The sequence below is a fragment of the Anomaloglossus baeobatrachus genome, chromosome 5 (assembly GCF_048569485.1).
Source record: "Anomaloglossus baeobatrachus isolate aAnoBae1 chromosome 5, aAnoBae1.hap1, whole genome shotgun sequence".
Lineage (NCBI taxonomy): Eukaryota > Metazoa > Chordata > Amphibia > Anura > Aromobatidae > Anomaloglossus > Anomaloglossus baeobatrachus.
The window spans coordinates 555,866,600-556,010,778 of record NC_134357.1 but is presented as its reverse complement, the minus strand read 5'-3'; the positions used below and the strand labels follow the sequence as shown (position 1 = coordinate 556,010,778).

General features: G+C 45.9%; 1 long non-coding RNA gene and 1 pseudogene across 2 annotated transcripts; one reads left to right on the top strand and one right to left on the bottom strand.

Moving 5' to 3' along the window:
- Nucleotides 1-35,447: 35,447 nt before the first annotated feature.
- LOC142312295 (uncharacterized) lies at nt 35,448-66,750 on the bottom strand (annotated as a pseudogene).
- Nucleotides 66,751-72,484: 5,734 nt separating this feature from the next.
- Nucleotides 72,485-143,302, top strand: LOC142312314 (uncharacterized). Of its 2 annotated transcripts, none has more exons than XR_012754357.1 (3): nt 72,485-72,562; nt 81,763-82,127; nt 141,610-143,302. It is a non-coding gene; the product is annotated as an uncharacterized LOC142312314 (long non-coding RNA). The 2 variants fall into 2 exon arrangements; XR_012754358.1 differs by having other exon boundaries at nt 141,590-143,302.
- The last annotated feature ends 877 nt before the right edge of the window (nt 143,303-144,179 follow it).

Here is a 144,179-nt window from a genome sequence, read left to right as displayed (position 1 = left end):
TACGGAGCGGAGCCGTGTGTGTACGAGGTGTACGGAGCGGAGACGTGTGTGTACGAGGTGTACGGAGCAGAGCCGTGTGTGTACGGAGCAGAGCCGTGTGTGTACGAGGTGTACGGAGCGGAGACGTGTGTGTACGAGGTGTACGGAGCGGAGACGTGTGTGTACGAGGTGTACGGAGCGGAGACGTGTGTGTACGAGGTGTACGGAGCGGAGACGTGTGTGTACGAGGTGTACGGAGCGGAGACGTGTGTGTACGAGGTGTACGGAGCGGAGACGTGTGTGTACGAGGTGTACGGAGCGGAGACGTGTGTGTACGAGGTGTACGGAGTAGAGCCGTGTAGGTATGACGTGTATGTTACAAGAGAAAAGGTTTTGGTACCGTGTTTGATAGTTGAAATAATAAAATTATAATAAAACATAATTTTATTTTGTAGTGGTGATACATATTAATGGCTAACTAAAATTAAATAAAATGATGTTACAAAGCAAGCTTTCCAGACTTCTCAGTTACCATGCCTGATGAAGAGACCTAAGTAGACTGGAAAGCTTGCCTTGTAACATCCTCTTATTTTATTTTAGTTAGCCATTAAAAGGTATCACAACTACAAAATTATGATTTAGTTTCTCTCACTGAGAGTAATAATGACTATATATTAGTAAATCCTTTAGGTTTTTGTTTTTCTTGCAGTGCACATAGGTTTATAAGATAAATATTTCTTGGGGGGCGCGGCCTAGGCACCTAACAGGGAAGAAGCACTTCACTTGGGCTCCTGCTTTTAGAACACAAAACTTCCTCTTTAAACTTTACAATCTGCTGCAAAACACCCTAACTTGGGTCCCCTGCTACCCTGGAAGATACCTGTAGGATTCAGCACCCCTAAGGAGCCAGCAAGGTGCAAGCCAGGATCTCCAGCTAGCTCTGGACACAGACCTAGGCTGGGAGCACAACTCCAGGAGGGCTCCAAGCAGAACACTGAGATCGGAACTATACCCGTGGGAAAGCTCCTAGCACCTCCTAGGCACGACCAGCTCCGACCTGAGATGGCAATTTTTATTTATTTTTTTTCTCTTCTGAGAAAACAGGAGTCCCTTGTTTGAATGTCTGGTTTTAAGCTGCAGCCCCCTTTGGGGGTAATGGGGGGGGGTGGCTTCATGCCCTCCCTTGTTTATTACAGGGACTTTCGTTGGTCCTTTCTTTCATAAGAAGCTGTTCACTTTTTTTTTTCTCTTTTTTGATATTAATATATCTGGTTATGACTCTTCATAATATTTGCATTGGTTGGCTACTAGGGCGGTGAGAATTGAATACTCCCCTCTTGTAGATGTTTTGAACCTAGCTTCCGATACTGACTGCGATAGCAGAGTGTCCATAGCTACAAACCCCCTTCAAGGGTTAGAGTTACCCTGGGTCCTCCTACGGAAGAGTTGGTAAAGGAGGTTAGGGTTTAGATAATGGTAAAGTTTTTTACGTTATGCCAATTTTTTCTTCTTTGACCTTGGCCGGAGAGGACAGTGGCGGAGGTAAAGGCTTTTGCCCATGGCTTCACTCCTCTCCGGTAACATTTGTGACATGTAAATGTTATGCGCTATATGTTATGTGTTTTGCATTGTCTTTTCCCATTCCTCATGTGTCTACCCTAATTGTGGTGAGGGAATCCTCTGTACCCCATTGAGAGCCATCCAGCATGGGCCTTTAGACAGTTGTGAGATGGGCAATACCCGGTTAGCCTTCGTATGTAATGCTAATTTTGCTTTATACTACTACAACTTAAAATATGGTTAAAATTTTAACATTAAATGTTAAGGGTTTAAACTCAAACATTAAGAGGCGTATGGCGATTGGTGAGATGCGGACCCAGTGAGCTGGTGTAGTTTTCTTGCAAGAAACGCACTTGAACCTCAATGGGAACTGCAGTTTTGCTAAACATCTGTACCCCACGATTTTTTTAACTTCCCAGGAAAGGAAAAAAAAGCTGGTGTGGCAATTTTGATATCAAGAACCTGTCCCATTCAAGTTACAACCTCCTTGGCAGACCCACAGGGTAGGTACCTTATCCTACAAGGGACATATAAGGATGTTCCGATCATTTTGTGTAATATATACGCCCCTAATACCTCCCAGATCCTCTTTTTGAACCGGGTATTCCTCAAACTCACACGCCTTCCCCCCTCAGCGTGGATTGTGGCTGGAGATTTTAACACTATTTTCTCTGACTCTTTAGACAAGTTGACCATTAACAAATCAATTGTCGAGCCCGTCTCAGCGTAAATTGACAGCTGCCTTTCGAAGACTGATCCGCAGGTTTGCCTTATTTGATTTGTGGAGAGTTAAACATCCCTCAGAAAAACCTTTACCTGGGGGGCGGAGCTAGCCGATGGCACACTGAGATGCTGGAAGAAGGAGCTCCCACACACCCGCGGTGAATTCTCACACTTCAAAGGCACTCATCGGGTCCAGGATCAGTAATGGCACACGGGAGAGGATGGGCGACGAGTGTACAGACTCCAGAGGGGGAAGGTACAGATATCACCCGCTTTTTCGGGACCTCAGCCTCCCAGCCTGACACCTCTGCTCTCTCCAACATGGCGAAGGCAGACACTGAGGCAGGAGATAGAGCTCAGCAAACATGCAGAGGAGCGACCTTACTGCCTCCTCACATAAGGGGTGCTTCACACACAGCGAGCTCGCTGCCGAGATCGCTTCTGAGTCACGCTTTTTGTGACGCAGCAGTGACCTCATTAGCGATCTCGCTGTGTGTGACACTGAGCAGCGATCTGGCCCCTGCTGCGAGATCGCTGCTCGTTACACACAGCCCTGGTTCGTTTTCTTCAAAGGCGCTCTCCCGCTGTGACACACAGATCGCTGTGTGTGACAGCGAGAGAGCGACAAATGAAGCGAGCAGGGAGCAGGAGCCGGCGTCTGGCAGCTGCGGAGGCTGGTAACTAAGATAAACATCGGGTAACCAAGGTGGTTACCCGATATTTACCTTAGTTACCAGCCTCCGCAGCTCTCACGCTGCCTGTGCTGCCGGCTCCGGCTCTCTGCACATGTAGCTGCTGTACACATCGGGTTAATTAACCCGATGTGTACTGTAGCTAGGAGAGCAAGGAGCCAGCGCTCAGTGTGCGCGGCTCCCTGCTCCCTGCACACACAGCTAAGCGGTGTGCGCTGGTAACTAATGTAAACATCGGGTAACCATACCCGATGTTTACCTTAGTTACCAGTGTCCGCAGCTTCCAGACGCCGGCTCCGTGCTTGCACGTCGCTGCTGGCTGGGGGCTGTTCACTGGTCGCTGGTGAGATCTGCCTGTTTGACAGCTCACCAGCGACCATGTAGCGATGCAGCAGCGATCCTGACCAGGTCAGATCGCTGGTCGGATCGCTGCTGCATCGCTAAAGTGTGAAGGTACCCTAACAGCAGTCAGCTCAGCCATAAACATAGATAACGCACAGCAGGACACCACAGAAGGGAGTGTTGAAAACCCCCTGTCCCAGCCACAAAAGCGACTCCCAGATGAACTGCAGGCAGAGCAGGGCCCCAGCTCTATGACATAGCAGACCCCAGCAGTCATGGGAAGCAGATCTGTGACAGCCGGAGAGGAGCCTGTAATTCCACAACAGCAGCACACATCACCTAAAGAACAAAGACTCCCCACCTCCAACCGCAGAAACAAGGGAGAGAAGAATAAATCAGACCAGACACAGGAACAAGAAGAAGATTGGGATTGGAAAGCACATATCAGATCAATTCCAACCAGGCAGGAAATGGACTCTTTGCTGGGGAAATTGAGGGAATCCCATAAGCAAGACATGGCCTCTATACAATCAGAGATCAAACAAATTGGCCAGCGTGTAGCAGCTACAGAAGAGGTGCAGGAACAGATATTTTCCCATATAGAATCACATCAACAAGTCCTATCAGAGCACATGGCCCACATACAGGACATTCTGAACCACTTAGACGATATTGAAAACTGACATTGCCGTAATAACTTAAGGATTAGAGGCCTCACAGAAGCAGTGGCACCACCACAGCTGGATGAATGGGCACAAAAATTCTTTACCAGTCTCCTCCAACGCGACCCAGAACAACGCATAGAACTGGACCGCATCCACAGATCCCTAGGCCCCAAATCTCCTGATCCGGCCAGATCAAGAGATGTGATATGTCGGGTCCACTTCTATAAAGAAAAAGAGGCCATACTACAAAGATGCAGAGTGAAAGGAGCGGGCACATATAAAGGGACACCTCTGATTGTCCTACCAGACCTAGCACGGAGGACACTGCATTGCTTTTCACAAGACATTCCAGCCAACAGTTCTCGACACGCTCACTAGCCCGGAGGGACGCTGGCTATTTCTTAAAATATCTTTCCTGAATAATACTTATACAATCGCCAACATCTATTTCCCAAATCAGGACCAGGTATCCTTTGGAGTGGAGACTCTGGAGAAGCTGGCAGAGTTTGCGGGTGGCACCTGTATCATCTTGGGAGGAGACTTCAACCTTGTGCTGGATCCAGCCATGGATTCGTCCTCTGGTAGGTCTGCAATCCCCACTTCAGCACTACGCAGATTAAAACGAGAACTAACATCCCTTAAACTAGTCGATCTTTGGAGGGTCTTACATCCTGGAGTCAGAGACTACAGTTTTCATTCCACAGTTCATAATAGCTACACCAGACTAGACCACATTTTCATATCCCACGACCTGCTAGACAAATCCCCGGGTTGTTCAATGGATGTTTTTCTCTGGTCGGACCACGCACCAGTATATGGGGAAATTGGGGTGAGAGATATGGGGGAGTGGGACACACATGGAGACTGAACGACAACCTGCTCAAGAATGAGCAATGCCTGGAGGATATTCAGAAAACCATTGCAAACTTCAAAATAGATCATATGGCAGATCCCACACCTGCCCCGGTCAAATGGGAAGCGTTGAAATGTATGATCAGGGGGGTCTGCATATCCCATGGATCCAGAATTAAAAAAGAAAGTGCAAGGGAACTAAAAGAACGGTTAGCACAACTAGGCCATAAAGAAACGATAAACAAAACCAAATCCAGTGACACCATTAAAACGGAAATTTCTACTATCCGCCACCAAATATTATCTATCCTTGACCGAAAATCACTGTGTATCAGAGATAAATTTCGTAGGAATATCTTTGAGTTTGGAGATAAAAGTGGACGATTGTTAGCCAAGAACCTTCATCCCAGACAGGCACAAACCCAAATACTCACGTTAAACTCACAGACAGGTACCCAGATACATTCCACCCCTGACATATTAGAAGAATTGAGAAACTACTATACAAAAATTTATAACATCCCATCCCCACATACCCAATCACCTGATGCGAGACATCGCGACTTTTGGGAATACTTAAACAAATATGCCCCAGAACCCTTGAAGATGCGGTAGCTGAAGACATAAACGAGGATTTCTCAGACACAGAGCTAAGCGATGCCATTAAAACCCTTAAAGTGGGTAAAAGCCCTGGTCCTGATGGGTTCACCCCCCGGTTTTACAAAATATGTGGAGAGGCCTGCAGCCCTATAATGCTGAAAGCCTTCAATTCCATAACCAACACATGCCAGTTCCCTAAACAGACACTCCAAGCCCGAATAACTGTAATCCCCAAGCCTGGCAGGGACCCACTGACCTGCTCTAATTACAGACCTATCTCACTAATAAATGTGGATATTAAATTGTACTCTAAAATGATAGCCCTGAGACTAGGCCCCCTCATACCCAAACTAATCCACAAAGACCAGGTGGGATCTGTCCCAGGGAGGGAGGCACGGGACAACACTATTATAACCCTGTCCCTAGTGGCCCAGGCACGTCAGCGTCAAATTCCGATGTGCCTCTTGACAGTAGATGCCGAAAAGGCATTTGACAGAGTCCATTGGTTTTTTTTAGAAGCCACGATGCAGGCAATCGGCGTCCGTTCGCACTTACTACAACTGATAAAAGCATTATATCACGAACCAACGGCACAAGTGGGCGTGAACGGACGCCTGTCAGCTCCATTTAATATTAGAAACGGTACCAGACAGGGATGCCCCCTATCTCCATACCTATACATCCTGGTAATGGAATCCCTAGCAAATGCACTCAGGGAAAACCCTTCGATAAAAGGGATACAGATAGGACAAACATCTCATAAATTAGCACTATTTGCGGACGATCTCTTGATATATGTGACACAGCCGAAGACTAGTTTGCCCAACATATTGCAGGAGTTTGAGATCTTTGGCAGACTCTCCAATTTTAAAGTAAACCTACAAAAAACAGAGATCTTAAATGTATCGCTACCATCCGTAGAAGAGAATACTCTCAAACCCGCCTTCCCCTTTAAGTGGGCCAGCAATTAGAATAAATATCTGGGGATTAGGGTTTCTCCCAACCACCAAGATCTATATAATTACAATTTCCCAGACCTTTTAAAAAATATCCACAAAGACCTCATAGCATGGCATAACCTCCCCATTTCCTGGTTCGGTAGGGTCAATACAATTAAAATGGATGTCCTACCTAAAATACTATACCTGTTTCAAACTATCCCACTGAACCTAGGAGAAAATGTCTTCCTCAAGTTAAAGAAGATGATCAGCAATTTTATATGGCGTGGCACCAAACTCCGACTGAAATACTCAATGCTGACTAAATCTCGCTGGGACGGAGGGGCGGGGCTCCCGGATCTTAAAGCTTATCACGCAGCAGCGGTGGGTGGTTGCATATTGGATCTCCTGCACAGTAAAGACAGAAAATTGTGGGTGGAGATTGAATGTGACCTATGCCTGAATATGGCCCACGGAATCTTCTGGTTGTCATCTAGAACTAACCTTGGGACCCTGGGAGTTTCCCCGATCCTCTTGTCCCTGGCTACAGGGTGAAGGACAGCCAATAGACGATATAGATTGACAGGAGAACCGGATCCTATGACACCTCTGGTGGGCAACCCCGCGTTTCAATGCTGGTTTCACAAACCTCATCCCAGACTGATTTCAACGCCAATGGAAAGGATTCCACGAGTTAAAGACGTAATTACCCAACAGGGATGCAAACCACTGATATCCCTGCTTGGAGACCGTCCACGGGAACCAGGTTACTGGTTCCAATATCTACAACTACGTAGTTTCATAGAGTCTCTGGCTCCGGGATCTGAGATACATAAGGATCTGACTCCATTTGAAAAACTATGCTTCCTTAGAGAAACACCCCCTCACATAGTCTCAATAATCTACAACATAGCAGTGCCCGAGGGGGGTGGAGGAGACGACTTGCCTGACTACGTTAGACATTGGCAAACAGTATTGTGCCAGACTTTTCCCAAGGCACAATGGTGTAAGTCATTTAACCTAACACATAAATCCACCATTTCTTGTAGAATGCAGGAACTCAATTATAAAATCCTCTCACGGTGGTATAGGACACCCGCCAGACTACATAAAATGTTCCCAGAGGTATCGGACGCCTGTTGGAGGTGCCAGACCTCAGTGGGCACAATGCTACATATCTGGTGGACCTGCCCAGGGATACAGGGTCTTTGGAAAGATGTCTTTGCTCTCTATAACCATTTACATCACACGGAAGTGACACCCTCACCGGAAGTGGCCCTCTTATCAATGTATACAGGGGCAGTCTCCAAGGCGAAGAAAGGCTTGCTCTCGTACTTTATGATTTCACTGAGGCAAATCATACCGAGGCATTGGAGATCCCCCTGTACATTGAGGAGAGCAGACTGGGTAGAGGCTATGGATGGCCTGCGGCGTCTGGAGGAGTTGAGAGCGTTTGACGAAGGGAAAGACTCCTTGTGTTTCTCGGTTTGGTATCCGTGGCTTCAGTATAGAGAAACACAGCAATTCCAAACCTGGTTACTCACAGGCGCTCTATCACAATAAATATTCAAGAAGCCGGGATGGGCTCCCGGACACAGGAGTGGCGCAGCATCACAATACAGACCTTCTCCTCCTCCCCCCCCATTTCCCCATGTCTTCCCCTCCTTCCCTTTTTCTCTACCTATCTTTCTCTCCCTCTCTCTGTATCTCTTTCTCACCTAATTGATATACATAGTGTCATGTTTTCATACCTATTGAACCAGACTATACAGAAGGAAGTTGCCTTTAACACTTTACACGGAATAAATATAAAGATAGAAGATTATTACATGTTAAAATTAAGATGTTCTATAGGATGTTATACAGATTTTACCTTCCACATGATTTGCGATACATTTCATAGTACCATACGTTTTACGAGACTTAAAGACATAGGTTATTTTATAATCTTCATATGCTGTAATATTGGGTAACATGAAAGACCCTTATACATTTCTTATCTTTTGTTATATGAAAACTTTTGAAATATGAAAACTTTTGAAATAATAAAGAAATATTAAACGAAAAACTTTTACCTTCTACTCTCCCCCTCATAATACACACACCAGGATCGACTTCTTCTTTAGCAACATTCAAGCCCTTAGATTGACGAGCAATGTGGATATTGGTGCAATAACGTGGTCAGACCACGCGCCAATGACTCTCACCCTAGATCAGACAACTCCACGCACAAGAGTCTGCCACTTGAGGCTCAATGAGTCCCTCCTCAAGAGAAGTCCCTACAGAGACAACCTGGAAGCAGGACTGCTAGAATACTTCAAGAACAACGAGGGGTCAGTACCTAATTTTTCTACGGTAAGGCCGTCTTTAGAGGGCAATGCATAGCATTAAGCTCCCGTATCAAAAAAGATAGACTTTATCAGAGAGATCAGCTCCTCAGAAGTCTCAGAGACTTAGAAAATAGGATGACCCTTAACCCATCAATACGTACCCTTAGAGGTATAGTAAAGACTCGTGCCCAACTGAAGGACCTAGAGGTCAATATAACAGAAAAATTACTACTTTATAGCAGGCATAAATACTATGACAAAGGAAATAAATCTCACTCCCTTTTGGCCCGCCAACTTAGAAAGGATAGGGGGAACTCATCCGTTTATGCCTTGAGAGATTCGGGGGGGAATATTTTCTATGACCCCACTAAAGTTGCAAAGATCTTTCAGGATTATCTGTCAAGACTGTATTCTTTGCCTAGCTCTCTTCCTGCAGACCCAGGAAAGCAGAGGGAGCTAATCCACTCCTTTCTTGAGCAGTGTAAGTTGCCTACTCTTACTCAGAGTGCTGTAAATACACTGAATAAAGAAATCACGTGTGAAGAGGTAGGAGAGGTGCTTAAATTACTTCCTAATGGAAAATCACCGGGTCCAGATTGTCTGACATATTTTTACTACAAGGCATTTGCAGATCGACTCACCCCCTATTTAGTTAACTTATTTATTAGCTTCCTCACGGGCTCCCCTATACCCACAAGTATGTTACATTCTTATGTGCCAATTATAGGCCCATAGCACTCCATAATGCTGATTTGAAAATCTTTACTAAACTACTGGCTCTACGTCTTTCGGTCCTGCTCCCACACCTAATACACACAGACCAGGTGGGTTTTGTCCCATGTAGGCAAGGGGGGGGACAACACCAGGAAGATTATTGACTTAGTAGAAGTTGTTAATAAGACAGAGAGTGAAGCACTCCTTCTTAGTTTGGATGCGGAAAAGGCGTTTGACCGTCTGGGGTGGCCATTCATGTTTGAAACATTGCATCATTTTGGAATCTCAGGTGCATTTATCACTGCCCTGAAAATTTTATATTCATGCCCCTCAGCATCGGTCAAACTTCCTTATGCCGCATCCCAACCCTTTCAGATACACAATGGCACTCGGCAGGGATGCCCTTTGTCCCCCCTTCTCTTTGTTATGTGCATTGAGCCATTGGCTGCTGCTATTCGCATTGACCGTAATATACGTGGAGTAATGGTGAGAGACAAGGAGTTTAAGCTATCCTTATATGCGGATGATGTCCTATTGATTTTGTCCCAACCACATACCACCCTCCCGAATTTGCATTCCCTATTACTACAATTTGGAAGGCTGTCAGGGTATAGGGTCAACCAGAGCAAAACAGAAGCCCTGCCTATTAATATTCCACAGGGGCGAGTTTCCTCCTTACAGGAAAACTACAATTATAAATGGAAAAATATATCCTTGACATACCTGGGGATACAAGGATACAACTAACATCTAAGTATAAGCTATTATACCAGCAGAACTATCCTAGTTTATTTACGGATATAAAAAGGCTCCTGCTCAATTGGAACAAGCTCTCATTGTCTCTGTTTGGAAGAATCTCTGCAGTCAAAATGTCTGTCCTGCCGAAGCTACTTTACCTATTTGAGACCCTTCCGGTGTGTGTTCCATACAAAGAGTTGCGTAGCATTCAGTCTTTTATACTTCAATTTGTTTGGGCCCACAAGAGACATAGAATTAAGAAAACGACTTTGACAGTAAACTGAGAGGAGGCCTAGGGGTCCCTGATATTACTAGGTACTATTGGGTAGTACATCTACGCCACATCCCTGCGTGGTCTAATTGCAGTGCCTTCTCTAGATGGATGGAAATAGAGAAGTTATGGCTCGCCCCAATACACCCCAATTCCTACCTCTGGGACACCTCATCAAACAAGCCTGACCCACATACTCTGGGCCCTATAGCCTTCACTAAGAAGATATGGGACTGTTGTGTCAAAAAGTTTCCACTTAAATCTGAACACTCTCCAATGACTTTTCTTTTTAGTCCCAAAATGCCAGACGGTATGCAAGGTATAACGACTAAAACATTGTTTGACAGGAAACTCTTTTGCTTTGCTGACATAGTAGACGCACACTCTAGAGTCCTTCTCCCCTACGCCACCATAGCTGCTAAATTTAATCTCCCTGGCAATTCCCAATATCGGTATTTACAAATTAGACACCTGATGCACTCCCTTTTTACCTCCTTAGAAGTCTCTATCCCTACACTTTTTGAGAGATTATGCAGAGCTGGGGTCTCTACTAAAGCTGGGTTCACACTAAGCGACAGCGACAACGACGTCGCTGTTACGTCACCATTTTCGGTGACGTAACAGCGACCTTGTAAGTCGCTGTTATGATCGCTGCTTAGCTGTCAAACACAGCAGAAGCAGCGATCATAACGTCGCTGTGCTACATGTGCAGAGAGCAGGGAGCCGTGCTTAGCGCTGGCTCCTTGCTCTCCCAGGTACAGTACACATCGGGTTAATTAACCCGATGTGTGCTGCAGCTACATGTCACAGTGTAGAGAGCAGGGAGCCGCGCGCACTGCTTAGCGCTGGCTCCTTGCTCTCCTTGCTACAGTATACATCGGGTTAATTACACGATGCGTACTGCAGCCACATGTGCACAGAACAGGAGCCGGCACTGGCAGCAAGAGCGGAGGCTGGTAACGAAGGTAAATATCGGGTAACCAGGGAAAGGTCTTCCCTTGGTTACCCGATGTTTACGCTGGTTACAGCTTACCGCAGATGCCAGTGCCGGCTCCTGCTCGCTTCATTTCGTCGCTCTCTCGCTGTCACACACAGCGATGTGTGTGTCACAGCGGGAGAGTGACGACCAAAAAATGAAGCTGGACATTCAGCAACGACCGGCGACCTCACAGCAGGGGCCAGGTCGTTGCTGGATGTCGCACACAGCGACAGCGACGGGACGTCGCTGCAACGTCACAGAAAATGGTGACGTAGCAGCGACGTCGTTGTCGTTGTCGCTGTGTGTGACACCAGCTTTAAGGCCTCATCTCAGATATATACCGTATTTTAATTACCCCCTGCCCAGAAGATAAGCCAGATTATACATATATGAGGAAATGGGAAGATTTCCTTGGCGAGACCATTCCCTTGGGTATGTGGAAACGAATCTGGGATACTGCCTCCAAGACATCCTCATGCTATGTCTATAAGGAAAATCAGTATAAATTACTCATGTATTGGTATCACACCCCATCACTACTACATAAACTAAACCCAGCTATACCTGACAATTGTTGGAGGTGTGCAGCTACAGGAGGAGACATACCACACATATTCTGGGTATGCCCCATTATCCAGTGCTTCTGGAGGTTGGTGCAATCTCTTATATATAAAGTAACTGACCTTCGGGTACCCCTGGATCCTAAATTCTATATATTAAATATACCACTTGTTCAACTGGGGAAAAGAGTGAAGCGGTTATTGTTACATATACCTACAGCAGCTAGATGTCTGATTGCCCGTAACTGGAGATCGGCCCATCCACCCTCACTTACAGATCTCCAAGCCAAGTTACATGCACATCTAGCCCGGTGCAGCTCATCAGAACCTGTAGTGCTAGGATTTAACCCCGTCCTACCCGGCTTTCCTCAGCATACAGCAAGATTTTGGGAGAAACATAGACTTTATTAACTTCACCAAGTTACACTCATCTTTTTAAACTCACTTGTAACAGGGTTGGTGCCTCAGGATTGGAGGATTGCTGATGTGGTACCGATATTTAAGAAAGGTAAGAGGGTAGATCCAGGCAACTACCGTCCAGTAAGCCTGACATCAGTAGTATGCAAAGTTTTTGAGGGCATTTTAAGGGATGACATGCAAAAATATATTGCAGAAAATAATATGATAACTGACAAACAGCATGGATTCATGAAAGATAAGTCGTGTCTAACCAACCTGTTGGGGTTCTACGAGGGGGTAAGTTCAAACCTGGATATTGGTAATGCAGCTGATGTGATTTATTTGGACTTTGCAAAGGCATTTGATACTGTACCACATAATAGCCTTATACTAAAGCTCCAGAAGCAAGGACTAGGGGACACAATATGCAACTGGGTAAGGAATTGGCTAAAAGATAGGAAACAAAGAGTAGTCATAAATGGTACATTCTCTAAATGGGCCATAGTCAGCAGTGGGGTGCCGCAGGGATCTGTGCTTGGACCGATTCTTTTTACTCTCTTTATTAATGACCTTGTGGATGGGATTGATAGTACAGTGTCAGTCTTCGCCGATGACACCAAACTATGTAGGATATTAAAAACTGACCTGGATAGTACAATGTTACAAAAAGATCTGGATAAGATGTCAGAATGGGCAGATACTTGGCAAATGAGATTTAATGTTGATAAATGTAAAGTAATGCACATAGGACGGAGTAATCCTATAGCTGCGTATACATTAAATGGAAGTAAACTCGGGACTACAGAACAGGAGAAGGACTTGGGTATTCTCATTACAAATAAGCTGAGCAGCAGCACTCAATGTCAAGCAGCAGCTGCTAAAGCAAACAAGATTTTAGGATGTATAAAAAGAGAGATTAGATCCAGTGATCCCAACGTATTGTTCCCCCTCTATAAATCACTTGTAAGGCCACATCTGGAATACGGGATCCAGTTTTCGGCTCCACATTTTAAAAAGGACATTCAGAAGTTAGAGTCAGTTCAAAGGCAGCAACTAGACTATTACAAGGAATGGAAGGCCTCCCATATGATGACAGGTTGAAAAAGTTAGATATGTTTAGCTTAGAAAAAAGACGTCTCAGAGGAGATCTCATTTATATGTATAAATACATGTGTGGTCAATATAAAGGAATGGCACATGACTTATTTCTTCCAAAGACAGTACTAAGAACCAGGGGGCACTCACTGCGAGTGGAAGAAAAGCGATTCCGACAGCTAAATAGGAAAGGGTTCTTTACAGTTAGAGCAGTCAGACTGTGGAATACACTACCACAAGAGGTAGTAATGGCAGATACTATAACAGCTTTTAAAAAAGGGCTGGATGATTTCCTCAGTACACAAAACATTGTTGGTTATAAATGACTTAGTGACTAAATGTAGAACTGGTGGAGGAAGGTTGAACTAGATGGACCTAGGTCTTTTTTCAACCTAAGTAACTATGTAACTATGTAACACTATTTCTTGTGAAAGCCTATGGGGCTGAGCACTATAGTTTATCAGATACTGAGTATGTGATAACCCATCACCATTTCCCTGAAGGCTACCAACCCTGTCCGGAACAGAAAGTCTAAAAGGTGGGAGGGCTAGAAACCACCATGTCACTCTACGTTTCTTTTCCCGGTTACTTTGCATCCATTTCTATGGTTCGTGACCAGGTGAATCTCTCTCCCAAGCAGATAGTACATTAGAGTCCAGATCCCACTTAATGGCCAAGGCCTCTTTTTCCTTGGCTGCATACCTTCATGGTCATTTAGTTCCCAGCTGATGTACAGCACAGGGTGCTCTTCCTCATCAATGACCTGCGACAAAACTGCCCCTACCCTATCATCTGAATCATCGCTTTGCACGGTAAATTGTTTCTGAAAATCTGAAGACTAATACCGGTTGGGAACAGAGGTCTTGTTTCAGGGCCTGGAGCGCTCTTTTTGCCTCTGATGTCCATTTAAACATTACAGAGCTCTTTCATTATGTGAGGTCTGTAAGAATAAACCGCCTCTAAAACCTTGAAATCCCCCAAAATACCTGCTTTTTATTCAGGGGTTTAGGCCAGCTCTGTATGGCTTCAGGTTTGTTTAACTGAGGCTTAATTAGACCTCTTCCATTGATGCACCCCAAATACGTGGCCTCTTCTATGGCGATTGCACATTTTTTGGGGATTCCCTCTTAGCCCTGCCTGTTTGTGAGTTCACCCCAGCTTGTACCTTGTTAACCCCTCCACGACCTTGGACGGATCTATCCGTCCAGGATCGTGTCCCGTTAAGCCCCGCCCCCTGTTGCGGGCAGGCGGCGTGGATCGGCACACATATCAGCTGTTTTCAACAGCTGACATGTGTGCCTGCTAGCCGCGGGTGGAATCGCTTCCACCGGCGGCCATTAACCCCTTAAATCTTGCTGCCAAAGTCTGGCAGCAAGATTTAAATGCGTGTGGCCATGTTTGTTACTTACCGCCGCCCCCACCGGAAGTCACGTGTGTTATCACGTGACTATCGGTGGTTGCCATCGTAGCACAGGGTCATGTGATGACGCCTGCTGCTACAATGTTTCACTTTCGTTTTCCCTCGGCCGAGAGCAGAGGGAAAACCAAAGTGACTGAATCTGCTGTTTACAGCTGTATTGCTGTGATCAGCAGATAGCGATCAGCGATCGGATTGCTGTTTGCTATAGCCCCCTAGGGGGACTAGTAAAATAAAAAAAAAGTAAAAAAAAAAGTTTAAAAAAAAAAAACCTAAAAAGTTCAAATCACCCACCTTTCCCCCCATTGAAAATTAAAGGGTTAAAAAATAAATAAATATACACATATTTGGTATCGCCGCGTTCAGAAATGCCCGATCTATCAAAATATAAAATCAATTAATCTGATTGGTAAACGGCGTAGTGGCAAAAAAATTCCAAACGCCAAAATTACGTTTTTTGGTCGCCGCAAGTTTTACGCAAAATGCAATAACAGGCGATGAAAACGTAGCATCTGCGCAAAAATGGTACCATTATAAATGTCAGCTCGAGACGCAAAAAATAAGCCATCACTGAGCCATAGATCCCAAAAAATAAGAAAGCTACGTGTTTCGGAAAATGGCGCAAAACGTGCGCCACTTTTATTGGACAAACTTGTGAATTTTTTTTAACCCCTTAGATACAAGTAAACCTATACATGTTTGGTGTCTACAAACTCACACCGACCTGAGGCATCACATAGATACATCAGTTTGATCATATAGTGAACACGGTGAATAAAACATCCCAAAAACTATTGTGCGATCACACTTTTTTGCAGTTTTTCCACACTTGGAATTTTTTTGCTGTTTTCCAGTACAATATATGGTAAAACCTATGGTTTCATTTAAAAGTACAACTCGTCCCGCAAAAAAACAAGCCCTCATATGGCAAGATTGACGGAATAATAAAAAAGTTACGGCTCTCGGAAGAAAAGGAGCAAAAAACAAAAACGGAAAGTGCCCGGGGGCTGAAGGGGTTAAAGTGGAACTCCCAACCCCCACTGTATATTATCACATCATCAAGATAGGCTGAAGCATGCTGACTATGGGTTCTGAGTATCCTGACCATTATTCGCTGAAACATTGCTGGGTGTATTGATACAGACCGGTGGTTTCAGAAAAAGACATTTCTTCCTTGCCACATTCGGTCAACAAAATTGTCCAGTATGCTTTAGTTAAATCAAGTATTGTTATGTATCCAGTATTACCCAGCTTCTCGATTAGCTCAACCACTTGAGGCATTGGGTAGGAAGAATGGATTCAGTGAGATTTAAAAAAAGTATTGATGCAAACATAACACCATCTGTAAAAAGCTGAAGTTGAAAAGAGGATGGCGTCTACAAATGGATAATTATCTTAAAACACATCAAAATCCACAATAGACAACCTCAAAAGTCGCAATGTCAGGGTTTTACAATGACCCTCACAGTCCCTTAATCTGAACATCATTGAAAATCGGTGGCTAGACCTCAAAAGAGCAGTGCATGTAAAGCTGGGTTTACACACTGCAACATCGCAAACGACATCGCTGTAACGTCACCGGTTTTGTGACGTTACAGCGACCTCCCCAGCGACATTGCAGTGTGTGAAACACATCAGCGACCTGGCCCCTGCTGTGAAGTTGTGATCGTTACAAATCGTTCAGGACCATTCCTAGGTCCTTTGTTTCCCGCTGTGCAGCATGCATCGCTAGCAAGTTTCAGTGTGTAAAGGGGACTTTACAGCGACTCCGCGGCTCTGTCTGTGTAGCGTCCTGATTAGCGGTCACCGGTGACCGCTAATCCCCCGAGTGACTGAAGTCCCCCCCCCCTCTCTCATACTCACCGATCCCCGATCACCGGCGCTGCACGGCGTTCACTCTGCTCCAGCGGCTTTTCCTTTTTTGAAAAAGCCGGCCGCTCATTAAACAATCTCATATTCCCTGCTTTTCCCCGCCCACCGGCAAATATGATTGGTTGCAGTGAGACACGCCCACACGCTGAGTGACAGCTGTGTCACTGCACCCAATCACAGCAGCTGGTGGGCGTGTCTATACTGTGCATTAAAATAAATAAATAAATAATTAAAAAATCCGGCGTGAGGTCCCCCCCAATTTTAATACCAGCCAGATAAAGCCATACGGCTAAAGGCTGGTATTCTCAGGATGGGGAGCTCCACGTTATGGGGAGCCCCCCAGCCTAACAATATCAGCCAGCAGCCGCCCAGAATTGCCGCATACATTAGATGCGACAGTTCTGGGACTGTACCCGGCTCTTCCCGATTTGCCCTGGTGCGTTGGCAAATCGGGGTAATAAGGAGTTATTGGCAGCCCTTAATAAGTCCTAGATTAATCATGTCAGGCGTCTCCCCGCGATACCTTCCATGATTAATCTGTAAATTACAGTTAAAAAACACACACCCGAAAAATCCTTTATTAGAAATAAAAAACACTAACAAATTCCCTCATTACCAATTTATTACCCACAACAAAGCCCTCCTTGTCCGGCGTAATCCACGGTCCTCCAACGTCGCATCCAGCTCTGCTGCATGCAGGTGACAGGAGCAGCAGAAGACACAGCCGCTCCTGTCACCTGCACGCAGCTAATGAAGAGAGCCGTGTGATCGGCTGAGCTGTCACTGAGGTTACCTGGATCCAGCGGTGGCCGCGGGTAACCTCAGTGACAGCTCAGCTGATCGCGCTACTCACCGCCGCTCCGGTCAGCTCCACGCAGCAAATGAGGTGAGTAGCGCGATCAGCTGAGCTGTCACTGAGGTTACCCGCGGCCACCGCTGCATCCACCGCTGGATCCAGGTAACCTCAGTGACAGCTCAGCCGATCACACGGCTCTCTTCATTAGCTGCATGCAGGTGACAGGAGCGGCTGTGTCTTCTGCTGCTCCTGTCACCTGCATGCAGCAGAGCTGGATGCGACGTTGGAGGACCGTGGATTACGCCGGACAAGGAGGGCTTTGTTGTGGGTAATAAATTGGTAATGAGGGAATGTGTTTGTGTTTTTAATTTCTAATAAAGATTTTTTCGGGTGTGTGTGTGTTTATTTACTGTCACTTACAGATTAATCATGGAAGGAATCTCGGGGAGACGCCTGACATGATTAATCTAGGACTTATTGGCAGCTATTGGCTGCCAATAACTCCTTATTACCCCGATTTGCCAACGCACCAGGGCAAATCGGGAAGAGCTGGGTACAGTCCCAGAACTGTCGCATCTAATGTATGCGGCAATTCTGGGCGGCTGCTGACTGATATTGTTAGGCTGGGGGGCTCCCCATAACGTGGGGCTCCCCATCCTGAGAATACCAGCCTGCAGCCGTATGGCTTTATCTGGCTGGTATTAAAATAGGGGGAACCGCACGCCGGATTTTTTAATTATTTATTTATTTATTTATTTTACTGCACAGTATAGACACGCCCACCGGCTGCTGTGATTGGGTGCAGTGACACAGCTGTCACTCAGCGTGTGGGCGTGTCTCACTGCAACCAATCACATTTGCCGGTGGGCGGGGAAAGCAGGGAATACGAGATTGTTTAATGAGCGGCCGGCTTTTTCAAAAAAGGAAAAGCCGCCGAAGCACTGTGAACGCCGTGCAGCGCCGGTGATCGGGGATCGGTGAGTATGAGAGAGGGGGGGAAATCACCAGCAAATGAGGTGAGTAACGCGATCAGCTGAACTGTCACTGAGGTTACCCGCGGCCACCGCTGCATCTACCGCTGGATCCAGGTAACCTCAGTGACAGCTCAGCCGATCACACGGCTCTCTTCATTAGCTGCGTGCAGGTGACAGGAGCGGCTGTGTCTTCTGCTGCTCCTGTCACCTGCATGCAGCAGAGCTGGATGCGACGTTGGAGGACCGTGGATTACGCCGGACAAGGAGGGCTTTGTTGTGGGTAATAAATTGGTAATGAGGGAATGTGTTTGTGTTTTTTATTTCTAATAAAGGATTTTTCGGGTGTGTGTTTTTTAACTGTAATTTACAGATTAATCATGGAAGGTATCTCGGGGGTGACGCCTGACATGATTAATCTTGGACTTATTGGCAGCTATGGGCTGCCAATAACTCCTTATTACCCCGATTTGCCAATGCACCAGGGCAAATCGGGAAGAGCCGGGTACAGTCCCAGATCTGTCGCATCTAATGAATGCGGCAATTCTGGGTGTCTGCTGGCTGATATTGTTAGGCTGGGGGGCTCCCCATAACGTGGGGCTCCCTATCCTGAGAATACCAGCCTTTAGCCGTATGGCTTTATCTGGCTGGTATTAAAATAGGGGGGGACCGCACGCCGGATTTTTTAATTATTTATTTATTTACATGGCACACAGAGCCGCGCGGCATTAAATGAAGTCGGGTGAAGTTCACCTGCTGTCCCCAACGACCAGCTAGTCGCTCTGCAGGTCCGGATCGCTGTTAGGTCGTTGGCCAGGTCTGCCTGTTTGACAGCTCACCAGAGACTTTGTAGCGATCCCGGCTAGGTTGAGATCGCAGGTTGGATCGCTAGAAAGTCTCAGTGTGTAAACCCAGCATAAGACTAGCCAGGAATCTCACAGAACTGGAAGACGTCTGCAAGGAACAATGGATGAAAAAGCATTTACAAGTCTTGATACTTGCAAAAGGAGGTGCCACTAGGTACTAACAAGATTGTATGTTGGGAGTGTCGTCAGTTCTTTTGTCTAGATTCTGAAGTCATGTCCTCTGACTGTGCCCCCCTCTTCCATTAGCCACAGGTGATTTAACTGTCTAGTAGCAGGTTCCTAATTGCCCATACACATGGTGGTTTTTGAAATATCAATTTTTCCTAGATTTCCTTAAGCAGTAATCTTGTCTATATTCTTACATTCATGGTTTACATACTTTAGCATTCTAGAGTGCAACTGTCTTTTTTGTTAATACAGTGTGTCCACTCATATCCTGTCCACTGCCATTAACCCTCCGTCACATACAATATCGGTTCTAACGAGTTCACATACAATGTGACTGTCAGGCGCAGGCTAGAAAAATACCTATAATATCTAATATTTGCAATTTCAGTGCTCTAAAAGTGATCAGTGACCTTCATAGGGATGTAATAAAAGAGACTACACATAATCAGGTGCAAAAAAAACCCCATTTACTTAACATAAAACTAATAACTCTGAAATACAAACATTTCAAAACTACCCCCAAATAGTCCCCAGTTCGACTCTGTCAAAAAACTCTACAAAGAAAATTTACAGAAACAAACTTAATTTTAAGGTACCTTAAGTACTATTAAACACATATTCAATCAGAATTAGATCCTGAAGTTTCCCCAGAAAAATTACACTTGCAGAGCATGTGATGAATAAACACATAAAATACCAACCTTATTGAGTGTGACGTGTTTACATACAATGAGCCGGAGAGATTAGCGTAGTTACAGTTAGGTCCAGAAATATTTGGACAGTGACACAAGTTTTGTTATTTTAGCTGTTTACAAAAACATGTTCAGAAATACAATTATATATATATAATGTGGGCTGAAAGTGCACACTCCCAGCTGCAATATGAGACTTTTCACATCCAAATCGGAGAAAGGGTTTAGGAATCATAGCTCTGTAATGCATAGCCTCCTCTTTTTCAAGGGACCAAAAGTAATTGGACAAGGAACTCTAAGGGCTGCAATTAACTCTGAAGGCGTCTCCCTCGTTAACCTGTAATCAATGAAGTAGTTAAAAGGTCTGGGGTTGATTACAGGTGTGTGGTTTTGCATTTGGAAGTTGTTGCGGTGACCAGACAACATGCGGTCTAAGGAACTCTCAATTGAGGTGAAGCAAAACATCCTGAGGCTGAAAAAAAAGAAAAAATCCATCAGAGAGATAGCAGACATGCTTGGAGTAGCAAAATCAACAGTCGGGTACATTCTGAGAAAAAAGGAATTGACTGGTGAGCATGGGAACTCAAAAAGGCCTGGGCGTCCACAGATGACAACAGTGGTGGATGATCGCCGCATACTTTCTTTGGTGAAGAAGAACCCATTCACAACATCAACTGAAGTCCAGAACACTCTCAGTGAAGTAGGTGTATCTGTCTCTAAGTCAACAGTAAAGAGAAGACTCCATGAAAGTAAATACAAAGGGTTCACATCTAGATGCAAACCATTCATCAATTCCAAAAATAGACAGGCCAGAGTTAAATTTGCTGAAAAACACCTCATGAAGCCAGCTCAGTTCTGGAAAAGTATTCTATGGACAGATGAGACAAAGATCAACCTGTACCAGAATGATGGGAAGAAAAAAAGTTTGGAGAAGAAAGGGAACGGCACATGATCCAAGGCACACCACATCCTCTGTAAAACATGGTGGAGGCAACGTGATGGCATGGGCATGCATGGCTTTCAATGGCACTGGGTCACTTGTGTTTATTGATGACATAACAGCAGACAAGAGTAGCCGGATGAATTCTGAAGTGTACCGGGATATACTTTCAGCCCAGATTCAGCCAAATGCCGCAAAGTTGATCGGATGGCGCTTCATAGTACAGATGGACAATGACCCCAAGCATACAGCCAAAGCTACCCAGGAGTTCATGAGTGCAAAAAAGTGGAACATTCTGCAATGGCCAAGTCAATCACCAGATCTTAACCCAATTGAGCATGCATTTCACTTGCTCAAATCCAGACTTAAGACGGAAAGACCCACAAACAAGCAAGACCTGAAGGCTGCGGCTGTAAAGGCCTGGCAAAGCATTAAGAAGGAGGAAACCCAGCGTTTGGTGATGTCCATGGGTTCCAGACTTAAGGCAGTGATTGCCTCCAAAGGATTCGCAACAAAATATTGAAAATAAAAATATTTTGTTTGGGTTTGATTTATTTGTCCAATTACTTTTGACCTCCCAAAATGTGGAGTGTTCGTAAAGAAATGTGTACAATTCCTACAATTTCTATCAGATATTTTTGTTCAAACCTTCAAATTAAACGTTACAATCTGCACTTGAATTCTGTTGTAGAGGTTTCATTTCAAATCCAATGTGGTGGCATGCAGAGCCCAACTCGCGAAAATTGTGTCACTGTCCAAATATTTCTGGACCTAACTGTATATCTGTCCTCCTGAAGCTCTGCAATCCAACTGTGGTATGAGGTTTCACAGAGATGCTAGAGACAGGAGACTACCTGGAGGGAGGGGATTTCCTCACAATCTGGTGAGGAAGGAGAAATTAAAGTAAAAGAGATGTGCCTGTCAGGCCTATTGTATGTGACGGAGGGTTAACTTGAGAACGGCAGCAGCTATAGGCATAGAAGTGGTGTCTAGGTATAGTAAAGTAGCCATGCGCTACGCAATGAAACCTATAGCGCCACCTGGTGGAAAACAACGGAGTTAGCATTTTTATCTAAAAAACGGAAGAGATAGACAAAAAAAGTGAATTACAAAGTTGTAGGGCATCATCAATTCAATACGAATTGACACCTTGCATACAGAAATGCTATGATTAGAATGTGTAACACTCACAAGGCTGTGGACGTGAAGTGATACCTCATGGAGACCTTCCTACAAGTCATTGGGTATGGTGGTTGTGTGGAGTGGCTTCCACGCTCACCTGACCTGACCCCATTGGACTTCTTTCTGAGGTCACATCAAACAGCAGGTGTATGCGACCCCTAAACGAACATTGCGGTAACTACGGCGATGTATTACAGATGCTTGTGCAAACGTGTCACCTACCATATTGCACAACGTGCAGCAAGATACAGTATGCTGTCCAGAGTCCAGATGTGCATTGCAGCTGACGGTGGCCCCTTTGAGCATCAAAGTTAAATGAGCATCATATGTGTGACCAGCATTCAATGTTTTGGGGGGGGGGTAATGGGTTTCATATCATAGCATTTCTGTATGCAAGGTGTCGATTCGTATTGAATTGATGATGTTCTACAATTTTTTAATTCACTTTACTTCTCTATCTCATTCCGTTTTTGAGATAAAAATGCTAACTCCATTGTTTTCCACCAGGTGGCACTATAGGTAATTTCATTGCGTAGCGCATGGCTACTTTACTATACCTAAACACCACTTCTATGCCTATAGCTGCCGCCGTTCTCAAGTTAATGGCGGTGGACAGGATATGGGTGGACACACTGTATGACCCCTCTGTTTCTCCACAAGGTCGGCATACGTACAGACGCCAAATGTCGGAAGTGCTTAGCGGAAGCTGCTGATCTTATATACACAGGTTGCAGATTATTAACACTTTTTTGGAGTAAAGTTATTAGAATTGTAAAATCATAATCAGCAGATTTGGTCAGAGACACCAAGGTTTTATATAAGGGAATATAGAAGACACGTGGTAAAACTGCGGTAGGACGATTATTGTTTCCTGCACATAAATTGATAACATTTAGATGGATTCACATGACCATCCAACTATATGTGATTAACAAAGTCATTACTACAGGACGGTATGAGAAGGGGATTTATTCTAAAAGAAATGCTAGAGCCAAAAATAAGAGGATCTGGGCCCCGGGGCTGGAGACTTCGGGCTTCCAGTGTGTCAGGACGAGACGGGGTCTTTGTCCCTGGAACTGCTCTACGCGGTATAATGACACTCACTGATCTTCTTCATATAAAAAGCATCTGAGTAAAATAGAAACTGCCTAAATACAAGGAACTTGTCTGATTTATAAGTCACTGTATAAAGAACCATGGAGATAGTTTTTTAGCATATATAATAGCAGTAACATTTCTGTACGAGGCCTATTTATACATAATCTTACCTCAGTATGCCAGATTGGATAAGGTGGAAATGGAAGGGGGAGGGCAGGAGAATTTGTCATTTCTCTTAACAAATAAAAAAATAAAAATAGCATTATCTAACTGGGGAAAAAAATGATTCTTCTTCCCACCATTTTGTTTGCGCCCTCAAAGCTAAATTTTGATTTAAGAAAATGTAATCAAGGACCTTGTGTGGAGAAGTAAACAGCCGAGGAAAGGAAGGAAAAGGATGAAGGGTTCATATTGAGAAAAAAAACGAAAAAAAAAAAACCAAGAGTATAGGCTTAAATTGTTATGTCAAACCTTGCAGGGAAAAATGGATATACTTTTGGAAAAATTAGCAAGCTTGGAAAGTTTGTTAGTGAGAAATTGCAGTAATAAGAGTATTGTGTCCAAGATATTTAATGCCATAATGAGGGAACAGGTTGGGCGACCTCTGCTCCAGCAAAAAGGAAATGGAGGAAGAAGAAATGAAGAACATTAATTTAGATACTCAGACTTTATTAGCTATGGTAAAAATCCAGGATATAGAATTTTATAATTGTTCAGTATATTATATAACACTAGAGATATTACCAAAGATGGGTAACAAAACGGACCCTGAGTGTCTTAAGTGTCTGATTATGTTGGAGGACACCTATCATAATATTGATCTTTATATAGCACCAACAGATTCCACAGCAGTTTACATCGCTTTATATCAGCAACACTGTCCCAATTGGGGCTCACAATTTAATAAATGAATTCCCTATCTATATATCTTTGGAGTGTGGGAGGAAACACATGCAAACACGAGAAGAACATACAAACTCCTTGCAGATGTTGTCCTTGATGTCAACATCTGCAAGGAGTTTGTCACCACTGAGCCACCATGACGCCCTGTATCATATGTCAGTATTATGCTTTATAAAAGAACCTATCATTAGGATTTTAAACTTCGCATGGAATAAAATTTTAAAAACTTGTTCACACCAGATGTTCCCACAAAGGAATGGATTGTAGATGGATATAGTAATTTGTAATATGAACATGTTTATTATTGTAGTATAGAGAACTTACAGACATTGTTCAGATATGGACATTGAAAGTAACTGTAATGAGGGTGTGGCCTCGCGCGACATGTGAAAAGACACAGACCTTGCAGCTACTGCCGAGAATCTAGGCAATGCATAGGAAAAAGCCCAAAAACTAGCACCAAAAGTTACCGACTGCAGCTGGGAGATCCTTTGCCTTGTTAGACGTGCTTACCGTCATTGGAATGACAAAGAGGGGGGCCGAAAAAGCCAGCGGGAGATGTGGAATGGCAGAATCAAGAAGGTGCCGCTGGTGACTTGGAGCTGATCAGATATGGCGGTGCGGACACTGAAGAGATCCGGCAGCAGGCTGCAACCCGGCTGGAGAGCTTCGCCAGACCAGGGAGCTGTGGATACCGCGGGGAGGCAGGAAGAGGTGAGCTGGAGGTGAATCCGGGGCATGGAGGCAGTGTGGCAGGGAGTGAAGAGAGGGGGAGGTCAGAGCAGCAATGGAGATGTGGGAGCCCAGGCCTGCACAGAGGGGACAGATCCTAGATCCCAGGCAGCACAGCTAGGGGAGCTCACATGTGGACAAAGTATTCCTGAAGAGCCCACACTGACAGATATCCTCACAGCAGTGATGCACTGCAGAGCATCTATTCCTGAGGTGACCCAACAGCTAGGAGCCTCAGAGAAGATATGGCTTCCATGTACCACAAGTTACATGAGGTGAAGGATAGGAGAAGTGGAGCAGAGAGTCAGTGTTATGGAGGACCGCATGGCAGGGGCTGACAGAGATGGGCAGCGTGCAGCACAGCAAATAGCAGCACTCTTGGCAAAAAAGGACGACCCGGAAAATAGTTCAAGTGTAATCTGGGAATAATTGCCGTCCCAGAGAAAGTGGAAGGTTCATCTCCAACTGAATTTTTCGAGCAGTGGCTGAAAGCTAAAATTGGAGATGAACATCTCACTCCTTTCTATGCGGTGGAAAGAGCTCACAGGGTCCCTACCTACCCCCTGCCTCCTGGACACCTGCCGCGACCTATCCTGGCCAAAATATTGCACTACAGGGACAGGGATAATATTCTGAAGCATGCCAGAGAACACCCGGACCTGACCATCAATGGCTCAAAGATATCCATTTTTTCTGACTAGTCAATAGAAGTGCAAAAGCAAAGAGCTAAGTTAATTGATATCAAGAGGAGGCTGCGGCAATTAAATTTGGTGTATTTCATGATGTACCCGGCAAAGCTCAGAGTGGTGGCGGGAGCAACAGTGCATTTTTTCCTGGATCCTAAAGAGGGGTTAAGATGGCTGGATGGCAACGAGCAAGGCCTGCGGCGGGAAGGCCATAAAAGGGAAGCTGGAGACTGACTTCTGGATACATTCTACCTTCCATCTTATACAGTGGTATAGATGAAGTCTTATTTTGTGATTGTCGGGGAGTTCCCGTTTGAAATTTTCTTTTGTTTAACCGTGATGGTTTAAAAATGTTATTGACTCCAGTGGAAAGTGGTTTGTAAACACCAAAGGGAGGAACTGGAATCTTAGTTATGGAACAGGACTTTATAATCTATAGTGGACTCGCAATGTGCAGTTACTGATCTGTCCAAGAGGGGATCCCCTTTTTTTTTCTTCTCTCTCTCGCTCTTTTTTCTCCTTCTCCTCTCTCCTTCCCTTCCTCTCCTGCTTCCTCTTTTCCTTATCTCGCTCTCTTTCCTCCCCCCTTACTAAGAGGGGCATTGCATGGACATGGCAGGACTGCTGAACAGACTACATGGACAGCCGGGTACGGTATACGATAAACAGGCGGGGATTGCTCCTCCTTCTCGAGGCCCTTGTTCTTGTTTTGTTAAATGGCCAGATGGGCCCTGTTTTTCGTGGAGAAGGAAATGTGGCAACCGATGGACACAGTATCTGGCGGACTAGCCAAGGCAAAAATATGCCCTCAGTCCCGGCTGCAAAGGGGACTAGTGGCAATTATGTGTTTATATGTTTATTTTTTTGGGTGGTTTCATACTGGGGGGTTAGGGAGTGGGTGGGCCAGTCAACAGTCTCATATAGTCTACTAAGGGGCTTTAGAGTTGCATGTATTATTTGGCTTGTTATATGGCGGAACGCATTAAGCTAATTAACTGGAATGTTAGGTGTTCAGCCTCTAGCATCAAAAGGCAGGCTGTATTTCAATTTTTACAGGCAGAGAAACCGGATTTGATTTGTATGCAGGAAACGCATAGGATACCGGAGAGACTACATCTACTGAATAGAAGGTGGCTTAGGGTGGGGTACCATTTAACGTACTCTGCGTATTCCAGAGGGGTGCCAGTATACTAGTTCATTCAGACACGCAGTTTGAATATCTGAAGGTCATCAAGGATAAAGTTGGGCGGTATGTATGTCTGTCCTGTAAGCTGGGGACAAGGGCCGTAGTAATTATATCCCTATACAGTGGAACCTTGCTTAACGAGAACAATCCGTTCTGGGACTGTGCTTGTTAATCAAGTTACTCGTTCAGCAGAGCAAGATTTCCCATAGGAAATCATTGCAATGCTGACAATTCGTTCCACAATGTGTTAAATGTCCCATCCTGGTCCCCTATTCTATCATTCCACACATGCACAAACGCACACAAACATGTACAAACACACACAAGCACACACACATATTATGCTCACCTTACCTTCCGTGCCATCGCCGGTCTCCTGGGACTTGCTGTTCTCCGGTGCGGGCCATGTATCAGGAAACCATAACGACGAGGGCGGAACTTCCTGCCAGAGCGCTGACATCAAAGGCAGAGCCGCTTGCCTCTGATTGGCCAACGCGCTGCCTTTGACAAGCGGTGACAGGAACCAGGAAGTTCCTGCTTCGTTGCTATGGATGCCGATGCCTGGAGTGGAGTGGAGCGGAGCAGAGCGGCGTGGCGCACTACAGGACCCAGGAGGCCGGTGATGAAACGGAAGGTACACATATTATATGCTCACCTTACCTTCCGTTCCACCGCCGGCCTCATGGTACTTGTAGTTCGCCGCGATGTACCCGGGAACTACAAGAACCATGAGCCCGGCGGTGGAACGGAAGGTAAGGTGAGCATAATACTGTATGTATGTGCATGCGTGCGTGTGTTTGTGCGTACATGTGTGTGTTTGTGCGTACATGTTTGTGTGGATTGCAAGTGCGGGTCAGTGCACGGTGGATGGACGGAACCGGAAGTGTGTGAGGTGAGGATTTCGCTCGTACAGCAAAGCTATCTCATATAGCGGGTTACAAATTTACAGAAAGCTTTGCTTGTTAAGCGAAATTCTCGTTAAGTGAGTTACTCGTTAAGCGAGGTACCACTGTATATACCTCCGCCATATTGTAGTAAACTCATTCATAGGTTGCTGAACGATACTTGCAGATTTTCCGGGGGTTCCCTTTGTGATAATGGGTGATTTTAATAATATTCCGAACTCACTGGGACAAGGGGAGACATGAGGTATGAAAAGTGGGGGGAATTATACACCGTTCGGTAATTTGCTTAAAGAAACGGCGCTAATTGACCTGTGGAGGACTCGGCAGCTGGAAGTGAATCAATATTCCTCTTACTCGGCTACGCATTCATCCCTCTCAAGCATAGATTTGGCTTCAGGTAATAAGGCAATGCAAGGATTGGTAGTGGGCACTAAATACTTTCCTAGGACAGTGTCAGACCATTCGCCCCCTGTGTGTAGAACTAGATCTGGGGGAAAAACAGAAAAAAAATATAGGCCCTTCTGGAAACTAATTCCCTTTTGGTTGCAATTAGTGGAAGAAGGTGGTGGTATTTGTGAAGGTCTGAGGGAATACCTTAGGTTTAATAAAGGCTCGACGTCTATTGGAATGGTATGGGAAGCTTTGAAGGCGTACTTGAGGGGACTGTATATAAGGGGTATATCCAGGGTAAAATCGGAAGCACAGAAGTAGGATCAGTTTGCATTTCGGGAATTGGGGGAAGTGGAGGATGCTCTGATAGCGGACCCCGTGCCGTTGGCACAGGCTAGGATGAAGGCGGCTCAAAAGTTGGTCACTCGATTGACTATACAGGCGGCGAAGAGAAAGAAAATGTTTCAAACCATGTAGTCTAAGGGGAAAATTGTTCTTGCAGAGACTGACAAATCAATCTGGTTGTCAGTGGTGAGGAGTCTTATAGCTCCACTGCTCCTCTTGGAAATATTCAAATTGTCACTTCAGGGAGGAAGGAGACGAATTCCAGTGCCACCTATTGGAAGCAGCTATCCTAAAAGTCAAAAGTGGCTCTTTAACGAACCATTTCATATGACCTGGGATTTATGCCAGATCAGAACCTCAATTTGCAGACACTGTGTTTTGGGATGATTGTCCCTCGTCAGCGCAAAGTATGAGATCTGCTCTGGCTATATGAGAAGCTATAGTGTGGTCTGAGGGGAAAACTGTTCTCCTTGCAAAGACTGACAAACCTAAAGTTCATCTCCTTCCTCCCTCAAGAGACAATTTGAATATTTCCCAGAGGAGCATTGCAGCTGTAAGAATCCTCACCACTGACAGCCAGATTGGTTTGTCAGTCTCTGCAAGAACAATTTTCCCCTCAGACCACACTATAGCTTCTCATATAGCCAGCTCAGATCTCATACTTTGCACTGACGAGGGACAAATCATCCCGAAACACTGTGTGTCTGCAAATTGAGGTTCCGATCCGGCATAAATCCTAGGTCATATGAAAAGGCTCGTTAAAGAGACACTTTTGACTTTTAAGATAGCTACTTCCAATAGGTGGCACTAGAGTTTGTCTCCTTCCTCCCTAAAGAGACAATCAAACCATGCAGTCATTTGAAAATGGGGAGCAGGTGGGTCATCTATTATCAGTGATAGTCGAGGCAGAGAGAATCGACGTATATTGCGTCTACAGTCAGTGGATGGGGTAGTAGTTCACGGATACCTCAGAGATCCTGAAAGTATTGGAAACATTTTATTTTCTTATACTCCGCTAAGATGCACCTGGAGGTGGGGAGGTAGATAAATTCCAGATCAGGGCTCAGGTACCGGTCCTCTCAATGGAATCTAGAGAGCTGCTGGATGAGCCATTTGACTTAGAGGAGTTGGAATCAGCCCTAAGTGACATTGCGAATGATAAGGCGCCGGGGATAGATGGGTTTTCAGCTGAAGTATATAAGCAGCATAGGGAGGTTCTGTTGCTTGTGCTGCTTAGGGTATATAATTCATGCCTAGAGGGGGGAAAGCTGCTACCGGCCATGCAGAGCCAGCTTCGTAATGACCAATATCCATACTAACGGTAGATGTAAAGCTTCTTGCCAAAATGCTTGCAAATAGGCTTACCAGAGTAATTACATCTCCAATACAGCCAGATCAAGAGGGGTTTATGCCCAACAAGTCCACAGCAACCAACCTCAGGAGACTGTATCTAAATATGCAGATACTGTCGGAAAACAAGGGGCGATGGGTGATTCTTTCCTTAGATGCTGCCACAGCCTTTGACAGCTTGGAGTGGGGTATTTATGGGCCACAATGCGGTGGATAGGCTTTAGGGAGATGTATATTAGGTGGCTACAGCTATTGTACTGTGCTCCTAAAGCAAGAATCAGGGCAAATGGCAGCATGTCAGATAAATTTTCTCTTTATCAAGGCAAGAGTCAGGGGTGCCCATTGTCCCCCCTCGTTTGCTATCGCCGTCAAACCACTGGCGGTGTTGATAAGGTGGGCTTCCGATATAGTGGGATACCGGTATGGAAGAATGGAGGAGAAAGTGGCCCTGTATGCGGACGACCTTTCATTGTTTTTGGGAGATGCAGGGGGGTCCCTGGAAAAGGTGTTGTGGGTCATGTCCAGTTGTGGGAAAATGAAAGGACGACTGGCTTTACCTAACGCTTGGTGCTATTATTTAGATGCCCAGAGTCAGTACATGGTGGGGGGACAGTGGGCTTGGAGACCTCGGTGGGAAAGATTTTACAATACATGGTTGGAAAAGGCCCCCTGTTGGCCAGTCTGGAGGCGGGAAAGTTTTGGTTACACTCTACACCATATCCTTCTGTATGGTTGAGTGATAAAGTATGGGTTAAGGTCAAACAGTTGAGACAGGTAACGGGGTTCACTAGATATGCCCCCATATGGGACAATCCCAGTATCCTGAAATTATTATCCCTTAAGGAATTCGAGCAATGGAGGAAAATTGGTATCAGGTATCTCCCAAGTGGTTGAGGGAAACGTATTTAAAACTTTTGAATCACTGCTAAAGAACTACCCATTGGGACACGATATGTTTTAGAAGTACCTGCAGTTATGTCATGTATTTGAGTCGCAGAACAGAATAGCACCAATTGTTGTGCAACCAGACAGTGTAATTAACAAAATAGGAATGCAGAGAGGTACAGCAGGTTGTATCTCGATGGTCTATAGGGGACTCTTGTCCATGTCTGTTGGGAGGCATCCAATTGAGGCATATGCAAAATTGGAGGATTTGGGAGGGATTGGAGAGGACAAATGGGAGTCTATTCTGCAATATGTCACCAAAATATCTCTGAGTGAAGGGAAAAGGCTCTTGCAGTTATATGTCATATATAGTCTATAAAACCCCTGTGTGGATGCATAAAGCGGGAGAACAGACTCCAAGTGCCAGAAATGTGCCGTGGAAGAAGCAGGGATCATACACATGTTGTGGGAGTGCCCATATTTAAAAGTTTTCTGGATCATAGTCTTAAATTTCATTTAATCGTTGATGCAAGTGGAGCTACCAAGGATTCCTTTGGTGTGTACTGGACTATGTGGATGAAGTGGGGGCAGAAGAAAATGAGAAACTGGCAGTTGCACGATGCGGCAAGGAAACTTATTGCCTCTTATTGGCTATCAGAAAAAGAACCGCCGCGTAAGGAATTTATCCAAAAAGTGAACTTTATTATTCTTATGGAAACAAATATTTATATTAAAAGGGGAAGGAGAGATACAATATGAAAAGATATGGCGTAAGTGGCTGGACTCTCCAGGATCAGCATCATTTGAATTACTGAAGGACAGGATATTCGGAGTATAAGAATAAAGGGAAGGATAAAAGAGGCTGACATAAGAAAAGCAGTTCACTATGTAGCAGGGAAAGATGAGAAGAGAGTGGGTGGATAAGACTGACGACCTGAGAGGATGGGGGATACGGGTGGGGGGAGGGGTGGTGTGTTTGTATGAGGGATCTCCACGCACTATGTTATGTTTATACTTTATAAGTTTTTAAAATGCAATTAAAATTTATCTGATAAAAAAAAGAAAGTAACTGTAATGACTGGCAGATAGCTGAGATTGAGAGTTGGAAGAAGAGAGAGGAGGAATGTTGGGAATTTTTGGGGGGAGGGTTGCAATACTCTTGTCCATATAGTTAATATATAAACATACACTGATGAGCAAAAGGGTAACAATGTTTTGAACATGTAACTTTCAGGCTCCATATCTCATCATCCACTACATATTTGAGAAGGAGACTACCATCATTTTATGGATAATCATCTCAGCTATCTCATACATAAATTTGACTTACAACTATGATTAGTTATGCAGATTTTTGTCAGGTCACTGCATTGTTACCATTTTACTCCTGGTGTTTGAAAAATCTTTCTATTTCCTGTATACTACAAATTACAACCTGTTCTCATATTCCCTAATAGCTCATTTTTTATTAGGTTGATTCCCAAGAGAAAGATCAATGGTTTGAATCGAGGAGCAGCCATGAATATATCCCAAGAAAAGAGAAACAGCCTTATCCAGTTCATCGAGAGTACTCTATTGGCCAAGAAAACTGCCAAACTGCAAAAGCCAAGAGGTGGATGTCCAGAAAAAAATTTTAGTCAACAAGTCAGCTCATCACAAGGTCTAATAGTTCTGGTACAACAAACACGTTAGTGGAGGTGGTTCATATGTTTCGTAATAGTGAGATCACAGACGTCCATGTAAGTACCGTACATTAAAAAAAGGTGAAGAAGACTGTACTTCAATATCATCATAAGAAGTGTCCCCTTGAGTTTGCAAACAAGTACGAAAAGTGGACAGTAGAAGATTGGAAACTGGTGATTTGGAGTGATGAAACAAAAGTCAATAGACTAAGCTCTGATGGGAGCAAATGAGTCTGGAAGAAACAAGGAAAAAATGGGGTAATGGATGGAGAAATTGAGGGAACTATCAAGTTCGATGGAGGAAACCTGATGACATGGGGTTGTTTCACAAAGGCATTGCATACTTGATCGGGTTCAATGGTGATCTCAATGTTGAGCTATATGTGGGTATCCTACAAGTTACTTTGTACACTCGAGTACTATTGGTATGAGAAGGATGGCAGTATTGCAGCAGCACAACGACTCGAAACATACTTCAAGATTGGTGAAGAAATGGTTTAATGACAATAAAGTAGAGGTGCTGGATTAACCCCCACAGTCCTCAGTCCTCAACCCAATTGAACATTTGTGGGTAGAGTTGAAGAAAAAGCTATATACATACCCAAAAGAGTAAACTAGTTTGCACAAACATTGGGACCGTGTAGAAGAGACCTGGGATCAGATTCTGGTCAAGACATGTTTGAATCTGATCCAGAACATACAGAGAAGGATTCAGGCAGTGTTGGAAGCCAAAAGGTGGATTTACAAAACCCTAACAAATTAAAAATTAGATTTTTAGGAGCAAAACAGAAAAATGCAGTAACATGACAAGAATCTGCTTCACTAATCAAGTGCTAAATATTTGCAAGTCAAATTTATGTATGAAATATCCAAAATGATTGTTTATAAAATGATGATAGTCTCAACTTCAAAACAGTAGTGGATGGGGAGATATGGAGCCTGAAAGTGAACGGTTAAAAACATTTTTACCCTCTTGCTCATCAGTGTCTAAAAATGTGAAATGTTCAAATGAACATGGAATATTGTTTTTATTTAATTTTTAGAAAACAGATGTCTATTAGTAACTGTATATATTATAATTCTAATGTAACTTCTAGCGTGCTTTTTGCCTTTCTTGTTTTCTTACTTGCCTTTACTTTGTCTCATTTGTGTGTTCTTCTACACTTTGTCAACTACAGGTGCATCTCAATAAATTAGATCATCAAAAAGTTAATTTATTTCAGTAATTCAATAAAAAAAGTGAAACATATTATATAGAGTCAGTACACACAGAGGGATCTATTTCATGTGTTTATTTCTGTTAATGTTCAGAATTATGGCTTACAGCCAATGAAAACCCAAAAGTCATTATCTCAGAAAATTAGAATATTATCTAAGACCAACTTAAAAAATGTTTTTACAGTAAATTACGCAATACTTGATCAGGGCTTCTTTTGCATGAATTTCTGCATCAATGTGGCGTGGCATGGAGGCAATCAGCCTGTGGCACTGATGAGGTGTTACAGAAACCCAGGTTGCTTTGATAGCAGTCTTCAGCTCATCTGCATTGTTGGGTCTGGTGTCTCACATCTTCCTCTTGACAATATCCCATAGATTCTCTAAGGGGTTTAGGTCAGGAGAGTTTGCTGGCCAATCAAGCACAGTGATACTGTGGTTATTAAACCAGGTATTGGTATTTCTGGCAGTGTGGACACATGCCAAGTCCTGCAGGAAAATGAAATCTCCATCTCCAAAAAGCTTGTCAGCAGAGGGAAGCATGAAGTGCTATACAACTTCCTGGTAGACGGCTGCACTGAGTTTGGTCTTGATAAAACACAGTGGACCTACACCAGCAGTTGACATGGCTCCCCAAACCATCACTGATTGTGGAAACTTCACACTAGACCTCAAGCAGCTTGGATTGTGGCCTCCCCACTCTTCCTCTAGAGTCTGTGACCGCGATTTCCAAATGAAATGCAAAATTTACTTTCATTTGAAAACAACACCTTGGACCACTGAGCAATAGTCCAGTTCCTTTTCTTCTTGGCCTACGTAAGACACTTCTGGCGTTGTCTATTGGTCATGAGTGGCTTGACACAAGGAATGCGACACTTGTAGCCCATGTCCTGGATACATCTGTGTGTGGTGGCTCTTGAAGCACTGGCTCAAGCAGCAGTCCACTCCTTGTGAATTTCCTCCAAATTTTTGAATGCCTTTTCTTAACAATTCGGTTATCTCGGTTACTTGTGCACCTTTTTCTACTACAATTTTTCCTCCCACTCAACTTTCCATTAATACACTTGGATATAGCACTCTGTTAACAGCCAGCTTCAGTAGCAATGATTTTTTTTGTGGCTTACCCTCCTTGTGGAGTTTGTCAATGACTGCCTTCTGTGGACATCTGTCAAGACAGCAGTCTTCGCCATGATTGTGTAGCCTACTGAACCAGATTTAAGGGACCATTTTGAATGCTTAGGAAGCCTTTGCATGTGTTTTGTGGTAATTATTAGAGCTGAGTGGACTCGTAAAAAAGGGGGATTTCTTTAAAAATCCAGATCCGGTCCGGAATCTGGTACACATATAAGTCTATGGGAACCAGAATCCGGGGATTAAAAATGTTGGTGGAAGAAATAGGGGGATAGGAGCGCGCATGGTGTACTTACCCATACTTCGTGTCATAGCGGCAAGCTGCTTCCGGGTCGCGCATTCACATCCGGAGCTGCGTGGGTCCAGATCGTGCAAGATGCTAGACTGTATGGGCTCCTTCCAGGTATGACATAATTTGTCATGTGATAGGGGTGACGTGTTCACAATGCAGCCCGCAATGTGTACAGCCAAGATGAGCTGCGCTTGTGATGTGTACTGCTCTGTTCAGCCTGAGCCTGCCTGCTTCATGAAGCAAAACAAGAATGCCTCGGAGACACCATCACATGTTTCTCAACGCTGGCAGGAAACTAGCCAGGTCTTTCACCGGGAAGGAACAACTCACTGCGTTGAGAAACACGTGATGGTGTCTCCGCGGTGTTGGATGTTGATCTCCCCAAGCTCAACCATCCTTACCTATGTAGTCTTCTACTAGGCATTGCTCCCACTAGCCAGTTTCCTACTCCACACTGATGAGGGGAAAACACCCGAAACAGCTGTCTGTGGATGGATAGCATGTTTGGCATAAGCGGTCTCCTTGACTGGAGGCTCCCCTTCCCGTGGTTGTTCCTTCCCAGTAAAAGACCTGCCTAGTTTCCTACCAGCGTTGAGAAACATGTGATGGTGTCTCCGCGGCATTCTTGTTTTGCATATTTTCCCAGGGGGCCTTGTTCTAGTGTCACTGCGTTGAGAAACACGTGATGGTGTCTCCGCGGTGTTGGATGTTGATCTCTCCGAGGTCAACCATCCTTACCTATGTAATCTTCTACTAGGCACTGCTCCCACTAGCCAGCTGCGCCTTTGATGTGTACTCCTCTGTTCAGCGTCAGCGGCCTGCTTCATGAAGCAGGCAGCCTAGGATAAGCCACGCCGGCGATGTTTCCTCCTCTGCACAGCGTAGGCCTCCTAGTGCATTAATCGTGCATGGGAGGCCCAGGATGAGCCTCGCCGGCGTTGTTTCCCCCTCTACTCAGCCTGGGCCTCCCGAAGCATGAATCGTGCACCGGGAGTCCCAGGATGAGCCGCGCCGGCGATGACCCACAGACAGCGTCTGTGAGCGGAAGCAGTCAGACGCTGTCACAAAGACTGGCTGTCGTCTGACTGCACCAATCACAGACGTTAGGCCGGCCGGTGGGCAGGGAAAGCCGTGCATATGAAATGAGCGGCACAGGGAGGCAGCAGGAGCAGCATACAGCTGGCCGGAGCCTGGGTAAGTATGAAGCTCTTGCTTCATTCTTATTTTCCTTATTCTTCCTTTATTTTTTTTTTATTTTCTCAAGTGCAGGATCCGGATCAAACACCCGGAATCCTGGGCCTGGGTCCGGCACCCAGGAAACTTTGAACTGTGTGGATCCGGACTTTCACAGTTCGGGTCCGCTCAGCCCTAGTAATTATTCTAATTTTCAGAGATAATGACTTTTACATTGCCTGTAAGCCATAATCAACAACATTCACAGAAATAAACAATTGAAATATATCACCGTGTCTGTAATGACTATGAATATGGGTGTGTGTTTATGTTATATGTGTCAAATTTTGTATTAAGCTACTGACATAAATTAACTTTCTAATGATATTCTAAGTTACTGAGATGCACCTGTATATGGCTTCTCTCTGTGTGAACTTTTCTTAATGATCAACAAAATTATAATTTTCATGTAGAACATTTCTAAAACCTCTAGGTATGATAATGGATTCCACCCGTGTGATTTTTGTGAGGTTCAAAAAGATTGCATTTGTATGTAAAATATTTCCCACATTCTATCATGAAAGACTTCTCCCTTGTGTAAGTTCTCTGATGTGCAACAAAATTTGATTTATGTACAAAACATTTCCCTCATTCTGAACATGAAAAACGCTTCTCTCCTGTGTGAGTTCTTTGATGTGCAACAAAATTTGATGTACAAAACATTTCCCTCATTCTGAACATGAAAAAGGCTTCTCTCCTGTGTGAGTTCTTTGATGTGCAACAAAATTTGATTTCTGTGCATAACATTTCCCACATTCTGAACATGAAAAAGGTTTCTGCCCTGTGTGAGTTCTCTGATGTGTAATAAGATATGATTTACATGAAAAACATTTACCACATTCTGAGCAAAAAAAGGGCTTCTCTCCAGTGTGAATTCTTTGATGTCTAACAAAATGTGACTTATGTGCAAAACATTTCCCACATTCTGAACATGAAAAAGGCTTCTCTCCTGTGTGAGTTCTCTGATGTGTAACGAGAAGGGATTTCTGTGTAAAACATTTCCCACATTCTGAACATGAAAATGGCTTCTCTCCTGTGTGAGTTCTTTGATGTGTAACAAATTGTTGTTTATGTGCAAAACAATTCCCACATTCTGAACATGAAAAAGGCTTCTCACCTGTGTGAGTTCTCTGATGTGCAACACAATGTGATTTATGTGCAAAACATTTCCCACATTCTGAACACGAAAAAGGCTTCTCTCCTGTGTGAGTTCTCTGATGTATAACAAGATCTGATTTCTGTGCAAAACATTTACCACATGCTGAACATGAAAATGGCTTCTCCCCCGTGTGAGTTCTTTGATGTGTAACAAAATGTGATTTATGTGCAAAACATTTACCACATTCTGAACATGAAAATGGCTTCTCTCCTGTGTGAGTTCTTTGATGTATAACAAGATCTGATTTCTGTGCAAAACATTTCCCACATTCTGAACATGAAAAAGGCTTCTCTCCTGTGTGAGTTCTCTGATGTATAACGAGAAGGGGTTTCTGTGTAAAACATTTCCCACATTCTGAACATGAAAATGGCTTCTCCCCTGTGTGAGTTCTTTGATGTGTAACAAATTGTTGTTTATGTGCAAAAGAATTCCCACATTCTGAACATAAAAAAGGCTTCTCCCCTGTGTGAGTTCTCTGATGTGCAACACAATGTGATTTATGTGCAAAACATTTCCCACATTCTGAACATGAAAAAGGCTTCTCTCCTGTGTGAGTTCTCTGATGTATAACAAGATCTGATTTCTGTGCAAAACATTTCCCACATTCTGAACATGAAAATGGCTTCTCCCCCGTGTGAGTTCTTTGATGTGTAACAAAATGTGATTTATGTGCAAAACATTTCCCACATTCTGAACATGAAAATGGCTTCTCCCCTTTGTGGGTTCTCTGGTAACTAACAGACTCTGAAGAGAATCTTTTCTCCTCTATGTGAATTTTATGTATTTTTTCAGATTCTAAAGTTGAAAATGACTTTTTTACTGTAAGAGCATTTCTATTTTGAATGCTTGTTTTGTGACTATTATTTGTCTTAAAAGTCTGTGATAAATCAGAAGATAGGACCTGTTCAAAAGAATGAGATGATACATCTTTGCTTTGAAGAGATAATGCTATATCTGGAGCAATGGTATTCGCTTCAGTTATCTTGTGTGTGATATCAAGGTCATCTGATTTAAAAAATGAAGATGTCAGTTGTGCCTCTGATCTCCTGGTACAGTCATCTGTCAAGAATAAAAAATATTTTTAATCATATATAAAAATGAAAGGATACGATTTATAAAATAGCTAAAGTAATTGCAACTTATGTAGCAATCTATAATTAGAATAATTATTTACTCATACAAAAAATGTTTATAATTTAACAGTAGACCTCAGAGCAGCAATCAGTAGACCATGATGTTCAACCCTCTTTTGTTCCTTTTGCATCCCAAATATTTGAATAATAAGCCATGAAATGTTTTTTGGCCAAAATTATACCCAAAACCTTCTGCTCGGTCAGTGGAAAAATGGAGGATTTCCACATTGGTTATAACTGAAAGACTCTTGAAAAGCTATATGGCTGCATAATACAATCCAGAAAAATCCCAAAGCCAAATGTCCTCAATGCTTCTCAGCGGTTGCAGTGGCCCAAACACTGTTGCTATCCATGTTTAGCATTGCCACAGAGAAGAACCCACATAAAAATTTACAGTTTGCGTGTTTCCTTGAGCCCAAGATGGTTGCTATGTATTGAGCAGTATAATTACATATTTGTAATTTTCCCTCAACAACATCCACTCTTTGCTAATTTCCAGAGACTGCCTGTGGAGTGAAATTAGTAATTTAGGCTAAAGCAGAATACGGTAAATGCTATTTACTGACTTTATGTTGCAGTATCAATATTTGTTTAAGAACATCCAAATGCAATGGTTTCAAGTGATTTTCAGACTTTTTTTTTTAAGCGAACAGAAAAGAAATCAATCTTAAATTACAACTAAGATAAAGTAGAATATGCCACAGAAAAAAAAATCTCAGAAACATTGGGATCAGATGAAACATTACAAAGGTGTTATCATGTAAAGTGACATGTCAGTTTGGAGAAATGGGGCCTGGATAGAAGCAGAAAACTGGCTGTAGTGGAAAGAGATGAAATAAGAGCAGCTTTGGTACTAACTGCTATAGAGAAAACTGTGAAATATAGACAATAACACCTCTACTAAAATGACCGCCCTCCACCCCGACAGTCTTTACCGTCAGTGATTTAGTAACTACACTGTGTGCAGAATTATTAGGCAAATGAGTATTTTGATCACGATACTTTTTATACATGTTGTCCTACTCCAAGCTGTATAGGCTTGAGAGCCAACTACCAATTAAGTAAATCAGGTGATGTGCATCTCTGTAATGAGGAGGGGTGTGGTGTAATGACATCAACACCCTATATAAGGTGTGCTTAATTATTAGGCAACTTCCTTTACTTTGGCAAAATAGGTCAGAAGAGAGATTTGACGGGCTCTGAAAAGTCCAAAATTGTGAGATGTCTTGCAAAGGGATGCAGCTGTCTTGAAATTGGCAAACTTTTGAAGCGTGATCACCGAACAATTAAGCGTTTCATGGCAAATAGCCAACAGGTTCGCAAGAAGCGTGTTGGTCAAAAAAGGCACAAAATAACTGCCATGAGTTGAGGAAAATCAAGCGTGAAGCTGCCAAGATGCCATTTGCCACCATTTTGGCCATATTTCAGAGCTGCAACGTTACTGGAGTATCAAAAAGCACAAGGTGTGCCATACTCCGGGACATGGCCAAGGTAAAGAAGGCTGAAAAACGAGCACCTTAGAACAAGAAACATAAGATAAAATGTCAAGACTGGGCCAAGAAATATCTTAAGACTGATTTTTCAAAGGTTTTATGGACTGATGAAATGAGAGTGACTCTTGATGGGCCAGATGGATGGGCCAGAGGCTGGATCAGTAAAGGGCACAGAGCTCCACTCCGACTCAAACAAGGATTTTGTTTTTGCATGTCAGAAATGTTTATTTCTAAATTTTGTACAGTTACATTGGTTTACCTGGTGAAAATAAACAAGTGAGATGGGAATATTTTTGGTATATTAAGTTGCCTAATAATTCTGCACAGTAATAGTTACCTGCAAAAACAGATATCCTCCTAAGATAGCCAAATCTAAAAAAAAACCAAACACTCCAACTTCCAAAAATATTAAGCTTTGATATTTGAGTCTTTTGGGTTGATTGAGAACATAGTTGATCAATAATAAAAAAAAAAAATCCTCTAAAACAAACTTGCCTATTAATTCTGCACACAGTGTAGAGGTGAAACATCTGGAGTAATTAGAGTATGTGGCTCGACGACTCTCGGCAGTCCAAACTATTGTAGGGTACATTTTTATCAGATTAGTTTCTTGAAGAAATATTAGACATTTAGAGAGAACTTTTTAACATAGTCCAGTAAAGCAGTTTTACTCATTGAAGATGGACCATTGAAGCTACTATGAGTTTTGGCCAGAAAAGCAAAGGAAATATTATTGAATGCATTAGGATCGGAAACATAATAGAATTCATGACGATCCTGTACATGTGATTAAATGTATTTTAGAGCCATCAAGCACGCACAGCTTAGCGATTTCTCATGACGTAGGGGTCATGTTCTTGTGTAGTTAATCACAATCCTCTTTGAATGAGACGAGTGGGATTGGGATCTGTGTGGGATCTGTGCTCTATCCGCACAAAGTAGGACCTGGAGACCATGTTTAACCCCTTCACCCCCGGCCACTAAAACACCCTAATGACCGGGCCATTTTTTGCAATTCTGACCAGTGTCACTTTGACAGGTTATAACTCTGGAACGCTTCAACGGATCCTGGCGATTCTGACATTGTTTTTTCGTGACATATTGTACTTCATGTCAGTGGTAAATTTAGGCCGATACTTTTTGCGTTTATTTGTGAAAATTTAGGAAATTGTGCGAAAATTTGGAAAATTTCGCAATTTTCAAACTTTGAAAATGTATGCCCATAAATCTGAGAGATATGTCACACAAAATAGTTACTAAATAACATTTCCCACTTGTCAACTTTACATCAGCGCAATTTTCGAAAGAATTTTTTTTTTCGTTAGGAAGTTAGAAGGGGTCAAAGTTCATCAGCAATTTCTAATTTTTCCAACAAAATTTACAAAATATTTTTTTTAGGGACCACATCACATTTGAAGTGACTTTGAGAGGCCGAGGAGACAGAAAATACCCAAAAGTGACCCCATTCTAAAAACTGCACCCCTCACACTGCTCAAAACCACATCCAAGAAGTTTATTAACCCTTTAGGTGCGTCACAGGAACCAAAGCAATGTGGAAGGAAAAAATGAAAAAATTTTACTTTTTAACAATGTTACTTTAGCCACAAAATTTTCATTTTTACAAGGGAGAAAAGAGAAAGTGCACCCTACAATTTATTGTGCATTTTCTCCTGAGTACGCTGATACCCCATATGGGGTAAAAATCAATTGTTTGGGTGCACGGCAGAGGTCGAAAGGCAAGGAGCGCCATTTGAATTTTTGAACACAAAATTAGCTGCACTCATTAGCGGACGCCATGTCGGGTTTGAAGACCCCCTGAGGTGCCTAAACAATGGAGCTCCCCCACAAGTGACCCCATTTTGGAAACTAGAGCCCTCAAATATTTTTTCTAGATGTTTGATGAGCACTTTGAACACCTGGGGGCTTCACAGAAGTTTATAACGTTGAGCCGTGAAAAGAAAAAAAAATTTTTTTACTTTTTTACCACAAAACTGTTGCTTCAACTAGGTAGCTTTTTTTTTCACAAGGGTATCGGGAAAAAATGCAACATAAAATGTATTGTCCATTTTCTCCCGAGTACGCACATACCTCATATGTGGTGGAAATCAAATGTTTGGACACACGGCAGTGCTCGGAAGGCAAGGAGCGCCATTTGAATGCAAAATTAGCTGCACTCATTAGCGGACGCCATGTCAGGTTTGAAGACCCCCTGAGGTGCCTAAACAATGGAGCTCCCCCACAAGTGACCCCATTTTGGAAACTAGAGCCCTCAAATAATTTTTCTAGATGTTTGGTGAGCACTTTGAACACCTGGGGGCTTCACAGAAGTTTATAACGTTGAGCCGTGAAAAGAAAAAAAATTCTTTTTACCACAAAACTGTTGCTTCAACTAGGTAGCTTTTTTTTCCACAAGGGTATCAGGAAAAAATGCACCATAAAACGTATTGTCCATTTTCTCCTGAGTACGCAGATACCTCACATGTGGTGGAAAGTAATTGTTGGGCGCATGGCGGGGCTCAGAAGAGAAGGGCACCATTTGACAGCAAAATTGATTGGAATCATTAGCGGACGCCATGTCACGTTTTTAGACCCCCCCCCCCCCCCATGGTGCATAAACAGTGGAGCTCCCCCACAAATTACCCCATTTTGGAACTAGACCCCTCAAGGAATTTATCTAGATGTTTAGTGAGCCCCTTGTACCCCCAGGGGCTCCACTGAAAGTTGATAACATTGATCCTCACCTATTGTACCATCACCCATTCCCTGTAGACTGTGAGCCCTCGCGGGCAGGGTCCTCTCTCCTCCTATACCAGTCTGTCTTGTACTGTTAATGATTGTTGTACGTATACCCTCTTTCACTTGTAAAGCGCCATGGAATAAATGGCGCTATAATAATAAATAATAATAATAATAATAATAATAATAATAATAATAACCGTGAAAATTATTTTTTTTTTTTAAAAAAAATTTTTTAAATTTTTGCAGCAACAAGGTAGTTTTTTTTTTTTCTCTTTTTCTCGGTATCAGGAAAAAATGCACCATAAAACGTATTGTGCAATTTTTCCCGAGTACGCAGATACCTCACATGTGGTGGAAATCAATTGTTTGGGCGCATGGCGGGGCTCAGAAGACAAGAAACGCCATTTGACTTTTCAAACGCACAGACGCAGTGCACTGATCGGCCGCTGCAGGAGGCACGGTCGGATGAGATACAAAAAGCGCTGGGGATACGGAAAAAAAAAAAAAAAAGTCATGCCAAAAATTGAGCAGGGATGTTGATCCGCGCTCAGCGGGACGCACGGACAGATGCGATACTTTTTTTTCCGTATCCCCGACGCTTTTTGTATTGCATCAGTCCGTGCGTCCCGCCGAGCGCTGATCAGGGATGCACATAACGGATTGGCATCCCTGCTCAATTTTTGGCGTGACTTTTTTTTCCGTATCCCCGATGCTTTTTGTCACGCCAAAAATTGAGCAGGGATGCCGATCCGTTATGTGCATCCCTGATCAGCGCTCGGCGGGATGCACGGACAGATGTGATACAAAAAGCGTCGGGAATACGGGAAAAAAAGTCCCGCCGAAAACTGACCACAGATGCAGATACGTTATCTGCATCCCTGATCACCGCTCGGCGGGACGCACGGACGCATGAGGTGTAAAAATAGAAAGGGGATAGAGGAAAAAAAGAAAAAAAAAAAGTTATACTCACAGTACCCAGAGGATTAGCAGGAGGAACAGAAGGCAAGGAACAGCTTTACAGCAGCAGCCAGCAGGCAGGAAGTTGGACAGCTCAGCAGAAGACCCAGGAAGAAGGACCCAGCGATGGAGGCAGATGTGATCGGCCGGTGAAGACAGGTAAGAGGACGTCGGGGGGACAGCAGAGGGGGACGGGGACAGCAGAGGGGGACAGCAGAGGGGGAGGGGGAGAGCAGAGGGGGAGAGCAGATGAGGGAGATACCGGGGGAGCTGCAGAATAGAGATCACGGGGGAGCTGCAGAATAGAGATCACGGGGGAGCTGCAGAATAGAGATCACGGGGGAGGCCGGCAGATTGGGATGTCGGGGGGCAGACCGGGATGTCTGGGGGCAGATCGGGATGGCGGGGGGGCAGATCGGGATGGCGGGGGGGGTCAGATCGGGATGGTGGGGGGGTCAGATCGGGATGGCGGGGGGCAGATCGCAGGGGGGCACGGGCAGGGGCCATTACGGGGGCGCGCAGGAGCAAATCACAAGAGCACGCAGGGGCTGCAAGAGAGCAGGGGAGGAGGGATACCGGAGGAGCTGCAGAATAGAGATGGCGGGGGGGCAGATCGGGATGTCGGGGGGGGGGGGGGCAGATCGGGATGTCGAGGGGGGGGCAGATCGCAGAGGGGCACGAGCAGGGGCCATTATGGAAGCGCGCAGGGGCTGCAAGGTGAGCACAATACTCACCGCTCCTGCTCCGTGACAGCAGCGGCAGCAGCAGCGGTGGTGTGGTACCACTAGTACCAGCCAGTGCTGCACGCTGCAGACATGTTGGGGGAGGGTCCCCAGTCCAGCACAGGCCTGGGGAGGGCGGCCACCGGCAGATCAGACCGCCCCACTGCACACTGATTGGAGCGATTGCGCGTCATAGCACGATCGCTCCAATCAGTGCTGCAGGGGGGGGGGGGCCACGGTGTCTGCTTGCTTCCAGCCAATGATCGGAGCTGCTGCAGCCCCGGTCCTAGCTGGATTTTACAAGATCACACTATTTTTGGCATTTTTTTTGCCGAAAACAGCGTGATCAATGTGATTGGCGGTTCCGATTTGATCAGCCAATCACATCGATCGCCTATGGGGGGTGGCGATGCCACCCCCCCTGGGGTCAACCAAAGGTCCCCTGCTGTAAGAAACATTTGTTGCTATGGCCACGGCAATCAAATGAAGTTTAGGCAGTAAAATTACGTCCCTGGTCGTTAAGTCCCGTTAAAATAGGACGTAATTTTACTGCCCGCGGTCGTGAAGGGGTTAATAGACTAGAGGAGACTCCGAATCGGGCCCTGTATTCTGTTAAACAGGACATCACGCAAGTGGGCATCAGAGTGGATAACCTAGAGTCTGACACAGTGTCTTTGTACCTAACAATAAAGGACCAATATCTTATTATATCCAGGGACATAACTACTGTAGCGCCCCACTGGGCAAGGGGTTAACTTTGCTTGTCGCCGGTCCGGTGTCTCAGGTCGTGAGAGGTCATGCAGAACCCGAATGGCCTGGATCTTGAATTCTGCAAAGCTGAGGTCTGCGTTTTTCATGGCCACAATGTGCAGCTGGCCCGGTAAGCATCAGACAGGAGCCCTTCGATGAACTGGTCAGTCAGCAGGTGATTTTCATCTGTCACCCCCTCTGGTTCTACCTGCCAAACAGCCCTCATCGCCTCCTGCAAGTTTAGGGCATAGTCCCGTATACTCTCTAGTACCTTTTGCTTGCACCCAAAGAACCACATCTTTATCTCAGCGGCTGTACGGGTATCAAAGGTTGCTTTTAGTTTAGCCAAAATGTCCTTTATTACTTTCTTGTCAGTCTCCGGCCAGGTCTTCACTTCACGCCAAGCTGCCTCAGTCAATTGGCCAATAAGGATGCTGGCTTTCTGGTCTTCTGTTATAGGGTACACGTGGAATAAACCATACAGCCTCTTCTTAAACTCAGCCAGAGTGTAGATTTTTCCAGAATACTGGGGCAGCGCGGGGGGACGGCAATCAGAGTCTCAGTCAACAGCTGCCGTTGCAGGTTTCTTTACTTACAGATTGGATGCTGCACCCTAGGTACTGGTCTCTGCCGTCCTGGGCTCCAGTCAATCCCAGGCAAATTAGAAGCCACCACCGGTGTTTGAAAGAGAGAGAGAAAGTCCTTTCTGCGGGGTGTCGCCGTTAGAAGTGAGAAACCCGGGCTGAGCTCCTGCTCCAAACCTCGGTTCCCATGAAGAAGAGTCCCAAGTGGTGTGTGTTGCCAGAACTGTGGTCCTGACTAGACTGAAGAAGTTTATGAGGTGGTTACCTCTACCCCAAGTGGTGCCCACCCCCAGGTGGTTGTCCTAGCGACTGGAAAGTCCCATGTCTTGTGATGGCCATCCCCGTCTGCCAAATCCCCGTGAGAAGGCACCTAACTGTATGCAAGATGAAATGTGACAACACCGATGAGTTAACCTCCTCCTCACCTGAGAAGAGTACAGTACCTTAACTGAGGCGCAGTACCCTGTGGCGACCTGAGCCTCAGGGGCGCCACACTACCACGGTCGCAGAGGTTGCCATTGCGACCGGACCCGCAGGGTTTGAGGCCCAGTGCCTGCCTTGCAGATCAGCAGCCTCCTCTCTGTGTGACAGAAGCTGAGCTTTTCAGTATAAGACCACGCAGCCGCTATGTTCCCGTGAGTTAGGGGGGCCCGGTGTCAGCAGCGGAAAAGGGCACCGGGACCCCCTCACCCATCATCGCACACTGTAATGATGAAAAATTGAGAGGAGCACTCCGCTCTATTCTTCTTCATTCTCCTCGTGCCTGCACTGGCAGAGCGTGGTGACGTCATCACTGCGTGCTGCTGAGCTGAAACAACAGAGCAGAGGACGGGAGTACGCTGACCGGAGAAGCGAGTGAACGAGGACAGGATTTCAATGGCCGACATCTAGCCTCTGCAATTGTTGTACCGGGGAACAGAGAATAGGGGGGGCTTTCGCAACTAAAGGAGGGCCATGCACTTTAATAAGTATTATATATCTCCGGGGTCCGACTCACTCACCAGGAAACTGCTGAGTGCTGATGAGCCCCGGAACCAGTAAAAGATTCTTCCTATATTCCCATGCTGCTCTGCTTAGTGCTCTACAGGACACTCTGCAGGACACTCTGCCCCTCCCCCTGCTAAGAGCTAGGGGAGAAGATGATGGCCGCAGCCAAAGAGGAGCAGCTGATTCCTAACGTTCTGTGTGTGGAGCTGATTTCTGCAGGAGTGGAGGTCAGAGCTGAGGGGAACCAGGAAGGTGGAGGCTGCACAGCTCCACATCCACAGCAAGGGAGGAAGAGCAGGAAAAACTCCACAGCTCATCAGCAACTATGAAGAAACAGATAGGTGAGTATATACTTATTAGATCTCTCTGTTTGCTTTTACATACATACCTATGTTGCTTGTACTGTATATAATTGTGCATATGTCTGTCTATATGAGTGTATATGTGAATGTGTGCATACAGTATATGTATTTCTGTGCATAAATTGTATGTATGTACCTTTGTGTTTTTATGTATAGTATATGTGCCAGTGTGTGTGTATATATAGTATGTGCGCATACAATAATAATGTCGGGGTGTGTGCGGTAATGTCGGGGTGTGTGCGGTAATGTCGGGATGTGTGCGGTAATGTCGGCAGGTGTGCGGTAATGTCGGGAGGTGTGCGGTAATGTCGGGAGGTGTGCGGTAATGTCTGGATGTGTGCGGTGATATCGGGATGTGTGCGGTAATGTCTGGATGTGTGCGGTAATGTCTGGATGTGTGCGGTAATGTCTGGATGTGTGCGGTAATGTCTGGATGTGTGCGGTAATGTCTGGATGTGTGCGGTGATATCGGGATGTGTGCGGTGATGATGAGGGCTCTCTCTCTCGGCTAAAGAAAACTTATTTTCACTGGAATCTGTGGTCTTTATTATCACACTTTTTGCAACACAAGTGTGAAATTAGCTAAGGGACGGCAGCCACAGTTTCCTGCCGAGGACTGCGGTCCCCGGACTCGGCCCGGGGGCAGCAGAACTGAAGGAGAGTGGGCCCGGCCCGGGGGCAGCTGAAGTGACGAGGCCTAGTGGGCCCCCCCCAGCTCTCCAGGGCCCCCAGCATTTGCCCGGGTATGCCGGGTGCTGACGCCGGCCCTGTGCGCATACAGTATATGCACCTCTGTGCATAAATAGTATGTGTATATATGCCTGTGTGTGTGTGTGTGTATATATTGTGAGGTAGCGACCACCAATGTTGTGGATGGTCGCTGTGTGTCGCAGTGAAGGATCCTCTGCGATGTTGAACTTAAGGTGTGACTGTGGGACCTGTAGTTCCACAGAACTTGGGTTGTAATTAAGGGTTAGGTTCCCTTTAAACTATAACCGGTGTGATGGACAGGGCTGGAGAATCACATACCTCCACCTGTGGGTGTATCCGGTTGGGTTTAAGAGACTGTTTAGTTTTAGAGACAGACAGAAGCCTGAGAGTGAGCTGCACATGGAGGATGTGTGCTGGAGGTCTCAGTCTGTGTGAAGACTGGAGAGACTTCTGAAATCAGTCCAGGTGAGGACTGGGGGAAAGACTGCAGCCTGGCTGGAGAGTGCTGGAGGCTGCAGGAAGCAACCACAGTGAGTGTTTGCTAGCTGGAGCCAGAGTGTGGAGACTCCACTATGGACATTTAATTGGACTGGAAGCCCACGGTGTGTGGATGTGTTATATTTTCCTTTAAGCCGGGAGAGGCTTTGTTACATTTTGTTTAGCAGTTTATGTTGAGTCTAATAAATAAACTGCTGGGTTTTATAAGAGACGGTGATACCTTTGTTGTCTAAGCTACCTAGCACCGCTGCAAGCGAGTGAAACCCCTATGTTGCGGTAAGCAACATTTAGATATGGTGCTAGACTGGCAAGCAGCACGTCTAGCAGCTGCAGAAGTGTTGTTCCTGTGGATGAGCCGGGTCCACGAAGGTTTTTTTTTTTCTCTCTGCTGTCTACACACTGCAAGGAAGTGTTGCTGGTGGATCGGCAGGTCCACGAAAACAATTTTCGAAGCGGTTTGCAGTGGATCGGCGGGTCCACGAACGTTGACGGCGCACTCAAGCGGCTTGTGGTGGATCGGCGGGTCCACGAAGGTCCATGGGAGCTGAGCGGCCATGACTGGAGCAGCTTGTGTGGATGAGCTACTGTTAAAGTACCTAGTGCAGGTCGGTGAGCAGCGACTGCAGGAGACAGGCCACCAGGAGGTAAAGCAGCATGAGCTGCAGCGATGACAGGAGTCACTGGCAGAGCGTCTGGACTTGGTGGTGCTGGACAAGTGGATACAGTCCCTTGTGGGGCCAGTGCACACACAGGGTGCCCAGAAGAACAGATGTGGCACTGAGGTACTGTGTGGTTTGGGCAGGGCCACCACTAGGAATTTCAGGGCCCCATACTGGCAAAATTATGGGGCACCCTTGAGACTCCAACCAGGCCCCACCCCAGCACCCTGACGAAGGCTACGGCTGAAACACATGTTGGTGTGGCTCAGCAGTGGTAATGGCGACAGGTATTTATTCCTATCATGGTTTTTATTTGTGATAACTGTTGTTTTCCTGTTGTGGCCATTTTTTACTATATTTATAGGCAGTTTATAGATTTTCACACCCTTATGTGGGTATTTATTTATATAAAAAAATCTTTATGTATTTGTCCTGCTTATATTGACCCTGATGAGCCTTGTGGTGCATTTTCTATTTCTTCATTGATTTCCTTGCACTATTCATATTTTTATTGTTTCAAATTATTTAATAAAGTAATATTTTATTGGATATCTGTCTTTGGCTACTTTCCTTTATAGGTTTACCTGCACTGACTGTGCGGAGCTGCAGGATCGCTCCCTGCCTGGCATGCAGCGTGTGATGAGGGCGATCTGACCAGGGCCCACCGAAGCCTGGAGCTCCAGACAACAGGTCAGATTGCCGTCATTACTGACCGCCGAGCAAGGGCTCCAGCATGACAGCCGCGCTCAGGGAATAACCGGCTGCCACTACGGGCCCATACTTTAACACTGCCGCATCAGGCAGCCCGACAGCGCCCCCCCTCACAGTTGCGCCCGGGGCAGATGTACCGCCAGCCCCCCCTAGATACCGGGTATACAGTTGCATTCCCAATATATCCAGCACGCGTGGCTAATTTGCATGCGATGCAAATTAGCCACGTGTATAGTGTCAAAAGCAACACTGCCGGGGTCCTCTGCTGTGGCTGTGACTGGGGGGGCCCGGTGAAGAGGGGGGAGGGGCTTAATAAAGCTAAGTTATTGTCCCAGGCTCAGCCGGGCCCCCCCTCTTCACCGGGCCTCCTACACCAGTCTCAGTAGTAATGCCCTGATGGCGGCCCTGGGTTTGGGACATGAGTTTTCCCTGGAAAGGCCATGGAATGTACCCTCTGTGGACTGGGTTGCCCAAAAGAGGATGGAATCCCATGAAGGGGTGGTTGCCCAAAAGGGGGTGGAGCATCCCATAGACAAGGGCGCAGTGGCGCAGATGGACAGTAGTCAAGCACAAAGGTGTTCACGCTGCAAGTGATCTGTCTGCAGTATAGACCACCCATCTGACGAGAAGCCACGTCTGTGTACTGTGGAAGTGGAGGAAGAATCTGTAACTAGACTCGTAGACTCAAGGAGTTTGGTGACCCTGGTGAGGGCCACATCTGATATCTACCTGATTCCTGGAAAGAAGTTCCACGCCAACTGCACCCACAATAATGATAAAGAATACCCAATGTCCAGCGTTGTCATTAAGACAGACAGGGACATTGGTTCTCATTATGTTGATGTAGTTTCAGATTTACAGCACCCAATTATTATAGGTTGGGACTCTAAATTATTTGTGGACTTGTGGAAGCAGGGGGAAGTGTCCGGTTGCTTGTGTAAGAGCCGGAACGGCCCAAAGGAAGCTACACCACAGCGGGAGGTTAAAAAGAGTCCTTGTGGGGTGGTTATGTGTGGTAAGGTGAAGATAGCACCCCCTAAAGTTGACGGTCCTAAGTTAGTGGGGAGCAAAGAAAATGGTGGACATGCCCAACTTAGTGACATGATGGGTAAGAAAATAAAGGACAATATGACAGTTAGTAACGGGGGAGCTCCAGAAAAGGGAGCCAACACCTGGTTAGGTGGGAACGTTAGTCCAGGACACCAGGGCGAGTGACGATGACTCCAGTAAATACACTGACTCTACTAAAGTGACGAACGAGTACAATGACGTACTGATGAGCAAAGAGGGAAAAACCTCCTCCCGTCGCCGAAGGCACAACAGGCGTAGAGAGGCGGAGCAAGCTACAACCTCTGAAAATATGGTCCAGGTAGAGACAGTGTCATGTATTTCTGCCCAAAGTGTGGATTCCCTTCCAGAATCTGAGTGTGCAGAGAAGGTTTAGAAAGGCACGTTGCCGATAGCAACCGCTAATGTAGAGGCGGACAGCAAAATCATGCAAAAGAAAGAGGAGTCTGAGCTGGAACTGACACATTGTAACGACAGAAATCAGCAGGGTGAAAATGCAGAAAAGGAGCCGACCAAAACAGTAGTGGTGATGTCCCCTATGATTTCCCGGTGTGAAGCTGATGGTCTGTTGAGTGAGAATACTATAGGAGAAGAAATCCTAAAGGCTGTTGGTGAAGGAAAAATCCACAAAAGGTCATGGTGAGCAGACCAGTGATCCACCCAGTGCTGGGGTGAATAATAGTGCAAACGGCACAAAAGCTGTTGTAGACTCCAGAGAATCTGAGGTTGAAAGGATGGAGTGCAAGAAAAGTTCTTAAGTTGCAGAGGATCAAGAGGAAATTGAGGGAGATGCTGCAGAGTCCCAAGAGATGGCTGAAGCTGCAGCAGGCGAGAGAACCCTTAAAGTAGGGAAATCTAGCCCAGAAGTCTAATCAGCAGCTGAGAGCTTAACTGAACTTACTGGTAAGACCAAGATGGAGGCCATAAAGATGGACTTAGTTCAGAAGATTGAGAATCTTGAGGTCAAAGATGAGGACAAATTCAAAGGCTCTGAGGCTATGGAAAAACCCGAGGAGAATGCAATTGCAAAGGTGGAGCCTGTGATAAGAAAAGAGGATGGATCTGGAAGACCCAAGGAATGGTCCGATGGCCTTACAGGTAAAGAAATTTGGCCAGTCCCTGCAGACTTGAGAAAAGCCTGTTGCCAGTGAGGCGGTACATGAAAAATACAAGATTGCCGTAGGAGCCTATAAAGTGTACTTTGCCCCAGAGTCTTGTCGGTTGGTGGTGTGCTCTGTAAGTGATGTCACAAAGAAGCGGGTGGCTATCCTGAGTGGCATGCACCTACAGTGTCTTCGCACGAAGTGGCTCATCTCTACAAAGATAGAAGAAGACACCAGACAATTGGAGCATATGAAGCAGCTTACCGCAGCGTTTCAGGAAGTGGTGGTTGTGAAGAAACCATTAACTAGGCTTGCAATAAGAGCTCTGAGAAGTAACATTCAGCAAGCCAGGAAGGTTCCAGGTATTACAGCTATTGAAGTAGAAGAAAACAGTGGAACATTCCGAATCTATGTGAAAACTGCAGAAGCAGTCAAGACAGCTTGAAGGTTGTTGGGGTTTGTGGAGGAGGTCACACAAGTGCCCAGAGAACTGGTCAAGAAGCTGATTGGAAGAAATGGAAATGTCATGCATGAGATGATTGATAAGTCCGGTGTGACGAGAGTAAGAATTGATATTCATAATGAAGACAAGATACTCTGTTAAGTCGGTATGGTTCCATGTGTCATTGTGGGAACATAGGAGTGTGTTGAAAATGTACGAGTCCTCCTAGAGTACCGCCTGGGTAACCTGGAAGAACTAAGGCAGTTGAACCTAAAAAGGCAGAATATTGCAGAACAACCCCGTCAAGTTGGTATGAGGTGGAGACCACTTTCAGGCTGGGGCCAGGAGAAGGGTTGCCCACCTGATAAAGGTGTTGCTTCAGTTGGCACAGGAAGTAGGTTCTATAATGAAAGGAACCAAGGTCATGGAGGAGGAGGTGTGGTGGTGCTTTGCTGGTGACACTGTTGGGGATTTATTCAAAATTGAAGGCATACTGAACCAGCATGGCTACCACAGCATCTTGCAGCGGCATGCTATTCCATCCGGTTTGCGTTTAGTTGGACCATAATTTATTTTTCAACAGGACAATGACCCCAAACACACCTCCAGGCTGTGTAAGGGCTATTTGACTAAGAAGGAGTGATGGGGTGCAACGCCAGATGACCTGGCCTCCACAGTCACCAGACCTGAACCCAATCGAGATGGTTTGGGGTGAGATGGACCTCAGAGTGAAGGCAAAAGGGCACACAAGTGCTAAGCATCTCTGGGAACTCCTTCAAGACTGTCGGAAGACCATTTCCGGTGACTACCTCTTGAAGCTCATCAAGAGAATGCCAAGAGTGTGCAAAGCAGTAATCAAAGCAAAAGGTGGCTACTTTTGAAGTACCTAGAATATAAGGGATATTTTCAGTTGTTTCACACTTTTTTGTTAAATATTTCATTCCACATATGTTAATTCACAGTTTTGATGCCTTGAATGTGAATCTACAATTTTCAGGGTCATGAAAATAAAGAAAACTCTGTGAATGAGAAGGTGTGTCCAAACTTTGGTCTGTACTGTAATATTATATATATACATACATACATACATACATACATACATACATACATACATATGTGTGTCTATATAGTATATGCACCTCTGTGCATAAAGTGTGTGTGTGTGTGTGTGTATTTATCCTCCTCAGAACCAGCAATTCCTCTTTGCTACTGCTCTGGTCTATGTTTGCAGCAGTGGTGTCATGACTAAAACATGTGACTGCTGGAGCCAATCACTGAGCTCAGCCGTCACACCAAGGTTGATGGCGTCAGTTGCGGAGCCCTGTGATTAGCTAAAGTGGTCACGTGTGACATTACAGGCTGCAGCCTGTAAACAGACGTAGACGGACCAGCAGAGAGATACCAGTGGACCAGGTGAGAATGAGTAACTCTGATTTTATTATTTTTTCCAAGTACAAGATGAGGAGCACAACAAAAGGTAAAATAAAAGACCCCAAGAGGCAGGGGGGAGGTGTGGGAGGGGTTCAGGAAGGGGGGCATGGCCAATTCTTGCACAGGGGCCCTTTGCTCTCAGTGTCCGCATCCGCCCCTGGAGGATTTGTTGTGTTTTGTTTTTTTTAATTCAGTGAGTACACGGTGGCCAGAGGCCTATGGGGGTGCATTACACGGTTTGGGGGCTGTATAATACAACATGAAAAACACGTTAAACATACTTTGGGGATGCATTATAATACATTGAGGTGTATGGGGTACATTAAATGGTATAGGGGCTGTATAATACAATATGAAGGACTATGGGGCTGCATTAGAAAACATGGAGGACAATAGGACTGCATTATCATATATGGAGGCCTATGGGTGTGCACTCTAATACGTGGAGGCTTATGGAGTGCAATAAACAGTATGGGGGCTGCATTCTACAATATGAAGGACTATGGGGTGCATTATAAAATATGAAGGACTGTGGGGGCTACATTATAATATATAGAGAACACTGTGGTGAATTATAATACATGGAGGACTATGGGTGCAGTATAATATATGGAGGACTATGGGTGCAGTATAATATGTGGAGGACTATGGGGTGAATTATAATACATGGAGAACTATGGGATGCATTATAATACATGGAGCACTATGGGGATGCATTATAAAACATGCAGGACTATGGGGGCTGCATTATAATATACGGAGGACTATGGGGTACAGTATAATATATGGAGGACTATGGGGTGAATTATAATACATGGAGGACTATGGGGGTGCATTCTAATATATGAAGGGTTATGTGGGACCCATTATACTATATGGAATGGTATGAGGGAACCATTATAGTATTTAGAATGCTATATATGAGGGGGACAAAGCTACAAGCATGAGATGGGAAACTTTTGAAGCTCTTTCCCTCAGCACCCAGCTTTCTCATGCTCTGCTATACATATTTCCCTCAGCACTCAGCTTTCCCATGCTCTGATACCATGGGAAAGCTGGGTGCTGAAGGAAAGATGTATAGCAGAGCATGGGGAAGGTGGGTGCTGAGGGATAGATGTATAGCAGAGCATGGGGAAGGTGGGTGCTGAGGACAAGATATCAGAACATAGGAAAGCTGGGTGCTGATAGAAAAAGGGATTTAAGATCATGGGAAACCTTGGTGCTGAGGGAAAGAGCCAAGTGTCAACATCATTATCCCGTACCCTAAATGTCAGCCACACTATCCTGTACCCTGAGTGTCAGCGTCATTATCTCATACCCAGAGTGTCGGTGTATGGTTGGGGGAAACCCAGGTTCAAACTTTGCACCGGGGCCCATCAAACTCTAGTTACACCACTGATTATATCTGAACATACCACTCAGATCTCAGACATTCTAACATTCATAAATGACAGAGAACCGTCACAGATGAAACCATCTCCATATTTGTGGCCTGTCTGAAAAAAGAAGGATTTTTGTGTACTCACCGTAAAATCTCTGAGTCTTCATTGGGGGACACCGGACCATGGGTAATGCTGCTGTCACTAGGAGGCTGTCACTAAGTAGACAGAAAAAGTTAGCTCCTCCCCAGCAGTATACACCCAGAGCCGGAGGCGGACTCAAATCAGTTTAATGGACAAGCAGTAGGAGGAGAACCAAAACAACCATAGATAAGTCAAAGTAAAAATTTTACAACCAAGTAGCCGTGCGACAAGTGGCCTGGGAATATGGACCACTGAAATAGGCAGGCAATATGTAACAAAACACAAGCAGGGTGGGTGCTGTGTCCCCCAATGAAGACTCAGAGAAAGAGATTTTACGGTAAGTACACAAAAATCCTTCTCTTTCGTTTCATTGGGGGACACAGGACCATGGGACGTCCAAAAGCAGTCCCTGGGTGGGAAGAGAACAAGCACCGGGATAGGTAGGAAACAGCTTCCCCTGTCGGGCTTGACCCAGACCTGAAAGAGCTTACCTTGTTACAGGTGTGCTACTGCCGCCCGCAAAACCTTTCTCCCAAGACTGGCCTCTGCCGATGCTTGGGTGTGAACATGGTAGAACCTAGCAAGGTATGCAGACTAGACCATGTGGTGGCCCCGCGGACCTGGCCGGTCGAAGTCTGAAGTCCAATCGCCCAAGGGGCTCCCGTTACACGGGTAGAGTGCGCCTTTACTGCCCGCGGCGGAGATCCGTCCTTCATGCGATAGGCTTCAAATATGGCGGAATGGATCCATGTGGCAATCTTGGCCTTGGACGCCGGCATGCCCCTCTTGGGACCGGGTGGAAGGATGAACGGACTGTCGGTGTAACCGAAAGGTGCGGTCCTGAAGACATAAAAAACTGAGGGCTCGTACCAGGTCCAGAGTGTGCCAGGCCCCTTTCAGGCTGAGAGAAGGACTAGGACAGAATGACCGAAACCCAATCTCCACATCTGGATGGCACGGCGAGACCAACTTGGACAGAAAAGAGGGGTCTGGCCGGAGCACCCTTTTGTCCTGGTGGAGGACGAAAAAAGGAGGGGGCAACGACAAGAGAGGGCTGCCAGCCCTGACGACCTTCGTAAAGAAGTGATGGCAACGAGGAACCCACTTTCCAAAACAGGTGAGAACAGGAAGAAACTCGGAAAGGTTCAAACAGGGGACCCCTGAAGCGAACCCACCACTAGATTAAGGTCCCAAGTTTCTATTGGACGACGATACAGTAGAGCTAGATGGGCGACTCCCTGGATGAAGGTCTTGATCGGCGGACGAGAAGCGAGAGGCCTCTGAAACCGAATTGACAGAGCCGACACCTAGCCCTTAAAGGGAGGCACGCGAGAAACCCGCATCCTGCCCTGACTGCAAGAATGCCAGCAATGAAGGAAGGGAGAAGAGAGAGGAGAAGAGAAGATGTGCTCCTCACACCACCGGAGGAACTCTCCACGTGTGGTAATAGATCCTCGAAGAAACTGGCTTCCCGGCCTTAATCATTGGCTGTATCAGCCTTGTCGAAAAGCCTGTCTGAGCTAGTACCCGGGATCCACTAGTAAGGCCCTCAAATTTAGGACTTTGAGTCCTAGTGGAAGAGAGGGCCCCGACACGGAAGATCTGGACGGTCTGGAAGGCGCCACGGGGCATCTGCGAGGAGCTGAGTGAGTTCCGCGAACTATGCTCGTCTTGGCCACTCTGGAGCCACCTTCTGCCTTGATCTTCTTGAGAACCTTCGAGATCATGGGAAACAGTGGGAAGATGCACGGGAGCCTGAACTGGCTCGACGACAGGGTGAGGGCGTCGACCCTAGCGCCAGGTGGAGGGGGCACCACTCGATGAACCGTGGACTTGATAGTTGAATCGGGAGGCCATTAGGTCCACGACCAGAGTCTTCCTCCGCCGGAGATCTGGCTGGGGACTTCCCTGTTGAGGAACCATTTGCCTGAAATGGAGTCCTTCCCTGCCGAGAAAATCGGCCGTCCAATTGTCCACGCTAGGGATGTGCACTGCCGAGATTAGGGAGTGAAGAGACCCGGTCCAGTGCAAGATCTTCTTGACCTCTCCCATCACCATGATATTCCTTGCGGCTCCCTGGTGGTTGATGCACGCCACCAACGTGGCATGGTCCGACTGGAACCTGACTCGGCAACCCAGTACACGGTTCTGAAAATGTAGCAGGGCTAACCGGATGGCTCCGATTTCCGGAATGTTGATAGGGAGACAACACTCTTGAGGTGTCCATCGGCCTTGTGCTGAGGGATGGTGGAATAGCACACCCCAGCCTTGGAGACTGGCGACGGTGGACACTATCCTCCAGAGGAGAAGAAGGGATCTTCTTAAGGGAGGTTGCGAAGACTGGTCCACTAACGAAGTGAATGGCAGGTCACCAGCGATAGACGGAACCTGCGGTCCATAGCAAGGAGAGATTTGTCCCCCTTCTTCAGCAGGGCCCGCTGGAAAGGCCGAAGATGAAACTGGGTAAAGGGTACCGGCTCTATCACCGCCACCATCTGACCGAGGACTCACATACCAAACCTGATGGAAACTGGGCGCGGATGGCAGAGAGTACGGAGGCCTCGGTGCAGGGAAGAATACCGTGCCTAAAGGGGTGATCCGCCAGGCCGGGGTCTGAGAGGACTTTTTCCGATTGATCCGCTACCCTAGTAGCGAAAGGGTGTCGATGGCGATCTAAACACCAAGACGACAGTCCTTGAAGGAAGAACCCTTGACCACCAGGTCGTCCCAGTGCGGAATGACCATAACACCCCTGGAGTGTAGGATGGGCATGGCAGCCGCCATGATCTCTGCAAGCACTCTGGAGATAGATGCGAGGTCGAAGGGTAGAGCCGTGAAACTGGAAGTGGTCCACTGCATCGCACGGCGGAGGAACTGTTGGTGGGATAGAGGCGCCTTGAAAGGTTGAGGTGCGAAATGACTGGAACCGAGCGGAGAGGCGACGATCCTGGATGCGTCTGGGCCGATGCTGGGGAAGAGATGTACTCTTCCCTCACGTAGCCTAGGGGATCAACTGGACTAGCCAATCTCCGAAAGGACGTTGGCCTAAGAACGGAAGGGAAGTCAGCGACTCCTCAGAGGTCGCATCCGCATTCCAGATCCTGAGTCAGAGGGCTCGACGGATGGTCACACTGCTGCTAGAGGCTTAGGCCGTGCAGCTGGCAGACACCAGGGCTGTGTTGAGAAGGTACTCACCCAAGATGTTAACCAGTTCCGGATCGGCAGAGATGGAAAGTAGTCCGCTGCGTAGGGTGTCCGTGGAGTCCCTGAGAGACGTCACGTTAGGGGTGAGAAGCCAGGCGGAACACTGGCGGGTCGACCACAGGGGAGCGTGCCCATTCTTTTCGGAGCCCTTCGGAGAAGGGATAATGAAAAAGGGACTTACCGCTGGTAAACGCCGTGTCCGGTTGTTGTCTGTGATTACGCAGTAACTCGGCGAACTCTGGATGTCCACTGAATGCATCATGGGCCCGCCACATCCGTTTAAAGGAGACCTGTGTGCTCGGAGAGGAGAGGAGGACTGTCCGTACCGTAATAGTCTGACTCACCGCTTCTACCAGGCTATTCGTCAATCGCCGAACATCAGCCGCCTGCTCGGAATCCAGCAAAGGCGCTACATCTGGGTCATCACCAGAGAGGTCAGAGGGCTTCCGGAGGAGCGGTAGTCTGGACCTGGGTATGAAGGTGAAACCTGGGAAGGGGCGGGGGGGGGGGGGGGGGGAACGCCGAAGACGACACCTGGCGGGTCCGCTTCTGAGCAGTGGATAAGGTCCCTGGCACAGGGCTCACCTCCCCCTGAGGAGATTGCGCTAGTCCGGTGGATGGTATGACAGAGCGTCGGCAAGAGGCGCAGCGCATGCGCAATGACCCGAGACACATCAGCGAGGGGATCTACGGACTGGGACAGGGCGCTAACCAGCTGGCAGGGGCGGGATGCAGGGCCCTGCAGTGTCTGGAGCTGCGGTGGCAGTTATCACTAATTTGACATCATTTGGGGGAATTTACAATTGAGGGAACGATTTACAGCAATCGTGACCCTTACTAGTCCGGAAATAATTAATTATTCAAGCTTTGATACCCAGTATTATATGTATTAACCCTATTTAGATATCATTTTGGGGGAATATACATTGAGAGTAAAAACCACAGTTCCGTTTTATATGTATATATCTATGTGCAAACTAGTTGCCCGAACAAGTACCTGTATAAATTTAATATATATACGATAATAAACTCAACCCCTGATACAACCACTATCTTTTTATGATTGTGGCTCTTTTGATAGTTTGTTTTTCCTGTTATGCTGTTTGTTCATGCAAAATAAAAAGTATATGGATCACTAATTATAAAGGTTGCTGCAGCCTCAGCAATCCACAGACCGGGAGTCTTTTTTTTCTTCTTACAGGATAAGATGGACGCTGAAGGAGGCTGCAGGCGGGGCTGAGGAGAGCGGGAAAACGAATCATCCACCGCCCCCACTGTGATGCCTGGGGCTGAGCGGAGGGCGGAGTCGGAACGGTCGGCGGCCAATAGCTGGGACGCTGGAAGACAAGGCCGCAACCGGGACCTAAATTTTGGAGCTGCCGGAGCGAGGGAAGGTATAGACAAGCGGTCCTACCTGAGATCAGTGGCGGCGCAGCCGCGATGTCCGATGTGCCGGCAGGGAGCTCTGCGCGTGTGCCGGTGCGCTCCGCCGACTGATGGGACGTGGCTGGGGCGCAGGGCGTCTAGGCCGAGACCAGGGCCTAAATTTTGCAGCTGCCCGAGGAGGAGAAGGTAGGAGAAGGGCGTCCTACCTGATATCAGCGGCGCCGCACCAGCGTTGTCCGGTGTGCAGGCAGAGAGCTCTGCACATGTGCCTGTGTGCTCCGCACACCGATGGAATGGCTGCGGGCTCCAGGGAAGTAGAGTGGGGAAGGCAGGGAGGTGGACGCCGGTGGGGGGTGGGAGCCCCTCTGCGAATGTAGACAGCGCTGTGGGCCCCATCATAAAATCCAGACGCGCTGCGGAGATCCAGTCCCTATTGCCGAGCCCTGTGCACCCTTTGGGGTGATACCGCAGGGTGGATCAGGGGTGCCCATAAAGGTTCTGCCCCACGTGCAAACCCGGGAGTGGTACCACGGGAATGGACGGGGGAGAGGGCCCGAAGTCTCAAGCCTCTGCGACCCTGGGGAGTGGTACCCACAGGGCTGCAAAGGATGAGGGAAGAAAAATAAACGACACCTGCAGACACAGAGAAGACAACAGGAATGAGAGCGATGAGCGTCGCCGAGAAAAAATGAAAAAAATACGCAAGAAATCAAGTGGCTGAAGGGGGCCGAGTCGGCCCACATCAGCCTCCTACGAAACTAAGCAAAAACTGATTTGAGTCCGCCTCCGGCTCGGGGTGTATACTGCTGGGGAGGAGCTAACTTTTTCTGTCTACTTAGTGTCAGCCTGCTAGTGACAGCAGCATAACCCATGGTCCTGTGTCCCCCAATGAAACGAAAGAGAAATCTCTTTTCATATGCTGGAGGAAACCATTACTACTTTATCCTATGATTTACTTGGGAGGAAAGAGGACTCGCTTATGGAAATGAATATAATTCACAGAGATATTGGTCCCAAATCGACCTTGGCCTGAAGACCACGTGATATGTCCTGCATTCATTTTTACAAGGAAAAGTAAACTATTTGCAAGCTGCAAGATGTAAAAAGAACATACAACTGGAAGGCTGTGACATTGTTATCCACCCAGATCTGGCCAGAAGCACATTCAACTTCGTAAAGTCTAATGACCACTCACTCAGTTACTTCGAGACCAAAAGAATCTCCTACCACTGGGGGTTTTCTCATTTCAACTTTTTGCAAAAAAAGATAGCCGCTCCTCAGAATTCAAGGGACCTCCAGACCAACTTATCTACCTTCAACATGCCTCACATCCATCTGCGAAAAAGGTCGGCACTTCGTACTCTACCACATTTGATCCCACATGCTAATTATAGCAGTAGCAGATACCCAGGGGATTGGAATATGAATTAGCAGGGTAAGAATTAAAATGTAACTTTTAATAGTACTTTAAAAACAGGGGAAATTCACAGTCAATAAACACATCAAGTGACGATCCGGTAATGGGGGAATAGTAAATACAGCAAAAGTCAGCTGACCTCTATCGGAAAGTCACAACAGGAGCCTACTAACAATGTGGATTGAATTGCAGAGGCTGACAAAAACCTTCAAATAAAAGGCAAATAAATTGGAATGGTCTCACCGGTATATCTTTTGTTCAAAACCCTGGTGATGAAAGGATCGCTGAGGGGGAGCTATTTAGTGCCTAGCTACCACCAACCCCACAAATTGAGATCCATTAAAGGCGTGCTCCAGTCTCCCTACGCGTTTCGTAACAACAAACTCATCAGGGGAGCCCTTACTGGATTGTGAAGCCAAGGGTATAACACCTCTTGTGGAGAGGTAGACGCCTGACCAGATTGAAGAGAATCAAAAGTTTAAATAGAGGCGGGGAACACCAATTGTGCTCTCATTGGCTGATCAGAGTCGTGTGACCTCATCGGGCCCAAAGCATGTACTGTGCATGTGCCCGCTACGGATGTATAAACCTACAATAAATAGCAAAATTCAAGGTACATAGCTGAGATAGCGTGCAGCAATGTATTGCACGCTGCGTTTTGAAAGCTATTGTGCACAGTAGGGCTGGATTGTAAACGGGGCTGATCGCGCGTGCGCTCCCGGCCAAGAGGACGGGACGCAACAGCGCATGCACACCCGAGTAATGGTAAAATACACAGCAGCAGAGCCCGTGACAACAAGGACACGTGGGGCGATCACGTGAGCAAACAGTACGTTCCACTGGGGGGGTAATACAATGATGGCAATCACCCAGTGAACAGGAGGTACAGCGCATGCGCATCCCACTCATCTAGCACCGCAGTAAAATAGAGACCCAAGCGTAATCGCATCGTGGAACAGTCATGTGAACAAGAAAAGGACATTCTGTAATGCAGGCAATGTAAAGTACTATTAAAAGTTACATTTTAATTCTTACCCTGCTATTTCATATTCCAATCCCCTGGGTATCTGCTCCTGCTATATTATGGATTTAATTGGGTATGGCAGGTTTTCTTGCGACTGGCTTACACACTGAGAGGTGGACTACTGAGGCAAGGGACGTATTTTCTGACAGGGTATTTGTTCAACCCAAATATACTCCCACATTTAACGGAGCACTTAAAGAACTTACCCGTATCTATAAAAATCAGATTACATCTTGGTGGGAGGTACAAAGCCTTGAGAATTACATCAATGCAGAAATCGTCCCCCGCTATTTGCGTATTGCTCTCTCTCAGCTATATACCTTGAATTTTGCTATTTATTGTAGGTTTAAACATCTGTTGCGGGCGCATGCGCAGTACATACTTTGGGCCCGATGAGGTCACATGACTGATCAGCCAATGAGAGTACAATTGGTGTTCCCCGCCTCTATTTAAACTTTTGATTCTCTTCAATCTGGTCAGGCGTCTACCTCTCCACAAGAGGTGTTATACCCTTGGCTTCACAATCCAGTAAAGGCTCCCCTGTTGAGTTTGTTGTTACGAAACGCGTAGGAAGACTGGAGCACGCCTTCAATGGATCTCAATGTGTGGGGTTGGTGGTAGCTAGGCACTAAATAGCTCCCCCCTCTGCGATCCTTTCATCACCAGGGTTTTGAACAAAAGACATACCGGTGAGACCATTCCAATTTATTTGCCTTTTATTTGAAGGTTTTTGTCAGCCTCTGCAATTACACATTGTTAGTAGGCTCCTTTTGTGACTTTCCGATAGAGGTCAGCTGACTTTTGCTGTATTTACTATTCCCCCATTACCGGATTGTTATTTGATGTGTTTATTGACTGTGAATTTCCCCTGTTTTTAAAGTACTGTTAAAAGTTACATTTTAATTCTTACCCACATGCTAATTAGGAGACAGAGCTGTCACCAAAATCGCAACGCTTATCCCTCAGTGATGGGTATCTCAGAGACATGAGGTCTTCTCCAGAATGACTGATCTGTACTTATTACCATCATTAGATTTACAATACGGTCATTATTGATGCCTATAAATGGTGGCCGGGAGTTTGGTTTGAGTATTTGTTTTTTTTACACCTAATCTATCATTGTCACTTCCTTTTCCTACTCCTATTACCTTTTTTCTGCTTTCTCTCTTTCACCTTTATTCTCTCTATATTGATGGGTATACTATACATATTTTGAATATATGAGTAATACGGGTCTCTTGTGGAGATTATCCCTGTCTTGACTTCCTCAACCCCACTTAGGTATTGGGACCTGTTCATAAGGTCCAGTTTTCTCCTGCTAGGAGTTAATAGTTTAGTGTGGCCTATGGAAGTTGTCCCTTTCAATTTTGCATTTCTCCCCAGGTTTGCCATGTCTATATCCTATCTTAGTCGTTCTCCCTCCCTTCCTCTAATTGTGACTAAGTTAACATTTACATCTTGTATTGTAAATAGTCCTATGAAAAGGAGTCAGATATATTCTCTACATACAAAGGGTCTCAATAGCTGTGCTTCAGGAAATATACATTAAATCCTCTTCAGTTCTTAACTATTCCAGTAGATACTACAATGCCTGGTCCCTTTCTAGTAACCCATATAATAAAACAAAGGGTGTTTCTATTGCTTTACACAAATCCCTTCCAGACCAAATTTTGTAGTTGCGAGTTGATCCAGAAGGTAGATACATTTTCCTTATAGTGTGTATTGCTAACATGTATTTCCTCAGCACAGAACAAAACCATTTGGAGTCAAAGTATTGCAGTCACTGGCTGAGTTCACCGGGGGTTCCTCTATCCTTCTGATGAGATACTATGTAGATAGAAGATGGAGCAGCTCTGCCTTTAGCTCCTCCCTCTGCCTCTAGCTCCTCCCTCCTCCCGTCATCATAGAATCTCATCAGTAACAACCGCCATCTCTTATCTCAGTAATGGGAAAGTCTTCACTGAATACAGATTTTACCTCAGGATTGAGAATTTTAACTGATCATTACTGGAAGAGAAAGAAGCAAATTTGTCTGATAAGATATATGACAGAATTGCTTATTTTCATGTTCACTATTTATTTATGATGTAAAAATTAAAATCATGGTTACACTTTAAACGACCCGGCTCCATTTCACGGGGCGTGGAAACAGGAACTCAATAGATCATTTTCTCCTGCCCAGTTGGATGAGATCTTTACCCTTACTCATAAGATCTCGGTATCTTGTAATATCCAAGTGATCTATAAGATTTTGTTCAGGTGGTATAGGACTCCCAAACGTAGTCATCACATGTTCCCTGGTAGATCTAAGTTTTGGAGATGTGACGCAGCTGTGGATAATATGACCAATATTCGGTGGCTCTGTCCAGGCATTGACCAACTTCGGGACTGAATCTTTGACCTCTTTAATAAACCTTTCGGTACAACATTACAGAACTCTCCAGAAGCCGCATTACTTTCTGTATTTCCAATGTCAATTTTGTCCATCAAGAAAGGTCTCTTCCTAATATTTTTTACAGCAATGAGGCAAGTCATCCCTAGACACTGGAGATCATCCTCTCCCCTCTAAGCTGAAATGGGCTTAATCTGTGAACTTTTTAATACGGAATATTAAATATGGAAGATTTAATAATTTCATATGATTGTCTCCGTTCTGAGTCTTACGAATATGAGGACATGGTTACCCCTGTCTTCCTTTACCTCTTCTGACTTTGGGACTTGTTAACCAATCCATGTTATATCTAGTAATGTAAGGCTTTTAGTACTTGAATTGGGGCTTTTCTTACCCTATTGTGCTTCCTAATGTGTTTCCCTATTTTATGTTTTATGATGTGTTTTTCTTTCTCCCCCCTAACCCCTTTTGTATGACGTTGTTCTGTTTCTGGTTTTCTATTCAAATATATGATAGTAAAAAAATATTTGTTAATTATTGAATAACTAAATAAAAACGTATTGAACCATAAACAATAAGAAATAATTATAAATTCTGCTAATGTTCTCCTCTCTAAGAAAATGAGAGAAGGTTTCAATTTATGGTAATTCACAGGTTACACCGTCCCCGGCTTTTATGCCCAAGATCGGAAATATTAAATATTCTAAACGTTCCATGTGTAACTCAGAAGCTGCAGATTTACTTGACATGTATTGCGACTGCCCGGAAAGTAGGAATTTCACTGCTCATGGTATGGTGTCTCGTCATGAAAGGGAAGATTAGCAAGAAAGACTGGACCTTTGTAACAACCTGATCAGCACATTCAGCAGCACAGAAGGGAGAGAAGGAAGATTCATCAATAAGATGCCGAGATTCTAGGACGTCACCAGCATCATTACCATCCGCTTTCCCTTAAGGGTCCACCATACAGATTAGATTTTTCTTTCCATGATTTTCTAAGTTGCCTGCACATTCTACGTACGCTGCCATTCGGCTTTGCAGATTAGAGATATGGCCAGCTAAAGGTTAACATCTTCTAATTTCAGGGGATAGGTTGGATCCTACCTGTAAGAACTGTCTGATACAGATCTCACTCCAACAGAAGGAGGTCCAATGCCCAAAATAATGGGGACAGTTTTGGGTGGAGGAGCATGTGATGGTCTAGCAGCAGAATGGTGACCACTTGATATGGCCGGACTACAACCCTGATAAAGCAGCCACAGCCGGTGACTGAGAAGAATCTGTGACTTCTCTGTATTTAGTGGTCACTACTCACCTGGATAGTCATCTGTAGGAATTTCCACTTTAAACCACTCATCATCCCTCACATATGTCTCTGTAGTATTAATATGGGGCAGATCTTCAACCTGAAACAAATATTGTAAAAGTCACAGACAGATGGAGAAGTCCCATCTATGATCAGCTCTAATCCTGCAATCTCCACCGCTCTCATTACACAAGTATAACACATATAATACTGGTGGATAAAACAAGACTGAGCACAAGACCTTCACAGCCGTCTACACATCATAGGGAGATTTCATGGCACCTTCTCTCCATCTACCTGATGATCCTGAGGAACATCGGGATCTTCTTGTTTACAGTCCTGTGGGAGAAGAGGACGGGGACATCTCTCTGGTGTTGTCCTCTTACTGGATAGACCTGGAGGAGACACATACAGGGACTGAATTCATTCCTTACATACAGATAATTATAGGCCGTGTGTATTTAGTCCTGTCTATTACCTGGTGATGTGAGGGGCCGGGGATCCTCCATCATGACGTCCTTGTACAGATCTTTGTGTCCTTCTAAATACTCCCACTCCTCCATGGAGAAATAGACGGTGACGTCCTGACACCTTATAGGAACCTGACACATACAAGGATACCGTCACCCCCGATCCCTTCATAGCGTTACTGTATAATGTCCCAGCATTCCCAGCAGTGTCACCTCTCCAGTCAGCAGCTCCATCATCTTGTAGGTGAGTTCTATGATCTTCTGGTCATTGATGTCCTCATGTATCGGGGGGTGAGGTGGAGGCCCCGTGATTGGGCTCAGGGGTCTTCCCTCAGACACAGGGGCCTGACAGCGCTCACTAGAGGTCTTCTTCACTACTGTGTAATCCTGGTTATGGAGAGACACAGTAAGAAATCTCACTCTAGACATTTCCAGAGTCCTCACCTCTCCAGTTCTGTCCATCTGTTATTCCCATAGATAAGAATGGTGTAATGTGACGTCATCAGAATCTCTCACCTCTCCAGTAAGCCGGAAGAGGATCTCTAGGGTGAGGTGTAATATCCTCTCCGCCATCTTGTCCCTGTCCATATCCATCCTTCACGGGGCAATCAGGAGAATTCTCTTCTATAGAAGATCTCCACTGAGAGGATCTGATATTGTAGGGACCTGAATGGGGAGAAGATGACGATGTAACACCATAAATAATCCGCTGTAATAATATAATTACCGGAGATAAAACATATGAGGAGACAGAACGTGTAGAAGTTGTTCGTTCTTGTTTCGTATGGACTGGAACACAAATTGAATTGTCGACTAAGATGTCTCCTCCGCTCTCAATCACTGGTTATTTTGGTCAATGTTTCAGCCACTGATTGACTGCAGAGATTACGTTTGTTATCACTGACCAATTTGACAAAAAAATATAGAGACTGGCGGGGCACAGGAGTAATAGGGGATCATTATGTGATACTATTTTTTTTAGTATTTTACAGTAGTCATTTTGTTCTATCTACTAATAAATCCTATATATTTAGGCCACACACACAAAAAGCAGTTTCCTCTTCGAAGTCAGCAGCGGAATACGTTTCTCATAGACTCATCTGCCATATCACTAATTCTCGTCTCATTTACCGACACTGGAATCAGCATTACCAAACCAACACATCGCCCCGAGAACATAATCCCCACAATGAAACATGGTGGTTTCAGCATCAAGTTGTTGAGATGTTTTTGGCATCAGGGACAGGGAAATGGTCAAAGTCAGGAGGAACATGGATGGTGCAAACTATAGGAATATTCTTGAGCAAAACCTGTTTCAGTCTGTCAGTGATTTGAGACTGGGACGGAGGTTCATCTTCCAACAAGACAATGACCCAAAGCTACTGCTAAAGCAACACTGGAGGGGTGTAATGGGAATCGTGTAAATGTATTTGAGCGGCCGAGTCACAGCCCAGACCTTAATCCAATCAAGAATTTGTAGTCAGATGTGAAGATCGCTGATCACCAGAGGAAACATCTAATTTCAAGAAGCTGGAGCAGTTTTGTCTTGAAGAAACGGCAAAAATCCCAGTGGCAAAATGTGGAAAGCTCAGAGAGACTTATCCAAAGTGATTGTAGCTGTAATTACCACAAAAGGAGACTCCACAGAGTACTGACTTTAGGGGGGGTGAATAGTTTTTCACACTGTTTCAGTTATTTTGTCCTATAAAAAGAAATCAAATGTTCGCAGTTGTCGGCAGGTTCTCTACATGACCTGATGGAAACCCTCAAAACACAGTGAAATTCCACGTTGTGAGGAGGAAAAACATGAAAAATGACAAGGGGTGGGGGTGAATACTTTCACAAGGCACTCTAGCTCCCTATAAACCATATGAGCCCCCACACAGCCTCTCTATATACAGTATGAGGCCCCACACAGCCTCTCTAAATACAGTATGAGGCCCCACACAGCCTCTCTATATACAGCATGAGGCCCCACACAGCCTCTCTATATACAGTATAAGCCCCCACACAGCCTCACTATATATAGTATAATCCCCCACACAGCCTCTCTATATACAGTATAAGCCCCCACACAGCCTCTCTATATACAGTATGAGGCCCCACACAGCCTCTCTATATACAGTATAAGCCCCCACACAGCCTCCTATATACAGTATAATCCCCCACACAGCCTCTCTATATACAGTATAAGCCCCCACACAGCCTCTCTATATACAGTATGAGGCCCCACACAGCCTCTCTATATACAGTATGAGACCACACACAGCCTCTCTATATACAGTATGAGACCACACACAGCCTCTCTATATACAGTACGAGCCCCCCACACAGCCTCTCTATATACAGTATAATCCCCCACACAGCCTCTCTATATACAGTATAAGCCCCCACACAGCCTCTCTATATACAGTATAAGCCCCCACACAGCCTCTCTATATACAGTATAAGCCCCCACACAGCCTCTTTATATACAGTATGAGCCCCCACACAGCCTCTCTATATACAGTATGAGCCCCCACACAGCCTCTCTATATACAGTATGAGCCCCCACACAGCCTCTCTGTATACAGTACGAGCCCCCCACACAGCCTCTCTATATACAGTATAATTCCCCACACAGCCTCTCTATATACAGTATAAGCCCCCACACAGCCTCTCTATATACAGTATAAGCCCCCACACAGCCTCCCTATATACAATATAAGCCCCCACACAGCCTCCCTATATACAATATAAACCCCCACACAGCCTCCTATATAAAGTATAAGCCCCGACACAGCCTCCTATATACAGTATAAGCCCCCACACAGCCTCCTATACAGTATAAGCCCCACACAGCCTCCTATATACAGTATAAGCCCACACAAAGCCTCCTATATACCGTATAAGCCCCACACAGCCTCTCTATATACCGTATAAGCCCCCACACAGCCTCTCTATATACAGTATAAGCCCCCACACAGCCTCCTATATACAGTATGAGCCCCCACACAGCCTCTCTATATACAGTATAAGCCCCACACAGCCTCACTATATACAGTATAAGCCCCACACAGCCACTCTACATACAGTATAAGCCCCCACACAGCCTCTCTACATACAGTATAAGCCCCCACACAGCCTCTCTATATACAGTATAAGCCTCCACACAGCCTCCTATATACAGTATAAGCCCCCACACAGCCTGTCTATATACAGTATAAACCCCCACACAGCCTCTCTATATACAGTATAAGCCTCCACACAGCCTCTCTATATACAGTATAATCCCCCACACAGCCTCCTATATACAGTATAATCCCCCACACAGCCTCCTATATACAGTATAAGCCTCCACACAGCCTCTCTATATACAGTATAATCCCCCACACCGCCTCCTATATACAGTATAAGCCCCACACAGCCTCTCTATATACAGTATAAGCCCCCACACAGCCTCTCTATATACAGTATAAGCCCCCACACAGCCTCTCTATATACAGTATAAGCCCCAACACAGCCTCTCTATATACAGTATAAGCCCCCACACAGCCTCTCTATATACAGTATAAGCCCCCACACAGCCTGTCTATATACAGTATAAACCCCCACACAGCCTCTCTATATACAGTATAAACCCCCACACAGCCTCTCTATATACAGTATAAGCCTCCACACAGCCTCTCTATATACAGTATAATCCCCCACACAGCCTCTCGATATACAGTATAAGCCCCACACAGCCTCTCGATATACAGTATAAGCCCCACACAGCCTCTCTATATACAGTATAAGCCCCCACACAGCCTCTCTATATACAGTATAAGCCCCCACACAGCCTCTCTATATACAGTATAAGCCCCCACACAGCCTCTCTATATACAGTATAAGCCCCCACACAGCCTCTCTATATACAGTATAAGCCCCCACACAGCCACTCTATATACAGTATAAGCCCCCACACAGCCTCACTATATACAGTATAAGCCCCCACACAGCCTCACTATATACAGTATAAGCCCCCACACAGCCTCTCTATATACAGTATAATCCCCCACACAGCCTCCTATATACAGTATAAGCCCCACACAGCCTCTCTATATACAGTATAAGCCCCCACACAGCCTCTCTATATACAGTATAAGCCCCCACACAGCCTCTCTATATACAGTATAAGCCCCCACACGGCCTCTCTATATACAGTATAAGCCCCCACACGGCCTCACTATATACAGTATAAGCCCCCACACAGCCTCTCTATATACAGTATAATCCCCCACACAGCCTCCTATATACAGTATAAGCCCCACACAGCCTCTCTATATACAGTATAAGCCCCCACACGGCCTCTCTATATACAGTATAAGCCCCCACACGGCCTCTCTATATACAGTATAAGCCCCCACACGGCCTCTCTATATACAGTATAAGCCCCCACACGGCCTCTCTATATACAGTATAAGCCCCCACACGGCCTCTCTATATACAGTATAAGCCCCCACACGGCCTCTCTATATACAGTATAAGCCCCCACACAGCCTCTCTATATACAGTATAAGCCCCCACACAGCCTCTCTATATACAGTATAAGCCCCCACACAGCCACTCTATATACAGTATAAGACCCCACACAGCCTCTCTATATACAGTATAAGACCCTACACAGCCTCTCTATATACAGTATAAGCCTCCACACAGCCTCTCTATATACAGTATAATCCCCCACACAGCCTCTCGATATACAGTATAAGCCCCACACAGCCTCTCGATATACAGTATAAGCCCCACACAGCCTCTCTATATACAGTATAAGCCCCCACACAGCCTCTCTATATACAGTATAAGCCCCCACACAGCCTCCTATATACAGTATAAGCCCCCACACAGCCTCCTATATACAGTATAATCCCCCACACAGCCTCCTATATACAGTATAAGCCCCACACAGCCTCTATATATATACAGTATAAGCCTCCACACAGCCTCTCTATATACAATATAACCCCCCACACAGCCTCTCTATATACAGTATAAGCCCCACACAGCCTCACTATATATAGTATAAGCCCCCACACAGCCTCCTATATACAGTATAAGCCCCCACACAGCCTCCTATATACAATACAACCCCCCACACAGCCTCACTATATACAGTATAAGCCCCCACACAGCCTCCTATATACAGTATAAGCCCCCACACAGCCTGTCTATATACAGTATAAGCCCCCACACAGCCTCCTATATACAGTATAAGCCCCCACACAGCCTCTCTATATACAGTATAAGCCTCCACACAGCCTCTCTATATACAGTATAATCCCCCACACAGCCTCCTATATACAGTATAAGCCCCCACACAGCCTCCTATATACAGTATAAGCCCCACACAGCCTCTCTATATACAGTATAAGCCCCACACAGCCTCTCTATATACAGTATAAGCCCCACACAGCCTCTCTATATACAGTATAAGCCCCCACACAGCCTCCTATATACAGTATAAGCCTCCACACAGCCTCTCTATATACAGTATAAGCCCCCACACAGCCTCTCTATATACAGTATAAACCCCCACACAGCCTCCTATATACAGTATAAGCCCCCACACAGCCTCCTATATACAGTATGAGCCCCACATAGTCTCTCTGTATACAGTATGTGCCCCATATACTTTATAACCCCGATAGCTTTCTGTGTACTTTTTCAGCCCCACATAGCCTCGTATATACATGATGTCCATATAGCCCTCTATATACAATATGTGCTCATACACGTGGAGAAAACACCCACCTGCAGAGCCGCACACTAGATATTATACGGAAGCGTCCAGAGTGGAGTTGATTTTTTGAGGGAAAGACGTCACCGGAAGGGGCGGGGCCTCCTCAGTGCTGATCTGTGGGCGGGAAGCAGCAGTGCTCGGGCTGTGCAGAGCGGACGGATCCTGACCCTGAGGTGGAGAATCATTCAGGCTGCAGGTCGTGTATGTCTCACAGGGAATGTACTGAAGCACAGTGCTGTGGCGGCTTCCATAAGGAAGGGGGATCACACAGGGCAGGGGGCGATGCTGCACGTTCGGGGGGGCTCGTACTGAGCAGGGGATGCCGCTGCATGTTGGGGGGAGGGGAGGGGGGGGGGTCTTGCACTGGCTAGGGGGTGACTACGTTTGGGGGGCTTGCAGTGGGTGATGCTGTATTATTGGGGAGCTCACACTGGGCAGGGGTGATACTGTATGTTTACGGGGGCTCACACTGGGCAAGGGTGGTACTGTATGTTTAGGGGGGCTCACACTGGGCAAGGGTGATACTGTACGTTTAGGGGGGTGTAATGACCAGAGGTCCTATTAAGATCCAGTGAGTCACAGACCGAGACTGAGGCAGAAATGAACAACAGTATTTTACTGAAATGGGGATCAAATCACGGTGAAATGTAGAATATAATAAGCTCAATATCCCCTTAAAAACATTACCATTAATAATTTCACACACTAAGCGCTAGCCGAAAATCAATGCACCGATCTCAGAGATCCCAGTATATGTAAATCACATTTGGGACCCGGAACAAATTTACCTACACGTTAAACTTATCAAACTGGAAAGACGATGTAAATTAGGTGAGGGTGGTCTGATGGAACCTCTGAGATGGCGCACTGAGTATAACTTATCACAGATAATAATACAATACACTAAATTAATGATGACTATACACTTATCACAGGGATACCCGGGTATCTCACAACCTATGGTACCATTAAACTCCAATGTGACTTTACACCGGTGTGTTTCCGCGTGGGCTGCAGCAAGTCCAGAAAAATAAAAATAAAACTTTGGCGCCAAAAATAAGTACTTATTGCAAAAAAAAGAAAACAAAGTTTGGCAGCTATCAGCCAATGCCAGAGTCACCTGTCCAGCACTTTAATTCTGTAGCCTCAGGACGCAGTCTGGGGATCACTCCTTTCCAGGGCTTGTCAGAATCCTTCCAATGGAAATGACACCGGACGCCGTCTCTCTTGTCGCAGTCACTCACGGCCTTACTGGACATCAATCACTTGCTCTGTCAGGGAGGGAAACATCTCCTCCGCTTCTCCTCAGATGCTCTTTCAGTTGGACCCAGGTCCGCACAACTGGATCGCTTATCACACAGTGATGTGGTATTGTCTTCGCAATTTCTGTTTCCCTTCACTCTACTCAGATGCTGTCACTGGCTCTGTTCACCAACAAGTCTCTTGGTCACCAACCGGGGCTTACAACCAACATTTTTTAAGGCCCATATTGCTTCACCTACTACGTTTTCAAAACCCGTTGCCATGGACACCAAACTCCCTCCTCGCATTTTCTGGATCTCCACAACTTCCTGTTTATCGCTCAGACAGACAGGCAGACTCTGCAGGGTCCTAATGCTCGCCCTGTATTGTCATAGTTCACTCTCTTACATGCCACCCCACTAGAGGTTGGCGTCCTCGACATACCTCCCCACTCAAAATCATCCTGTGCGTAGCGTTGAGGGGGTATTCCTGCCGTAGGTCGAGTGGTTCTCCGAAGGTCCTTCCCAACGGATTCTGTCCCCGAAGGGGCAGGAGTCCCTTCAGAAGTGTCATCAGAGGAAAGGCGTGACGCTGCCCCCTCTTGAAGTGCGACACCCCGTGACCCATTATTCATGTCAGGTGGCTGACTCAAGCCCTCACCCTCGGAAGGACATACCACCGGCTCAACACTCTTTCCACACAGGTGCAGATCATTCACAGGGGGCAGAAACAGGCGCAGAGGAGGGCTCATCATCAAACTCAAAAACATCAGGAGTACCTGACCCTTGGGACACAGCCTCTGGTTCCGTAGAAACGGGAGCCACGTCCTCAAACCAGCACCGTTGTAGCATGTTACGGTGAAGATTACGAGTGAGCCCCCCTGCCCCCACGGGCTCGACCTCATAAACTGGAATCTCAGGGTTCACTCGTCTCTTTATCAGGTATGGGGTCGCCTCCCATCGATCGGCCAGTTTCCCTGTCGGTCGTTTGACCCTCACTAACACTCTATCCCCTGGGGAGAAAGGTTCCGTCTGCACAGGCCTCGTGTCCCTATGAGACACCTGATTGAGTCTATTACCCACCACCTGATGCACCACTCTCAGTCGCCGCTGGTGTTCCCGAACCCATTCAGATGCAGTCCGAGGGGAATGAGAGGAGGGATCTGGCATGTTCAAATCTTCAATATCCCTCCCGGGTCTCCCAAACATCAACATGTGTGGCGAATAGCCCGTAGTGCTGTGCAATCGATTGTTGTAGGCCCACATTAGTTCAGGGAGGTACTCAGGCCAGTGGCCCTGCTGCCCTTCCTCTAATGTTCTCATCATCTGTATCAAGGTACGATTGAAACGCTCACAGGCCCCATTTCCTTGGGGATGGTAAGGTGTCGTTCTTGAATGTGCTATGCCATACAGCCGGCGCAGCTCTTCCATTAGTGTCCCCTAAAAACATGCCCCCTGGTCTGAGTGTATCCTTTGCGGACACCCAAACACTTGGAGAAAATGACGACATACAGCCTTAGCCGCCGACTCCGCTGTCTGATCTCTTGTCGGCACTGCCACAGCATATTTAGTGAAGTGGTCTGTCATTACCAAGCAATAGGAGCACCCAGACGTCGAGTATCCTATCAGGACATAATCAATCATGAGCAATTCCAAGGGGGCAGACGTTTTAATGGTTTGAGTAGGGGCCCGCTGCTCAGGACTCTTACTGAGCCAACAGACCCGACATTGCCGACATGCCTCCGCTACCATCCCTCCCAAGTCAGGGCAATAGAGGATTCTCTGTAACCACTGGAGTGTCTTTTCACTACCAAAGTGGGCTCCTTTCTCATGTGCCTCGCGGGCAACCATCGGACCCATCCCTACAGGGATTACCAGTTGGTACCGGTGTTGCAGCTCAGATGGCAGATACACCTTACGATACAAAAGATCCTGTTCCACACACAACTTATCCGACTGTCGCAATAGTTTAATTCCTTCTGCGGATAGTTGGGCCTTGTCCTCTGCACTCGGCCAAATCCCATTTTGTACCCAGGTGCGCACTCGCGAGATGTCTGGACACTCGTTCTGATCTTTTGCCCAATCTGATGGCGTTTTTCCCAGGACACACGGCATCCCTGATGCCACCCCACTTGAATGTACCACACTGCGGAAGATAGGTACCTGCCCCAAGTCAGGGGTCTCTGTGTCCTCGAGCTGGTCATCAATGCTTTCTCCCCTAAATCCAAGGGGTACCCTCGACAATGCGTCCGCATTACAGTTTTCTCGCCCCGAGCGAAACTTAATCTGATAATTAAACTTAGCAAGGCGAGCGACCCATCGCTGCTCCAACGCTCCCAGTTTCGCATTCTCTAAGTGAGCAATAGGGTTATTATCGGTCATGACCAACACCTCAGCTCCCGTTAGATACTCAGCAAAGCGCTCCGTCATTGCCCACACCAGGGCTAACAGCTCTAGGCGAAACGAACTATAATTAGCCGGATTGCGCTCAGTGTCCCTTAAAGACCTGCTGCCATAGGCAATGACCCGCTCCCGGCCATCCTGAATTTGGGCCAGTACCGCCCCCAACCCGTGAAGACTACCGTCAGTGTACAACAGGAAAGGGGTATCAAACCTGGCATATGCCAACAAAGGGGCACTCGTTAGGGCGGCTTTCACCTCGTCAAATGCCTTTTGCTGCTGAGGCCCCCATTGGATAGGGCGGTTGCGAGGACCCAGCGCCGTCCCTCTTAAAAGTTCATTCAGGGGACCCACTACTTGTGAAAACCTGGGCACAAATCGTCGATAGTACCCTGCCAATCCCAAGAAAGCCCGCACCTCCTGTAGAGTCTGAGGAGGTGCCCACCCCTGTACCGCTAAGATCTTACTGACTGAGGGTAACACCCCGTCGGGAGTCACCACATGGCCTAGATACTCTATGCGACTCTTGAACAGTTGACATTTCTTTGGTTTTATCTTTAAGCCATGGCGACTGAGACGTTGGAGCACTTGGCGCAACTTCTCAAGATGGTCTTCAAATGACGTTCCGAACACCACGATGTCATCTAGATATATCAATACCGATTCAAAATCCAGGTCGCCTAAACAGTGTTCCATAAGGCGTTGAAAGGTCCCCGGGGCATTACTGAGTCCGAACGGCATCCGGTTGAATTCATAGAGCCCCATTGGCATAACAAATGCTGTCTTTGCCCGATCTTTCTCAGCCATTGGTACCTGCCAATATCCACTCGCCAAGTCCAACGTTAAAAAGTATTTGGCCCCTCCTAATGCAGACAGGGACTCCTCAATCCGAGGCAACTGGTATGCGTCTCGCACAGTGTGCGCGTTTAATTTCCGATAATCCACACAAAATCGGAGGGTCCCATCCTTCTTTCGGACAAGGACAACGGGGGCAGCCCAGGGAATTTGGCTCTCTCGTATTACTTGATTGTCGAGCATACTGGCGACCATGCCCTTCACCTCTTGATAAAGTGTCGGGGGAATCTGACGATAACGTTCTCTAATGGGAGGGGTGTCCCCCGTGGGAATCTCATGCTCAATCGTCGGTGAGCACCCGAAGTCTTCTGCATGTCGCGAGAAGGTCTCTTCATGTTCCCACACGACCCTCTCCAACTGTTCTAGCTGCACGGAAGTCAGTTCCTCCCGATCTACTCCCATCTGATCCATGATCACACGACCATTCCATTTTTTGGTAGGAGATTCAGGCCCTGCTACTTCGACCGCATATGTCCAGGATGACTGTGGGTCTGGCCGCAATTCAAACACCGCTTTGTCAGGCATCTTCCCCTCTGGCACGAACAGTTCAGCTAGGATGGTCCCAGCAGGAATGGTAATAGCCTCCTCCAACACGTTAATGCATCTGACTGGCACCCGTCCATTCTTCACAATCGTCAGAGACCGGGCCACATGCACCTTGGCACAAGAGGACTTCTCTGGGGCTGGCTCAAGTAATACCTCAAGTCCATTCAGCCTCTGCGCCGCCCCCACTGGCAACATCAAGAGTTCCTCCTGTCGGGGCGCCAGTGAAATCGTGGTCCGTGATGGCACTCGGACAAGGCCCACCCGGCCCCCAGGGACTGCACTTTTCAGCAGATCACAGTTCAGCACTAGGCGGTGTAACATTCTCTGTGTCGGTCGGTGACCTGTAGCACGAGTCCAGTAACGGGGTCCCTCACGGGCATACATCTGATGATTTAGATCTCGCAGAATGTTCATTCCCAGTGTCACTTCCATCCCTCTTCTAAGGGGGTGGTCCACCAGCACTACCCCTTTCTGACCCAGCTCTTGACCAAACATTTTCAGTCTCATCCACACGATCCCTTTCACCGTCAGCTGGCGATTGTTAGCGGCAGTAAGTCTTATCATTCGACCATCTTCGGGAACCACTAGTTGACTGAAGTATTTCTCAAACTTCTAGAGGCATAATGGTACATTCAGATCCCGTATCAACCAAGCAATTCATCTTCCGTCTTTCAAATTCTGCTTCTAAGACTGGACTCCATGCAAACAAATCTTGCTCATTCCGTTGGGGGCTTTGTGAGGGGGGGCCGCTGCGAATTGCCCCTTCAAGGCAGCGGCTGGGAGTTTAACGTCGGCGGAGGAGTCTCGGGGACTGTGGACATCCGGCAGTATCGTGAGATGTGTCCCCGGCGCCCGCACCTCCAGCAGGTGACTGCTCCCCGGGGACGGGGGCTTGAGTCATTCAAAGAGGGCGGTCCGGCTGTCAGTGGAATCACCATCCCAGAGGGTGTAGCTGGTGGCCTCTCCAGGGGAGTAGGGGACGACCCAGCTCTGATTTTAGACACTTCCAGCTTTAGCTCCTTCAACTCAGCACGCAGAGCTTGTACAACATCTACCAGTCCTTCCGCTCCTGACAATTGCATTCCGCCTCCCTCCAGCCGTGTACTGTCCACAGCCCCTTGAACTACCAGAGTGAACTCTGCCTCCCTTTCCACCGCGGCCTGTTAAATCTGCCAGAAAGATATTTCTGGGGTAGCCCGGGCCACCTCATACAGTTTATCCCGAAGGAGCCTGTTAGCTAACCCTGTGATGAATTGGTCCCGGAGCAAGTGGTCTACCTCCCGGAACGCTCCCAGGGCCCCTGGGTCTAGTCGCTGCACTTCATTCAATGTTTCCTGTAGCGTATTAGAGTACTGCATCAGAGACTCACTTTCCTTTTGAGGGCGGTTAAAGAAAAATGATCGAAGCTGGGTCACACGGGCCCGGCCTCCAGAACTCCCCTCTAACAGTACCAAAATGTTCTCTAACGTACTTCTCTCAGCCTCAGGTCGTACCATCACCGTCCGCCTAGCGTCGCCTTCTAGTGCGTTCAATGCCAGTTCTGCTCGTAATGCGGGAGTCAGATTACACATCCGCAGAATACTCTGGACCCTCTCTGCCCAATCCTGCAACGCCATATTACGCCCGTCGTATTTCGGCATGTGCTGGAGTAAAGCTCCTACCGGTACATGCCCTCCCACATTCGCCGCGGCTGCCAAAAGACCCGCACCCAGCAGCGGGGCTGCTGATGCGGTGGGATCATTTCTTCCCTCGCCGCCTCCGTCCATGACAAACACTGGATCCTGCCGACTACGCCAAAATGTAATGACCAGAGGTCCTATTAAGATCCAGTGAGTCACAGACCGAGACTGAGGCAGAAATGAACAACAGTATTTTACTGAAATGGGGATCAAATCACGGTGAAATGTAAAATATAATAAGCTCAAAATCCCCTTAAAAACATTACCATTAATAATTTCACACACTAAGCGCTAGCCGAAAATCAATGCACCGATCTCAGAGATCCCAGTATATGTAAATCACATTTGGGACCCGGAACAAATTTACCTACACGTTAAACTTATCAAACTGGAAAGACGATGTAAATTAGGTGAGGGTGGTCTGATGGAACCTCTGAGATGGTGCACTGAGTATAACTTATCACAGATAATAATACAATACACTAAATTAATGATGACTATACACTTATCACAGGGATACCCGGGTATCTCACAACCTATGGTACCATTAAACTCCAATGTAACTTTACACCGGTGTGTTTCCGCGTGGGCTGCAGCAAGTCCAGAAAAATAAAAATAAAACTTTGGCGCCAAAAATAAGTACTTATTGCAAAAAAAGAAAACAAAGTTTGGCAGCTATCAGCCAATGCCAGAGTCACCTGTCAAGCACTTTAATTCTGTAGCCTCAGGACGCAGTCTGGGGATCACTCCTTTCCAGGGCTTGTCAGAATCCTTCCAATGGGGATGGCACCGGACGCCGTCTCTCTTGTCACAGTCACTCACGGCCTTACTGGACATCAATCACTTGCTCTGTCAGGGGGGAAACATCTCCTCCGCTTCTCCTCAGATGCTCTTTCAGTTGGACCCAGGTCCGCACAACTGGATCGCTTATCACACAGTGATGTGGTATTGTCTCCGCAATTTCTGTTTCCCTTCACTCTCCTCAGATGCTGTCACTGGCTCTGTTCACCAACAAGTCTCTTGGTCACCAACCGGGGCTTACAACCAACTTGTTTTTAAGGCCCATATTACTTCACCTACACCGTTGAAAAACCCGTTGCCATGGACACCAAACTCCCTCTTCGCATTTCCTGGATCTCCACAACTACTTCCTGTTTATCGCTCAGACAGACAGGCAGCCCTGTATTGTCATAGTTCACTCTCTTACAGGCGCACACACTGGGCAGGGTCTGTACGTTTAGGGGGTGCATGATAGTTCTATGCTAGAGGGACCAGTTAGAAGTGAGGTGCCACGGAAAAGGCCACAGGCTAACAAACACCAACGGACACGGGATCCAGGCGTGCTCTCTCCCTGCTGCAACGATACTAAGAACTTTGGTTTACCACGGTTGTTGGTGTCAGCGTTATTGGACTGGGTACTAAAGGGATCCCTGACCATCCCAACGGCGCCTCCCTGTCGCCAGCACAGAGTCCCGGGGCATTCCCCCTACCCGTGGAGGGGTTAAACATCTGGCTGCCCACACAATCGCCACCGGGTACTCCCTATTGCAGCGGTGGTACTCCACCTTACCATGGGGGGCATCACGAACTGTCCATACAACCACCTGTAAATAACACCCCTTTAATGCCGAGTGGCTGCGCGACCCCGAAGACCCCTCGAGCCACTGTGGATGTGGATCTGAGCGGCGGCAGGCTGATGACGCGCGGTCGGCACACTCACACTGGGCAGGGGTGATACTGTATGTTTACGGGGGCTCACACTGGGCAGGGGTGATACTGTACGTTTACGGGGGCTCACACTGGGCAGGGGCGATACTGTACGTTTAGGCGGGCTCACACTGGGCAGGAGCGATACTGCACGTTTGGGGGGACTCGCACTGAGCAGGAGGCAATGCTGTACATTTGGGAGGCTTGCACTGAGCAGGAGGCAATGCTGCACATTTGGGGGGGATTGCACTGGGCAGGGGGCAATGCTGTACATTTGTTGGGGGGCTTGCACTGAGCAGGGGGGCGATGTACATGTGGGGGGTGGCTTGCATTGGGCATGGAGCCATATTGCATGTTGAAGGGGCTCACAGGGGGCTGTGGGCAGTGTTGCACGTTGGGGTGGCTTGAGCTGGTCAGAGGCTTTGTTGCACGTTGGGTGGGGCTCGCGCTGGGGGCCATACTGTAGGTTGGGGGGGCTCGCGATGGGCAGGGGGCCATACTGTACTTTTGGGGGGGGCTGGGCAGGGGGATGTGTTGCACGTTGGGGGGGGGGGGGGGGATCGTGCTGGGCAGTTGGCTGTGTTGCACGTTGGGGGGGCTCGCGCTGGACAGGGGGGGGTGTTCCACGTTGGGGGGGCTCGCGCTGGACAGTGGGACGTGTTGCAAATTTTTGGGGGGTCCCGTGGGGCAGGGCGCCATGTTGCAGGTTGGGAGGGGTCTGCAGGGGGTGGTGCTGCACGTTGTGGGGGCTCGTGCTAAGCAGGTGGTCGTGTTGCACATTGGGGGGGCTCGAGGTGGGCAGGGGGCCATGTTGCAGGTTAAGGGAGGCTTGCAGGGGGTGGTGCTGCACATTGGGGGCTTGCGCTGGGCAGGGGGCAGTGTTGCATGTTTGGGGGTGGGGTGGGGGTGGAGCTTGTACAGGGAACTCTTTGTGTTATTAATCTTCTCCCTTTGTTTTTCAAATACAGCTTGTGACTACTGGCACTGGGTGTAATTGCCCCCCGTCGTCCCACCTCAGAGACTGAGAGAACAGTGTGGTGTAATCCCCATCACATCTCCTGTGTCCTCCAATGTATTCAAGAAGAGGATTTTTATGGTACATGAAGAAATACAATTTTTACACCTAAAATGCACAGGACTCGGATACAGTCCGTCCGTCCGTCCGTCTTCCAAGTTCTGTAAGCCTGACAAAAAGAAGAACTTTGGTTGTGCCTCAAACCAGGCATCCGTAGCAGCCATGGCATCAGAAGTGGTGTGAAATTTGGTGCCTTGAGGTGTTTCTTCAGGTTTGGAAACAGATGATAGTCGGAGGGAACTAGATCTGGTGAATAAGGTGAGTGGTCAGCTGGCAGCTCAACTCTGCCAGTTTTGCCGTGGTCTCTTGTGCAGTGTGAGGCGAGGTGTTGTCTTGCAGGAACAAGATTACTTTGGACAGCTTGCCGCACCTTTTGCCCTTCAGAGCGGCCTTCAATTGGTCCAATAATACAATGTAATACCTTGCATTGATGGTGGAACCCTTTTGAAGGTAGTCCATTAGCGTCACGCCCTCCTTATCCAAGAACACAGACACTATCACCTTAGTGGCTGATTTTTGCACCCTGAACTTCTTTGGATGAGGATAACCACTGTGCCTCTTTTGACTGTCTTGTTTTCAGGTTCATACAAATAAATCCAGGTCTCATCCATAGTGACCAGTCGATCCAGGAAGTTTTTATCCATTCGGAAACGCTGACAAATGGACCAGGAAGTTTTCACTCGCATGCTTCTCTGATCTGTTGTCAAACATTTGGGGACCCACTTTGCAGATAGCTTCCTCATGTCCAAATGTTCATGGATAATGACACAAACATGTTCACGGGAAATCCCCATGATGTCTGTTATTGCTTTAGCTGAAATTCCTCGATTTTTCCAGTATGAGTTTATGCGTAGCATTGACTATCTCCGGAACAACAACCACTCTTGGTCGTCCGGGACGTTCCTCATGATTGGTGCTGAAGTGGCCAGTTTTAAATTTGGCAACCCAGTTCTTAACTGTGGAATAGGAAGGGCATTGATCCTCCAGTGTCTGCGACATATCACCATGAATATCCTTTGCGGACGTTCCTTGCAGAATCAAGAATTTTATCACTCCTCTGCTCTCAGTTGCTGTGAATATCGCATTAGACTATGCCATTTTCTTTTCCCGCGTGCGTAGAACACTGTTGCCATAAGCAAAACACAAAATTTGGAAAACATATATTAGACACATACGGCTTTCATATGATGTAACATTCGTTACCATAGAAACATGAAAAAATCAAAGCCTAAGACTTATCAGCAGACCCTCATACCTCTCTGTTTTCTGCACTGTAAAGGGTGCTTCACACACAGCGAGATCGCTACTGAGTCACGTTTTTTGTGACCTCATTAGCGATCTCGCTGTGTGTGACACTGAGCAGTGATCTGGCCCCTGCTGCGAGATCGCTGCTCGTTACACACAGCCCTGGTTCGTTTTCTTCAAAGGCGCTCTCCCGCTGTGACACACAGATCGCTGTGTGTGACAGCGAGAGAGCGACTAAGCGAGCAGGAGCCGTCAGCACAGGCAGCGTGAGAGCTGCGGAGGCTGGTAACTAAGGTAAACATCGGGTAACCAAGGTGGTTACCCGATATTTACCTTAGTTACCAGCCTCCGCAGCTCTCACGCTGCCTGTGCTGCCGGCTCCTGCTTCCTGCACACGCTAAGTGGTGTGTGCTGGTAACTAATGTAAACATCGGGTAACCATACCCGATGTTTACCTTAGTTACCAGTGTCCGGAGCTTCCAGGCGCCGGCTCCGTGCAAGCGCAGCGTCGCTTGCACGTCGCTGGGGGCTGGTCGCTGGTGAGATCTGCCTGTTTGACAGCTCACCAGCGACCATGTAGCGATGCAGCAGCGATCCTGACCAGGTCAGATCGCTGGTCGGATCGCTGCTGCATCGCTAAAGTGTGAAGGTACCCTAAGTCCTGTGAGGACTTGATCAAAGACATCACCCCCCTCCCCCATGTTCTCATTCTTCCCCCTCCCCCATGTTCTTATTTTACCCCCCTCCCTCATGTTCTCATTTTACCCCCTTCCCTATCCCATGTTCTCATTCTACCCACCTTCCCCCATGGTCTCATTCTTCCACCCTAACAAATGTTCTCATTCTACACCACCCACCACCCATGCTCTCATTCTACCCCTGAATGCATCCGGTTTGGACAGGGGTGGACACAGACTGCAGAGGCCCCTGTACAAGGATGGTGTCTGGCCCCTCCCCCATCGTCTCATCTCCCCCCCGGATGCATTTGGTGTGGACAGAGAGGACACAGACTGCAGAGACCCCTGTACAAGAATGGTGTCTGGGCCGCTCCCTATATACAACAGTAAAGTTACTAAACCTATTTTACATGTTATTTCCAACTGAAAACACAACTATCAATCAGAAACAATATCCCTCTATATGTAACAACCTGTGACGACATCTTGGAGCTTCTAATAGGCGGATATGAAGGAGAACGATTTGTGACCGCACACCGGTGCTCCACCTGCATCGGGATAATCATTGGCCTCATCAGCGTAAATGTCTGAATCCTGTTTTCCAGGGTTTAGGACACAAGTTACGACCATTGCCAAAAACGCTATGTGAATGCCAGCCTTATACTTTGTTGATTTTGCTGTAATGTAATTTCCCTCTCCAGTCCCAGCAGCCCCTTCCCTTGTCTCATACCCTCCCAGTCCTGCGGATTGCCTAGAAATTAGTGCACACGGCACAGGCGGCAGCAGAAGGAAGGAACCGCTCAGCGTCAGTGACTCCCTCCAGTGCGACCAGCGCCGCATCAACACTAACAGGAGAGGAAAGAGGCCCGTGTCAGCTCAGCATAATCATATGTGTTCAGCACAGCGGGGCCCCTACTTCTCCTGTTAGTAGTGACATGGCTGCTGGCTCTGTGAATGCCCCTGTGTTTTCAGTTCCTTGGGGGCCCCAGTGCAGCTGCGGCATGTCCACACCACTGGCCCCATGTGTAACTCAGAGACTGCAGATATATTTCACTATTACACCATTGTACCAATGAAACCAGCTGGGTATACCATTTGCATAGTTCTGGGGGTATGGCCATGTAGATATCCGTCCACACCCACACGTTCTAGGACCTCTGAAGCAGAAAAGACATCTGGCTGTATCCACATTTTGCTTACATGTAATAAATCATACATTTGGGAGTGAGCTGGTTTGTCTGATTGGCAGGCCCAGGCATGGACAGACAAAGTGACTCCCAAGCAGCCAGAGTCTCACCATAAGAGCAGGATTCCACTTGCGAGAGCCAAACGCGTATGTCGCATCGCATCACCTGGCACGGCCTGCCTTTCTCCCAACAGGAGCGGGTCAACTGCATAGAATTACGTGCAGCTGACCCGCTCCTGTCGGGACAGAAGCAGGCCATGCCGGGTGATGCGATGGGAGATACGCATGAGGCTCTCGCAAGTGGAATCCTACCCTTATGCTTATTTTAGTCCAGAGCATCTGCTGAGTCAAAATCATAAGACTTGATCCTCTCCATTCAGACAGGGAGCGAGTAAACCAGCCCACTGCGTTGGCGGCCATCCTTCACGCTTTACTGTGCTCTCAGAGGTTGTTAAATAAGCCTCCACGTCGCCTGACACCGCCATCTTTTGTAGGTAGTTGCCATCACATATGGTTCTTACCACGTCACCACTGTCAGGAGACTCAGAATCTCTGTGTGAGACGCCTCACCAACTCTGCCACAACCACACCATCCTTGTTCTGCATCTCAGTTGGGGCAGAAATCTGTGCTACATCTTATTGGCTGTTGTTGGGCTGCAGTGGATTCCATCAAGTGAGTCACGATGTATCAAGCAACGTCATTAATAATTCACAAAGATCTTTTTCCAAGTTACATGTATTAAAGGGAACCTATCACCAGATTTGGTGGCCACCACCAGTGGGCTCTTGTATACAGTATTCTATCATTCTGTATATAAGAGCCCAGGCTGCTGTATAGAACGTAAAAATTACTTCATAATACTCACCTAACGGTCTGTGAGGAGCATACTGGTGGGATGGACGTCTCCATTCTCCGGGTCCGGAGCCTCCTCTTTCTGCCATCTTTGTCCTCTGTCTTCTGAAGCTTGTGTGGATGACATGTCCTATGTCATATACACTCGCCGGCATTGTGGTCCTGTGCAGGCGCACTTTGATCTGCCCTGAGCAGGGCAGATCAAAGTATTGTAGTGCACCTACGCAGGACACCAGTGTTGGCTTGTGTATATGACGTAGAATGCGTCATCCACCTTAGCTTCAGAAGAGGGAGGATAAAGATGGCCGAAAGAGGATGCACAGTACTGGAGAATGGAGACGCCCATCCGACCAGACTGCTCTGCACCGACCATTTAGGTGAGTATTATAAAGTATTTTTTACGTTCTACACATCGGCTGGGCTCTTATATACAGCATGTTAGAATGCTGTATATAAGAGCCCACTGGTAGTGGCCGCAGCTTCTAGTCACCAAATCTGGTGACAGGTTCCCTTTAAGGAAATATGCTAACGCTGTCACATCATCAATATGTCTCAGAACAGATTCCACATAAACCGTAATCATCATCATATGTCTTCTAAAATAAGGTTAATGAGCCTATTTAACCCCTTCACGACCATGGACGGATATATCCGTCATGGAGCGTGTCCCGTTAAGCCCCGCCCCCTGCCGTGGGCAGGCAGCGGCGGTCGGCACAGATATCAGCTGTTTTCAACAGCTGACATATGTGCCTGCTAGCCGCGGGTGGAATCGCTTCCACCCGCGGCCATTAACCCCTTAAATCTTGCTGCCAAAGTCTGGCAGCAAGATCTAAATGCGCGCGGCCATGTTTTTTACTTACCGCTGCCCCCACCGGAAGTCACATGCGTTATCACGTGACTATCGGTGGTTGCCATCGTAGCACAGGGTCATGTGATGACGCCTGCAGCTATGATGTTTCACTTTCGTTTTCCCTCGGCCAAGAGCAGAGGGAAAAACAAAGTGACTGAATCTGCTGTTTACAGCTGTATAGCTGTGATCAGCAGATAGATAATAGCGATCGGATTGCTGATCGCAATAGCCCCCTAGGGGGACTAGTAAAATAAAAAAAAAAGTAAAACAAAGTTTTAAAAAATAAAAAAAACCCTAAAAGTTCAAATCACCCCCCTTTTCCCCCCATTGAAAATTAAAGGGTTAAAAAATAAAAAAATATACACATATTTGGTATCGCCGCGTTCAGAAATGCCCGATTTATCAAAATATAAACTCAATTAATCTGATTGGTAAACGGCGTAGTGGCACAAAAATTCCAAACGCCAAAATTACATTTTTTGGTCGCCGCAAGTTTTACGCAAAATGCAATAACAGGCGATCAAAACGTAGCATCTGCGCAAAAATGGTACCATTATAAACGTCAGATCGAGACGCAAAAATAAGCCATCACTGAGCCATAGATCCCAAAAAATAACGCTACGTGTTTCGGAAAATGACGAAAACCGTGCGCCACTTTTATTGGACAAACTTGTGAATTTTTTTAACCTCTTTAGATACAAGTAAACCTATACGTTTGGTGTTTAGAAACTCGCACCGACCTCAGGCATCATACCCACACATCAGTTTTACCATATAGTGAACACTGTGAATAAAACATCCCAAAAACTATTGTGCCATCACACTTTTTTTTGAAATTTTTCCGCATTTGGAATTTTTTTGCTGTTTTCCAGTACAATATATGGTAAAACTTATGGTTTCATTTAAAAGTACAACTTGTCCCGCAAAAAACAAGCCCTCATATGGCAAGATTGACGGAAAAATAAAAAAGTTACGGCTCTCGGAAGAAGGGGAGCAAAAAACAAAAACGGAAAGTGCCCCAGGGCTGAAGGGGTTAAGGCTGTGGTATCTTTAACCCCTTCCCGAACGAGGATGTACTGGTACATCCTATTTGTTGGGTAGTTACAGAGGGCCGTGCTCCCGCGATCGCAACCAGGGACTCGACTTAAGGGTGCTTTACACGCTGCAACATCGTTAACGATATATCGTCGGGGTCACATCGTTAGTGAAGCACGTCCGGTGCTGTTAGCGACATCGCAGCGTGTGACACCAAGGAGCAATGATCAACGATCGCAAAAACGTCAAAAATCGTTGACACGTTGCTCCTTTCCATAATATCGTTGCTGCTGCAGGTACAATGTTGTTCGTCGTTCCTGCAGCACCACACATCGCTACGTGTGACACCGCAGGAACGACGAACATCTACCTGCGTCCACCGGAAAGGAAGGAGGTGGGCGGGATCTTCCGCCAGCTCATCTCCGCCCCTCCGCTTCTATTGAACGGCTGCCGTGTGACGCCGCACGAACCGCCCCCTTAGAAAGGAGGCGGTTTGCCGGCCAGAGCGACGTCACAGGGAAGGTAAGTCAGTGTGACAGGGCCTAGTGATGTTGTGTGCCATGGACAGCGATTTGCCTGTGTCGCACAACCGACGGGGGCGGGTACGCTCACTAGCGATATTGATACCGATATCGCAGTGTTTAAAGTACCCTTTACCCGACAGCCAAGACCCGGCCCTCACAGCGAGGGACATTGCTTGTGTTGTTCCAGGCTAACACCCAAAATGCCTCAATTTATATCGATTGCGGCAATTAAGGGATTGGGAGAGAGATCGCGTTCCCTCTCCCTTCCAATCAGGACACCCGTGTTGTAATCGCAAGGCCTGATCGTTGTCATGGTGACCTGAAGTCATCATGACAACCTCCGGGTCACCTGACTACGGAAACCCTGTGTGAACATGCCTGCAACATGATCACACAGGCTTTCACAGTGCAGCTCTGACAGCTGCGATGTTCTGTAGGGACGTAGCCCTGCTGAACATTGCAGCTGTGAACAGACCACTGTGGAGTAATGTCCCATAAAGGGACTAAGTAAAAATATATATAAAAAAAAACAAAACAGAAAATAAAGATCAAAAATAAAAAAAATTCAAATAAATAATTTTTATGGTGTAAAAGTGGCAAAACATAAAAAAAAAAATCTAAATCTGTTTTCACTGTAATCATACTGACCGGAGGAAAAAAGCTACCTAATCACTTATACTGTGTAACGGAGTAAAAAATAAATAAATTAAGCCAATTCTTCACCTGCTGCTGATTTGTTCATTCTGTGTCACATCTTCACCGGAGTCCGCTCCTGCGACTTCTGCTTCCGTCACCAGGTGCCGCTGTATTCCCACCATGGACTGTGCTGATAATAGGACAGGAGTCGGTGCCAGTGGCTCTGGTGGACACAGGCTCTGCTCATCCACTAAGCTTGGTTTCCCTGGGACCTGCAGTACCACTGGCTGACTGTAGGTGGTGTGTGTCATCCAGCTGAAGTTACCACAGTTCAGCTACAGCCAATAGAAAGACACCACACCCTTCTAATTCCCCATCATGTCTGCTGGTTGCTGCTAGATACAGTTCTGTATTCCTGCTCTGAAGTTTGACCCCTGCCTGTCGGTTTTGTACCTCACTGCCATCTCCGGTATTGACCTCAGCCTCATTTCCTGACTATGCCATTGTCTGCCGATTTTGTCCCTTTTCAGTATCTCCTGGTTTGACCCTGCCTATCGACTACTCTTCTTAGACTGCAGTCTTCCACAGGTTGCAATCTTTGGTGCCCTGTAGTAATTCCAAATCCCTGTATAGGGGTTAAAGGGTTTCGGGGTTCTCGGGATCCTGCTTAGTGGGTGGCTTTCCTCTAGCCTGTTTGTGACAGCCATTCTGAGACTGTGGTTCCAGGCAGGTGTCACATTATATCTGGCCATTTAAACATGGGGTGGAGAAAAAAATGGATTCCCTCCAAAAGTTGATAAACCAGGTACAGACCCTGTCTTGCCTTGTCCAAAGACTTCCACAGCAAATGCAAAATCTTAAATCTGTCAAGGTTCACGCTCCTGTTGCACCTCCTTCATTGGGTCTAGAGTCCCGTCGACTTCAAAGGAGCAAATCACATTGTGGAGCCCATCGTTGAGAGCCTGGATCTCAGAGGCAATCGCTACCAGATCAATGACCGCACATGAGTGGGCCCCAGGATACTCAGGTGCCCAGGTACTCCAAGTTGAACCTACAAAGTAAATGTTATCTGTCTGTTTGTCTCACCAGGTTAAATCCATGTGGCTGCAGGCGTTTGTTGATTGTGGTTCTGCAGCCACTTTCATAGACTCTGGTATAACAAGGGATCTGGGATTGCCTTTGCGGAGACTGAATGCTCCTATTAGGCTAGTTACACACATCCGGCTTTTCGCCGGATTTGGCGCACACCAGTACAGTGTATACAGTACAGTGGCAGTGCTGTAACTTCCGGGTCACATGACAGCATGTGACCGGAGCTTGTTGCGCGCTGCCACTGTACTGTATACACTGTACTGGGTGCGCCGAATCCGGCGAAAAGGATATGTGAAACTAGCCTTAGAATCTCTGCCATTGATGTTACTCCTCTCACCCAGGGTGTGGTTAACCTTGTTACTCAGGAGGTTTCCATGCTTGCTGGGGCTTTGCATGTAGAATCTGTCGTTTGTGGGGTGTGTTTTTTTTTTTTTTTTTTTTTTTCTTGAGAATCTGATGTCAGCAGTAGTATTGTGTATGTCATGGCTGTGCAAATATAACCCAGTCATAGACTGGCATCAGGGTGAGATTGTACGCTGGAGCCCTGTGTGTCAGGAGACGGGGGGGGATGGGGGGGGTTTATGAGGTTAATTTCCTGGGTTATATTTTGCCTTCAGAAGGCTTCTGCATGGGTCCCTCTAAGCTTCAACTGATTAAGGAGTGGGTGCACCCCAAGTCTCTGAGGGCCTTGCAGCATTTACTTGGGTTTGCAAATTATTGCAAATGTATTAGATTTTTCCAAATTCTCCAAACCCCTCACCGATTTGACTAAAAAGGGGGCAGTGTGGTTAATTGGAAGCCAGAGGCGATCCATGCCTTTTCAAAATTAAAAGAAGGTTTTTCCTCAGACCTGATTCTGGTTCTGCCTGACCTTGTGTCCTTTTATTGTGGAAGTCGATGTATCCGAGGCTGGAGTGGGGGCGGTGCTTATTACAAGGTACTCAGTCTCTCACACAGCTTCGTCCTTGTGCCTTCTTTTCCCGCAATTTTTTTTTTTTTTATTTACTTAGTTTTTTTCCCCACTGAGAGAAACTATGACATTGGTAATCGAGAGTTCTTGGCAATTAAATGGGCCTTCGAGGAATGGCACCACTTCCTTGAAGGCGCCAATCATAAGGTCAGTTTTCACAGACCATGAGAATCTCACTTATCTGGAATCTGCTAGGAGACTTGATCCTAGCCAAGCTAGGTGGGCATTGTTCTTCTCCAGACTTGATTTCATGGTAATATTCCAGCCCGGTACCAAGAACATAAGAGCTGATGTACTTTCCCGTAGCTTCTGTCCGTCTCAGTCTGAAAACACTGAACCAGTACCTATTTTAGCTAAAGGCATTATTGCATCATCTGTATCCTTAGATTTGGTAGAAGAGATCCATAATGCCCAAGACCAGGTTAAATTTGAGAACCATTTTTTTTTTTTTTTGCGATAAGATTGAATACTGCACAGTTTGCTAATATACTAAATAAATGCTCTATGGACTTGATTCTGACTACAGCACCTACAGTCAGCAAATGTTGAAACAAAAAAAAAAATTGTGTTGCCCCTGATGCATCAGTCGCCACAGAGGTACTGCATCTCAGCCAGAGGTTTGGTATCCCGTCCCGGGTAAGGCGGAGGTAATCAACCGGTGGACATGACGCGCCCACGGGGCCGGTGAAGTTGAGGCTGTCACAGCGACCTCGCCCGCTTCCGTGGCCCCGAGGTGTCAGTAAAAGATGAAAGTGGTTTTGGATATTGGGAGTGGTTGTCTCGTGAAGCCACCTGTGGTATGCGGCTATGAGGGGAGCCGCCACTGCGGAGGGTTTCTTTCTGCTGGGGCAGATGGTAACGCAGTTCAGATGTTTCAACTCTCCACAGGGAGGCTGATGGTGGGAGTAGTAGTGGACATTGGCGCCTGAGTGCGGGGTGCTGGTAATAATAGGGTCTACACAGTGCTGCGATTAAGTTCTTTTTACTCACTTCATAGTCTCCACACTTGGAGTGCCGGTGTCCACCATGATGGGCTCCAGCCGATCTCGGATAGTTCAGAGGCCAGAATTTTGTGTTGTGGAATGTGAGCCCTTCCTTTCTGCACTGTTTTGGATGAATCCCTGAGACGTGTAGTCCTCCAGGGACTCCTGCTTTAAATTTAGTTCCTGTCCCGTATAGCGGGCAACAAGAGTCCGTGCTGGGTTGGATCGTGGTCACAACTCCTGGCTGTGCCCGGGAACTTGAGGGGGCAAAGGAACCTGCAATCCCCCTGCCCTGCAGATTCTAATGGCTAAACTTGAAGTATTCACCATGTTGCGGATGGAGGGGTCAGGCCACTGCAGGGGCTGCTCAGATCCGGGTTCGTTACTGCGGCTCGAGTGGTAGCTGGAATCCGGGCTCATACAGCCGTCCGTCCTCACAACTGTAGGGAAAGGGGGTATTTACAGGGGATTGATTTGTCAGTGACTCCACCCGTGGGTTGCAATGAGAGTTGGTAGCACCGCCACTGCCTGGTGATTGGATGCCCGGGGCTGATGGAGCGGGGCAGCAGGATAGAATCCCCGCCACAGGTAGGGGAGATGTAGTCCCGGAGCCCACAGCGTACAGGAATGGTGACTGCAGAGAGTGACATGCAGGGATGGACCGGAGATGGCTGGTGTACTCACAGTTCCAAAAAATTGCACACAAAGTTCAGTGGTAAAACAAATTGCCAGTGACCGGTCACCTCCGGCGGGTGTATTCGGGTCCCGCACCTGGGTGTAGCAAACAGGGGTCCCTTCCTCCTGCAGTCAATGTTTGTGTCTTCAATGGGACAACTCCGCTTGGAACGGGGAAGTCCACTCCCGGTACTGTGTATGTTGGGAGATGTGGCCCGCGAAATCTGACCCTTGGAATCTCTATGGTTCTGGCGGACACCCAATCCCCCGCGTTGGGCTTCCGTTTCGCTCTCTGGCTTACTGTGGAACAAGGCCTGAAACCTTGTCCCCGGCTGGTCAATTGACAAGGGGCTTGCAACCTTCCTCGCCCTAGCCCTAGGGTCCAGGTACCCCAACTGTGCACAGCCTCTGGACTGGATTCCTGCTGTCAGCACCGGCGGGCTACAACCCTGCCCCAGTCCACTTAAGGTCTCCCACAACTGGATCTCTGTCGCCTGTGGTCCTGCTTGCTGTCTGCCACCTAGTCCGGGGGCCCCAACCCCTCACTACGCTGGCACTTCACACTCCTTCACTTCAACGGTCTCTGCTTCACTCCTCTTTCCTCCTCCTCTGCCACTAAACTCAAACTTCGACTCTGCACTGGGCTGTCTCCCAGCTCCCACTGACTGATCCCTCCCAGGACACCTCAGAACTCCTAGGTGGGCGCTCCCATCCACCTGGTCCCGTCCACTGGTGTGTCCCTATTGTCATGAGGGGGTGACTAGGCTTTACTGGCTGGTGTTGTGTATCAGGGTGTGGGTTTTGTGTTGGACTGCCAAGGAGGATTGAGTTTTGTACCTGAGAGATTTGTACAACCTCTGACTACCTGGTTTTGCCAGGGTGTCACCACCACTGTAGGGCTCTGTACCCTGAAAGCACCAGTCCTGCGGGAGCAATCAAGCTTTCCCCTCAGCAATCGCGTAAACACCTCTGTCTCACAGGTTCCACCGGTAACTTTCCTCTCCTGTCGGTTTGCCATCCTGGACCGAAGTCCTGACACGACCTCCCCGTCTGCTGGCTGCAGACCTTCTCCTCTCTAAGGCTGGAATCACACTTGTGCGTGTAAAATTGGTCCGATTCTCATGTTAGAAAGTCGGACAATTTTATTTACTTTTCATCAGTATGCTGTCAGTGTGCAATCAGTTTTTATCCTCAGCAGCTGCTACTCATGTACTGTTATGTACAGAAGCATTTCCATTGTTCTCTGCTACATGCGTGAAATGTATTGAGAAAAACGGATGTCACTAGGATTGTGTATGTGCCGTCTGTGTGACATCCGTTTTTTTTTTTGTTTTTTTTTTCACGCACCCATAGACTTGCATTGATGAGACTCGTGTGAGAAAGTCACCAAAACGCAGCATGCTGCAGTGTTTTGTTTTGTTGTTTTTTTTTCTCTTCTCAGTCCGATTTGGACTGAGAAAAAAACAGCAGATGGGAGCTGCCTCGTTGATTAACATGTCAGAGTGCAATGCGAGATTTTCTCGTATTGCACTCGTGCGATTTAATCAAGTGAGATGCCGGCCTTACTGTCTGTGTTGCTCCTTTCTTCCCCCTCCCCATCCCAGGTCCCTGTCACTAGTGGGTGGAAGCCCCAGTGTTTGGTGGCGACCTTAAGACCCTACCATAGCCTGGCCTCCAGTGGGGAGGGCTCCTCGCTGTGTGTGATGTGGAACTGGCACTGACCTCTTCCAAACCCAGGATGAGTACTGCACCTTAAGTGAGATGCAATACCCTGTGGTGACTGAAGCCTCAGGGCAGCCACACACAACACTCTCATTTAGCAGCTTGCTCTCAGGACCTGGTTGGGGCCTGGTGCACTAGGCTATGGAATAGCCATCCTTCGGTAGTGGCACTGTTCCCTAAGACAGCTGGTGGGTGGAGTCTAGTTAGTAGGAGGGGACAAGTGACTGGGACACAAATTATTTATCTTCTGAAATAAATATTATAACAAAATTTAATATAAATAACATAAAAGAATAGAAAGTGTCTAATATTGACTTCAGGTCAAAGAATGAAGCCTTCTCTAACGGACAAAAGGGAGTAGTGACATACTGAATAACTAACTAAGTTAAGTCATGAATGGGGAAAGACAAGTTAATCAATGCAAAGCAACTGATGGTAAAGCTGGGTATTATTCAATTAACCAAAGCCTTGGTTAGTGAAGTCAACAATTCACTAGTACCAGGCAGCTGAAGGGTCAGGTATTGCATGACTAAGCAACACCTTGACTGGTGGAAGAAGATATTAATGAAACTAAGGCCCCTTTTCACACTGCATTTTTGCCTTACGTTTAGTGGTCCTGTTGGGGCATCCGTCCAATGCTCCCCCACCCAGCAAAACGTGTTTCAGGCGCATGCGCCGACAGAGCCATTGACTGTAATGGAGCACACTACGTTAGCATGTTCTCTGTTTTGTACCATTTTCGTGCATATGCGTTTTCTGCAGGTGGACACCCAAACGTAGTAGTGTGCCGCCCCAGCAGCGGATCGTACTGCTCGGATTGGGGGTGGTGATAGTTTCTGGCTCGAGGGTCTCCGGACCCGGGGGCTCAGGGGCCACACTCAAATGTGAAGGGGGTATTTGCAGGGGATTTGGTTTAGTTTGTGACGCCACTTGTGGTGTGCGGTAATTGGGGAGTGCTGCCATTGGGAGTACCCGGGGTGATGGACTGGGGCAGCTTGGTGACGTTGCCCTCCACGGGTAGGGATAAGCCCCGGGACTCTGGTGGGAGATACGGGGGAAGCAGTGCAGGGGTCAGTCGGGTACTCACTCAGCAATGAAACAGACATTGACAACAGGGTACACAGTCTCTGAACGCCGCTGCCTCTAGGGGGGAGCTCGTCCGGTTCCTGTCCCCCCACAGTACTGCCGGTGGTCCATAACCTGCCTCCTTGCACTAAGTTTTAGATTTTCCGTTGTGGCCCGGTTGCTTGGAGCTGTCTGGGCCCCGCTCCCCACTATAGCTAAGTGAGGGAGCCTGCTCTCAGAGGCTCACGCTTGGGATTTCAGTGGGCTGCTTGCTAGGAAAGCCCTATTTCCCCCCCACCCCCCTGCCTCATTGCGCTAGTGCCCCTGATCTCTGAGCTGGTGGGAATAGTCCGTGAAGGCCCCATTCTCCAAGTTTATTGCCGGGTTGCCTGAAGCTTCTCCCCAACCTAGGGTCCGTGTACCGGCCTTCGGTCCCGGACCGGTGATAGGACCAGGCTGCTGACCGTCCTCCTTGACGGGTCCCAGGCACCAAGCCTCAATCCCCTGCGACCGGGGGTCCGACTCCTCTAGGTCCAGACTACTGTCTGCGACCTACTTTACTTCTCCCCTGGGAGCTCCAACTCCCAGCTTCCTCAGGGCTAATCACTGCTCCAGGGCTTCCACTTAACTCACTTGACACCTCCCACCTCCCTGTCTGGCCCCCTAGGTGGACGGTCCTATTCCTGCTAAAGCAGCCCACTGGTGTGCCTGACAGGTGTGGTGAGAGGTGTATCTAGGATTTGGGAATGCTGATTGAGGCAGTACTGTAGGATGGAGACCCAGAACCAAGGGGGGTTGAATACTGCACGGGTAGGGTAGTTTGTACAGTACCCTGTGACTAACTGAATAGTGCAGGGGCGTCACAGACTACAGAAAACTTATAAAATGGTTCAAAACAGAGCACACACTAACGGAGTCTGCTCCATTATAGTCAATAGCACTTTTGGCGTATGCGTTTAAACACATTTTTCAGGGTGGGGGAGGGGCGGTTTGGACGTATGCCCCGACTGGACCACTAAACGTCTAAATTAAAGCCTTAAGCTCTTTTACACCACTAAGCCATGCCTTGACTGATACAAGGAGGTTATTAATGTCAGGCAGCTGAAAGTAAAGCTGGGTATGATATGGTTAAAGCAAGTTTTGGCTGGTTAAGTGGAGTTTACTAATAGTAGGCAGCTTAAGGTTAAGCTGGGCATTTGTTAAGTCAAGCTTTGGTGGAGTGGTGAGCTATTATTTTTGGAACGGGTTATCAAAGGAGATTACAACCCTCTACTGAGATGAACCACCAATACCAGGCAGCTGGAGGTAAAGATGGGCACTGTATGGTTAAGTCAAGTTTGTAATGCAAGGTAGCAGAAGGTAAAGTTTGAAATTTTTAGTCATAGGGAACCTGTCACCATAAAAATGCTGTCCAATCTGGAGCCACCATGTTACAGACAAGTGTAAGCAGAGTAGATTGATATATCGTTTTGTCAGAAAAGATTCTGCATAACCCTTGTTTTAATCATTTAAACCTCTGCTCTTTCTGGGATTTTGAGTCCAGTAGGCGGTCGAACTGATAGCACCGCACACTGGATCCCAAATTGCAGGTTTAAAGCAAAGTTTTAAATTGTTAAAACTGGTTATACTGAATACCTTCTCCCAAAACAATATATCAATCTACTCAGCTCCCCCTGCTCTACAGCATGCTGTCTGCAGATAGGAAGGCATTTTCAAAACCTTTTTAATGTGGTTCTTTACCAATGTCAGTAAGCTGGAGGTAAAGGTAGTCATCATTTAACCAGAATTTTAAATAATTTTGAGTTGCAGAACTAATGATGTCGTGTAAGTTACAACACTACATGGGGAGGGGGGGGACCATAAGCAGAGAAATAAGTAATTTTGCGTTCTCTCTACTTACCCTTCCACCCGCCCATTATGAAAGAGATTATACTTTGCATACATTAACATGTATGGCAGGGCTCTAATTAGTATAGTGAGCCATGGACATGTAATAAGGTATGGTCTGTGGGTAAATCTTATTATGGAATCAGGCGCATAAAGTGCAGGGTTGTGCCCAAGGGCGACTGTAGGAAAACCCTGAGAGGTCTCCATCAGTGGCAGCGAGAAGTGCCCCATGTTGGGAGGTGACGGCGACTGCACAGGATTCTCCTTCGTTCTCTCTGAGGAAGGGGTGAATCTGACGTCTTCCTTCCTGTCACCGGTTACAAAGCCACTCTGACCTGAAATGGAAAAAAAAACAAAACATGAAAAAGGTAACTTCTCACATATCTAGAAAAAAATAAGAGGAAAAGTCTCAAATTTGAAGGAATAAAAACCCAACAACAATGTGGCCCAAAAACATACAATATAAAAATACAGAATAGCAGGTGGCACACGAAATTAGGATTATCAAACGGGCAATCAGGCCATGTGTGCAGTGGAAACCTTTTTGGCTCCAGGATTGACAAAGGGCCCCATGGAGCTGAAACGATGCCACTGCACACAAGGCCTGACTGAACCTTAATCCTAATCCTGAGTGTTGCCTACTTTTTCTTTATATACAGTTCCTTGCGACACTATACGGCCCCTTGAATTTGTCAACCTTTTCCCACATTTCAGGCTTCAAACATAAACATAAAATTGTAATGTTCTGGTGAAGAATCAACAACAAGTGGGGCACAATTGTAAAGTTGAACGAAATGTTTTGCTTGTTTTAAAGGTAAGTTGTCGCGGATTTATTTAATCCAAACAATGATTACTTGTAAGAGAACATGCAGTTATAATGTTATCTTGCTTTAAATAAAGATGTCTTTCAGTTTTTATAATGCTGGAAAGCTGGCAATGGGGGGCTGCCATTTTACATTCCAAGTTTTAGCACGACAGGGCAGGCTCAATTCACAGCACCTCATGGACATAGGCGATAGTAGTCGTATTCAGACCCCTTTAGTTCTATTACAACTGAAATGGTAACTCCTATGTGGGCTGCACAATTCACAGCCGTGGGTGTTTTCAGCCGCCATTTTTTTCAAAGCCCACGCTTTCGGCTGGGCTGCATTTTTTTTTCCCCTACAGCCAGGATCTGAAAGACCAAGCAGTACCATCCTAACAGATCCTAGAACTGTAACGGTACCGACAGCTGGAGCGGCATGCAGCAGTGGATTACCATCCCCAATTACACCCCTTCGCCCCGCTCCCCCCCCCACCCCCACCGCTGGCGTCCATGCAGCAGAGCTGTGTGTGTGTTTGTGTGCATGCAGAGCATGTGAGTAACGGCGCCCCTCCCCCCCGCTGCTACTGTCTCCACTGACACCCACCCGCTCCCCCCTCTAATCCTATCCTATGTGATACTGCCTGCTGAGTTGTATCTAATACTATCATGTGTGATACTCCCGCTGTCCTTGGTGACACTTTATACATTTCTGGTCATAAGCAAAATTGCTCTGCACTGTGATCCTAAATGTCATTCCCTGTTATTTTTTTCGAAACATCCAAGGAGGGGGAGGTGACGTCACACACATGAGAGCAGATTCTGCCCACTTTACTGCAGCTGTAATCCAGGCTATTTCTACAGTAGGATTTCTGTAGGATTTCAGTAGCTGCCCCCCCCCCCCCCCACTACTTAGTGTTTAACAGTGGAAAACATCAAATTTTATTTTTTTTAAATTTTGCTCAAATAAAAACAATATTTAAACAAAACATTTTTTTTTTTGTCTTTATTAAAGTTTTACAAGTTACAACCAAATAAACATTGGAGGCTACCCAGCCTCTCCCCTACCCTCCCCAACAAACATTAAACAGACTTGTAGAAAGGAGAGATAATGTCAAGTCAAATCTGCAGCTCCACACATTCCTAGACAAAAGTTTTTCAGTACCATATTACCTTTATCAGTTAATCCAATTAGACTTTTGTTTTTCTTTGAGTTTTTGCTTTGTTTGGCATTGTACACATTTAAATGTCATTTTTGATGAAGAATCCAACCTGTTCCCATGTAAAGGTACCGTCGCACTAAGCAACATCGCTGCTGAGGCACAATTTGCTAGCGATGTTGCTTAGTGTGACATCCAGCAACAACCTGGCCCCTGCTGTGAGGTCGTTGGTTGTTGCTGAATGTCCTGGGCCATTTTTTAGTTGTTGCTCTCCCGCTGTGAAGCACACATCGCTGTGTGTGACAGCGACAGAGCAACAACTAAATGTGCAGGCAGCAGGAGCCGGCTTCTGCGGATGCTGGTAACCACGGTAAACATCGGGTAACAAAGAAGCCCTTACCTTGGTTACCCGATATTTACCTTCGTTACAGCGTCCCCGCTCTCAGCTGTCAGTGCCGGCTCCCTGCTCTCTGCACATGTAGCTGCAGTACACATCGGGTAATTAACCCGATGTGTACTGTGGCTAGGAGTGCAGGGAGCCAGCGCTAAGCGGTGTGCACTGGTAACCAAGGTAAATATCGGGTTGGTTACCCGATATTTACCTTAGTTACCAAGCGCAGCATGCTTCCACGTGTAGCGACGCTCCAGCGATCCCTGCCAGGTCAGGTTGCTGGTGGGATTGCTGGAGAGTCGCTTAGTGTGACATCTCACCAGTGACCTCCTAGCAACTTACCAGCGATCCCTATCAGGTTATATCGTTGTTGGGATCGCTGGTAAGTTGTTTAGTGTGACTGGGCCTTTACCCTCTTCTCCACAAACCTCCGTCATCATTAAAGATAAGTTCTGTAGAAATTTCTCGCCCTTTGCCACTTGTTATCAATTTAGAGTAAGCCCAATCAGATCCCTCGAAGCCAACCCTGACCCATCTATCAATCGTCCCCATATTTTTTCAAATTTGATTACGCCATTTCTTTTCCGGTATATACTTTTCTCCACATTTATCACCCAATTAACTTTTTTGACATATTCAGATATTGTAGGACTGTGGTCCGAGATCCAGTGTTGAGCGATTAGTTTCCTGGCAATATATAATAGTCTAGATACGGCCACTTTGCCCTCCTCTTCCAAAGGCAAATCCTCCACGTATCCCAGAATACATACAAAGGGAGTTAAGCTCGTCTCTATCATATATACTCTATCGATTATCTCTGTCACCTCTCTCCCGTAATGTTCAATATCAGGACACGACCATATCATATTTAATAGATCTGAGGAACATATTTTGCATCGTGGGCAGAAGGGGTCAGTTCCAACTCCAATATCAAACAGGAATCTAGGAGTTCGATATACTTGGTGAATAACGTACAGGTGTGACAGTCTGCCTCCCCCAGTGATGGACTAGGAATTTTCTAAAATTTCTACCCATTGGTTGTCCTCAAGATGTCCTATAGCTCGTTCCCATTTTTCTTTTGCGTTTACTGGACAATTCCGGTGCACCAGATATAATAGATCCCAATATAAACGAGAGATCACTCCCGCTGAGCCTCTAGAGGTTGCTATGCGTTGCATGACTTTGTTCTTCTCCAATGCTCTACCCATAATAGAGGTTTCTGCCTGATAGGCATGTCTCAGTTGCAAGTACTTATAAAACTCCAAATTATGGATCCCAAACTCTGCTTGCAACTAAGGGAAGCCTCTGTGTTGGCCCTCCTCCACAATATGTGTGAATCTATTTATCCCTCTCAAAGCCCAGCTCCCAAACCCCTCTAAACGATGCAAGTTAGGTAACCATGGAGTTCTCCATATAGAGGTATATTGTGAGATTCCCTGAATGTCTTGTAGTTTTTTTAGTTTTATCCCAAAGTTTTTGGATTAGTAGTAGGGTTGGGAAACTATTAGCAGCAGCTCCGAAGCCTCCTGCCTCTAGAACCTCGTATAGACTAGTGGAGTGAAAATATTGTAGTAGAATCGTATACTGTGCCCCCCCCCCCTCCAGGGTCCTCCCATCCCCTAATGTGCTGAAGCTGAGCCGCCAGATAGTAAACCCATGGATTGGGTACCGCCAGACCTCCACTACTTTTATCCCTCTGCAGGGTCTCGAGCCTAATGTGCGGCATCTTTCCGCTCCAGATCAATTCCCGGAATAATGCATTTACCTTATGGAAAAATCTTTGTGGGATCCATCGTGGAGAGTTGTGTAGCTTGTATAATAGTTGGGGTATCCAGATCATTTTGATCAAGTTAGTGCGGCCAACTGCTGAGAAGGGCAGGCGAGACCTTCCTTCTTATCCTTAAATTTCAACAGAATAGGGGTTAGGTTGAGATTCTCATAATACTCAACACGAGTGGTGACTATTATCCCCAAATATTTAAACTGGGCAACAACCTGTAGGCCCGAGTGTATGTAGTTAAGTGAGTTTGTGGTTCCATCCACCGGAAGTAATAGACTTTTCCCAGTTAATTGATAGACCTGAGTACTTCCCAAATTCTTGTATAACCCCCATTGCTCTTGGCAGTGATGATGTTGCATTGGCCAGAAAAAGGAGTGTTATCTGCGTACAACGCTATTTTTTTTTTTTTTTTCCCTCCTGACCACCCCTCCTGAACCCTGTTATGTCTGCGTTGGATCTAACCATTGCCGCCATAGGCCCAACGGCCAGAGCAAATAGTAAGGGGGATAGTGGGCATCCCTGGCGGGTGCCCCTACCTAGGTGAAAAGGTGAAGTAAGGCATCCATTAACTTTATTTACTGGTAAGACTTCTATATAATAACCCTACTGCTAGGATTAAAGTCCCTCCCCAGTCCAAATCTGTCAAGTACTGCCCAGAGAAACACCCACTCAATAGTCAAAAGCCTTAGCAGCGTCTAGGGAGCAAATTACTCTATCCCCTGAGTTATCAACTGGCAATTGTCGGTTGACGTGTAACTGTCGTATATTCACTGCCGTTGATCTGGAAGGCATGAACCCCGACTTGTCCGAATGGATTAGTGAAAGTATAACCTTATTGAGTCTGGAAGCTAGTTCTTTAGCTATTATTTTGATATCTGTAGGTAACAGAGGTCTATAAGAGTCAGGGATGAGGGGATCCTTGCCAGGTTTAGGTATGACAACTATCACTGCTTCTCGCATTGACTGGGGCAAGGAACCATTTTTGGCTGCTTGCTGGAAGGTCGACAGCAGCTGGGGGAGCAGGATGTCTCCAAACTTTTTGTAAATCTCTGTGGGGATCCCATCTGAACCCGGTGACTTATTATTGGGCATGGAGGATACCGCTAAATGCAACTCTTCCAGTGTGAGTGAACTGTTTAGGTATACCCGGTCCTCATCTGAAAGTGAGGGCAAGGGGATGTCTTTCAGGTAAGAAGCTATCTGTTCCCTATCATATTGCAGTTTAGTACTGTAAAGTTGTTCGTAGAATTTAGAGAAGGTAGCCAAAATTTGGTCAGGTTGATTGAGTATGGTCCCGGTTTTGTCCCTTAGCGCCCCCACAAATGTGTTCCCCCTTTGTGCTTTAGCAATAACCGCTAATAAATGACCCACTTTTTCGCCCTCTTCAAAGAATCTCTGTTGTGAAAAATGTCTTTTGTTAGTGGCCCGCTCCTTAATGTGAGAGTCATATGCTCCTTGTGCCTCCCTCCATTCCAGTAGGTCCCGTGTATCCCCTGACAGAATGTATTTCTGTTCTGTCGTCTGGACCCGTTCTTTAAGAAAAATTTCAAATAGTGCCGACTTAATTTTAGATCTACTGACCCCCTGTATCAGAGACACCCCCCCCCCCTTCCTCAGACAGGCCTTCATGGCATCCCAAATAGTGTTAAGCGATATCTCCCCAGTACAGTTGTCCTGAAAATAGTATTCAAGGGCTAGTTCAACCGGGCCCACATCTATAATCTGTAGCCAAAAAGGATTAAAGGACCACAAGCTATGGGTACGATCAAGCCTGGGTAAAATATTAAGTCATGTCAACAGTGGAGAATGGTCTGATAAACCTCTAGGAAGGTATTCTGTGTTTTCCACCATTAGCAGTATACCCTCCGAGCCCAAGATCAGGTCTATTCTGGACAGAGTGTTGTGTGTTTGGAATAGCACGAGAATCGCTTGACTCCAGGGTTTCTGATTCGCCACAGATCTGAAAGTGCCAGTTCAGCCACTGTGTCCTCAAATTTGGAGTTAGGATGGTGTTCTAAGTGAGTACCCGCATTTTGTCCCAGTATGGGTGAATGATGTTGTTGAAATCCCCCGTGCACACCACCTGTACATTGGGGGTCTTGCTAATCATTTCCGCAATTTTGTTCATAACAGTTTATATACCGCCTCCATATAATACTGTTATCAGAAGGAGCTCCTTGTTAAATATTTTACAGTGCACGCAAATGAATCTACCTTCCTGATCTACTGTGGATGAAATGATCTCAAATGGGATTGCTCTGTGGACTAAGATCCTGACACCTCTGGAATGAGCTGTGTAGGTTGAGTGGAAACAATGGCCCACCCATGAGCGATTCATGTATGCTATAATGTCGCCCTCCAAATGTGTCTCCTGTAGGCAGATGATTGCTGGAAAGTGGGATTTGACCTGTTCCATTACTGCTACCCTTTTTGTGGTTTCCCCCAAGCCACGGACATTCCAAGAAAGAATGTTAATCCTACCCGCCATCCTGGTGGTATGCGTATGTAGTGCAGGCAGTCACACCCGGCAAAGAGTTCCAACCCTCGTCCACCTTCCTGAACTACATGAGAACCATTAGCAGACATAAATATAAAAGCATCATTTTAAAGCTGCAGAAACATCCCTCCCCCCGCATCTAACAGTTGTCCCACAACATAAACGTTGAAACTGAGGCACTAGTCCATCTTGAAGCCGAAACAAGAGAGACAAAATTCCCGCTTCCCAAAATAGTTTAAAGCAAGAAAAAAAAAAAAAAAAGCCTGAGAACAATGAAAAATGCAGGGAAGTGAGAAAAACCAAAACAGTCTCTGGAAGTGAAAAAGGGAAAGAAAGGAAACCCAAACTCCTCTTCCAGGGAGTTCTGCTGGAACCAATCAATGGGTATCATAATAGTTTTATCCACTGGGCCAATCCTATGTAATCGCAGCAGAAAGTCGAGTATTCATCACCCCTAAAGTCCTTAAAGGGTTACATATCAATGTTGTGGATTTTGCCTGAGCCGTTACTCATTCATATCGAGCCATCTGAGAGCATCTTCAGGATTTTCAAAAAAGAATGTCTCTTGCAGTGCAGCCACCCTGAGCTTCGCTGGGTACAGCATGGAGTACGTGACTTGTGTATTTCTCAGGCGTCGTTTGACATCTGTGAATTGAGCTGCTCTTTTTGAAATTTCAACTGAATAATCAGGAAAGAAGGATATTTTGTGACCGTCCACCGTTGTGGAGCCTTTGTTTCTAGCCACTCTTAGGATCGCATCCCGATCTTTATAATGTAGTATTTTCACCAGGACAGGTCTTGGAGGAGCTCCTGGAGGCAGGGGTCTGGTGGGCACTCTGTGGGCTCTCTGCAGCATACAGGGGGGATAGGACCTCTGCGCCAAATGTTTTGCAGCCATCTCTCAAAGAATTCTGACGGATTTGTGCCCTCCGTTTTTTCTGGAACCCCTATCAGCCGCACATTGTTTCTCCTCCAATCTATTTTCTAAATCATCTGTCTTAAGTAGAAATGCCAGTTGCTGATCATGCCTGTGGGAGTCAGGGGTAACCTGGGGCATTTTGTCCTCTAAGTCACTGATTCTCCCCTCTGACGCCGTCATGCGGTCATTCACTTTTTGGAGGCTCTGTTTCACACCAGATAACTCTTCCATGATTTGGCCCATCTGGGAGCTGAGGGATGTCATCATGGAGCCATTTTGAGCTATAGCTGCAAGCACGTCTTTGAGTGGGCTCAGCACCCTACAGAGTTGTGGCAGGCTCAGGGGGACATTTATTATGCATGGATGTAGGGAGCTCCAGCTTGTTTTGCAAGTCTTGCTGTGATAATAATGAGTCTGCATTAGTTTCTCCTCCCTCCTCCACTGCATTGTGAGGGCTGTGCTGCCTGGAGCTCCCTGGAGCTCCCCAGTTTAACTCCTGCATCTCTGTATACCGTGGGAGCCCTGCATTCTGTGCCCCTGGCATACTCAGCTTTTCAGTAGCATGCATGGCTGCAGCTCTCCCTACCTTGGAGGCTGGTGTCTGTGTCCCACCACCATTTTGTGCAGTACCTTCCATTCCTGCCGCCGCCTCCTTCTGCCTCCTGCTCGTCCCCCCAGCCATGTAACCTCCGTCCAAGCTGTGCAATAAGTGCAGGGTGGTCTCTGGTTGCTGCACGGATGATTTTTGTCCTCTCCACGGCCCAGTGGAAGTCAGGATAATCTGCAGTTCTAGGAGCTCTCCTCTTAGCTTGTTCTCACATCTCCGGCCAGGCCACCCTCCAAAACATTAATACTTTACATTTTTTTCAGTTGTTGAATTTTTTTTTTTTTTTTTGGACAACACCTTCCCTTTTTAAACTTTTTTTATTTAAAAAAAAACTGAAAAAATTGGGGTGTGCAATATTCATACCCTTAAGTTAATACTTTGTACCGCCACCTTTTGCTGCAATTACAGCTGCAAGTCGCTTGTGGTATGTCTATCAGTTTTGGACATCAAGAGACTGAAATTCTTGCCCATTCTTCCTTTGCAAACAGCTGGAGCTGAATGAAGTCGGATGGAGAGCGTTTGTGAACAGCAGTTTTCAGCTCTTTACACGGATTCTCGATTGGAGTCAGGTCTGGACTTTGACTTGGCCATTCTAACACCTGGTTACATTATTTGTGAACCCTTCCATTGTAAATTTTGTTTTAAGTTTAGGATCATTGTCTCCGTCCCAGCCTCAGGTCTTTTGCAGACTCCAACAGGTTTTCTTCAAGAATGGTCCTGTATTTGGCTCCATCCATCTTCCCATCAATTTTAACAATCTTCCCTGTCCCTGCTGAAGAAAAGCAGGCCCAAACCATGATGCTGCCACCACCATGTTTGACAGTGGGAATGGTGTGTTCAGGGTGACGAGCTGTGTTGCTTTTACGCCAAACATATTGTTTGGCATGGTTCCCAAAAAGTTCGTGGTTTTTTTTTGTTTTTTTTTTCTTCATCTGACCAGAGCACCTTCTTCCACATGTTTGGTGTGTCTCCCAGATGGTTTGTGGCAAACTTTAAATGAGACTTTTTATGGATTATCTTTGAGAAATGGCTTTCTTCTTGCCACTCTTCCATAAAGGCCACATTTGTGCAGTGTACAACTGATTTATCCTATGGACAGACTCTTCCACCTCAGCTGTAGTTCTCTGCAATTCATCCAGAGTGATCATGGGCCTCTTTGCTGCATCTCTGATCAGTCTTCTCCTTGTTTGAGATGATATTTTTGATGGACAGCCGGGTCTTGGTAGATTTGCAGTTTTATGATACTCCTTCCATTTCAATATGATTGCTTGCACAGTGCTCCTTGAGATTTTTAAAGTTTTGGAAATCTTTTTGTAACCAAATCCAGCTTTAAACTTCTCCACAACAGTATCACGGACCTGCCTGTTGTGTTCCTTGTTCTTCATGATGCTATCTGTGCTTTAAACAGAACACTGAGACTATCACAGAGCAGGTGCATTTATAGGGAGACTTGATTACACACAGGTAGCTTATATTTATCATCATCAGTCATTTAAGACAGCATTGGATCATTCAGACATCCTCAATGAACTTCTGGAATGAGTTTGCTGCACTGAAAATAAAGGGGACGAATAATATTACACGCCCCGCTTTTCATTTTTTTTTATTTTTTAAAAAATTTAAAATAAGCACACACATTTCGTTCAACTTCACAATTGTGTCCCACTTGTTGATTCTTCACCATAATTTCAAACTTTTTTTTTTTTTTTAAGCCTGAAATGTGGGTAAAGGTTGATAAATTCAAGAGGGTCGAATACTTTCGCGAGGCACTGTATCTATTACCTATCTAACACCACTTAGGGTACCTTCACACTTTAGCGATGCAGCAGCGATCCGACCAGCGATCTGACCTGGTCAGGATCGCTGCTGCATCGCTACATGGTCGCTGGTGAGCTGTCAAACAGGCAGATCTCACCAGCGACCAGTGACCAGCCCCCAGCGACGTGCAAGCGACGCTGCGCTTGCACGGAGCCGGCGTCTGGAAGCTGCGGACACTGGTAACTAAGGTAAACATCGGGTATGGTTACCCGATGTTTACATTAGTTACCAGCGCACACCGCTTAGCTTTGCTCTCCTAGCTACAGTACACATCGGGTTAATTAACCCGATGTGTAATGCAGCTACATGTGCAGAGAGCCGGCAGCACAGGCAGCGTGAGAGCTGCGGAGGCTGGTAACTAAGGTAAATATCGGGTAACCACCTTGGTTACCCGATGTTTATCTTGGTTACAGCTTACCGCAGATGCCGGCTCCTGCTCCCTGCTCGCTTCATTTCGTCGCTCTCTCGCTGTCACACACAGCGATCTGTGTGTCACAGCAGGAGAGCGCCTTTGAAGAAAACGAACCAGGGCTGTGTGTAACGAGCAGCGATCTCGCAGCAGGGGCCAGATCGCTGCTCAGTGTCACACACAGCGAGATCGCTAATGAGGTCACTGCTGCGTCACAAAAAGCGTGACTCGGCAGCGAGCTCGCTGTGTGTGAAGCACCCCTTACACTCTTCTCCGTTCCAAGCTCCTCAGCAATCTGTGAAATCTCCTCCTGCGCGTACAGCTTGGAGCAAAGCATGAAGTAGTCCATTCTCCATTTTACATTATTCTCGATATTTGTGCCATGCTTTCTCTTCGCTACTACTGGTTGAACTTGACCACGATTCAGTAACTAGTGACAGTAAATTCTTAGTACATTTTGACGAAACGTAGAACTCTGACCCTTATTCTTGATTCCCTGTTAATCCAGGAGCCCCTTTTCTGTTCATACCAACCCTCCCATGTTGGTGCAGGAGGCCTTGTAGTTCCATGACCCACCCTTCAATTTCGAATTTTGAACTTTATGACCCTGATGTTGGCTTCCACTTTACAAATTGTGCTTGATCTACTGGAAGGGAGCCCTAAATAGGTTTAGATTATCCATTGGAAGTGCAAATTGGGTCAAATTGATCATGAGTCCCAGAGTAGTTTCAAGTGCTTCTTCCATGGAATAAGTAAAAAGAGGTTCTCCTCATAAAAGGTTCCTCAAAGTCAATGGTTGCCATGTAAGATCTCTACTTTCCTGACTTCTACTCACCGTGGCAGAATTCTTTGCTTTTCTTCTACATCTGTTAGCCACTTTGATAGCAGTGGTTTTAGCTTCATCCTAATATAATACATTTTTTTTTTTTTTTTTTTTTACTTCGCTGCAAAGACTCAAAGCGGCAGATGGTCGTTTGGCTAAACGACTTTCTTGGAGAAACAGAAGATTTCAGATCCTTGAAATCCTAAACAATGATCTACTGCCACTTGGCCATTACAAAGTTCTACGTGACAACTTACTGTAAAATGTGCCCATAGAGCACCCGACGGCTGCTTGTGTGAACCGCAGTTTGATTCGCTTAGATTTAAGTTTCTTCAAAAAATTTTCAATCTTGGAAGAAGTTGAAGCTCCCTACAGTGGTTAGAAAGGATATTGGGACAAATTAACGGATGAATGAAATTTTTACCAATTTTTGCAGAGGACGAAACCTGAATTGCTAGGTCTTGCTCAATTCTACACATCCAGTATTGAGGTAGACGTGTTTAGTACAAAGACACAAGGTTTATGTAAGGAGCTAAACATGAAGTGTTCTCCACAATCTGGGCTGGTCTGGGATCCAACCTGCAATTCTCAAACTGTTCCTAAACTACAGCTCTAACAGCTATAGCTTTGCAACTGCATTGGAATGACATTAGAGGCCACAAATCTACCAGATAGAACAGGGTCAGGAGCACAAGGTAGGACACAACCAATATTAGCAGCACACATCAGGATAGACCAAGTTCAGGAGTTCGGTAAATTCCCCTTGGTTCCAATCAATCAACATCAAAGGTTAAGTGGAAGGTGCAGTTACCGTAGCATGAAACATTACAAGGTGAAGTTTACTCAATACAATTAAAATAAAGACCTGAAAATAAGACCGCGTCAATTAAAAATTAGGTATCCTCAATATAACAAGAGCAAGGGGTCTGTACTGTACAGTCACCTCAATATAACAAGATTAAAAAGGTCAGTACATATGACTACAGGAACTAATGATCTCTTTACATATCCTCAATATTACAAGCCTAAAACTACACAGCACAGATAGAAAATATGCTTAATAGTTCCCTAAAATATCAGTTATAGAATAATCATATCCTAATGTGCAGGAGCTTCAAGACGAGCTGCAAACCAGACCCAAGATCCTGAAAACTCCCATAGCACCTCTACATCTAGAATACAAGGCTTACATAAGATCAGGGTGGTCTCTAGACATTGGCATGTGAGGGGCACAGTAGACGTACCTCCTCTTCATCGCTTTCTGTCCCCCCCCCCCCCCCCCCCCCTCTTCACTGGGCATGCTACTTGTTGGGTTAGTGTTAGCCCCATTGGACGCCAGGCTACTGCAGGCACTGCTGTCATCCATACTGTACTGACTGGTATCAATATACTCCAACCAATGTAGGATATGGAGGTCCTCAAATAGCCAATTGCTAGCTGCAGCACTGCCACAATTTGGATTGGTTGACCAGAATGGAGAAGCATCCTGGGCTCTAATTGGTTAACAATTGCAAATTGTCATCTCTGTGGTTCCTCTTCTTCAGTTGGGCCTCTGCTGTTAATTTGTATTGGTCTGGATCAGCTAATTCATGTCCAGGGACTGGTTGGCATAAGCACATTGTGGCAGCTCAGTCCAGTTAATCTCCTTTCCTGAAACAAACCTCTCCTAAAGCTTCTACCCCAAGACTTCCATAGTTACAGTTCTTGGTAGAGAAGGAAGGATACATTTGGGGATGGCTGGGTCCTGTGTAGCCATTGATGCTATCTTGGAGGTTAGAAACTTGCCTGTAGCCAGTGTTGTGGGAATGAGAAGCAGAAGTCTAATTCAGGATACAGGAGTTCAGCTCCTAAGAACAGAGCTGTGCTCAGATACAATTAATGAGGTTGTTGGGTTGACATTGATGAGCCTTTGATTGTATTCTTCCAAGCCCCTAGAGATGGTCTTAGTCAGTCATATATATTCCCATAAAGTATTAGTCCTTGGAGTGAATGAGGTTACAGACGTTCACCTGAAGTTCCATAAAGTTCTTAGTCCTGCTAGGATACTTGTAGGTCCTCTCTTCCAGAAGGTTCTCGGTGAAGAAAACTTTGCTGGAAAGGTGTTTGCCCAAGAGTTGTCTTTGCAATAATGTATCTCAACAAGAAAGGGGGTATTTTATTTAACTGAAATGGTTCCCCTAGATGATTGGACCATTTACAAAAGCCCCTTTTTCAAGTAGCAGGAATAGGTGTAAACGAAGGAGTAATCTGGCCGTGAGTTATTTTGGTCTAGTAGTCTGACCACCTGAGATTACACCACGTTGGTTTTATGCCCCCCCCCCCACCATACCTGTAGTCATTGATATCCACATGAATATTCAGCAGATCGGGTATTTATAAACTGCAGCTCCAAACTTCACCCAGACAGCTGAGGCGTGTTCCCCCAAAATCACACGTATGTGCTAATGTCATGAGCGGCAAAGATACATGATGGGATAAATACATAGATGGATATAGATTAGATAGAGATGGCATACATAGACTCAATAGATAAAATAGATATGTGATAGTGAATGCCATAGACTTTGAGAGAAAACGCTCATAAGCTATGGACTTCTACAGCCCCCATCCATGATTCCCTGTTCCTTATCGTAGACTTCCTTTGGTAAATCTAACCTGTATTTGATCCTGCCAATAAAGCTTTGAATTTGATAGCTAAACAAAAAAGAGAAAGTGGAGTTGCACTGGTTTTGCAAAATGAGGGTGTGCGATCCTCCAAATCCATTGGAAAATGCACAATTCTAATGTATAGGAGAAAGGGCTTTAATCCCCCCCCCCCCCCCTCCCAGACAGGTTCTTTGCTTACAGAATAGAAACTGATTGGGAGTCAATGGAAATTGTTCACGCTTGTGACCGTGATTACTGGATTGTTCGTGTCTAGCCCTCCACCATATAGTCATACACCATGTCCTGACACAGCTGGGTGGAGGTCTCGAAAGATCCACCCCGTTACCAATTTGTCCCGATCAGACTGCTCTCTAGTGCCCCCTTGTCGGCAGGTCAAGTTTGGTACTGCTGGACATTGAGTAACTGAGGTTGCTGAGCTACTAATGTCATAATATGGCGCAAAAGGAAAAACTATTGAACTGTATATATTTAAGCCAATAATTAGTGTTTATAAAAAAAAAAGATACAAGATGTTACGAAAGGGAAAAATACAAATACTACATAGACAATTACATAAAAATAAAAGGGATAAACCTAAAACTTACTAAACTTGTGCCAGAGGTAACTTTTGAATTTATGGAGGGAGGGTCTCCAGGGATAACAAACGGGCACCAGGCCAGCTTGTGTGTACTCCTGAACTGATAAAGGCCAAATATGGGCTGCTGACTTCTGACCTCAGTTCACCCTCCCATCTGTGACCTCATTTTGGGATGTCTTGTGGGCTGTGCCAAGGGCTTCAGAATATTAGGAAATTCTAGTTATTCATGTATCTGTGCCCCTGGGCCACACAGTGAGAGATATTGGTGTCATATTTTTATATCGCGATTTTTTTTCCTTCGCGTAGATACACAACACATCTAGCATGATTTCATTGGCCAATACCCATTTGTTGGGATACCAGCAATTGCCCAGCAAAGCAAGGTTGTGCTTTGCATTCGCTGCTTCGCCCGGATTCCAACAATATGATATTCATTTTTCTAGTATTAACGTGGCACCTGAAAATCTGTGTTCATCTTTTTTTTTTTTTCCTTAAAAAGACAAAGGGATGTCTATTTTTGCCTCCAGTTACTTCCATCTCTGGTCATAAATACCACACTCCAGGAGCCGCTCAGATAGGGTTTGCATGGGGGGGGGGTGTATAAGGAACCTTAGAGTTCTAACATGACACTTCCCCCTGCTTGAGGTAGCATGGGAGATTGGCAAATCAATAGTCTCCCAAGCCTACCTCACTGGCATTCCCCTCCCGGGACAGCCTCTCAGTGTTGCCATGTTCACTACCCTTCTTGTCTTGAATGGTAACATCATACTGCTATAGAGCAAAGCTTCACTGCAGTAGCTTACCATTGTCGCCAGCCACCTGGTGAAGCCAGCTGAGGGGGTTGTGGTCTGTTACTATGGTGAAGTTGCATCTATGTAATTTAGGGCTGCAGCTTCCGCAGGGCCCACAATATAGTGAGACATTTCTCCAAAGTGGCGTAGGCCACTTCCCGGGGTAAGAGCTTGCAGCTGAGATACACCACCGGATGCTCTTACCCCGCCCCCTCCCCGTTACCTGGCTGAGTACTGCACACAGGCCAAATGCACTGGCATCTATCTGAACTATGAACCATCGGAAGAAGTCTGGGGCTTGTAGGTTTGGGGAACTGGCGTGAGCAGCTTTCAACCCTCTGAAGCACCACTCAGTCTCTGAGAAGAGCTTCTCTGTGAGGTCCCTTAACGTCTCTAGACTGGCATCTGAGTGTAGAGCTGCCTGAAACTCTTGGCTAGAGGCAGCCAAAAGTGACGTTAAGGTCCCAAACTCACTGGAATCCTTTTGACCTGCTTTGGGTCCGAAACCAGTGCTGTTATTCCTCTCGGTGAAAAGGTGTCAGAAGGCAAGGAGCCTCCTTCATTCTGGGCACTCACTGCTGTCTCCCCAGGAGAGAACAACTCTTTCCAATCAGTCTGATAAGCTCTGGGTGCTACTTGCTCCTCCTCCCATAATACCTCAGGAGCAGTGCTAATCAAGAAGCAGTTACCACTGGCCATGTAACTGTCCACTGTGACACTGGTCAGCTGCATGGAACCACCTTCCTCATGTTCCCCATGCCTGCCTCCATCTCCATTAGCGCAGACTCCTACTACCTTGGGGAAATCCTCAGCAACGTCACCCCACTACGTGGCATGACTGAGGTTCCCTGCACACTTCCACACTTTACTAATGTTGTATATTGTAATAATCACATTCTGATCATCAACATTTTTCATCACAAGACTTATCAACACTTACTTCACATGACTCATTAGAGTGTGGGGGGGTATCGTCAGGTAACACCTGCGCAACCATCCACACCAGATCAGCTCCCAATAAAACACTGGCTGGGAGGTGCTCATGTCGTGGGCAGGGGGTGACTTACCATGTCAGGGAAGGCTACCCGAGGCGCTCTGATAAGGGATCGTGGCTGGGGCTCGAGTAGCAGCCGGATCCAGGGCTCATGCAGTGGCCCGTCACCCATAACAATAAAAAGGGGCTCTTTACAGGGGAAGAGTTTGTCAGTGACGCAACCGGTGGGTTGCGGTGATGGATGGTGACCCCGCCGCTGCCTTGGTATGGGACACCTGGGGCTGATGGAGCGGGGCAGCAGGGTGGTATCCTCTCCACGGGTAGGGGAGGTGTTGTCCCGGGGCCCAGGTGTGGGGGAAGGAATGCTGCAGAGCGTGTTCTGCAGGGCTGGACCGGGTGGTAATGGTGTACTCACAGTTCCAGAGAAATTCAGAGTCCAATGGTAAACCACATTGCCAGTGACCGATGACCTCCGGCAGGTGTATTCGGGTCCCACACCCTGGTACAGCAAACAGGGGGTCCCTTCCTCCTGCACTTAGTGTTTGTGTTTTCAGTTTGACTATTCCGCTTGAAACGGGGAAGTCCACTGCCGGTGACTGTGTTTAGAGCTGTGGCCCGCGAGAACTGACCCGTGGGATCGTAGCAGGCAATTGCGGAGCCCTATCCCCCTCGTTGGGCTTCTGGGTTGCTCTCTGGGCTTGCTGGTGGGATAAGACGTGGAATCTTGTCCCTGGCTGACTAACTGACAAGGGTCTTGAAGTAGTCCTCGCCCTAGGGTCTAGGCACCCGGACCGGATTCCCGCTGATCGCATCGGCGGGCTACAACCCTGCCCCGGTCCACTTAAGGTCTCCCGCGACCGGATCTCCGTCGCTTGTGGCCCTGTCTTCCGACTGCCACCTCGTCAGTAGTCCAAAGGCTCCAACCCCTGACTACCCTGTCACTTCACACTCCTCTCACTTCCTCTCTCCAAACTAAACTGTCTCTGAATGACTTGTTCCCTCGTAGAACACCTCAGGACCCCTAGGTGGGCGTCACCATCTGCTTGGCCCCACCCACTGGTGTGTCCCTATTGTCCTGGGGGGGATGACTAGGCTTTGTGGCTGGTGTTTGTACCTGTGTGTGGGGTTGTGTTGGTAGGACAATGAGGAGGGGATCCTACATCTGGAAATGGATACAGTCTCCTGTGACAACCTGATTTTGTCAGGGCGTCACACTTACTGCTCTGGTACAGCAACCTGGTTCGTGCTGGTTCTGTGGGTCCCGGGTTTCCTTAGTCCCAGTGGTGGTATGGCGACCCAATGAGCTCTTCCTCCTTTTGCACTTTATTAAATTGGGGGTCCCTGTGCCCTTGAGCATGTTAGGGTCCCTCCCTGGTCTTTCTGTCTGTCTCTTCCCCGAGTACGGCTGGCAGGCAGGTTGAACCAATTTAAGGGTTGGACTCCTGTCCCTGTTCCCGGGTTCCCACTTTGCCCCGTACTCTTTGGTGGGCCGTGAAAGTCCCCGATCACCTGCAGGATTATCGGATGGGCCTGGAGCTTCCATCCGAACTAGGGTCCTGTACCCCGCCGTGCTCGGTCCCTTAGGGTACTGGCTTTATTCCCCTTCAGGCGACCGGTCTCCTCTTTAGTTCACTGGGGTCTCTCCAAACTAAACTGTCTCTGAATGACTTGTTCCCTCGTAGAACACCTCAGGACCCCTAGGTGGGCGTCACCATCTGCTTGGCCCTGCCCACTGGTGTCTCCCTATTGTCATGGGGGGTGATTAGGCTTTGCTGGCTGGTGTGTACCTGGGTGTGGGTTTGGTTGGTATGCCAAGGAGGATGGAGTCCTGCACCTGGTAGATTTGTGCAGTCTCTGTGACAACCTGGTTTTGCCAGGGCATCCCACTCAGACACCCCGCACATCTTTCCATCGTTTCCCAGAACCCCAGTCCAGGGAAACCCGGGCCATAGGGAAGGAGTGGTGAACACCCCCAACCCCAGTTGGTCAGGAGTTTTCCCGGGATAAAGATTTCAGGGGGCACCAGTTCAGGGTGGATCAGGGTTTGGTTGGTTCCAGTGTCCTTGAGCCCCACGGTAACTAAGTGTAGGTCTTCACAAGCACTTTCACCCTCCTACCCCACCAGAAAAACAGCTGCACTAGGGCCTTGGGTGTGCGGCTCCTCTTCTGCCTCTCTGGGCAAGCAGAGCTGAGTTGTCCAGGCCGGTTGCAGAAAAAAACACCTGCGTGTGTCAGAAGTGGGTCGGGCACTGGCAGATGAGACAGGACCTCCGGGAGGTCTGCTGGCAGGGACAGAGGTTGTAGTTGTCATCTTACCCCCTCTCCAGTTGGCGGCAGATAGCTTCCACACCTCCAACGTATGGTTGGCCTCATAGGTGTCGGCAATCTGTGCTGCTTTCGTGGTCTCCTTTTGGCTTCTGGTCTATAACGAACTGTCGAACCTCCACAGGACAAAGATGTAGGAATTGGTCCCTCACCATCAGGTTTTTTAACTCCTCAAAGATTGCAATGGATAGTCCTTAGACCCGCTGCTCAAAGTTGGTCCAGAGCCTTTCCACAACGTCACTGTAGCTGTTGTGAGGTCCACGCTGGAGGGTCCGTAACTTTTTGAGGTATACCTCTGGAGTCAGCTGATTCCATATTAGGGCCTGCTTAATGGCTGCATAGTCTCCACTCTTCCCTTGAGGGAGACTAGCAAACACATCCAGGGCTCAGCCTCACAGGGGGTTAAGTATCATGCCCATTGGTCTGCAGGCAACTGGTACTGCAAGCATGTCTTTTCAACCCCCCCCCCCCCACCTTAGAAACGTGCCCCCGTCCTTTTCCAAAACAGGAAAGTGCTCAGGTTGTGGTTTAAAGCTTTTGGCATTATTGGACTCACAGTTCAGTGAGGAAGATATCTGCTGCCGGAATTGGAGGACCTTCAGTTCATGGTCTCTCTGGGCTTTGTACTATGCAGCCTCTCGCTCTGCTTGGGCCTGGCACTCTGTTCTCTCAGCCTCCCGATATAGCTGAGCTTCAGCCGTCCATCCCGGTTATCTGTGCAGAGTTGCCATATGGCCATCTGCAGGTAGGAGTCCATGCTGCCCCGGTTGCTGCTCTGGCTTGAAGCTGCAGAAGAGACCCTATCAGCAGCACCATCCAGGCTGTGGCTTGCCTCCCCTTCATCAGTGCTGGGGGCACAGACTTGCTTTGCATCCTTTTGCAACAGCTTTTTAATGATGTCCAGCTTGTTTTTGCCATTGGCATCAATCTACCTGGTCCTGCAGATGGCAGAAAGTCTCCTTTTGTCAGCTGGCCATACCAGGCTTTGGTCAAAGCAGCCATAATTGCCAAATAAAAGGATAGAAAAACGAGGGAAGGGAGTGGTTAACTGCTACAAGTATCGTATTGTTCCAAGTATATTAAACACTGAGTTCGATCCTCAAAACATTTGCACAGAATTCTTCCAGGGATCCTGTAGAGTTTTAGTGAGCGGAATGATTGCTGAAACCAGATCACTAATGCTTTATATCCCACTGCTGTGACCAATTGTCATGAACAGCCGGGTAGGGGTCTCGTAAGATTCACCCGCTGTTACCAATTTGCCCCACTCAAACTGCTCTAGCGCCCCCCCCCCCTTGTCGGCAGGCCAATTTCGGTACTGCCGGACAACAAGTAAATGAGGCTGCTGAGCTACTAATGCCAAATATTGAAGGTCTTCCAGCATGGGTAATGTATATCACCAATTCCTGCTAATGGAATCCTTACAGGTAGCACCCCGATAATTCTACGCAAAAAGAATTTCTCTGCCACCACCGAACTTTACAGGTAGTTCGGACACCCGTTTGAGATGGCATAACACTCCTCAGATTTGGGAATCTTATATAGAGCAAGAAGAAAGAGGCTATTAAATTTTTATACATTTAATTTGAAAATGGGCAGTGTTTTATATAAAAAATGTACAAAGGGATAAACATCACTTACTAAACTCGTGCCATAGAGGTGTCTTCCGAATTTATGGAGAGAGGGTCTCCAGGGATAACAAACGGGCGGCACGACAGTTTAACTGTCCTCCTGAACTGACAAAGGCCAAAAATGGGCTACTGACTCTTATTACCTCAGCTCACCCTCCCATCTGTGACCTCGTTTTGGGATGTCTTGTGGGCTGTGCCAAGGGCATCAAAATAATAGGAAATCCTAGTTTTTTGCTATTCTTTGCCCCTGGACCACACAGATGAGATATTAGCGTTATATTTTATATCTCGGGTTTTTTTGTGTTTTTGTTTTTCCTTTGCATAGATGGCAAACACAACACATAACCGTCCACAAAAGAGAACCAGAAACAAAGGTAAAATTTTTTATTGTGAAATAATCAATTAAAAAATGGGGTGTTTATAGCAGAAAAGTGCACTAGATGGTGTAGCAGAGCAGCAAGGAGAGGAAGTGCTGGTTAGAGTAAAACAAATACAATGCCAATAATAAGAACCTAATCACAAGTCATAGTGTGCAAGTCAACTAAATAGCAAGTGCTTAAGAGCCCCTGTGATAAATGAAAACAAATACATTGTTTACTTTATGCCAATGTCAGACTAACCTTCAAGCACAATCTCACGGCTGGAATGGCGCCAGGTCCCAACCAACGCACATTTCAGTGATTCCCTTAATCAGGGGGGCATGGCATCATACCAGCAGGGTGTATGTTTAAATACAGAGCACTGGCGAATAGTAAATCATATCAACGCCGCATGCGCTGTGCAACACAGTGTGCAGACAAGGAAACGCGTCATATTGCTCCAGGGCAACCAGAATCCTCCCCCACGTGACAACGGGTCACATAACACCGCGACGCAAGAGGGGAAGACTCTGAGAGTCCCAGATGATAGATACACCCCCGAACAAAACACTCTGCTTGGAGACCGCGCATGCACACCGATCTAAGGCACAGAGATGTAAGAAACAATGGAACACAAGTATGTGAGATATTTATCACTTAATTTATAATTACACAAGTTGCCTGCGGGTTGAGTTATCATGGATCTGATGACTGGTTCCCTTCAAATGTAATATTCTATAAATGTAGGTAAATGGAAGCAGAAAGCAAATGAAGAAAAAAAAACACTTTTTAAAAAACATTAAGGTTGATAAGTTCATGGTAGAAGTACAAATAAGGACTGACTTTTGATACATTTCAGTGAAAAAAACACGGATCATCTGGCTGAAATTACAGTTTTTCAGACTTGATATATATGAATGCTTCAAAGTCTGATGCTGCCTTTCTAGACCATTGTTCGTATTCCAAATTGTTGGGTCCCAGTACGATACACGTGTGCCACTTTCTTGTAATGAGAAAAAAAAATAAAAAATCCACGTTAGAGCATTCTTTTTATGATTGCTTTGAGTGTAAAGAGACCTTTATCACAAAAACATAACATTTAGGGATTAGATAGTAAGAAGTGTACGGCATTTTATAATAGTTAGTGACACACATGCTTAGAGTGTAAAGAAAACTTTATAAAGGGCATTTTAGGGATCGGAACTTCCCATTAAATTACCTGTAAACACTTGAGCAATGGCATGCATTTCCTCCATGCAGAAGTAAACCATGAAACAAGATGGGTTCCAACTTGGATTCCAGTCCTTAATCATTTTCAAAGCTTCTACAATATACTCTGTCCATTCATGTTGAACCACAAAAGCAGCTACCACAGTATAGCACACATTTGTACGTACACACAGAAAATACAAAGGTAGCGCATATCTTGTTGTCCTGTAAGTGGCATCAAGCAGGGTAATACTATTACCATAGGTTGAAAGGAGGTTTGTTTGTTGTTGTGTTTTGTTTTTTTTTTGTTTTTTTTTTGTTTTTTTTTTTGCCAGTGTCTTTGATAGCATAAAATAAATTTTTGCTCTGTTTGGTCTTCCTAGAATGAGGACGACCGTACATGCCAGATCAATAATCTTCTTGCTGCCACTTGGAAACCAAATAAAAAACCTTGCCTTTGTCAGAGGTTGTGGTTCCTTTTTAGACTTTCGACCCCTTATATTTATGTCCTTCAATGTGGGATAATATCTTTTGTCTTGAGGAATCTGGAAGTTCAAGCCCTGCAAACAGCTCTTTAAGTACAAAGTGTGTGTGTGTGTGTGTGTGTGTGTGTGTGTGTGTGTGTGTGTGTGTGTTTTTGAAAACAAATTTTATTGCAGTTTTCAGAATCATTACAATATGTCTAACATTTGAACAAGAATAAATTCACCTTACCAATTTACCCACCCTTGTCTTAACCCACCCTCTTTTATTCCCACTTTATCCCCCCCAACATTTTTAATACACAGAACACAAGGTATAAGTCGCGAAAGAACACACAGCTCCTCTATATTCTGATTCCCGTTTGAAGCCCTATTTCTCTGAAACCCTCGTCTCGCCCTACTGTCGTGTCTCTACTGCGTGTGTATTTTCAGCTTTCCCAATGTGCCTTGCAAGTCTCCCAGTAGATACCATTCCGTATTAGTGAAAGGAGATACCACTTTCCGTATTTCTGCAACTTCATACTATTGTACTATAAATCTCTTCCATTTTTTAAAAAAGTTTCCCGTTAGTTCGTCCTTATTTCTTTCGGCTTCCAACTGTTCAATATTGAGCAGCTTTTTAATCTGATTGACCACCTCGTCCTCTGATGGAACAGATTCCTCGAGCCATCTGCGTAGTAGGGCCTTTTTCCCTATCATAGCAATATTATGAAAGAGTCTTGGAATCGTGGTCCCCCGTCTATCTCCTCCTCCTTCCTTCTCTTTAGTCCTGTGGTGGAAAATCCATAACAATGGGTCTAGTTTAATTTCCACTTCGCATACTTTTTCTATAAGTGTCTTCATTTTTTTTCCCCAAAATTTCTGACTTTCTGAGCACTGCCAAATCCCGTGGTATAAGTCCGTTTTCGGCTGTTTACGTTTGGGGCAATGTTCTATTTTATTCATCGTCTGCTTGGTAGGGATGTTAAAACCATAAATTGCTCTGTGCATTAATCTAAACTGTGTCCCTCCAGCCCTCATTAATCACCTCCTTCCTCATCCATCCCTGCCGTATCTTTTCCCCTGCCTCTGTATCTTTTAGTTGTCGTGCCCACGCTCCCCATACCTGGTCAGAGTGCAGTGGTACCAGTGCTGTTCTCAGATCTTTGTACAGGGAGGAGATGGTAATCTCCTGTTTATCCTTCATTATAAATTGGTCCATTTCATTCATTACCTGTTCTTTTCTAACATCCCTCAATAGTCCCATTATTCCCTTTTCCACCTGTTTGTATTGTATGATTTGGAATGGAGAAAGCCCGTACCTATTCACCATCTCCTCAAGGGTCAACCACCTATGTTCCGTTTCATGGAGCAGATCTTTCACACCACTGATCCCCTTATTTCTCCATTCTAGAAATAGTTTGTTTTCCCGCCCTGCTGGGAATTCCGGAAAATTCCAGATATTTAGGTATTTGGAGATTCACCAGAACAGGTTAAACCTATTTCCTCGCTGCTTTCCACGCCATTATCGTATCTCTACATACCAGGGAGTGCTTAATTTTCCTCGGAATATTGGCCAATGACGTGTGTAATATTGCCCCCCAGTTCTACCTAGCAGGGATAGCGGCAGCCCCTCCCACATCTTTAGCTCTCGTTATATTTTCTGGATCAACGGTTTGAAGTTTAATTCATAAATCGAGGCAGGCTGGCGTCCCATCTGGATCCCCAGTTATTTAAGGTGAGTTTTTGCTATCGGTATCCCACATATGTTATCCCCTATTCCATAGGTTTTCAGGGATGACATGGTTCGTTCATTCAGAAACAGTACTTCACATTTTGTCTTGTTCAATTTAAAACCTGCCATAGACCCAAATCTCTCTATCTGTTGTATTGTTTTTAAAAGGTCATTCTGTGGTCTATTCATGAATAATATGATATCGTCCACGAATAGAGCTGAATGTACTTTTTCCATTCCAATGTTAATGCCCTCAAAGCAATCTCCTCCATTGATCATTTTTGATAATGGCTCAATGGCTAGATTGAACAAGAGGAGACAGCGGGCACCCCTGTCTCTTCCCTTTGGACAAAGAAGGGTCGTGACAAAAATCCGGATGTCGCCACTCTTGTTTCCAGCCATGGCCACTGCACATTATCAAACGCTTTTTCAGCATCCAACGTGATCATGGCTGGAAATTCCCCTCCTTGTAGATCCCTGTGTCTGATGGCGTCCATTATTATCATGGCCTTTCTTACGTTTGTCACGGCTGCTCTCCCCTTTACAAACCCCGATTGGGCGGGAGAAATTAGCCTTGGTAATACCTCTGCCAATCGATTGGCCATCAATTTGGCCACTAGTTTAAGGGCTTGGTTGATTAGTGAGATTGGTCTATAATTCATTGGATTGTCCAAATTTTTGTCTCCCTTGGGTAAAAGTTTTATATATGCAGTGTTAAGATGGCTAGACATTCCCTTACCCCCTAACATTTTATTAAACATACGTGTCAGCGTTGGTGATAATTCCTCCTTTAGTACTTTATAGAATTCCCCATTGAACCTGTCAGGCCCCGGTGCTTTATGTATACTCAGTTCTCCTATTGTTGTTTGCACTTCCTCTATTGTGATGTCCGCGTTCAGTCTAGTCAGTTCGTCCTCGGTTATTTGTGTAAGTCCTAATGTCTTTAGCCACTCCCTCCTTCCTTCTCCATTTTCATCCCCCTTACTATATAGTTTGGCATAGTATTCCCCCAAGATCTGGTTGATCTCCTGCGGATTCGTCGATTTGGTCCCATCCTGTCTTGTCATACTAGCTATTAACGTCAACGGTCGTCTTCCCTTTGCCAGGTTAGCCAGCAGTTTACCTGCCTTATTGCCAAATCGGTGCAAGTCAACCTCCTGCTGGGACCTTACTAGTTCTTCTCGTTTTCCTACCCACATGTCAAACTCTTGTTTTGCTTCCTTCCACTCTTCTTTTGCTTTTTGGGATTTGTTTTCTAGGTACCTTGTGTATTTCTCTCTCAAACTAGTGCTTGCCTCCTGGTAATGTTTTTGCGTCTGTTTCCTGATTTTGGCTACATGCCCCATCAGTCTCCCCCTTAATACTACTTTCGCTGTTTCCCAGAATAGCATTGCCTCTTCCTCGTGTCCGCTGTTAGTGCCGCAATATTCCTCCCACCACTCCTTTAATGTTTTAATAATCTTTATCTTTGAGTAAGAATCATGGAAATCTCCATATATAATCCGAGCCCCTCCTGTATTGTCATTTAAGTCTAAGGTCACCGGGCTGTGGTCGGATATAACCAGGTTCTCTATGTCTACATCCTTGACCCTGTGCCAGAGTCTTTGGTCTACTAACATAAAGTCAATCCTTGACCATGCTTCGTGTGGGTGTGAGTAGTGTGTAAATTCACGTTCATATGGGTGTTGCGTTCTCCAACTGTCCTGCAGATTTGTTGTGGAGGTCACCTGAGCTGTATGTTTATTTAAACGTAATAAGAATATCTGTGTATATAACTAATCAAAATGTAGATGTAGATGCAAAATTATCTGTCTATGTAGCAATTGCACAGACCTATAGTATAATTCAAAGTTGTATAGTCATGAAGGAGTTAACCAAAGATAATGAAGCCAAAATGTGAAGCTACAAACACTTATCAGTAATGTTCACACAAAAGGAATGTACGGGAGGACAGGAGTGTGATGTGAGAAATTGGGGAGTGAAAGCACTCCTTGTTAGCTTCAAGGTTATTCATGCTTACGGTATAATTGGATCTATCTTATTAAACTAGTTCAGTGGGTATCGTTGTCTCAAGGAGAGAGCATGTTGTCTGTGTGTTCTTTGTCTTATATACATTGATATATATTGGCACTGATGTACAGCTTATATGGCATCGTCTCTGGATATCCCAAATGAGGACTCAATTAGCAGTCTTCAACGCAAATTCCTCCCTTGACAGTTTGGCGCCCATCAGCGTGGGGCTCCACGGACGCACTGCTGACCTGGAGATACCGATCGTTTGGATGTCACGGACTGAGACCTCCCTCCGCTCCAACCAGGCTGATCCCCCTACAACCCTCGGTAAGTGTTACATATTTTGTATTCACTGCCGTTGTGGTTGTTCTTGGAAAGGAGGGAGTGACGGGCTGTGTCCTTATCGGTGTTAAAAGGTTCCTGATTGTGACTCGGGGGTAGTGCCCGCTGGAGCTCAGAGCACGATCCCAGCCCTAGGGTGTGGATCGAGTGTCACTCGGGATCCAGAGGATGGTTGTTAGGGCAGGAAAGACGGTGGTGGCTGGATATAGCTAGTTAGACTGACCCGGTTTGTAATTAAAGACGCGGGGGGGGGTTCCCGAGACCGAAGATAGCGAGTTAGGACGTTTAAATATTGGTACAGCTGACAAAGTCTGGAGGCCGGGACTTGTTTGTATGTGCATATGCATTCTTGTACGACCTCCGTGACACGGAAGATTTTCACGTGACCGAAGATAGTGAGTTAGGACAATAAAAAATATTGGTGCAGCTGATCAAGTCCCGAGGGAATACATTTTGTACCCCTCCTCCGTGACGCGGGATACCCTTATTACTATATAGCTGAGGAGTTGCCAGCTAGTATAGAGGTGTAGCCTTAAGTTCCGGCCGGGCTTTAACGCACACCGCATAGTCATATTAGTGTAATCCAGACACCACCAAGATAGTAAAAATGTTCAGACAGAGGAGACAAAGTTGAGAGGCCTGAAGGTTCACAGAATGTGTTAGAGCTGGTTGCAGAGAGAGAAGGGAAGAAAGCTGTACGCCATGCCTTGGAGATTTTTAAAATGTTATAATTACCAAAAGGAGGTCGGTTACAACTGTCACTATGGGCAATAGCATTGAAAGCAAAAAAGGGCAAGTTAAAAGACAGATTGTTGAATGATGCAGAATTGTTTGGCAGAATATCGCAGGCATTGCTGTTGGAAGGATATATTGAGGTCAAAGAGGATGAGCGAGGAGATGTTGTGTTTTTCTATATGTTACCAGAGTCTGAGGACAGATCTGAGGGTCCTCCGGCAGGTTGTTTTGTTGCTGCCCCACAACCTGATCCCCATTCTATTCCCTTGTCCCGGAGATATTCACAGATGCTGCAGTCACTAGACAGCATCCCTTAACCCTTTCCACACCCATACCCGTTTTCCCTCCCATACCTGCAATGCCGTCTCTCCCCTCACCGGCCAGTCTGCCGTCACACTCCCCAATTACCAATCCCCTCCCCTTGGATCCCCCTTTTTCCCTTAGGACACATAGTGAGCCTTACCCCGAATCTGAGGAACAACCGCGCCGGTGCAGCCCCCACCACAGCCCATGCCCCAGCAGGGCCCAAACTCCATATACATAGCTCCCAATCAACAAAACCAGCAGAGCCAGCAACAGAATTGTTGGCGTTGTGGTCAGCCCGGTCACTATCAAAGAAAGTGTCATATCCCCAAATCTTAGTGTTTGGCCAGGTACCCTCAAAACCGTAACCAAAACTTGCAACACATAAATTTACAACAAAGGTGTTCCCTGTAGATTCAGTAATGATCTACCTGAAGCCTGGTGTGCTTTTTCCCCAGAGTATCATAGTATCCCTTTAAATCGGTCCCAGGAGATTTCCCAGGATACTGCCCACAGTCCGGCTGCACCCAGGAGTCTGCCCCAACCTTCCCTAATGATACAGGGGGGAGCCCTGGACTGCTTGTTTTTGTTGCAGTGATTTCCAGTCCCAAGCTACCCGCTCTAATGATGCTCTCCATTCCACTCCATCAATCTTAAGATTTCTATAATATGTTTCTGTAGTATTTTTGTTTCTGCTGGCTGACACGGTACAGAAATATATTTTATATATTTCTATAGTGAAAGTTCTGCCCATGTTTTTTTTTTTTTTTTTCTTGTATCTGTTTATTCCCACCAGCTGTTCTAACATCGTGCATCCTGAAGGAGACGGGGGGGGGCATAAGTCAGCGCAGGGATGTGTGGGAGTGTTTTCAGTAAGCTGCTGCTAGTCACAAGTTGTAGAGAGCAGAGGAAAAACAAATAAAAGGTAGTTTCAGCAGATTTCCAAAGCTGTTTCTGTCTTATGTACTAACACACATGGGTTTTTTTCCGGCTGGTGGAGTGGATTTTGTTAAATCCTTAGAGTTCCAAATTTCATAGATTATTACCGTATATACTGGCGTATAAGACGACTTTTTACCCCCTTAAAATAATGGCTACAGTGGGGGGTCGTCTTATACGCCGGATATACGGGGGTGGGGGTGTGTATGTACACTGCAGCGTCCAGGGTAGGTGGGGGCAGCAGCTCTGGAGCACAGGGGAACGCTGCGGCCTGCATCCTTTGATCTCCTGCACCCGCTCATATAATATGCACAGCCGCTGTCCATCTCCAATGGTGCTGAAATCGCACGCAGTGAGGGGCTGGGGCAGCGGTGAATATTATATGAGCCTGCGTCCCAGTGTGATCGCACATGTCCCCCATGTGTTAGATTTGGCCCCCAGGCTGCTGCTCATTCTAAAATAAAAAAGCTTTACTTACCCCTGCAGCGTTTCTCCCTGTGTCCCTGCTTCCACTGTGATCAGGCAGAGAGCTCAGGCTGCTGTGCCGATCACATGACCGCACTGAGAACCAGGAAGTGGAAGAACAGAAGCACGGAGCCAGACAGGAGGGAGCTCAGCGCTGGAGGAGATAAGGAAAGAGGGTTTTATTTTACTTTGGGCAGCAGCCTAGGGGCCATATCTGACGGACTTGTGCGATCTATAGGGGCCATGGGCAGCACTATGGGGGCGATATCTGACACAGGGGGACTTGTGCGATCTATAGGGGCCATGGGCAGCACTATGGGGGCGATATCTGACACAGGGGGACTTGTGCGATCTATATAGGGGCCATGGGCAGCACTATGGGGGCGATATCTGACACAGGGGGACTTGTGCGATCTATATAGGGGCCATGGGCAGCACTATGGGGGAGATATCTAACACAGGGGGACTTGTGCCCATTATGGGCCCCGGTGAGCTGCTTCTAACCCTCCAGATGTATGCCCTGCCAATCCCCCCCCCCGCCGATGCCGCGGGTGCTGTACCCGCCGAGCCGCGGGTGCAGGCCCCACAGAGCAGCAGAGTTGTGTGTATTTGTCTGTATGTAGCAGAGTTGTATGTGTTTGTCTGTATGTAGCAGAGTTGTATGTGTTTGTCTGTATGTAGCAGAGTTGTGTGTGTTTGTCTGTTTGTAGCAGAGTTGTGTGTGTGTGTGTCTGTTTGTAGCAGAGTGTAGTACCATTGTTTCAGTCCAGTTGTGGCTTTATACAGCAGGGAGGAGCATTCCTTGCTGTACTAAGTGAACATTGGAGCGATTGATCTGTCAATGGCCCTTTAAAAACATATTGTACGGCTCTCGCGGAATTAAAATTAACATGTTGCAATCAAAGCAGACTTTTTTTCATTTGGGAGCGGGGTAGTCTTATACAGTGAGTATATCCCAAATTCTATATTTTTAGGGCAGAAGTTGGGGGTCGTCTTATACGCCCAGTCGTCTTATACGCCGGCATATACGGTAATAGAATTCTGCTGCTATTTAAATAATTAAATTCATTTTGCAGAGAAAAGTATATTTTTTAAAAATATACAAATTAGGGGTTTTTTTTTTTGTTTTTTTTTTATGGTTTTTGTTTTGTATTTTTGCATACAAACTGCCAATATTGATTACCGTATTTTTCGCTTTATAAGACGCACCTGATTATAAGACGCACCCCCAAATTTGGTGAAGGAAAAGAGAATTTTTTTTTTTTAATGTTAAATGGGGTCCATCTTATAATGCCAGTGTCCCTCTAACAAATCATATAGGGTATATGTCCCTCATAGCCCCCCATCCTAAAATTAACCCCCTTATATTGAATATAGCCCCCTTGTGATGGCACACGTTCCCCTGTGCTGCCTATGGTCCCCTATGGATTGCACACGTTCCCGTGTTAGATAACGCCCCCATGCTGCTGCCCATGGCCCCTATAGATCGCACAAGTCCCCCTGTGTTAGATATCGCCCCCATAGTGCTGCCCATGGCCCCTATATAGATCGCACAAGTCCCCCTGTGTCAGATATCGCCCCCATAGTGCTGCCCATGGCCCCTATATAGATCGCACAAGTCCCCCTGTGTCAGATATCGCCCCCATAGTGCTGCCCATGGCCCCTATAGATCGCACAAGTCCCCCTGTGTCAGATATCGCCCCTATAGTGCTGCCCATGGCCCCTATATAGATCGCACAAGTCCCCCTGTGTCAGATATCGCCCCCATAGTGCTGCCCATGGCCCCTATAGATCGCACAAGTCCCCCTGTGTCAGATATCGCCCCCATAGTGCTGCCCATGGCCCCTATATAGATCGCACAAGTCCCCCTGTGTCAGATATCGCCCCCATAGTGCTGCCCATGGCCCCTATAGATCGCACAAGTCCCCCTGTGTCAGATATGGCCCCTAGGCTGCTGCCCAAAGTAAAATAAAACCCTCTTTCCTTACCTCCTCCAGCGCTGAGCTCCCTCCTGTCTCCCTCCGTGCTTCTGTTCTTCCACTTCCTGGTTCAGTGCGGTCATGTGATCGGCACAGCAGGCTGAGATCTCTGCCTGCCTGATCACACTGGAAGCAGGGACACGGGGAAAAACGCTGCAGGGGTAAGTAAAGCTTTTTTATTTTAGAATGAGCAGCAGCCTGGGGGCCAAATCTAACACCGGGGTGGGCATGTGCGATCACACTGGGACGCAGGCTCATATAATATGCACCGCTCACCAGCCCCTCACTGCGTGCGATTTCAGCACCATTGGAGATGGACAGCGGCTGTGCATATTATATGAGCGGGTGCAGGAGATCAAAGGCTGCGTTCCCCTGTGCTCCAGAGCTGCTGCCCCCACCTCCCCTGGACGCTGCAGTGTACATATATATATACCACCCCCCCCCCCCGTATATTCGGCTTATAAGACGCACCCCCTACTTTCCCCCAAAATTTGGGGGAACAAAAGTGCGTCTTATAAAGCGAAAAATACGGTACTTTCCTTTTTCTTTTGTAGATACAGAATACCTATGAACCCTGTTGTAAGGTTTCAAAATTTATCAAGTATAAGTTATATTAATTTGTTGGTTAATCATATTGTTTACTGTTATGGATCTATATATTTTGCCAAAGTAGTATATAAGGAGGAAGGAAGTAGATATCTATTGCATTTTTCCAGCAGCAGATATATTGGATAGGCTTTAAAGCAGGCTTTAAAGCTGGCCTTTCTTTTGCAACAGTTATGTCATGTTTATTGGATTATTATGAATGTAGGAATATATGTCTGTTATAGGAATGATCTAATCTATATTTCTTTTAGTCTTTGTTTTTATAGATGAAACCAGATGGTCGATTCTGCACTGGATATGCTACAGGTTACACAACATGAGGTAGTCTAAATTTAGGCCACTCCCTCCCCTCCTATCGGTACAGCAGGAAGTGACGTAAGTGCCTCTCTAGATGGGTGGAGCAGAGGTAGGTAAGATAGTCAAAATGTATGTAGGATGTAGCTATTTCCTGTTGTCAAATAAGCTAGGTATGCCAAAAAAGTCTAGATCTGAGCTGATGGAATCGGATGGAGATCCCTGCACAGGTGCAGCTGACCAAGAAGCAGTGAACGGGCCTAGAGTTGAGGAGTCCTTTACCATGCATAAAGACCATGCCTCGGTGACACCGGTCACGTCAGTGACTTCTGTCACTCCTTGTGTTCTTAAATCCCTACAGGAACAAGTGAACCAATAAGGAGTGCAGTGCGAGACGCAGGGAGCCAGCTGACGGATGAAGGGCGGTAAGCTTTCTCTGCCATGAGATCTCTTTTAATGATGGCCCAAGTAACATGGACTAATATCTGTGAAAGTTGGATATCAGTTTGTGTTTTGGTGACGCCAGGGTTCAGTACCCAGGTAGGCAAACTCACCCGGTCTTGTAAAGCACGTTCTTAAAACAATGAGGAAAAACTGTAAAGAGTCTGTTGAAACACCCTGCACCTGCTCTGCCCATTCTTAGAGACTGCAAACTGATTATAGATGTTTATCATGAGCACGTTGTATGTAAGTCTGTGCGTGTTGTGTAGATTTCTTTCCAGGTCTGGTCAGAGGCTTTCCACTGCAGAAAACGACGTCATTGCTGAAAATCCACATAATGCAAGTGGTATGTAAAAAAAAAAAAAATCCAAAAAATCAAAGTTGTAAATCAATGCGTGTTTTGTTTCTCTTTAGTGTATGTTGTGTTTCTCTTTAGTAATACACAGGTTCCAATGTAACATGTTGTTTGTTTGTTTTTTGTTTTTTTTTTGGTCTAGCGCAAAGCATGTATAATCTTTATATGATTGACTAATTAGAGAAATAAACAAGTGTATTTTCTAATTCCAGATCCTAAATCAGAGTTAGTAGTATATGGTTTTCGGTTAGGAGACTGACTAATCCTAAAAGGAAACAGAAATTTCGATAAAGCTCAACGGCAGGACAACATGTATTCATGCCCCGCATTGCAGAAGGGTCGCTCCACCGGAGCTTCACTAAGCGTCCTACTCATATTTATCCTTTACAAAAACACCTGTACAGTCCCAAACCATCATTGCCAAAACAGTTAGAAGAGAGGACTTAGAGAACCTTGAGACATGGGAAAGTCCAACTACAAAGGGTGAGGACTCGCCTAGGGGTCCTTGGTCTCAAACCGGTGAAGAAATCCCATTCCCCTCTCCACCCATGCCTCAACGTTCAGTCAGGCAGGTTTCCCAACAGATCTTTCTTCCTCTTTTCCTAAGGGAACACAGTACCCTTAGTATTTGGAAATGGCAGAAGTAAGTCAAGGGGGGACTGTTGAGGGTACGAATTGAGTAACCTAAAATACTTAATTCAGCCATTTCATAGACCCAAAAATGTGGTTTGGTTAATGTAATCTAATTATTTACAAATGCTTTTGTCTCCTTCCAAGTTATGATATATTCAGTGATTCTCCTTTAATATAAAATACTAGCTATAGATTCTCTCATCTCGGGAAAAGTTTTGGAGGAGCCTATCCCATCAGGCTGATGTCTCCCGGGCCTAGTCTGCTGAGCACTGGCAGTTACACGCGAGTTGACATCACATCTCAGAAACCAATGGACCCGACACAACCAAAGCAGAAAGAGGCTGCTATTCTACCCATTATCCCAGAAGGTTTTTCCAAGTCTGTGCCACAAACTGTATACAGTTAGGTCCAGAAATATTTGGACAGTGACACAAGTTTTGTTATTTTAGCTGTTTACAAAAACATGTTCAGAAATACAATTATATATATATAATATGGGCTGAAAGTGCACACTCCCAGCTGCAATATGAGAGTTTTCACATCCAAATCGGAGAAAGGGTTTAGGAATCATAGCTCTGTAATGCATAGCCTCCTCTTTTTCAAGGGACCAAAAGTAATTGGACAAGGGACTCTAAGGGCTGCAATTAACTCTGAAGGCGTCTCCCTCATTAACCTGTAATCAATGAAGTAGTTAAAAGGTCTGGGGTTGATTACAGGTGTGTGGTTTTGCATTTGGAAGCTGTTGCTGTGACCAGACAGCATGCGGTCTAAGGAACTCTCAATTGAGGTGAATCAGAACATCCTGAGGCTGAAAATAAAGAAAAAATCCATCAGAGAGATAGCAGACATTTTTTGAGTAGCAAAATCAACAGTCGGGTACATTCTGAAAAAAAAAGGAATTGACTGGTGAGCTTGGGAACTCAAAAAGGCCTGGGCATCCACGGATGACAACAGTGGTGGATGATCGCCGCATACTTTCTTTGGTGAAGAAGAACCCGTTCACAACATCAACTGAAGTCCAGAACACTCTCAGTGAAGTAGGTGTATCTGTCTCTAAGTCAACAGTAAAGAGAAGACTCCATGAAAGTAAATACAAAGGGTTCACATCTAGATGCAAACCATTCATCAATTCCAAAAATAGACAGGCCAGACTTAAATTTGCTGAAAAACACCTCATGAAGCCAGCTCAGTTCTGGAAAAGTATTCTATGGACAGATGAGACAAAGAGCAACCTGTACCAGAATGATGGGAAGAAAAAATTTTGGAGAAGAAAGGGAATGGCACATGATCCAAGGCACACCACATCCTCTGTAAAACATGGTGGAGGCAACATGATGGCATGGGCATGCATGGCTTTCAATGGCACTGGGTCACTTGTGTTTATTGATGACATAACAGCAGACAAGAGTAGCCGGATGAATTCTGAAGTGTACCGGGATATACTGTCAGTCCAGATTCAGCCAAATGCTGCAAAGTTGATCGGACAGCGCTTCATAGTACAGATGGACAATTACCCCAAGCATACAGCCAAAGCTACTTAGGAGTTCATGAGTGCTAAAAAGTGGAACATTCTGCAATGGCCAAGTCAATCACCAGATCTTAACCCAATTGAGCATGCATTTCACTTGCTCAAATCCAGACTTAAGACGGAAAGACCCACAAACAAGCAAGACCTGAAGGCTGCGGCTGTAAAGGCCTGGAAAAGCATTAAGAAGGAGGAAACCCAGCGTTTGGTGATGTTCATGGGTTCCAGACTTAAGGCAGTGATTGCCTCCAAAGGATTCGCAACAAAATATTGAAAATAAAAATATTTTGTTTGGGTTTGGTTTATTTGTCCAATTACTTTTGACCTCCTAAAATGTGGAGTGTTTGTAAAGAAATATGTACAATTCCTACAATTTCTATCAGATATTTTTGTTCAAACCTTCAAATTAAACGTTACAATCTGCACTTGAATTCTGTTGTAGAAGTTTCATTTCAAATCCAATGTGGTGGCATGCAGAGCCCAACTCGCGAAAATTGTGTCACTGTCCAAATATTTCTGGACCTAACTGTATATGAAGCCTCATCATGTTTTGTTGTTTTTTTTTTTTATCAAGAGCAGATTATCCAGATTCACAAAATGGCCCTAAGTGGACTAGCACTGACCAAGCATCTTTCTTTTGTTTTATATCCGGAAAGAAGAACCATGGACAATTTATAGCAAATGTTCTTGTTTTTTGTTTTTTTTAATTATGTGCTAATTTTTAAATAAGGTCTAGATTAAATTTTTCTTAATCAGGATAATGTGCCCTAATGAGAGTAATAACGCCAATTCTAATAGCCCCTATAAATCATAGTTATTTTTAATGTATAAAATAAGTACTTAAGGGGGGAGTTAAAGTCTGTAGTGTTAAATTAAACCGATCTCATGAAAAGCCCGCATATATAGATATAATTAAAGTCCCAAGGGCAGTAGGTCACAAATAAGTCCCAAATAATAAAATATATTTCAATCGAAAAAAATTTTTAAAATTTAAAGTTAATATTCACAGATATTTTATTAAGGGGGGACTGTGGAGGTCACTTGAGCTGTAGTATGTTTGTTTAAACGTAATAAGAATATCTGTGTATATAACTAATCAAAATGTAGATGTAGATGCAAAATTATCTGTCTATGTAGCAATTGCACAGACCTATAGTATAATTCAAAGTTGTATAGTCATGAAGGAGTTAACCAAAGATAATGAAGCCAAAATGTGAAGCTACAAACACTTATCAGTAATGTTCACACAAAAGGAATGTACGGGAGGACAGGAGTGTGATGTGAGAAATTGGGGAGTGAAAGCACTCCTTGTTAGCTTCAAGGTTATTCATGCTTACGGTATAATTGGATTTATCTTATTAAACTAGTTCAGTGGGTATCGCTGTCTCAAGGAGAGAGCATGTTGCATGTTATCTGTGTGTTCTTTGTCTTATATACATTGATATATATTGGCACTGATATACAGCTTATATGGCATCGTCTCTGGATATCCCAAATGAGGACTCCATTAGCAGTCTTCAACGCAAATTCCTCCCTTGACATTGTCTTCCAGTAATTTGGCTATCAAACCCTTTGTAGTCCTGCTCTGCCTACCTTGTTCCTTGCCATACCTCCTATCCTCCTCTTTCGAAACTACTGCATTAAAATCTCCCCCCACTATCTTATTTGGTTCTACATCCCCTCCCAATTTGTTGGTGTTAAAGTCAAAGAAGGCCTTTTGTTCGTTATTAGGGGCGTATATATTGTGTATGCTAAACTCTCCCTGTGGGCTAGTTAATTTGATATGTATGTACCTCCCACCATCATCACTGTCTTGGGACACTATTTCGTGAGTAAAGTGTTTGTTTATTAAGATCATTACCCCTGCCTTCCTTCCCTGGGATCCCGACCCGACTACCGCCCCCACACATAATTTTTGCATACAAAAAAAATCCCCTTTTTGCAGGTGGGTCTCCTGCAGTAGTGCGATATCTACCTTCAGTCTTTTAAGGTGTCGTAATATCATCATGCGCTTATGTGGAGACTTCAAACCTTTTACGTTCCAAGTGACTAATTTAACAATTATCCCAACATCTCGGGACATTTATGTCGCTATATGTTCTCACTTGTGTGTGTCCTGGCGCCTTTCCCTGGTCTTTTCCCTGCCTTAACTCCGCTGTGTACTGACAACTATGTATTGCCTGGGCGCAACCTTGTGTCCCCTTCTTGGCATTAACTATAAACCTGTTGGCTACCCCCCCAACTGCCCTCAGTTTTCTTTCGGTGTGCTTATAGCGTTGCTTTCCCTGAACCCAACTATGCAACCTGAATCTATTGTCAACTGACAACCCCTCAACTCTCCCCCCCCTCCCCCCCCCTTTACAATCAATCGTCTCATCACTTCCATTTCTTCTGTGATGCTCCTGGCTCCGCAATCCCCTCTCAGCCTACTGAGTCGGTGTGTGGGGCTGAGGAACGTGCGGAGCTCTGTCTCCCGCGTCCTCACATCACAGCGCCGGAACCGTAAGTAAGATCTTTTTTTACAAATACCACTGTGGTGAAGTTCTAAAATTTTGTCAACTCTTGGGTCAATTTTTTTTCATGGATATTAGCTACCTATAAATAAAACCTTGTTTAATCCATCTTTAAAAATATAACTTAATAAAAAATTTGGATCGAAGGCAGAGTTACAAAGTAGATGTATATAAAATATTATAATAATATATGAGAGATACTGAATGTATTACCACGGAAGTAGTCATCCACAGTGATGCAAGTTTGGAAGCTAGCTCCAGTACATGTAGCATTGATTGTTAATAGGATGTGGCAAAGGCTGGGTTTACAAGCAGTCAGAGGGTTTGGGTAAAACTGGCAGCTCACATATGTACACCATACCACACTCCAGGGTGGGGATAAGAAAGCCCAAGTGAGGTTTTAGCTGTGTGTGGAGGTAAGAAGTCCTTCTATGTGAAGTCTCCATGCTTGGACTTGTGTGCTGGACTAACACTGTAGTGCCATTGTTGAAAGGCCATTTACTTTCCTTGTTTGACTTGCTTTATATGATTTCAATAAAGGAATCTGCACGTTTTGTTAAGTTGTTTGTTGTGCCTTCCTCAAATGCCCCTGAGTGAGTTATATCTCAAATATCCTATCTATCTAAATCAAACTTCAAAGTGGATGGCTCTTATTTGAGGGCCAGTTGTGTTGGTGCATTACATGTATGCCCATTTAATCTATTTGGAAACCAAATCTAAATGAAATATTCTGTTTTAATATAGAAAGTATGACAGAGATGTAGAATTATATCCCAAACACTGCAGCCAATCACACTGCTCAGAGGCTCAGTCACTATAGGTAGTGGTATGAATAATCCTAAATGTGATAACATTTTTAAAAGCCAGTTCTAATATGGAACTGTAGCACCCCTGAAGCCATCGGGGAGCTACAAGGTTCTGCATCCTTACTAGGATGCAGGGCCTACCCCCTAGGGCCCCGGAAGACCAGTGCCGGTAACACAGAAACACTCCAGGTAATCCCCATAGAGTGGTACAAAGCTAGTGTCAGACCAGTGGATGGCTGCCTAGAGGTGGAGCCAGTCCAGTCCACTAGTTGACCAGGTGGGATGGGCAGACTGTGGACAGTCAGTACAGAGGAATGAGAGAGTGAAGGTGGACGCAAGGAGACTCATTGACAAGGAGTTGACAGTAACCTGGTACTCGGGAGGGTAGTTGCCGGTAGAGTACTCCCGGAACTACACACAAACTGGGTACAGGACCCTAGGTTAGGCATAAAACTCCAGGCAGGCCTTATAACCTACACAGCGAGGGGACAATGAAGGACCTCGCTGACCCTAAAAATCCGAGACTCTGTAGCAAAGAGAGAGCCGGGGACAGGACCAGAGACTCCAACCCCACAGGGTTCACACTACAGTCACGTGGACAGCAGTGGAAAGAAAATCCACCGGACAGGAAGCCCCAGTTGCTCTACGCCACGGGGACCCACTAACCAGAGACAGGTGCAGGGGAAAAAGGTACCAGATTACAACACTGGGACAAAGGGGACCTAAAGGTGAAACCAGCCGGCCTTGGGCGACCAGTTACCACCAGAAAGTGAGTAAAGAACCAGTTGAACCTAACCCCTTGTGTGGACTACCTTCTTCCGACACCAGTCATTACACCTACCCTCTGGGGCCTGACCCTGCTTGCGGAGGGTCTAACATCCAGGCTGCCATTAACACCAGACCCAGTAGTGGACCTTGTGAAGCGGCGGCTCCATCCAAATAGCCGCAAGACCGCAAGTGGCATCACGTGTGAACACTAATCTAATCCCCAGGGCACGGAACCTGGCAACGGCCACCAAAGTGACATTCCCTAGATATACACTGCCCGGGACAGTGTACCCCATAACTCTGGACGCGACAGAACATTTTGCTAAAGAGGATGTGTTACCTAACCTTTTAATTGTCAAAAGGTTTTGAAACCCAAACCCTTACCTTGTGAAGGCCTAGGCTATGAATCGTTTGTCCAGTATAATAATAAGATAAGCTGTCCTTTCAATGCTTTAATGTATTGCTTCTCCATATACACCTAATTGAAATATTAACAGAATGTATAACTAAAACAAATTATGCTCAGGGCTAAGTAGAATAAGTTTTTTAGTTCATGAATGAGTAACTGATATTCATGAATGGAAGAGATACTTATCTGTGGTTTCAGATGGGTGACTAGCATTCTTCTATTCATAGAGGAATGCCTATCTGTAGTTTCAGATGGCTAACTGACATTCATGAATAGAAGAGAATAAGTAACTGACATTGTTTCATTTATAAAATCTCATCTATGTCTAGATACACTTGTATGTTTTACTAACGAATGTTGCTCAGGCTGTTTGGACAAGAAATGAACTATGCCCGGCTAGCTGGGTGGTTAATAGATAACGTGGATGAATTGAGTAAGCTGTATATACATACTATGTGTTGAATACAAGCTTCAGAAGAACATTGAGCTTCTCCCCGATAGACACGTCTGTGTGGTCATTTTTTCTCATACATACATCTGCGCAGATCTAGTCTGGAATCCTCCTCCACGACCCTGAGAGAGACCCCCTGGAGGGCTCCCACAACAGTTTAGCTCCCAACGTGGGGCCTCCATAAGGAGCATCCCGAAACCTGGACACCCCGATACCTTGGACGTCACTGACCAGGACCTCCCCCCGCTCCAACAGGCCTGATCAACCTACAACCCCGGTAAGTGTTACATACTGTGTATTCACTGCCGACAAGGTTGTTCTTGGAGAGGAGTGGGTGTCAGGCCTTGTGTCCCCATCGGAGTTAAAGGTACCCGATGGTGACAAGGTGGTGGTGCCTGCTGGGGGCCCAGTAGCTCTAATTCTACCCTGTGGTGTGGATTTGAATTGTCACAAGGGATCCGGATGATGGATAGTAGTGGGTAAGACAACAGCAGCTGGATATAGCTGGTTAGACTGACCCAATCCATAGTTTGAGAATGCGGGGGGGATACCCGTGATCGAAGATGGGGATTAGGACAATACATTGGTACAACTGACAAAGTCCGGAGGGCGGGGCATTCTTGTATGTGACATTTTTGTATGTTCGCCTCCTTTCACGGGACACCTCTTTGTTTTTACTTAGCTGAGGGAGCTAGAGTAAGGGTGGAACGCCCAGTGCCGGCCGGACTGTAGCGTGCACCATATAGTCTTGAATTAGTGTAATCCAACTGCCGCCAAGAAAGCAACAATGTTTAGGTGGAGAAAAAGAAAGTTGAGAAAGTTCGCAGAATGTTACAGAATTAGTGACAGTCAGGAAAAGAAAGTTGTGCGCCATGCCTTAGAGATTTTTAAGGTGATAGGTTTGCCTAGGAGCGGACGGTTACAGCCGTCACAATGGAATGCGGCGCTGAAGAGAAAGTGAAGTTGAAGGATAAAGGATTGTAGGAAGATGTCCAGGTGTTTGGTAAAGTGTAGCGCAGATGTTGCAGTCAGAAGGATAGGTTAAAATAGAAGAAGGTGCAGGAGACACGGGGGGTATGTTAACCCAGCTAATTAAAATTTACATCATGCTGGGGAAGTGGCCCAGGAAATGGTTTCACAAGGTGGTCAGACCATTCGGGAAGAATCAGAGGAATATGTTGGATAGCCTGGTGAGAATAGAGTTGACAAGTACAAAATTTGTTACTTTGAATCCCTGAAGTGTGGACCTCTTATTTGTGTTAAAAAAAAAAAAAAAAAAATTTTTGAACAATTGGTGTTTTAAAAGTCTGGCAACATTTATATCTTAGAATAGAATAGGGGCAGGTAAATACATATTTTTGTACAGTGTTACCTAAACTAAAAATCCTAAAAGACTTATCCCAATAATGTTGGAAGGTATTATATCCATTTGTTAAAAAAAAAAAAATGGATCCAACAGAGATGTGTATTATAGAGAATTAGATTTTTTGAGATACAGACTGCCAGTATTTCATTAATATTTTGGTTTCCCTTTCTTTCATGGATATTAGTGTACAGTATATATGAACCGTGTTTATCTATTGTAAGGTCTCAAAATTCCCCAGCAATGTATATTGTTGCAGAGAACTTTGCTAGATTAGTACCCTAAAAAAAACAAACAAATGTTTTGAAAGACAATGCATGGGAAGGGTTTCTAAAAGTCTATATAGAGAGAATTGGGTAGAAGGGGAAGGGAAAAAAAGACAGAATTTTGAGTTATGTATATTATAAAAATGTACCATTGTGAGTGACCAAAATGGCAATGCTGTGACCGGAAAATCCAGATGAATGAACTTTGTTGTGGATGTGGGGACTCTAGGCTGCAATACTGTGATAAACCATGTGCTATTCCTGGTGGCAGAAATTTTAGGTCCGATCTTAAAATGGTGGATGAAGCACATGGTGGTCGAGGCATGGTTATTACAAAAGTGTGAGAGGGATGTGTGAAGACCATGTGCTGTGTAAAAATGTTTACACAGACTGGGTGGACTACTATATACTCAGACAGGAAAAAAAAGGTGTTTTATCTAGAATTAGACTAAGATCATGGACAAGTGTGTGTGTGTGTGTGTGTGTGTGTGTGTGATATTTGGGAGTTGGGTCAGTCATAGAGTGTCAGGTTAGTAGGAAATTGGATTTAATGAGTATTTGCAATGTGAGTGTCAGGGATCAAAATGTTGAAGTCCATTGCTATATTGAAAATAATAAATTAAAAGCGGTTAGTAAAAGTTTATAATACTAAAAGACAGAATGTCTAATGACTGAGAGGTTGTGCTGGAGGTGGACACTTAAGATATATCCAGTGTGCAGGTTGGATTGAGTCAGCACAGTCATAGGGGGAATGTCTTATTAATTAGTAAGCAATAAACTAAGAGGAAAAAAAACCCTTAGATAAACGTACCTTTTGAAACAGATCTGATGGAAGATGAGAAGGAAAAATGAAAGGATGTATTCCAGTTGTGGATGGGATGGGGGAATTCTGAGTTGAATGTTTTAAAAAAAAAAAAAATAAATATAAAAAAGGGAGGAGAGAGATTTTTAACCCAACAAGGAGAAGACAAGCCCGGTTTGGTCTTTACTTCAGGGGGTGGACCCAAAATACAGGTTTTCCCAGTTTGTAGGTCAAACAACTAAAGTTTCAGTCCTATTTGCTATATAAAAAAAAAACCAAACTTTTCCCTACTTTTAGCAATTCGTTGTAAATTATATTGGAAAAAGTAATTGACAATAGTGTTTTATTTTACGGTTTCCATCTAAACAGAAAAAAATTTGAATTGTGTACATTGTTTAGATTTATTGGTAGATATTGAAACATAGAAGTCAGGCTGTGTACCATTAGTTAATTATTATAATCTTTATTAATAATCTAATTTATTAATAATTTGGTTTAAGGTATGTGGATGATTTATGGTATTCTGTGTTTATGATGTCTTAATAAATCATCTGTTTTTCTTTTTATAGAAAGATTGTAATGCAGATGTCTGTGGTCCAAGCAAAGCTTATAAAGCCATTGAAATAGTTTACCATTATAAAGTTACACATAACGCGATATTTATGGTGTTCCCGGTAAGGTACAATGTGACTTTTATGCCTAAATGTAGAACTCCGGTGCCACACACTCTTTTGAGTCCAATTATGCTTTGGATAATAAAAAAAAAAAAGGGAGTAGTAGTGAGGAAAATGAAGCTGAGCATCATGATTGTGTCCAGGAGATCGGGAAAGAAACTGTCACGCCCAACAACGTCTCTAAACACCCACTTGAAAATCCAGACTATACTCTGTTTACAGACTGCTCAAGATTTGCTGATGGAAAGGACACCTTCATACAGGTTATGCTGTAACCACCTCAGTGTCAGTGATCAAAGCTACAGCACTCTCAGCCTGAATGTCTGCCCAAGAAGCAAAACTTGTGGCCCTGGCTGAAGTCTGTACCTATGCTGAAGATGCTATTGCCAATATTTATACAGACCCTCGATGTGCTTTTGGCCTAGCGTGTGATTTTGGTGTCATGGGCAAATAGAGGGTTCATCACCACAGCAGGAACTTCAGTCAAAAAATACAGAATGTGTCCGCAGACTGATGTTTGCCCTGTCCAGGCCAAGACAAGTTGCCATCTTGAAGGTCCAAGCTATGGTTATGATTGGAGCACAGAATAAGAGGATTCTAAAAGACCTATCTTTAGCTGAACCAGAAGATCCTAGAACTCGCCTACAAGATGATTGAGCTGCTTCCTGGAGAGGTTCCTATAAGGTATCAGGATGTCACCATCTATTTCTCCATGGAGGAGTGGGAGTATTTAGAAGGGCACAAAGATCTGTACAAGGACGTAATGATGGTGGTTCCCCAGTCCCTCACATCACCAGGTCTATCCAGTAAGAGGACCACACCAGAAAGATGCCCCCGTCCTCGTCTTCCACAGGACTGTAAACAAGAAAATCCCAATGTTCCTCAGGATCATCAGGATTACAGTAGTGAAGAAGACATCTAGTGAGCACTGTCAGGCCCCTGTGTGTAAGGGATTAGAAAGACCCTTGAGCCCAATCACAGGGCCTCCACCTCACCCCCTGATACATGAGGACATCAATTACCAGAAGATCCCAGAGACCGCATAAATCTCGGTAGAACACCAATGGATCGGCTCAAGGCAGAACAAAGGCTAGTCACAAGAAAAGAACTGCAGACATGGAAGAAAGATGGAGCCAAGCTAGAAGGTGACATCTGGAAGGTCAACAGTCTACCCTGCCTTCCTAGAAGAATGTATGCCGCCATAGCTGCCTGGTGACATGGCCCCACCCACAGAGGGAAAAATCAGAGCCTAGAAGTGATACGCAAGTTCTTGAATTCCCCTGGGATATCTACCATGCTTGCTGCCTATAAGAGCTGACATGTTTGTCAAACTTGTAATACCGGAAGGCCAGAAGTCCCACCCAAACACTTAGCAAAGCCCCTGTACCCGTTCCAGAGGATCCAAGTCGACCACATCCAGTTGCCCAAGTGTGGGAGATATGATTACTGCCTAGTAGTAGTGGATGTTTTCTCCAATTGGCCTGAAGTGGCCGGATCTACTCCTGGTTGCTCTGTATCATGTGAGAACGACCCCATTGGCTAGACACAGGTTGTCCCCTTATATTTTGTTTGGGTCAATTCCCCCGATCGCAGGGTTCAGACCCCAGGAATTGTCAGAATCAAATAAGATTGTGCAGTTTGTATTTAATCTTGCTAAAGAACTAACTAACACACATGCTGTAGTTTCTTCCTCTCTCTCCCAGACTCTACAGGAGATGACACTTGCCACCGTTTGAAGCCAGGAGACTGTGTTGGTCAAGAGACATGTCAAGAGACATTGCCTAGAGCCACTGTATGATGGTCCCTACTAAGTATTGCTGGCGACTCCCACATCTGCCAAATTAGAAGGAAGAAATACCTGGGTCCACGCCTCCCATTGCAAGCTTGTTCCAGCTAAAGAATGAAGATCCTTTTCATGAGTAGTGTCTTGCTAACCGAAGGAATGGAGATAAAAAAAAAACCCTAGTGGTAAACCCTATGAACTATGGGTCAATATGACATCACCTGTGAACACTTTCTTTTTGGCTCAGTGGTGGACTGTTTGGGGACTGCTTGGGCACGGAGGGGAGCGCAATTTTATTTTTATCTGTGCATAACGCGTACAGGCAATGTGAACTGCAGATCATGGAATGATGTGGGATGGAACACTGGGGAAGATTGGGGATATAGACCTAATTGGAGTCCCAAGGGGGGGTCCCACATGAGTATGAAGCAAAAGATTAAGTAGCAGCGGGGGTTGAGTCTCTTATTCCAATCGCCACAGTTAACAAAAAATGTTGCATGGATAAATTATAATTACTGTTTAATGGATTTTGCTGTAAGAAGATTTGTAATAAGGGGACAAACGAGGCTATAGCCATGGCAACCTAACCTTCAGTATTACATAAACCAATAGCCCCCTCCAAATCTGATACAATGGTTACCATCAAAGCTCAACGACCAAAAGTCAAGCTTAAGAGGTTTTTATAGAAGGGGGCCACGGGGCTCGGATCCCCTCTGTGGGAACTAAGGTGAAGATGTTAGGAAAGACCCGAGGGCGTGGATAGCACGCACCTATATGCCATAGCTGTGGGATACTGTAGTCTCTGGGTAGCCCTCACTGAGTAAGAAAACATATAATCTTATTAAGGGGGGACTGTGAAGGCCTAGGCTATGAGTCGTTTGTCCAGTATAATAAGATGATCTGTCCTTTCAATGCTTTATGTATTGCTTCTCCATATATACCTAATTGAAATATTAACAATGTATAACTAAAACAAATTATGCTCAGGGCTAAGTAGAATAAGTTTTAGTTCATGAATGAGTAACTGACATTCCTGAATGGAAGAGATGCTTATCTGTGGTTTCAGATAGGTGACTAGCATTCTTCTATTCATAGAGGAATGCTTATCTGTAGTTTCAGATGGCCAACTGACATTCATGAATAGAAGAGAATAAGTAACCTACATTGTTCCATTCATAGACTCTCATCTATGTGTAGACACACTTGAATGTTTTACTAACGAATGTTGCTCAGGCTGTTTGGACAAGAAATGAACTATGCCCGGCTAGCTGGTTGGTTAATAGATAACGTGGATGTATTGAGTAAGCTGTATATACATACTATGTGTTGAATACAAGGTTCAGAAGAACATTGAGCTTCTCCCGGATAGAGACACCTCTTCGTGTGCTCATTTTTCCTCATACATAAATCTACGCAGATCTAATCTGGAATCCTCCTCCGTGACCCTGAAAGAGACCCCCCCCCCCCCCCATCCCCAACATCTCCAGCTATAGGGTGCTTTTCATGCTCTGACATGTTTGGAAACTGAACAACATAACTCTCTAAAACTTTGTCATTTGTAGATATATATATAATATATATATATATTTTATTTATTTATGATGCCATTCTTTTGTGCCAAACAGTGTTTGTTGCGATCAAAATAAAACAAATTGAAATCTGAATTGCATACAGTTGTAGCTTTTTTCCATTGACTGTATTTTCTGAAAAAAATGACATTTTAAAAAACTGTGAAAGGGGGAAATTTAATATTAGCTACTAATGGTTGACGCAGCTAGCAATGGCCAGCAGTCAAAAAAATGTAATCAAAATGTAGCGAGAATTGTAACAAACAAGAGCTTTGAAAAAAAACAAGGCACACTCCGCTACAAGTATGTACAATTATAAATATGGCTTTTGGAAGAAAGGGAGAATAAAATTAAAAAAAAAAGATGCTAAATTGGGTTTGGGTGGAAGATGTTACATATCAATTTGGTTACATACCTAAAAATCTTAATAAATTCAAATTCAAATATGCTTTATTGGCAGGACCAAAATACAATTAGTGTTGCCAAAGCAGGAGAAACACTATACAGTGGAACCTCTGTTTACGAGTAACTTGGTGTGCAAGTATTTCGCTATACGAGCAAAGCTTGCTGTAAGCTTGCGACTCTGCTCGTACAGCAAAGCATTGTTCGTAAACAAATACTCACCGCACACACTTCCAGTTCCGCACTCTGACCTGCTCTTGCAGTGTACACACACCACACACACACACACACACACACCCCTACACCTTACCTTCCATTCCAGTGCCGGCCTCCCGGTTCTTGTAGTTTGCCGGTACAGGATGTGTATCGAGGGTGACCATCGCGACGATAGAGGAGCTTCCGCTGTCAGTCGCTGCTCCTGCCTTTGACATCAGCGCTCTGGCAGCAGAAGCTCCAGCATCTGTCTCAATGGTTGCCCGATACACATCGTGCACCGACGAGCTACAAGAACCGCGAGGCG